This window comes from Phasianus colchicus, chromosome 6 (genome assembly GCF_987193195.1).
Source record: "Phasianus colchicus chromosome 6, bPhaCol1.hap1.1, whole genome shotgun sequence".
NCBI lineage: Eukaryota > Metazoa > Chordata > Aves > Galliformes > Phasianidae > Phasianus > Phasianus colchicus.
Genome location: NC_143441.1, coordinates 29,335,424 through 29,457,319, shown reverse-complemented (window position 1 = coordinate 29,457,319; position 121,896 = coordinate 29,335,424). Strand labels below are relative to the sequence as shown.

The 121,896-nt window shown below is 41.2% G+C and overlaps 1 protein-coding gene and 3 long non-coding RNA genes across 7 annotated transcripts; 2 read left to right on the top strand and 2 right to left on the bottom strand.

Annotated features, from left to right (window-relative positions):
- Positions 1 to 526: 526 nt before the first annotated feature.
- Positions 527 to 70,325, bottom strand: LOC116243269 (uncharacterized). Of its 3 annotated transcripts, XR_016467794.1 has the most exons (7): positions 70,194 to 70,284; positions 69,366 to 69,499; positions 65,114 to 65,297; positions 45,077 to 45,204; positions 41,445 to 41,594; positions 692 to 897; positions 527 to 610 (listed from the first exon to the last, which is right to left on the bottom strand). It is a non-coding gene; the product is annotated as an uncharacterized LOC116243269 (long non-coding RNA). The 3 variants fall into 3 exon arrangements; XR_016467793.1 differs by having other exon boundaries at positions 530 to 897; XR_004169922.2 differs by lacking the exons at positions 527 to 610; positions 692 to 897; positions 41,445 to 41,594; positions 45,077 to 45,204 and adding an exon at positions 55,195 to 55,343 and having other exon boundaries at positions 70,194 to 70,325.
- Positions 52,060 to 58,490, top strand: LOC116243270 (uncharacterized). 2 transcript variants are annotated; one of them, XR_016467795.1, is made up of 4 exons: positions 52,060 to 52,175; positions 54,771 to 54,943; positions 55,799 to 55,912; positions 57,816 to 58,490. It is a non-coding gene; the product is annotated as an uncharacterized LOC116243270 (long non-coding RNA). The 2 variants fall into 2 exon arrangements; XR_004169923.2 differs by lacking the exon at positions 55,799 to 55,912.
- Positions 70,326 to 70,535: 210 nt separating the features above from the next.
- LOC149917519 (uncharacterized) lies at positions 70,536 to 77,949 on the top strand. The gene is made up of 3 exons (XR_016467796.1): positions 70,536 to 71,008; positions 73,380 to 74,621; positions 77,634 to 77,949. It is a non-coding gene; the product is annotated as an uncharacterized LOC149917519 (long non-coding RNA).
- A 12,241-nt stretch (positions 77,950 to 90,190) lies between these two features.
- Positions 90,191 to 95,937, bottom strand: SEM1 (SEM1 26S proteasome subunit). Its single transcript, XM_031614411.2, has 3 exons — positions 95,777 to 95,937; positions 91,877 to 91,970; positions 90,191 to 90,378 (listed from the first exon to the last, which is right to left on the bottom strand). The coding sequence occupies exons 1-3, from the start codon at positions 95,850 to 95,852 to the stop codon at positions 90,336 to 90,338; spliced, it is 213 nt and encodes a 70-aa protein (XP_031470271.1). The 5' UTR covers positions 95,853 to 95,937; the 3' UTR covers positions 90,191 to 90,335.
- Between the last annotated feature and the right edge of the window lie 25,959 nt (positions 95,938 to 121,896).

Here is a 121,896-nt window from a genome sequence, read left to right as displayed (position 1 = left end):
CCATGTCATTTTAGTGGCATGAGGTTTTTTTTTTTTAAAAAAAGGCTATACAGATACTTGGCATTGCTTGTAGCAATCATTGATAAGACAGAGTAAAGCCTCACATAGGTATATTGGTCCTTAGAGAATGACAGAAAGTTAGAACTGATACAAACGTTTTCTTTGGCAAGACAGAATCAGAGTTTCTGAAGCAACATGGTTTCTGACACAGTTGTAAAAGTCATTGCATAACAGCAAAAAAGCATTCCAACTAGAAATGGCATTTGTACTGAAAATCAAGAATTTCTTTGCTGTCTTTTCCTTCAGCAGGCATCCTGCTTTATTGTTGTAACTGTTCTTTAATTTAGAATTAATTGTGGATATCTACAGTCTACAAACCTTATTTTTGAAAGAAAAAAAAGTATAAATTCTATACTGGGTAAAATAAAAATATTTATTCAAATATAACTTCTGATGCTGAAGTTGCAAATCCAGACTGAACAACAAAACCTAATAGAGCACAGATTTTATTTCAACCTTTGTGGTTTAACACTGCTCTGTAAAGGTACACTGCTTCTTTATGGTTTTCTTTGGAAAACCCTCTGTGCTGTTCTTCATGATGAGCAGTACCCTAAAGCACAAATAGTTTTGTGGTGGGAATGGTGCTGCTCCAGAATTTGGAAATTAGGGTTAATGAGGATCTAGATCCTACCTTTAGGTTTGCACAGTCCTGTGGCCTGAGTAAGTCAAGAAAAGATTGCATGGAAATGTGCTTCATGTATCTTTAGTGGGAAATGAAGTTTAGATGTGCTGCAGTGTATTTATTCTTACAGTTCTCAGGTGAAATATACGTAGTTGCCTTCTTCTGATGCGCGGAGGAAATACTCAGCTCAGGCTGCAACACTCCTGCTGGATTAGCTAGAAGGTGAGCAAAACGATGGTAAATAGATGCATGGAAAGAAGTTGGTAAATGCTACTCTTGTTAAAGAATGCACTTAACCAAGAATAAACCACAAGCTGAACAGAAAGAGGTAAATGGTTAATTATAAATTAATTAATTACAAATTGTATAATATTCATGACTTCTCAGGAAGTAAACCAATGCAGTGCTCTAATTTTAACCTGAAGTCTTTGCCATTAACTGTAAATTCTGGTACTCATTAATGCAAAGCAAATAAACACAAAAGGTACTCATTCATTACGAAGAAATACATGTAGTTCCGAGAAATTCAGTCTATCTTCAATGTATCCAATTAGTAAAGCGCCTGTTTTTAAGATGAAGAATTCTGAAAACTCATCCTTTTCTCCTGAAAGTTTTTCTGCCATCTTTTCTGTAATGCTGTGACATTTTGAAGCTGCAGATCTCCAATGTTGTTTTCCAAGGGAAGCTATTTCTGTGGCCTGAGTGAGCGAACTGTGCAAAACAGGCCGCAGAGCAGGAAAGGAGAACGAGTGTCCGAGGGAAAACAACCACAACTACAAACAACAATTGCAGTGAATGGACCGGGAGGAGTCTGAGGTTTTGTGACTCTCAAACTAGCCTTTAGAAAGCAAAAGTAGATTCAGGTCACAAACATGTTTACTTGTTGGGACAGTTTCGCGATGTGTATTTTCCTTAAGGTCTCAAGCAGGCAATTTCTGCCAAAGGGTATGAAACAGCATAAAAAATGGCTTATAATTCAGAATACTACTAATGATTCCCAGGCTAAGATTTTGTTAAGGAAAATTAATCACACTCTCTAGAAGCAGATTTAGTGGCCTTGATTTGTATAAGTGAGAATCCCTCTGAACTCAACAGAAATATTTGCTGGAGTGGAAAAGACTTAAGAGAAATAAGCCATTGATCCAAATTCTATATACAGTCTACAGCATTTAGTAAAGTCGATTATTCACCCACACTACATATTCTGGTATTGATAGCAGTCACTCCCTTGCTATGTGAATGCAGACCCAGTGGTGTAATTACTCTCCTTCTTCACTCATGGGCCACCATAGTCATAACAGATTCAGGGAGCAACTCGCAGACATGCCTATTCAGCGGGGTAACTGTGGGCTCCTGCTCTGAATTTGCTTTGTGTACATGGACCTGTATGCATATCTAGGATCTCATCTGCTTGGCTACAAACTGTCTATTGTAAATTGCAGAAAGTGGAGATAGCAATGAGTATTTAAACCATTTTCATCCTATAGACAGAACATTCAATTCAGTGTGAGTCTCACTGATTTGGTCAGTCCAGCCTGAATTAATCCAGGTGTCATAGATTTCATCATTTTCCTTGAAACCTGTAAAAAAATTCTGAGAATATTTGTATTATACCTGAATTTTGTTCGACTTATATCTGAATTTCTTTTATTGGTTTCCCATTATGGCTAGCAGGAACTTGGCATCTGTAGAGATTCCTTCTAAAGTTAGAATGACAAGGAGGAAGAGGACATGTATATGAAAGGAATGGGGAGGAAATCCCTTCAAATTTATGGGTCTTCAGGAAAAAAAACCAAGAACCATTGATGAGGAAGGATGTATTTTAAATGGTGGCCTGAATATTTATTCTCTCTCCATATAGGCTGGTGAATACCACTTTCTGAGACTAAGGAAAAAACAGAAAATTGTTGCAAAAGGATACTTGCTCCTTTTACCCCTTTCCATCTCACCTAGATTCTTTAGATTGTGTCAGCATCCTACTCTAAACATCAAAGTCCACTGGGGAGAAAACAAAGCAAGACCAAACAACAAAGTAGTTTATTAAGACTGAAAGCAAATAATATAGCAGGTCATATAATGCAATTGGAATGACAACAGTAAACAGCTGGGAGATTTCTGATATAGCTGCATTTGTGGGTATTTGGCTGCAGATAACAGATTTTATTTCCATCACATTAATCTCAGAGACTGATCAAGTGAAGCCAAACAGAAGAGGAGGTCAACGGTTATTAGAAGGTGGAAAAGAGTCTGAGGGGGAGCTGAAAAAATAGAAGGTGTTCCCTTCACTAAGCAGATGGTAGTTATGTTGTAAGAAAAGAATTGCTTTAGAGAATAAATCAGGTTTGGAACTTTCTGCCCTCAAAAATGCAAGAACAGCGGAACTTAAGGGCAGTAAATCTAAAACTACAAAAAGTGATGGCCTTTTTCACAGCACATGATTACATTAAAAACACACCACTACAGAATGTTACTGCATTAATGCAGTCAGTAAAAGACTGCAGTAAAAGCAAAGAATTGTTGGGGTTTTTTTTGTCAAGAATACTAAGACTCTCATGCTGTTACATTTACCAGAATAAAACTGTGTTGAGCTCTCAATTTTAATCTGAATTTTAGAAAATGTTGCTGGAGACAACAGATGCTAAATTCTCTCCAGTGATTTTTTCTTTCCAGGATGTTTTTTTAATTATTTTTTATTTTTATTATTATTTTTGTGTGTGTGTGCGCTGTTTTTTATTGTTGTTGATATTTTGTTTTTGGTTTGGGTTTTAAGTTGTGTGCTGTGGGTAAATTTCATTACGATTCGAAATAATGACTACTTTTGAGTAATGAGAATGTTGTGTTACCTTAGATGGAAATACTCAACTGCTGTGCATGCATTTTGAAATGAGATGTTGTCTTTCTCTATTACTTCATCATTTTTCCTTCTTTTGGATGCTTGGTTTATCAGCTTGTTATCTCTTTAAATTTTGATTCAATTTCAAACTTCTGCATTACTCTGAAAGTGCTTTTAATTTTGCAATAGTTTTGGTTCCATTTCTTCCTAAAGCCCATGGGTTCCAGACTGGGCCTTCAGCCATTCTCAGCTATTGGTCTTTTGCTCATTAGTCCTACATTAACAGCAGTAGCTCCAGTGGTGATTGGGCCTTCAGGGTTAGGTGTGATATAATTAATCAGCAAGATTTTTAAAATGCATTGTTTTTGTTTATATATAAGGCAAAATGCCAAGCTTGCATTGTTGTTAGAGATCTGCTTTTTATTGTGTTTATCTTTGAAAATCAGTCTGAGAATCTTTTCATGGAATGTTTGTTCCTTTGTCCATAGTTTTTGTTCTTTTCAGTTTGGGTTTAAGCAATGCTGTGGGGATAGGGATGTTGTAATGCTAGCATCAAAATTGGAAAATTTTATATGGCTTCTGACATCTGAATTAGCTTGGTGAGAATGTGCAGATATCTCTGCCTGGAAGTACATCATGCTGTGTAAGAATTACATCTGTATCTTACACTTGCTGCATAAAAATACTATTTGCATTGATATTTGAGTGATACCATTCTGTGAAATTGTCAGTAGACAATTATTATCAGCCATGTTCAGTAATGAGGAACTGGCATGTTATGCATTTGAGGCACACATTGGCTCTTCTGTCATCATTTCACTTCATGAGACATTGATAGCCATGTACCTCTGTAGTCCCCATTCTGTGGCCTCAAGAAGCCTTTGCTACTGCTTTTTGCTCTGTATACAAGTTGCCTATCTTTTGAAAGTGTTCAGAATTATGAAATGCTGGACTGATATTACAGCAGAGGCCAGCTAGGCTTTCACACACAAGATTTTGAAGGCAATGACAAAATAATCTCCAGCATGACCACAAGAACCCATATATGTAGTCCGCTGTGGTCTCTGAAGGTCATGCAGGGTTGCATCACTAAAAGACAGAACTCTTTATATACTTCTGTTGTGGTTTAACCCAGCAAGAAGCTGAACACCACACAGCCTTTCACTCATTCCCCCACTCCCAGTGGGATGGAGGACAGAATCAGAAAAAAAGTAGAACTTGTAGGTTGAGATAAAAACTATTTACTCAGGCAAAAAAGGAAGAGAGAAATAACTGTAATTATTATGTGTGTGTGTGTGTGTATGTATCTACAAAACAAGTGATACGTAATAAAACTGCTCATCACCCATCAACCAATGCCCAAGCAGACCTCGAGCAGCATCAGTGCCCCCTGCCTCCCCCCAGTTCCCCTCTGTTTTATAATTTTTCCACATATGATGCCATATGGTATGGAATATCCCTTTGACCAGTTTAGGTCAGCTGTCCTGGTTCTGTCCTCTCCTAGCTCCTTGTGCCCCCCAACCCCCTTGCTGCAAGGAGAGTATGAGAAGCTGAGAAACTGAAATGTCCTTGGCTCTGTGCAGCACTGCTCTACAGCAACTAAAATGTCAATATGTTATCTACATTGTTTTTCTCCTAAAGCAAAAACATAGCATCATACCAGACACTGTGAAGAAAATCAACTCTGTCCCAGCTGAAACCAGAATAACTTGAGAAGAAAGAATCATGATTTCCACCAAGATAGTCAGAAGAAACTTTAAATGTAAACTAACAGAAAGTATATAATGTAGCTGCCATTTTAATGGGCTTGCTATTTTGACTATGAAGATAAAAAATGATGCTGTTCTTCCATTTTCCTATCTTCTAGACTTGCACTGATTACAGTGTAGTGAGTAATAGACCAGACCCTTTTCAATGTAAAGTGATGAGCGTTCAAAGATCTACCACATGAAGTCTCACTCTTTGCAATCAAACACATGGGAACAGATTCCCATGTGTCCAAAGGCCCAGTGCAGCCAAAAGAAACATCAAAGATCACTTTTGAAGGTATAAGCTCAGAAACTGAGACAGATTTACTACTGTATTTTCCTTCCATCAAAATGCAGACAAATTTTACATTTCTTCCTTTCATTCATCTCTTTAATTTTTAATATTGTTGATTATCTAAAGTGTGCAAAAGCGTTTAAAATTTGACCTAAGAGAAATGATATAAAAATGTGTTTTAATTCCTAATATAGACGATTATAATTATGTGATTCTGTGATTCTTTTTTCCTTCCCTGATGTTTTCCAGAATGTGCTATAAAAATAAAAACTTACCGCTGTCTCCTGGCATGTGGTAACATGGTACTGGCTTGCTTTATTTTTCTTTTCCGGCCAAGTCAAAGTCACTATTTTGAAAAATCAAAGCCTTTTTTTTATTTATCTTCCTCTGGATTGCTTTGTCCAGAATAAGGGTTCAATGTCAACGAAGAAGAGATGTAGTAACTTAGCATGTCCCTTTGTTCCCCCTGTGAAGAATGACAGCGCTATGTCTTTGCTTCCACTGGTTGAATGACTGTCAGATTTCAGCATATGGACATTTTTGGAACAACTCTTTCAAGTGCAGTTCATATATATACAGACTAATTTATGTGTAACTGTGGACTCTTATAGTAAAGGGAGCAGAACTCCTGAATAAACCATCGTTTCCTCTACAACAGAAAGCTAGAAACAGAAGTTAGCAGAGGCCTTTAAAATCACTTCTAACTTATAGAAAGCAACATGAAAATAAATCTAGCTGCTTGTTTCTATTGATGCCTTCTTGTCGGCAAGCTGTGGGAAATCATGTAGTTTCATAATTAGGTCATTTTGGGAACATTAAGAATACATATACATTATGAGCAATAACTTCAAAAAATAAAGGAAAAAAATGCTGTGATTGGTCAGTGAAAAATGATATGGTACATATATATCATGCTTTGCAGTGTATCCTTCTATTGCAAATAGCTTACAGTAGTATGCAGCCTAACTGAGACTCCTTAGAAGACAAGACCTTCATCTTGAGTGCCTACATGGTCTAGTCCTAAGGACTGTTCAAATTACTGAGATACTCTAAGCACAGAGATCTGGGTGTGAGTGCAACGCAGTACACGTGCCCATTCCCAAAAATAGGCTCCTGTCCCATAGAATTTCCAGTGTCAGAAGGTCTTAATTTGCTGTCATCAAGAGGGCTTGAAATTGAAACACTTGATTAAGTGATTAGCAGTTATACATTAAGAGGTTTTGTAGTAATCATAACACACAAATAAGCCTTTAGGCTTTAAGTTTATGTTGTTTTTATTATACTGTAACTGATTTGCTATTATGTTTCCATGTGACAGATTGTTTTCTTCCCTGAGGGACACAGGCACTGCTAATATTGCCATTATGCTAATATTCTCAGAGGCAATTATTGATATTGACATCACAACCTTTTTGAAAAAAAGAAAAATATAATAATAACAATACCATTTAGGAATTCATGCCATTCACGTTCCTAGAATGAGTTAATTTTTTTACCATTAACATGCCAATTACTTGAGTTTCCATTGATTACCCAATTCCTGTGGATACTGCCTGTCATCGCTCCTGAACACTGATTATTATGCAAGAGGCTGTCATACTGCAGAATATTTTTGCAAAACCAAAGTGGTTCGCTTCAGACACACAAGACCCAGGAATTCAAATGGCCAACCCCAGTCTCCAACAACTAAACAAACCACACAGCTGAGCTCAGATACGGAAAACCCTGTAAACCAAACAACTGACTCAGGACACACAGCAAGCCAAAAAGTCTCCCAAATAGAGTCAGGACAGCCAGCTGAGAGTGAGTGGCTAACAGGAGGCAGGAGCTAGACAAGCTAGCGAAAAGTAGGCAAAAATATTTAAGACAAAGGCTAAATGATGATTTAGTCTGAATTACTTGCAGTACAAAATAGTGTGCATTATCAAGCTGCTGCTTTTTTTGCCCTCAGTGCTGCTGGGGCAGAAATTCTGTAGGAAGCATGCAAAGATCATGTGAGGGCAGCAAGAAGCCTCAGGTAAAGATAAGAGGCTCAGAGGGTGAAGGCACCCCAGGCATACACCAGTGCAGCCAGATAAAGCCATGTTCCCCTTGATTCTAGCAGCTTTTTACTGTTTCCCAGTTTCCCAATGTGCCTGGCCTGAAGCTCAGCTCCAGAATCATCTCACAGCATTCTCATGTTGGTCACCCAGCGCTAGAAAGCCTGGGGAGCAAATGAAAACGGTGTCTGGCATGTGAGTGACTGCAGAAGAGGCCAAAAAGAAGGCGATTAAACAGCAGATTAAGCATTCTCTTTTACCTTGAAAAGCCTCTGAAAGAAATGGTTTCAGGGATTAAAAATTAATGTGATTATTTTAACAAATGTTGTTTTTGAGAAGAACAACAGGAATAAGTTCCAAGCAGAACTATCTAAGGGACTGTGAAACAGTCCCAAAAAAAAAAATGGCCCCCAAAGATCCTTTGTTGAGTGTTATTTTAAACTACTTTAAACAAAGTATATATAGGTGGGGATGAAATAATTCATACAATATTGAAAGTCATTTATTTCCTAGTAAAACCTAGAAAACAAAGCAAACTCACATCTAAGTGTGTTAGCTTGGAAAGAAACATTCAAAATTAAAGATCTTTTTTTTTGTGCCAGAGGTCAGTAACAGTTTACAGCAGTAGAATATTGCAGTGTTCCTATCCTTGAAGCAGATTCTGCACATCAGCAGATGAAAAATAGAGTGTTTTCCTAAAACCTACAACGTGCATCATTTCTTGTGACCAGCAAATAACTCAGATGTCAAAAGACTCCTGCAGGCTCACTCTTTTTTGATATTGGTACTTGTTTTTTATAAATTTGGTACTTTATTTTTTATAAATTTGATTTAATAGCTTAAGAAAAAAGGACATTTCAGGGAAGAACCAGAATATTAAGGCGGCCATTTCATGACAATTCCAGACCTTATTACAGTCTAGCTTTAATTCCTAATTCTTCCTAGAGCTGTTCTACACTTAAAATTATTTTAAATATAAAATAGATTCTAACTAGAAATAATTCAACCAGAGTTGATCTGATACTGCTTTCTATTAGTGCCTAGGATCTTCATGGTTTTTAAGGTACTTACCTATCATCTTGATTAGTAGAGAAGCACCTTAAAGTCCCTTCCACTGATGAGTTACTGAGGCCCAGAGATACTGCAAGTGACTGCCAAAAATATGGAAGTTGCACTTCAAAAGCAGGTTATGCATCCGAAGAACAGATTTCAGAATTTTCCAGGCTGTCAGCTCCTACTGAATGATGGGGAGTTAGGCCTGGAAATATCTGAATGTAGTAACCTTGTTAACTGAAACTCACTAACTCAGAATGTAAACAGGTGCCCAGGTCCAGGACCATCGGGCCTTTCATTAGATATTTATTTTCCATATATGCTGTTAAGGAAGTTTGGGTGTCTTTACATCTTTTGCCTGTGCAGAACAGTACCTTTTGTCTCTGAAGCATTTTAAGAAAAGATAAAAATTTGTATGTTCTTTAGGTGCTTCTGAGGTTAAGCTGCAGTTGAGCAGGAATTGGCAGGATTGCTGTGCTGGTCATAGCTACTTAAAGACCTCCCTAAGTTCCATTTTAATCACATAAGCCCTTTTATAGATCAAGGCTTAATGTCCAAATCCCTCTTGGAAATTTTATCCTAAGAGAATGTCCTGAGGTCACACAGAAAACTTATGAGAGAAGGAATTGAAGTTAGGTAATGTCCTCAGGTAGTGCTCTGCCTCTCTGACTGTCCTCCATAAAAATTACTTTGTGTTGTAAGAATGCAGCTTTTGGTGCTCTGAAATTGTTAGGAATCTGCCTATTTTAAGAGTAGACTCAGGATGGCTTTCAAAAAGGGGTACATATATACAATCAAAGGCTTTAAAAAAAAAATGTAGAGAAGGCAGAAAGAAAGAAAAAAAATGCTGTCCAGATCATTTAGGACACATTTCCCCCTCATGAGAATCACTGTTACAAAGTCAGGTGGCATCAGAAGCAGTGGGTTTGGTGTCAGTGTTAGAGTCACTGTGACATTCACAGAGCCCACTTGTGACTGTGAATAAAAGGAAGGTGAGAGCACTATCTGGAGCTGAACAGCAATATTAAGGACAAGGACTTCCATGGTGCACATAGCAAAGGGAGTATAGAGCAACATTGTTCTCCTTGCCCTGAAGACGAAGGATGGCTGAACACAGAGAATGAGCAAAGTCACTTGCCATAATTACAAAATATATTAGATGTGTTTTATGTCTTTCAACTAAATTAGTGTAGCATTTTCAATACTGTGTGCAAGAATATATAAATGATAGAGTTCTTCACTGAGAACAATATAGAAATGCACTTTGCAGTTTCACAAGTAAGCAAATTAGAAAGAAAACCCTGAAACTGAGCTGGCGTAAATTGTCCCTCCCTTAGTGAGGTCAATGAATGGTGACAGTTACAGTACTTGAAGATTTTCATTCTCTTTCTAAACAGCATTTATGAAAACAAACATCTTAGCACCATAAATCTGACAGTAGAAACCGCTGGCTATCCCACTTGAAACCAAGAAATTAGAATGTATTCATTACAGTGCTGTGCCTGCATTAAGTTGGTTGTCTTCTAGTTAAATGTCAGATTGTTTCTAACACTTGTAATTTGATGTTGTATGTTTGGCTAATGTAGAAAATTCTATTTCTGTATTTAGGTTTTTCTAAATCTTCATTAGGTTCACATAAAAGCTGATGCCAAGTGATAGTGCTATATAAGCAAGGAGAAAAGTGGTAATAATTTGGTTTGAACAAAAAGGAGAGTGAATTGATTTTTATATTCTTTATTGAATAAAACCACTTTTAAATATATCCTGTGGGTTTTATACCTTTAATCTCTCTTCCTCACATCGTTTTCTTTCCAGTCCTGTATATGAAGCCATAAACACTCCTTTATTAGAGAGAGGGAAAAAAGTAAAAAAAGGGTGCAGTTAAAGAAGCCTTTGCCTGCTGTTTACTCTCAGATCTCTGAAAAGTAGCTTTTAAAATAAAGCAGAAAAGACAACTGTCTGACATATAGGGAAGATTTATCATTCTTCAAATGCATTTTAATGAATGCGAAGGGTTTTAAACTCTCTGTACCTTGTAGAGCTTGCTATTCCCTTTGAAAGCAGTTTAACTTCTGTAAGCGTGCAGAGTCTGCTGAGATTGCGAGACTGATAAAACAATTACCAACATACCCCATCTCGTGATACTACAGAAGGAAAAAAAAGTCTAATTTTTATAAGGAAATCTGTTCCAGTATCTAGATTTTGTTTTCATTAGTTGATTATTGAATGAGATCACAGGTCAGTAGATGCAGACACCAAAGTAAAGGCTCTCCATTCCACGGTTCGCCTGCTATAGTATTCGAAACTTCAAAAAGTTTCATGCTGGACACATCAAAGATTTTTTGTTTTAATACAGTGAAGGTACATAATAGAGCTTTGTGTTTTCTCCCAGAAGCTAATAAGCATCCTGAACTTTTAACATAAACAAAATCTCGATATTAATTTGGTTGGGCAAATTGAGCAAACCCAGTGTTGTGACATGAAATCATCTCTCCGACCCCCCTGCCACATGCAGGGTCACCAACCTCCTCATTTAATGCTAGACCAGGCTGCCCAGGGCCCCATCCAATCTGGCCTTGAACACTTCCAGGGACGGGGCATCCACAACCTCTCTGGGCAGCCTGTTCCAGTACCTCACCACTTTCTCTGTAAAGAATTTTCCCCTGACTCCAACCTAAATCTCCCCTCCCTCAACTTAAACCATTTCCCCTCGTCCTGCAGTTGTCTACCCTTTCAAAGAGTTGACTCCCCTCCCCTCTGTAGGCTTCCTTTAGGTGTTGAAATGTTGCAATGAGGTCACCCCGCAGCCTTCTTTGCTCCAGGCTGAATAAGCCCAGCTCCCTCAGCCTGTCCTCATAGGGGAGGTGCTCCAGTCCTCTGATCATCTTTGTGGCCCTCCTCTGGACCCTCTCCAACAGTTCCCTGTCTTTTTTGTACTGGGGGCTCCACACTTGGACGCAGTACTCCAGATGGGGCTTCACAAGAGCAGAGTAGAGAGGGACAATCACCTCCCTGTTCCTGCTGGCCACCCCTCTTTTGATGGAGCCAAGGATACCATTTGCCTTCATGGACTATGCAGGCCCTCAGCTGTGCATGCAAACATATCCCAGACTGTGCATGCAAAATCATCCAGTCCACTTAAGAATGGTGAAGAGTATCTTATTGCACTGCCTCAGATTTAGCAGTGGAACCTTATTATTCGGTTGACATGACATGTCATCATATGTCATCATGACATAAGGTGTACATGACTTGATTGAGCAAATGTGAGGAGAATCCCCCGAGAGATGGAGGAAGTGCCACAGCTCAGCATCTGCCAGTCCTCCACTCCTCCTCTCAGTGACTGCAGCAAGGGTAGCTGAAAGCTCGGAGACTGATGAAAGACATGCGGATGTTTGCACTGAAAACGTTACGGTATGAGATCATTAGCTCTTGTGACATGAGAGAGCAGAACTGCCTCTACTGACGCCTTGGCTAGCCTTTTAGTTTGTGGGGAGACATTTAACAAATGCTTCATGCAGAAGTTCATGGATACTCTAAGCTAGATTCTCCTATACTACTCTGGCAATGCTAGACAGCCTTGGAAATTATTGATTTGACATATATTGTGTCAGAGCAAAAAGAACTGTCTCAGTGCTGAACTTTGCAACAGACAGTCCTGATCTTAGGACCAAGTCAGATATCTAACTGGGACCACAATGACACAAATATACAGTAGACATCACGTAAATTATACGCTATGTCTTTCTTGGATGAAAGTAACTATATGAGCAATCAGAGAGATGAAATCTACCATTACACCTCAATAGAAATACTCCTTTTACATTTTGGAGCAAGAACTGTACAAGCCCCTGTCAAGAATAACTGATAAGTCCACCAAAGTAAGGAAGTTAAAAAAAAACAATACACAACAGTTCAGGGAAATAATTAGTCCCCATTGACCAATGATCCACTACTATATCTTTGGGTCTTTCTCTTCCTGCAAGATGATGCAAAGAAGACACTGCAAAACCAAAGCCCCTTTCCCTCTGAGCCTGGCTGCTGCTTTCTTCCCACCATTTCAAGAGGAAGGCAGTATAACTACTTTTTCTCCCTGTAAATGGAAATATTGTGCCCCATCAAGTGCATGGACATCTCATCTTCCACTTACAGCCCAAAGCTTAGCTGTACTTCTCATCTTCACTGGTACTGAATTTTAACAAAGCATGTCTCCTTCACAACATGTATGGAGGTTGCTCCAAAAGAAATGCCTCCTACTTAATTCCATGGAAACTAAACAGATACAAAGAGGAAAAGAATGCCTCTGACATTGTGGGCCAACATTATAAAGTAGGAGGCATTAGTTTTGGAGAATCTCTTGCAAAAATATATTCTTGTAACCCCAGGAGGAATTCTGACACACACAGATGTTAGGGGAAAACTTGACTGATACTGTTGGCAGATTTGGCAGAAATCTGGGTTTCCTGGCCTTGCTGCCGCAAATATTCACTGCTTCCTGATGGCCTCCATATGGAGATTTCTTTCTGAATTGTTTTATTAAGTAAAGAAAAAATGCCAACTATCAAAAGAGAGGGGAAAAAGGAAGGAAATTAAAAAGAAAATGCAGTATAATGATAAAAGACAAAGTGTAAGCTTGAGCAGAGAAATTGTTAATTAGGAAACTGCTGCAAAGAAAGGTCTCTGTTATGTGAGTTCAAGAAAGATTTTTTTCTGAAGGATGGAATTAAGTTGTGTTAGACCACCACTTTGATTTTACCGATCTAACTAAGGGAGAGGTATTATTATTTTCATAGTAGGGGCTGATCTACTGAATTACACATTGCTGGTCTGTCACTCAAAATGACAACACAGACAGGATTTTCTTTGATCTCCAGCAGTTGACGTTTCAGACAGGAGTCCATAGGGAAGGCAAAGTTAATTTTTCAGACCCTAAACCTCAGAAAATCCATGGCAATAGGAAGAGGTTATTGTAGAGCATATTTGTAAGCCACTGCCAAGTGTTCTCGATTTTTTTCCTAATAGGCATTATGATAAGAATCTGGTAAAGCTTAGAAGCCAATTACCAGTTGCAGTACTACCATTACATCACAGTTTCACTTAATTTACAAACAGTTTAAAAATAAAGCAGTTAATTCTTCATGTAGGTTAGGATGGACAGCTCTCTAGCTCATTCACACCAAGGGCTATGCTTTAAGTTCAGTGTAGTTATTCTAATTTACATGTGAGAATACAGCCCTCTAGTAGATTACCATACACATGCAGATAATAGCTGGAAATATGGGGGTGTATTCAAAATTAGGAATAAACATTTCTACACAAATATTTGGATGATAAAGAGTAAATGAGATTGTTTGAAAATGATGCAGCAGATTTACCGAGGCAGTCCATCTAAAACAGCTGGCCAATTTAGTCTTGGACCCTGATTTAAAGCATCGGGAGTTACCATGTAGTTTTCCATTCCACTCGTATTTGCAAGCAAATATTTACATGAGAGGCTCTTGAAGTGTGAAAGTGTTACTGACAGCACATAAAATAAAATAGAAGCTCTCTGAACTCTTGACAGTTTTTTTTATTTTTTGTCCAGTTAAATTTGCAGAATATTTTTACCCTCTGGCATCTTAACTGTCAATTTGATTTCCATAATGTAAATAGCAAACAATGGAAGAAGCTGTGTTTCCACACAGGATGTATGTATCTGCTTATTCCCTGACTACTAACATTTCTGCTTACATGTCAGCACAAATTAGTCATTGTAAGTATGTACAATCACTCATACTTACATGTCAGTTTTAATAATTGCAATATCAACACAAGTTTTCCTTAGCCCAACTGTACTCACTGAAACTTTCAGCTACCCTTTGGCTCTCAAAGTTGAAGAGCTGGGACTAAGTCAACACAAAGTCCCCTTACATCATGTTGAATGATAGGAAAACAGTGTTTGGAAAACAGGAACATCTCCAAAATGACAAGGAGCGGTGTGACTTGGGCAGGGAAGGTGTGGGAGAGGGACAAGGCAGTGGTGCTGAGTTCATTTTGAATGGAACTGTCTTATCAAGCTGGGATCTTCAGAGCATTCCTGCCAGGACCAGCTCTTTGTGATGCACACTTGGTGGGCATTGTGAAGCAAAGGCGATTCTGCTGAGAGGGGATTTGGGAGACATGAAAGAGAAGGGGTAATCTATGTAGTGCAAGAAAAGATGTTAAAAAAAAAAAAAAAAAAAAAAAAAAAAAGAGGCAATATCAGAAAATAATAGAAGAATGATGCATATTTTAATGACCTTCCTATTTCCCCCTCCTTCTTCTACTACAAGAGTGGAACAATATCATATTTCAAACCTAACAGTGTTACTAGTATGTGTTTGAGTAAATAAATGAACACGTTCTCTTAATTCCAGCATGCGCATTACTGAGTCATTGCTGCACATTTTCAGTGTGAGAAAGCTAAAACTCTGCACAAGCATACAAATATCCTTTTAATGCAAACCGTGCCCTGATCATCTCAAAGGGTGGAGAAGCTTCAAAAGGAAAATGCTGTGTTCTCTGAGCTCCCACTGATGTGTGATTTCTGTCCAGTTGTGGGCTTCCCAGTTCAAGAAAGTGAGAGAACTTGGGGGGAGTCCAGCTGAGAGTCAAAAAGATAATGAGTGGTCTGGGGTATCTTCCTTACGAAGGAAAGGCTGAGAGACCTGGGACTGTTCAGCCTGGAGAAGAGAAGACTGAGGGGGGATCTTAGCAATATTTATAAATACATAAAGGACAGGAATCAAGAAGATGGGGCTGAGCACTTTTTGGTGGTTCCTAGCGATTGGACAAGGGGCAACAGGCATAAACTGAAAGTTCCATCTGGACATGAGAAGGAGCTTATTTACTTTGAGTATTACAAGTACTGGCAAAAACCACCCGGAGAGGTCATGGAGTCTCCTTCTCTGGAGATTTTCAAGAGCTGCCTTGACACTTTCCTGTGTAACCTACTATAGGGAACCTGGTTTAGCAGGGTGTTGGACTAGATGATCTCCAGAGATTATCTTCCAACCTCTATGATTCTGTAATTTTCAATTATTTTGGTATAACTGTCTCCTTGAACTGACCATCTGGTTGACCTTTGCAGTCCAACTTCACACACCTCTGGTCACACTTGATCCCTCAGAAGGCACAACTCTCTGCTCTGTTTTCTCCTGGGCTCTCATGCTGTCAATTGCTGAACCCAAGCCCTTTGCCCAGATTTCAGTCTTTGCATTAAAAGTGATATAAATACACTCCAGATGCAGAAATTTCTGCTCTTCAGGAGGTTAACAAACATCCCTAGTGCTGCCCTGAGCCAAACAGAGCGTATGGGCACCCCACATCTGTTGCGCTATGGCCATGGACCTTTTCCACTTATATTTCTGTGACAAGAACCCTTCACACATGCTGGAGAGAACTCTTAATAACTGGATGCGAAACATGTTTTGTTTTCTCTCCAAGGAGTTCAGTCTCAAATGCTCTGAGACAACATTCACATTTCTTCTCAATTATGAGAAGGCTAAAAGGCAGTATTTACAGCTTCTGCCATGGAGACAGTAAAAGACATGAAAAAAATAAACAGCCTTTGTGGTGGGTGATGATGCCTTGATGGAGCCAGTCCATGGATGGGGTCAATCAACCAACGGGTTTCTTCACCACTGTCCTGTTTTGCTGAAGCCCAGCTGGGAGGCCTTGGCCTGAGGCACAGCCAGCCAGGAGCAGGCACACACAGGTGCTCTGTGCACATGCTGTGGTGGGGCAGGTCTGGCTGCAGGCTTCACCACTAAGCAGCATTGGCAGCATGCTCAGAGGGTCAGTTAATGCATTTCTGCCTGGGATAAAGATGTTAGAGAATAAAAAAAACAAGCATTGCCTTGGTAATGGTGTGAGGAGGAAATAGGATAAAGTAGGACAAAATAGTAAAGGGTGCTTTTGCAGAGAGAAGAAACAGCGCAGAGCACTGTGCTTGCATAACAAATGTCTTTCAACATCACAAGCATCACTCTCCAACACTCCTTCTTGTGATGGGATTTTCAAAAGCACTCCGTTTTGACTAATGCTGTTCCTTCAGATGCCAATGAGATTTGCCCTTGCAACAAGCAGGTCTCACCTTTGCTTCTGTGGGAGAACTGCTCAACTAGCAGTGAACGCGAGTGCAGATCTCAGACTGTTAGATTTTGATTTGGCAATGAAGAGACACAAATAACTCTACTGAAACTGCCTGATCATTTTTCCTTACTCAGCAGGCTGATTTCTGTGAGAAGACTACCTGGTTTGCATTGGTGGAAGAAAGGCAAAAAGCACAGACCAAGTAAAGTGATTTCTACTGTAACATTAAATAATAAAATACAATGTGATAAACAGGATCTAAAACTCCTTACAGAGCTCATTTCCAGAACGGAAGGTAACATTTAATCTCCATAGTGATGCCCTATTTCTTTCACACAATAAAACCTGCTATACTCTGTTTTTACCCACTACATCCAGCAGCAAATGCTTGAGGATTTTGAGTTAAATTCCCAAACAGTATGAGATTTTTATTTACTCTGAGTTTGGAATCTTCTTTAAAAAATGAATCATGAAGTCTTGTGTTATCATTTGACTCCAGAGGTGGATGCTTTCTAAAATCTATTATAAAATTGAAAGAATTTGTAACATTATTAGCCCTCTTTTAACATAAAGGCTTCTCTGCTGCTACATAACAGGTATGCTTTTAGCTCTACTGTCCACATTTCTAAGCATTTTTTTAGTATGACCTTACATTTGTAATGTTTTACAGCTCTTCTTTTTGTAATGGGTTCCACCAAGGTCAAGCTAAATGACTTTTAGTTTTTATATGCATTTTGGAAACATATATGCTGGGATACCTTGCTGGTATTTGGGGGAATTTGAGGCATTTAGCAAAAATAGTTCACTGTCCTAATTCAATAGTTCTGTTTTCTTTGTTCACCTGCCATGCTTTCTCAAGTCTGGCATTGAGGTCTGATGAGATGTTCACTTCAATCCAGTGCTGCAGTGAAGTGACAGTGATCTGAGTGTTTTTTGTTGATATCCTCTGGTATATCCATTTAAAAGGTGAGATGGCAACTCTTCCAGAGAGAGTTCCCAGCTCTGTAGTTCTCCTGTTGCTCTTCCACCAGTCACTGCACGCTGCCGAACTTCAGAGTGTACTACAAGCACACGGTTTTGGGTCAGCATAGTTTGAATTTGTAGCTCACTGATGACAAAGTTTCTATCAGTAGTAAAAGCACAAAATGGTCTCATACAGCCACATAGGCTGATGTCTCTTTGCTTCCTTTCAATGCCTACAGGCAATTATTAGATGAGCTAGGTAAAATGAAATCCTAGTTTCATGTGCTGGAACTACTCAGCAGTACCAATCTGCTGGCACCACAGTGGCCTGATTTCTAGAGGAGGTCAGAGCAAGAAGTGTCAGGGAAGAGATGAAACAATGATATTGCACAACACAGAAATAGCTGAGTGGTTGAAAGCAACAGATGAAAGAAAGAGAACATAAAAGAGCCTGTGTAGTGGTAGGCAATGCAGGCCTTCAGCAGGGAACCTGCTCACGAATGCAGAGAAAATCCATAATGTTGGTTGGGTTCATGAAGAAAGTATAAGGACAATAAAACAGCTAAGTGACTACTTTGTATGCTCCTTCTGTCTGTTAAAAAAAAAAAAAAAAACAAAACAAAACACTAAGCATTACCATAGCTTGCTCAGACTGCAAATTATCAGGATGGAAGAAGGTTATGCTTTTTGAGGACTTGGAGTCAGGTAAGCCATAGCCGTGCTGAGCTTTATAAGTTATTCGGCCAGTGGGGAGCGGAGTGATGACATGTTTACAGGAATGCTCCTGTAACAGTTATAGATGTGGCTCCAGCAGTGGAGTATGTTAGTTCTCCTCCCTCAGATGTGATGTGCTGTGTTTTCCTCAGCCGAGCACAGTTTCTGCCATGAAGGTTGCTTTTTGAGTATGTAACCTCTGTGCTTGCATGGAGTTGCTGTCTTTTGAGGGTCCTTTGGGAGAATTCTTAGTGGTCCCAGAAATTCTGAGTGGCGTTTGAGTTGGTGCTGTTCACTACTTTTTAGGAGGAGCCTTGTGATGTTCAAATCCCACTTTTTTTTTTCCTACGCTGGTTGGCAGTTGGTTACAACTGAATAAATGAATAGAATTATATTTGATGAAATATAATATGACTTCTCATCATGAATTGATCTACTGTCCTTCTGAGTGTCTCTCTATGCATTTTTATAATCCCTGCACAGTGTTTAGACATTAGAGTGACAGACACTTCCGAAACATTTCTAGCTAAATCACAGCTGGGAGTCATGGCACCATGGTTGTGCTTAATTAGATACCTATTCTTATTCATGAGACTCCAGTGTTGAAAGCAGCAGATTATAAAAGCCTTAGCTGATACAACATCTACTGACCAAAAGTTTGCTTCTGAAAAAATCTTGTGACCCTCAGGCACCACTTCAGAAGAAACCTGCTTATTTTGGAAAATCTCATTGTGCTGTTTATGCACTCAAAGACTTGCTAGAAAGTGAAAGAAGGACATTGAAAAGTCTTTTCTCAAAGATCTGTGCTGAAGCCCAGCAGTGCCCTAACTCTTGTCTGAGAGGAGTGTGGTGGAAAGTCAAGGCTGCCCTGGGAGTTACTCTCTTCTCTGGGACACTACAGCCAGGTTATGTCCTGGTAACAAGATAATGAATACAAGTGGCACTGAAATCCTTTGAGTTAGATGCCCCAACAGCTTGCTTAGGGAGAAACCTTTGCATCCACTCTGAAGTATAAATTTGCTTTTGCATTCTGGCTGATAACAGCTGGAATTAACAACATAGGCTTTAATCTGGAACAGTCCTGAAAAGCTTGCTCAAACATGAGTGAAATATAGCCAGCTGTACTTACCACCTAAATATAGTGGATAGTTCTTCTCCAGTAGCAATGTGTGAGGCTGCTTAGGAGAAGAAAAAGAAATTACTTCCCATTTTGGAAGCAAAGGTTGAATCATTTGAGGTAGGAAGAGTATAATTAACCAGTTTGGGCTATGGCCAAGGGTATGTGTGTGTGGTGAGTCCCTGCACAGAAGCAAACAGGGCAAACTGAAGCAGGAGAGAAAAAAAAAAATAGATGAAGAGGAAAGAAACTGCTGGCTGAAATACTCAAATTGTTTTCAAAATAATAAACCAGCGTTCAATCCGGTACACAAAATCAGAAGGATTTGGCAGACAGAAGAGAATAAATTCTAACTCGTAGGTGTAAAGCCAACTCCTTGCTTGCCTTCTGAGAAAAAATCTTATGTAAGGTGGGCTCAGCACCTAGAGGACTTGCTGATGTTCCAGGGAAAACCAACCTCTCTCTGCAAATATAAACCCTTTCTTTACTCAAACAACCAAAAATGCACTCATAATGCTTTTGTCAGGAAAACGCAGTGCTGCTACTACTTCAGTAGCTAGCAAAACCTTTATCCCCTACCACACATCAGCTGCATATACAATATCTTTGTATTATCACATATTCGAATCAAATTCATTAAATAGAACAGTCATTCAGAATGTGCAACAGCTGAGCCTGTTTAACAAATCCCACAGCCTGGCAGTTCTGCGCATGGCAAATGGCAGAATGCCACTGCATTCCCACAAAAGGAAAAGCAGCTATTTTTAAAATATGTGAGATTAAAAACTACACCTTTGGTACCATTTCTTAAACGTTATTTTTAAGTACAAAGAGTTCAACTGCGAGAAAATAATCTGTACTGAAAGGAAAAATACGAATGCATTTAAAACCTCTCTAAAATAAGATTCCTTGTGTATGCACACACATATCCACACATACATAATATAAATGCATAAATAAAAGAAGAGCAATTTGGGGGATTAAAGCAATTGAGGCAAAGATTCTCACTTCCTTTATGTTGTTGTTAGTCACTTAAATTTTTTCATGGCAAAATACATTTCATGCAGCAAGAGTCTAATTAAGGTGTTTCTAAACAAAACAGCTTTGCAAAGCCCATAGGGCCACAACTCACACTTACTTTGAATAGCAGAAGAGAATGCTAATAATTCTGACATTAAAGAGAATCAGTTCATGATTGGAAATCCCTTTGCTGATTTAGAGAGTGCTTTTTATAAGCCACCATTTCTCTTTCAGAATCAGTGTGGCTGTGGTGAAGAATCTAACTCCAATGCATTCCTGAAATATCCAGGAATGCAAATAGAGGAGGGTGAATGAGTGGCTGCAGTGTTACTCAGGGAGATGCTGAACCAGCACTGACTGAAGTTGCAAGCATAGCAGCATGGCCTATTTGTGAATGTAACCATGTGTGGGCAGCTCAGAGGCTGGCAGTCCCGGCTCCAGGAAGCCCACAGTGGGGCAGCATCAGATGCTGAAGTCCTTCTGTTAAGAAGTAGCTCATATCATTATATTCTGTAGAAGATAAATGTAAATCTTAATACTCATTGAGAAATGGATTCAGGCTGACCAGGAATATAAATATGGAAAAATGTTTACCTTTTTTTTTATCTACAAGGTACAGCTGGCCGTGCAGCCTGAATGAGTGTTTATTTTCAGGTGTGCTACGAAACACAGGACTAAGCAATGCTGTTGTGTCACCTCCAACATAGGGCACCCACTGAAGGTGAATGCTGCAAGTCTCTCTTTGTCCTGCTACTGCCATCTAGGGCAGGATTCACGTGTCCAAGCCCAGCACCAATTCATTTGTATGGGAAAACAGGCAAATTTGCAGCAGTTTCCTACCAGTAGCTTGAAAATTCACAGCAGCTTAAAAACAGAAGCCTAAGTCTAGTGAGCTTTTTTCCCATTGCTCCTAAGTGCAGTGGCACTCAGGACACCACATTTGTACACACAGATGTGTCTGTTTCACTTTGCCCCCTACTGCTGTCATGCTGTGTATCATGAACATCTCTTTGAGCACAGTTCCTATCCTACATCTTCTGTATATCTGTTAAAGCTTTTCCAGCCTTTGATCTCAGACTAAAATGTTCTTCCTCATAAGGAGCTAAGCCTTACCAGTAACATCACCAGCACTTTGCCACAAAAAAAAAGAAGGGAGAACTTGGGGGCAAGAGACTGATTTTGAGGCTAGCTTACAGCTAGTGTGCTCCTGTACCCTGCAGTACAACTGCTTGGCCCGGCCCAACACAGTACTTTCACAGAGCACAACAACTCCATTCCTGCTCTACTGGACTATGTGGCCACTGCAAGCAGGTGAATCCCTTGTGTCTCACATCCCCTCTGAGACCATCAGCCCAAGGCCTTAATTGCCTTGCCTCCTCTGCTGCTGCCAAGAGGAGATGAGCAGAGTCTGATGTTGGCTGAGAACATGTCATCAGCCACCTGGGAAGAGAAAGGAGGACATTTCTGGGATATATGGAAGGAGGGCCTTCTTTATAAGATAAGGTATGTCATCTTGATGAGAACCCAAAATATTTTTTTTATTGGACACAAAAACCTTTGGCGCACTGGAAATCCAGTATTTGACATCAATCTAGTATATGAAGGCCATTTTCCTGGCCAAGATAGGGCTTGTGGGACATCTACTTGGCAAAGTCCAGCAGACAGATGGCTGAATTCCCTGCCTGTAGCACAGAAATTGAAGGAAGGCAATGGGCCCACACATGAGGTTCTCCCTGAACATCATTTCTTAATTCTGCTCCAACGAGTCTCAGCAGCCTAGCTATGGATATAAGCCTCCTGCCCTGATAATCTTTCTCTGTACTTTATGAACAATGGACTGGGCTCCCTGTATGCCTGGTGTAATGAGCTGCTGATAAGTCCACTCCATCTTGGAAATCTTGGAAGTTTGGATTCAATTAATGAGTGTCCTGATAAAAACTCCTAAGAGAAAAAATAAACATTACTACTATTACCATCACCAACAACCACAAAGCAAAATGCAGCACTACTTCCAAAGCAGTGAGAACAGGGATGCTAGCAGTTCAGAATCAAAGACAAATTCAGAAATGTAAAAAGTAGAAAAAGTGCTCAGAGAAACAGCTTAGAGACAGAGATGAAATATGTACTTAGTGTAACATTTCTGCAGAAACAAAATGATCAAGAAAACAGTGAAAAATCCTCATTTGTACCAGAACACCCTTGCAAATTACAGGAATAGAATTATTCTCTTGCTGTAGGAATGGATAAGTATTTCTAGAAGAGTATATCTTATTTTGAAATAGCCACCCCCAAATCCACTGTCAATAGCAGTACCACGATCTATGCTTGGTGACTCAGTGACACAAAAGACCTCTCCATAAGGGAAATACTCAGAATAATACCCTGTGATATGCTCTGTCAGAGACACTGCTTACTGTGATTTCTGTTGACTGTGAATGTACTGACATACAGAAACCATATCCTAAGACACGCATGTTTCCATGGGCTTTTTATGAGCAGTTATAAAATGAGGCTCTGAAATGCCATTTCACTATGCAGCACAAAGTTCTGTATGCAATCTAGGTGAGTGTGGAGTTGTTACGTGCTTATGTCTGATATTAACTGATCTCTAACCCAGACCACGCTGTTCCCTAACACTGCAATCTGAGAAAGTCACAGACAGCTGGCAAAAAGATTGCTGTAGACTGAAGATCTAAAACTACAGCAGAGGATTGATGCTCATGCTGCCTACCAGCTTCAGCAGCTGGCAATGCTGGGGGAAAATACAGGGATCAACCCATCAGAAGGTAGTTTGACCAAAGGAACTGTGCCATCAGCAGACTGTCATTTGGGGAGAGGACAGCCCACGTTAGTGTGGTCAGATGGAAGTCTGCTGCTGAGCATAGCCTTTGACAGTCTACTGTCAAAGTAGGCCTGAGTAATGGCTAAGAAGTCTCAGAAAAGATTTTTCACTAAAGCAGAAATTTCATCTCATTCAAAGCCAGGGATCCACAAGAAGAAGGATGTGACCCGGAAGACTGTGTAAGCCACTACAGTGCAAGATCATAGTAGCATTATGAATTATTTAATGCTGAGGCTGCTGCCAGGTTTAAGCCCTGTATGAAAGTGCAGTAAATAACAGATTCAGTCTCAAAGACCCTGCTATTGTCTGCCTTGTGTCTTAATGTGTGCGCAGTGCGCAGTGGTTACCAGACAAATAAAACAGATTTGGTTTCAGGCTGAGGAATTTTCTTTATTAGACACTGTTCACAGCATTAAGTCACGCATCAGTGGAAGGCTGGGATGGATAAAGGTTTCTGCAGATCCTGTGTATAGAGGTTATTTCATTCCTCTACCTAGGCCTTTCCAAAAAGATAATCTGGGAAAACACTCAGACTGTAGGGCATCTGAGGCTGTCCTCATACCTTCCATTTTGGAGAATGCCTTCTGAAGAGATGAGAACTCAGGAAAGAATTTTTCCTTGAGAGGAAGGAAAAAAGGTTAGCATTTGCTGACCCATCGGCCAATAAAATAGCAGGGCACTTGTGTTGCTATAAAGGTAATGGGTCAAGCTGTGACAGCAAACAGCTCCAAAAAAGAAAAAGAATTAACATTTTGGAAAAAAATCCAAACTGTTAGGAAATTATTTTCTTTATTCCCATTAAATAAAATCCCATTGAAAGAATTTTTGATACTTAAACCAGTTTCTAATATGTTTTCCTGAAACCCACTTCCTTTAATATTCTCTAATGCCTAAAATCTCACAGATTTCTTCACAGATATTAAGGGTATGTTATCGTCTAGGTTTGGGAAAGAAGATGCATTTTATTTTAAAAGACAGAATTTCATAAATGGTTATAACATTCTGGGCATGAAAATTACCTGCAGAGATGGTGTTTTTTTAATGGAAAAAAAAAATGTACATGTAAAACCAAAACAGAAGGTTTTCTAAGAAAGTGATTTGCTAAAACATGTGTCAAGTAAGTGTTTTTAAAAACATACTTAAACACTTTCTATTGCTCTTCAGAATTTGATCTTAGTAGGACACTTTTTCCTGAGAAGGCTTAACAGGCACATGCTGATTTCATCTATGCATAATGTTTTCTATGCCAAAATACAAATATATTAAAATTGATCTAAGATTAAGAATGCATACCCACAACTTAAGAGTAAATAGCAAAATTGCAGATATATGAATTTTGTTTAAACTCCAAACATTATGCACACAGAAATTCACTGAAAAAATTCACACTTTTAGAAATAAATTCAAGCAACTCAAGATAGAAAAAATGCTCAGGAAAGCTCCCAGAGAACTTGGACTCTCCTTATGGATACCTCATGCACACAGAACATTTTAGTGGTGATTGCTCCTGCTTCAGTGATCTTGATTTTTAAGATGCAATCCTTCAGAAAAACGTCCCACCTTGCTGATGCCTTCACTCTGTCATAAACACTGCATTCCCTATAGGTTCAGTCATACAAATTTATGAACAATAACATATCCTATTCTTCAAATAGAATTGCCACATGAAGTTGGTTTATTAAGTCCTTCACTATGAAGATTACAATTAGCTTTTACTACAGAAGAACCTCTTTGAAACCTAATAATGTCCTAATAGCTCTGGAAGGGAAGTAACAGAAGCTCAATTGTTTTCAGAGAAAAACCCACCCACAATGTTGTATTTTTAGTGAACCTATTTTTAGCATTCTAAAATTAGCGTTAGAATAACAAAGTAGTAAAGCAAGGTCCTAGACTACTTCATTATCTTAGTTATTAGCCTGACAGCCTAAGTGACTCGATTAAACATCAATGACAGAAGAGCTGAAGGATTTAAAGGTCAATAAATATGGTGATAGGAATTCTTCCATGTAGTCTTTCTGGAGCTTAAATGTTGACAAGCTAATTACTCTTCTTCCCTAATTAAGCAAACCTTTCTTGATCAGCTGTTCATTGACAAGCTGATCACAATTGCTCATGTTGAAGTTCAATAGAGGTCTAACTATCTAAATTTAATTAGTAAACAACAGAAATGAAAGCCAGATCCCAACTAGTTGACATTCTTAATTGAACTATTTTTGAAGAAAATGCTATTTCCAACCTGTAAAAGCAATAACATTGTCAAGCCAAATTCTGGTTCACAGTCCTATGGGAATGAGCCACCCCACCTTGCATGTCTCCATCAAGGTGGATGAGTAGTGAGTGTATCAGGACTTTCAATTGAGAGCACCAAAGGAGATGGACTGTGACTTTCTCAGTTTCTCTTTCATAATCTCTCTTCTCCCCACCTAGTGAAGATCTCTACAATTATACTGAAAGATATAATTTAAACCCTCCATGGATTCAGAGGGCTGCAGACATAAGAGGACAGATAAAGGTGGCTCCACCACCTCCACGGTCAATGAATAACATATTAATTGGTGGGGTTAGGAAACACTGACTCTTATCGTGTTCTGCTTTGGCTACGGTGTACCAAAGAAATGAGTAGGATGGAAGAAATCTCCCAGTCCTCTCATCCCCTTCCTGTCAGGGAAGGATTTGAATAAAATCCTAAAAGCTTTCATGGGAAGCGTGAAGCCCCTTCAGTTCCCCACTAGCCTATTATTAACACTGTTTGTCTCCTGTTCCTGCCATTAATGACCTTGCAACTACTGGTATCAAAAGGCAGTGTATTCTTTCATACAGATGTATGTCCTGTGGTGGCTTTTCAATAGCTCTGCTGGCCATTTGTGCTAGTTGCCCCTCTTTTGTATAAAGGGAATTTGAAATGATATTTACATACAAATACAGATAAGAAGTAGAAAATGCAGCATAAAAAGAAAATGAGGCACATGAAATGGAAAAAGAATTTTACATTCATTTCTCTAAGCTATAAGGCTACATGGGAACCAGTAAGCGCAGGAGAAATACAAAAGCAAAGAATATACTGTGCAGAGTGGGACAGGACAATCAGACACTGACAGTAAAGAAGGGATCCTGGTGATGCAAGGACAAAGGAAAGAGTAGGGTAAGATAAAAAATAGAGCAAACACTGGGCAGGGAGACTCTGGAAGAAAAGAGATGGGGAAGCTTTCGCTGCAGTTTCAGCTAGAATGATTCCCTTCTCTTTTCAGTTTCTCTTCAAACTCTTCCTGTGTTTGTGTCCCACTTTCACCATGCCCTTGGGTGGTAGTTTGGGTGGAAGAGCTTCCAGCTGTGTGCTGCAAGGCAGAATTTGTCTCAAAAATGCCATATGTGCATGACAAGAGTCCAAGAAAGAGACTAGCCCCAAGGAAAAAAAACTAGGGTGTTAGCTTTTCTAAAAGGGCTGGAGTATTCCACTGGGGCTGCTGAAAAATGGTTTCCTAATGGAGAAAGTTCATAGAATCATAGAATCTTTAGAGTTGGAAGGGACCTCAGAAGGCCATCTAGTCCAACTCTCCCGCAATGAACAGGGTCACCACAGCTAGACCAGGTTGCCCAGGGCCTTATCCAGCCTCACCTTGGAAGTCTCCAGGGATGGGGCATCAACCACGCCACTGGGCAACCTGTTCCAGTACCTCACCACCCTCACTATAAAGGATTTTTTCCATATATGTATCCTAAGTCTACCCTCTTTGAACTGGAAACCATTTCCCCTTGTTCTAACACCACAGATCCTGCTAAAGGCTCCATCACCTTCTTTCCTGTAGCTCCCTTTTAGACAGAAATGTAAGCTAGGTTTTGATGGCATTGTCATCAAAAGTTTCATAATAAACTGCACTCCCATCACGAAGAATTCTCCCTTCTGTTGGTTAAAACTTGTCAGTGAGAATTGTATGCTATAAAATAAATATCAGGTTGGGGATAATTTTGTTCCACATTTTTCAACAGACTTAATTAATCAAACGGAATATCAAGCTTCTTGAGATCACCTGGATTTATTCCAAAACCTATGCAACAATAATCTAGTACTGGTGTGGGTGAGTGTAAGCATCAACTTGAACATTATAGACTCTGTCTCCACACAATGAAATGAACCAAGAACACTGATGACATGGCTGGGTGCCTGTAAGTAGCAACAGTTCTCTACTCACAGCTAATGAATCCAAAAGGAGAATAAAGCAAAATTACCCTGGGGTAGGGGACAGCAAAGTTGCAGCAACACTTCTGATCTCACTGTCCTTGTCTCCTAGCTGAGGGTGGCTGACCATGCTCCTCCTTCATGGCTGCACTGCAGCTCCTTTCCTGGACTTGGTTGTTAGTCAATTCAGGCTGACTCTGTCTATGCTAACAAATTAAGCAGGACTTAAGAATGTTTCCAGGCACTAGAAATCAATTATTCATCCTTTTAAATGGTTTAAAGGAATGGATAGTTTAGTAGCATGGACACAGTCATCCCACACTAGCCAGCCTCAGAGCCAGAATAGCCTTAGGCACATTTCTAGAGATCCCTAGCCCCTGCCACTCAGTGGACAGGCTGAAGCCAAAGCAGTCCTGATGTGGTTCCTGAGCAGGGACGTTATCCCAGCCCTTCTCTGCCAAACTGTGCTGCCGGGGCTCAGCTCCTGCCCAGTTTGGAGTTATGTGAGTCATCACAATGGTGTCCAATCTGCCACTCTTGGGATATTGATGGTTTCAGTCAAAACCAATGAAACCTGCTTTGTTTGACATGCTCAAGCCGATGACTTTGCTCACTGAGTGATGATGGAAGAGGACTGCTGGCTTCTGGACCAAATTTGTTCTGAGGTAATTTCTCACTGCAAATGTAAGAGTATAGACAGGTCAAAATACCCACTTGTGAAGGAACATTTGGTAGAGGTTCACTTTGGCTCATGTAAGAAAAGCTGGTTCTGAGTTGTAGGCTGGCCTAAGTCACAATGAAGCACGCACTGGGCAACAACAACCCTACCTAAGTAGTTGCAAACACATTGGTAAGAAAGCACCCCTGAACACAGAGATCATTCTGATCATCTTCTGCAATGTTTGGAGATGCAGATGTGCAAAGCTATCCCATCAGAAACAGCTATTGCACCCCATTCGATAGCCCACAGGCAGGGCTGTAAGGCACCCGCCCTCCTGACAGGATGCCTATGGTGTAGCTGGACACAGCCTTGAGCATTGTTCCAGGTCTCAAATGCACGACTGGAGTCAGCACACTTCAGCAGCATAATTTTAGTGCTTTCTATTTGTTTTGCTCCAAGATAAGTAGATTTCTTTCTTTCCTCTCCTCGGACATGCAGCTGCTGCTGAGCTGCTCTTGCTGCGATTCCCCTGCGTGCGTTACTGTAACTCCTACTGCATAGCAGGAGCAATTACTGTACCCAAAGTTCCATCTCCCTCCACCTGGTTATAGAGATGTTAAATATATGGCCAGAGGGGACCACCTCCAGCAAAGAGATTTTTCTAATCTGAATATCAGATGCCTAAAACTCATCCCCAGACACTTTTTAAAGTGTTTCAGTTTAAACTGAAAATCGAGATAAAAACAGCGGTACTGACAGAAGCTTAGCTCCTGGTGATACTGTAATTACTTTTGCTGATCGTTTCATTCACACATGGACTGTACTCAAGGACTACTCCCCTGGTAAAGACAGGAAAGATGGAGCAAGTATCAGCATCATCTCTGCAGAGAAGCTGCTTGAGGAAAATCTAATCTGTTTCAACTGAATTCAGAGAGCCAGCAGCCCTCACAGGGCTTGGCCAGCTTTTTCTGCTGCATGTTTATGGCAAAAACAATGAGTAAAGATATTAAATGTCCTTAAACTCCCACTGGTTTTGTAAAGGGAAAATAATGTTTTTGCCACTGCAGCCACTGATTAGTTTAAGTTGCAAATGTTTAAGAGAAAATACGAATGGACCTTCTCACATGGAGCTTTTCAAGATGCATTGTCATCTGCAAAATAACAAAGTTTATAAAGAATCAGGTCCAGTATGCCAAATCTGTTTCTCTATGGTGTTTCTGGAAGCTGTACTTTGTAAGCAGCAAACTCCATTGTTGTTCTGACAGCATATGGACATCCTTTAGACATTCTGTCATTGTTCAAACCAGGAGATTCAAGCTCTTTTTTTTGTTTGAAAGAGAATTGCCAGCCTAAACCAGAACGCAGTCGCACTGAGAGCAGTTAACCAGGCTGTGCTTTGCCTGCTGAAAGGGTATGAAAACTTTCAAGCAAAACATCACCTCATGTTCTCAAGCAGAATGTTAAAAAATCACTCAGTTTAACTGCCTATAATCAAACAAAATCCCAGGCCGTTTTCTCTGAGAGCTGTTGCAAAGGAGAATATGCAGCTGTACTAATAGTGACTAAAATTTTATTTGACAGCCAATACGGTAATTAGTAAATTAAAGCTTGTTTGTTTTGATGTTTGATTTATTTGAGTGACACGAGGATTTCTTCTCTCTAACTTAACTTTTTTACAATTTGTCACCACTGGATTTTTATCTTTTAAGTGTGTTGCCCTGGAACACAGCTCTGCTCCCTTTTGGTACAGGTGCAGCAAATGGAAATCAGATCTCAGTGGAGTTTTTTTTAATTTCTCAAAGAAATCTTGTATTTGTCAGCTTGTTTAACATTAAAGACATCAATGCAAACCTGACTACAACATGTCAAGGGAAAGTCTATTTATGGAGGAAGTAAAGTTACATAATCTCATTTTCAATTACGTTTCATTTAGGGCATATTCTCATCATCACCTACTATTAAATACAAAGATTCTTGACAAGGAACTCCTTGAGGAAAACATGTCATGATTTAAGATATATAGCACACATTTTGTAAAGGACCAGAAATCTTGTTTAAAAAATCCTAGCAGTTCAGTGCCTTAATTACCCTGGGAGGAGCTTCTACGAATCCATGACCTGCATGTAGCTCACATTAGGGACAGTCTGGTGATTACAGCTGGGATGAAAGCCATGCTTTCATGCCATTTGTTAATGGCATCTTTAGGGCATGCGTTCAAAAATCAAACGTTGTTCTATTAAATGACAGACACATTATACTTGAGATTAAATGGAACAAGAGGACATCTTAGGCTAAACCAAATTCCTGATGTTGTTTAAATATTACAGGTTAAGTTAGTGCAGTCCAGGGAGTTATGGATTGGGTTAATCTGACGCTGTTTCCTATCACTTTCCACAGATGCATCCTTGCAAGTGGAGCTATGAAAAACTGCTCTAAGCAGGCACCTGCAGACTGTCAGTTGGTTATTCAAAGTAAACCCAGCTTCCCTGAAAAAAGAATTATCTCAGAAAACCCCTTACAGAAATGAGAGACAGACTTTCCTGTTGGACTGGTCAGGCTGTAATCACAGGCATGCTGGCATCACACTTTCTCTGGAAGAGGACAGCTGAGGGAGGAATATAATTTACTCAATAATGGTGACACCTCATCTGGAGTGCTGGGTCCAGTTCTGGGCTTCCCAGCATGGGAGAGATCTGGATGTACCAGAAAAAGTCCAGTGAAGGGCCATGAAGATGATAAGGTAAGAGAGGACCTCTGCCATGAGGAAAGGCTGAGAGAGCTGGGGCTGTTCAGCCTGGAGAAGAGAAGGCTTGGGGGGATCTTATACATGTATATAAGTATTTGAAGGAAGGTGCAAAGGGTTTGGAGCCAGGCTCTTTTCAGTACTGCTCAGTGCTGGGACAAGAGACACTGGACACAAAGTGGAACACAGGAGGTCCCTCTGAACATGAGAAGAACTGCTGTGCAGTGCAAGTGCTGAAGCAGTGGCACAGGTACCCAGAGCCTGTGGGGTCTCCTTGGAGACCTTCAGAAGCCACCTGGACATGGGTCTGGGCACCTTGCTCGGGGTGTCCCTGATGAGCAAGGAGTGGTCTGCATGGACCCAGAGCTCCTGCCCACCTCAGCCGTGCTGAGATGCTGTGAAAGAGAATAAATCTGAAAAGAAAAAGCTTTCCACCATCTCCCCTGTGCTTTGGCAAAAGACCGCAGCGATGAGCCCTGTGGGGCAGAGGGGTGGGACCCAGCACCATGGCACCAGGAGCTGCAGGAAATGGTGGTGGTGGCTGCGGTGCAGATGAAGCACAGGGACAGTCGTGTGGTGTTGCCAGCAGGAACACCAAACTGAAAAGTGTATAAATTAAGCATGATTTTTAAGCACTTTGGACTAAATTAGTCTCTGGTGGAACTCCGCTGGTGTTTGTGAAGTTACACCCTGGATGAATCGGGTTCTTTGGCATGAAAAATGAATGCTGCCTGACTTTAAATAGAGCATGAGTTGTTTGCCATTGAGCAGGCTTGTTTCCTCTTGGAAAAAATTTTCCTTGCAACCTTTGTACCCAGCGATTTTGTGTCCTTATAAATGGGCTGACTGAATGAGACAAAAAGTAGCAGGGTACCACGCTGCATGTGTATGACAGGCAGACTAATTTAAAGTCCTAACTTATGAGCTGGGTTTTTCCAAGGCCGTAGATTTTCATTAGCTATTTGCTGTGCTAATAAGAGACAACCACAGCAACAAGTGGTACAAATGTTAGCTTTGAAATACAGAGCACCTCTTAAACCAACAGAACTGGCAATAAATGGTGTGTGTATATTTGCTCATTTGGCAAAGGTAGAAGTTCAAATTATGTCTCACAGCCAGTTGACATATACAGGCCCAAATTCATCCCCAGGGTAACTCCATAAGCTTCAGAGCAGCTACTCAGGGAATGAATTTGCAATTTTTCTCTTAATGCAGCTTCATTCCAAGCATAATTATTTTTTCATGTGCTATTCAATACGCGCCAGCTGATACGATGCAGAAATAGGGCTGCTAAAACCTATATGTTGTTCCTGATTCTTCCTCTGTACCTCAGCTCCTATTTCAAAAGTGTAGCTGTTTGCTCTGCACTCTTCTGAGGAGAGCTGAAACTGTTTTTTTCTGTTTTTTCATACTGCTCACAAAAGCAAGTTCTCACATCATTAAAAATCTCTAAAATGTTATCATACAAAAGACAGCAAGGCATGAACAGTGACTTTTTTCAAAAGGATAACAAACCAATCCGAGAAACAGTCAGCAGAAGGAGTCCTGCCTGCTCTCGGTGCTGATTCTGCACAAGGCATTTTGAGCACATTGCTGAGGTAACCGGTCCTTATATGTCCATCTCACCACGCGGTCGATAAGGATGCGAACGGAACCACTAGATGGTTCTACACTTGTGACTTTTTTTCCAGTTTTGCTTTCTTACATTAAAAATTTGGGTGTATCTCAGCAGGCATGGCAAGGTCCCAACTGGTTAAATCCTCCCTCATCCATTTTTTGTTTCGGTTTTGGCATAAAATATACACATATCAACCTGAACACGCAAATATAACCTTACTGAAATGCCCCAGGAGGACATTTACTTATATGCAATCTCTCTGTTGATCATAGTCTGCTGGGGGCTGGTAGACAGTGTAGCTTCTTGTGAGCAATGGGCAATTTGGAGAGCTGAGGCTCAGGAAGGAGAATGGCAGCTGAGACTCAAGCACCAGAGGAAAGCCTTCACAGCTGGTTTCCTGGCCCTGGGTTTCCCCACTAGTTGGACTGGAACAGGGCGGCAGGAGTTAGGTGTTTTTTCTTATCCACCTGTCCCAAAGGACATGTAAAGGTGGTACTGCAGTGACCCAGGCAGAAGTACAGAGCTGCTGGTGAAACCACCACTATCTACTTCAGATCTCACCTCAATCTAGAAAATCTGGTATCTGTTGATGCAATCAGCACAACCAGATAGACACAGAGATTGTGACTGAGAACACCTTCCCTTTCTGGGAACAGCTGCAGCACCATTCTTCGTCTCTAGACTCTTCCTCCTCTCTATGTCTACTGGGATAAAAAAAAGATCCAGCAGAGCTGCAGTTGTGCAAATTTGGGTCATTCCTTAGTGCCTCACATTCTAGTGTCACAATACAACCTATTGCCTTTATGGCAGCACTACTTCATTTCTCCAGAAACAACCTCAGGTTTCTGAACTTCTGCCTCTTTTCCATCCGGGAGGACAACAGGGCTTTATCTCTTCCTTTCTCCCCATGGGCAGCTCTGGATGCCCTCTCCTATCCATGCCAGACCCAGCAGAGCCTTGGTACATCTGTCATTTAAAATCTCTTAACTATGGGAGCAATAAGAAAGTGGAATATAGTGCTTGGAGCTGTCTGCTAGCTATATCCTAAGTGAGTATTCTCTTTAAAAAATATTACACTCCCTTAAAAAAAAAATTAATTTCAATTCAATTTGGTGGTTGCTTTTTCCAAACCTCTGGTGTTTTCATATTAGGCATGTGGATGTGCTACCGGTAAAGGAGACTCGTATAACCTGCTGCAAATATGTGACAGACAGCTTGTCAGGAAACGATCAGGATAGGCAATGATTTGGGACTAATTTCATGGATGTTTTCCAGTTTCTATTTTCTCCACTGATCCTCCTTTCCCTTTCTCCGAACAAGAGGGCTTCTGAAATTTCCTGCTTAACATCTTTCACTTTGAATAAAGAATACGCTAAACATCCCCCCTGCAGCTGGTCCTGCTGAAATTGCTCCTCTGGAGGGACTCGCAGATGCTGCTGCCCTCTTTGAGAAGGCCCAGGCAGGAGGCTTAGCCCCCAGCCAGCCCACACTGAAGCCTGCAACCCGACACGCCGTGCCCCCGCCACTTCCACCCAACACACACACACTCCAAGCAAAGGCAGGGCTTTAAATGAACCCAGATGGCTGGCACACAGAGAGTAGGCATCCTGGAAAAGTGCCCCGGGGCTCTCTGGTTGCTGTCATCTTGGTCGATGAACCAAGTGCCTTCAAGATGTCTGTGTTGTTTCTTAATCTGAGATCACTCCCGTTTGGGCTTTTAGCCACTTCCTGTTGGGAAATGTCACCGAGGCATCAGAGAGATACACAAAGATTGATTTGACTGAAATCAAACATTGCCCTAACTCAGAGGTTGTAGATTATTATCCTTAATAAAGACCATATTGTAATAAAATCCAAATCAGATCCCAATTGATGCACTGTACTTTCCCCTCTCCAGTGCCTGTGCTGCTGTCTGATTGAGTGATTTGAGTCTTGTGTAAAATAAAGTAATTGGCTACGAATCACATGAAAAGTGTGAAAGTGATGAATGCTGATAACTAGTTTAAAATCTTTCTTTTCCTTTTCCTTTTTTTTTTTTTTTTTTGTGTGTGTGTGTGTGTGGGGGGGGGGGGGGGGGGGGTCGTTTCAATCACACTGAACACATGTTTCCCCTCTATATTTCTCTATAAAAATATGCAAACAATTACCTGGCTTTGGAGAGATAATTACAAAGAGGTTCATCTCTAAAAGTTATTATTGATTTATAGAGTTCTTTAGCTTAATGGAAGACAGAAATGAAAAGAAACTTTCTTCTTCCCCAGAAATAACAGATGAGTTGCAAGGGAAATGTAAGATTTAGAAGTAATTTTTGCAAGACGCACAAGCTACATGGTTCAGAGGGATGTTTCCTGTCTGAGCATGAAGTTATTCAGAAACTGTACTGCAGCAAAGCTGGTGCAGGCACCCACCTTACTTACCCTCTTATGTAAGTAATTCAGGATGGAGCACTCTGCTGCCACGTCAGCATCGGCAGCATTGGATAGAGCATAGGGGATGGGCTGTACCCATCCCCGAGTTTGGAAGGTGAGGTTCAAGAGAAGAACTGTGTCCAATGGGAAAACTGGTTGGTTTACTATTATTAGCTACCCGATAGAGGTTTTGGGTTGGTTTTTCAGTGAGTGCAAATTTATAAATAAGTCTTATTAAAGAAATATAATGAGAAAGTCCAGCTTGCACTGGACTCTAAGAAGGAGCTTTGTGAGATTGGTGGGAATGGGACCACGTTCCATTTTAGGACAGTACTTCCTGCAGTGTAGGGGTCTGGGCTGTTTTTCCTGTGACTTTTGGGTGACTTTTGTCTGTTTGAAACATGAGGGGCCAGGAACCCCTTAGGACAGGGGCTGCTGCTCTGTCAGGAGAGTACCAGGATGGCATGGCAAGGTGGAAACCTGGCCTTGCTCCTTGGGTGGGCTGAGCCCTCTGCAGGCCTGAGATAGGCGTGGGTGCTACAGCAACACCAAACTACAAGACAGACTTAATTCTCAGTTTTCTCTAAGTATCTGGACAGAGTGAAGTCCCATTTATCTTATTTACCTGTGTGCAGCACAATTCTGCTGCCTCTGCCTTGCAATTAGTACCGCCTGAGTCTGATAAGGCAGCTTGTAAACAAACCTGGTCTGAATCAATTTTAAAAGAGAAACAGAATAAATCAATAGCACACTGTATGCGCTGTGGTTGTAATTGCACTTGATGGTTGTTCAGCTTCTTGTTTGTTGTTTCTCTGCCTATAAAATGAAAAATCTTGGAATAATGATCTTTTGTCCAGCAGCTCTGCAGAGGGAATCAAGAGCTCCCATTTGGCTGCTGTGGGTAGCCCCAGAGTGTGAGCAGCCTAAGCACACCGTTGGCTGGAGGATGCTGTTGGAATGCTCTCCAGGAGGCTGAATGGCTGTCATAGGTGAGCACTGCCAGACTCAGCACAAGTGATGGAGAAAAGATCCAACACACTATCACTATCTGCTAGTGCACAGGTTTAAACATCTCTGCCTTAACCTCCTCTATAGATATAATAGCCTGTATAGTTCTCAAGAATATACTCCTTGATGTATTTTGACAACAGTAAGCAACTGCTGCTACTGAAGCAAAATTTAGCTTCAGGATTTAGAAAACAGAACAACAGTGCAGGACTATGTTTCATTTTAGGCACAGTCTTGTAAGGAATCATAATATCCTTGTGGAGATTTTGCAATATGGGAAAATAATACAAGGAAGAAGCTTGTGTGAAGAACTGTCATCCCTTTACATATACATTGAATCACTCTCCCACTTCTCATCTGGCGGTACTCATTTAATCATGATTCTCAAAGGCATTGGGCTTCCAGATCCTCCTGAGGGATGTAGAACCCAATTAAAGTGACAGGCCTTGACTAATATTTTGAGTATCCGATCCATGGGCAATAAAAGAGAAAGTTAATTTTACATCATATAATTCAGAAGATTCAGCTGTAAGAAGCAGGAAAAAATAGCAAATTAAGGAAGAAAAGATAACCTTCATTAGTTCCCAAGCCTTTTTTTTTTTTTTTGGCCAGGTGCACCTTCAGAAGTATGAAGCCATTGGTCCATGAATTCAGCCATATTCCACAGCTGGTAATAAAAGCATCATTTGTTGCAATTGCTTAAACCAGGGAAAAAATGACTACTTGAATGAATACCTACAGGATGTCTCATGGGGAGAAGTTAGAGACCTCAGAGTGGCCCACAGAGTCCTATTGTCTCAAACTAGATCTGAGCTGTGCTTCCTTTTATTGTACAGCCTTAATAGCAATCATTGATCATCACCGCTAACATTTAATTTTATTTAGGTCTCATTTTCAGATGCGACTGCAGTTATTCCTTTGCAATGGATTCGTCTTGCATCGTGTTGTAACAGAGGAAAGTAGCACAAAGGACAGGAGTGGTGAGACCCTGTAGTTTATGCAATAATGTGAATTAACAACAATAGCAGGCTCATAACAGCACATCAGTTGACAAAAAAAGGTGGTAGAAAGCATGGCATCTGCCTTCTAGAAACTTGGTGTATTGCTCCCATTTGTTCCTAAGGAAAGCAAGAGTGCAGCTTATCACTTGTGTGTGGTGAGAGAGCAGGCATGGGGGAAACACGGCCAGCTTCCCTCCAAAGAACTGAGGAACCACTGTTCCCAATCAGCTTACACTGAGGAGGATGGTGGAGGAGGCCAGATCCTCTGACAGGATAAGGAGAACCTGCGGGATCAGCCCCAGTATTTGTACAGGACAGCTCCTCCCGACAGTCTTTCCTCTAGTAACTGGGTGCATCTAAAACTGCAGGAGAAATAATACAGACGAAAATAATGCCTCAACTATTTAACTCCTTCCTTAAATGGAAACGTTTCAAATACTTCCTTCATTTATCTGTCCCAGCGGCGTATGAGAAAAATGGCTGTGGGCTCTGCCTGGTGCCACAGGGATGAGGGGACGCACATGGCTCGCTGCTCCTCTCTAAGGATCCCTTTGTTCTGCCCAGTCCCCGGGGCACATGTCCCATGCGAGGCAATGACAGTTTTTGTTATCGCGCAGACCTATCAGTTTCAGTGACAATCACTCCCTTTTCAAAAAAACATTATTTCTCATGATTGTCTGCCTCTTGGAAAATGTGGCCTTTAAAGCCCAGGGGGGGATGAAGGATGAAGGGGAGACAACGAATGTCCTGGCGACACAGCCGCTAAATGGCGTGTTGTGGGACGATCAGTCACTCAGCACAAGGGGCAGAACGCGGTGTATGGAAAGGAAAAGCAGTGCCTCCTGAGAGGGAGAGGGACCGTCCCTCCGTGTCTGGAGGAATAAAGGGAGTTGGGGGAGGTGGGGAACTCACTAATAACAACGTGGATTTTTTCCTTCCTTCCGAACTTAGCAGCACATGTGACTTCATGAAGCCAACAAGTTATGGGCATCTGATGCAAAATTCCCCCCAAAATGCTCCTTAGCAAAGACCACTGGGTAAACCATGTCACCACTAATTTCTGCAAATGCCTTGATTTAAGGCAGGCGCAGGCCCTGAAATTCACACCAGCTCTTTGTGTGCCGGAGTCACGCAGATACCAGACTTGGTGAGAAGAAACTGCATACTTCCTATTTTATTTCACCACGGCTCGACCTGCTTTTCCTCAGACTTAAAATCGTTTGCCAGGTCAAAATAAACTCTTCAGAATCCCAATGTGAAAAATGTACCTAACAATTCAATCCTTGTCATTTGGGAATTGGAAGAGAAAGCGCAGTAGAGTCTAATTAAATTATATAATAAGCAGCTTAACTTGTGGTTTCACTTTGGTTTCTGTTATTCTTATTATCATAAGCAATATAGCTGGCAAGAAACTATTGAAATATGCAAAGCAGAGATGACAAAACTGGAGGCTGTTTGGGTTTCTCACAAGCTTGCCTGTCAGAGCTCGGTTTTGCAAAGTCAAATCTAGAAGGGAGGTCAGCCAATTCCTATTTAATTCAAATTTTTCCTATGAGTTAGGAATAGGCTCTGTGTTTGACCTGTCTCCATTAGAGGCACAAATCAAAGGCTGTATGGATTTGCAAATCCTCAACTGTCAGGTTCTTTTTTGTGAAATGAAAACCAGCACAGGCTCAGGTGTGTGAAGCTGATCACAGGATCATGGGGCAGCTTTGCATCTCTGGGAGTTCTAAAACCACAATAGATGCAGTTCTGAGCACAGCACATCCTGCAGCTCCTTTGGACAAGTAGAGGACAGAACCTGGTGGAGCCTTCAGGCAGACATCCACCAGCAGGACATTTTCTGAGCAACAGCTTCTGCTTTGTCTAGCACAAATCTGTCAGTAGAAATGTACACCATGCTTTACCTGAGTAGTCAATAAAGCTGACTAGCCTGTACATACTAAGGGGTTCCCTGATGATACAAATGCCCATAGATTTGAGTAATCAAAACTTCCCAGAAGTTTGGTGTATGTGCTCAGCCCGCTACAGTAACAGGTTGCACTGCACACTGACATCTGAATCTGGATCTAGGGCTCTGGTTTGGCACTGTTTCTAGTTTTGAAAATTGTCTCATGCAAGCTCCAAATAAGAATAATTTCAGTCTGTTTAGTGGTCTGTAAATTCAAGTACCCCAAGAAGAGATGAATCACTCTGTTCTCTGCCCCAGGGGTCTGACTATTACAAACAATGACTGAAGTCATCAGCAAAAGACGAGGTCACAGGCTGAAAGAGAAAAATATGCTTTTTCATTTCTAGCATAAAAAAATTGAATGCATTATTTGAAAATGTCAGTGCATGAACTAGACTAAATGGAAGCAGACTAAGCTGTGCTCTGACATCTAGTGCTTCCTTCTCCACTCCTATTTTGTTTAATTTGATAGCTACTTACCAAGATACGCAAGCTCAAAAATTCAAAATAAGCTGCTTAAGAAAGTTACAACATTATCTATCTCTTGGTACTGTGAAATCTAATGACTGATGGTAGGGGTGAGATGGGAAAATTCTGCCCTCCAAGCTGGGCATTGCTTCTGTCTGCAGCTCTGAACAAGGTGTTAAAAGCATCAGCCCAGGCCTTTCTGTCACAGGGATGTTCCCCACAGTGCCGAGGTGCTCTGTACAAAGTGGTTGTTCCTTGGGAAGCCCTGCACAATTCACGGGGCTGGTCTTGAGTGCTGGACAAAGTGTGGGTTCACTGAAAGGCAATAACTTCAGAGCGTGCTGAAGGAGAGTTATTTACCACAGAAAACCACCTCCTAGGTGATGTCCAGATAGTCCCATAGGTTCTCAGGGTTGATTAACAGAAAAGTTTAAATCTATTGTACTTATTCATATGTAAATATATATGGATATATATAAAGACAGTCAATCTAATCATGGCAAATCCCTTCAAAATACTTCACAAATACCGTGAAGTGAAAGACAGAGATGGCATATACATACTACAGAGCAGCAGTAACTTGAAGTAATCCACAATAATAACAACATTTTTTACCTAGTAGGCAAATCAAATGTGACTCTTGGATTTTAAATCCCAAAAGGATATGAAAAACATCATCTTGGACGTACACATATTGTTTGCCAAACCTTCCTATTGTAACTCAAGGCCAAAGAAAGTGGAAATATATTCATTTATTTATTTATAATAAATTTATTTATTTATTTATATTTCTGTTTAATACGCGGCCCTCTACCTGTAAATGCATTAGATGCCTTTAATTGAGGCTTTACCCCATAAATAGGCAAAATCCAGCCTCGTTCATCGAGCTGTTACCCAAGACACAATAGCAGAGAACGCTCTGAAAATAAGCCTTAGATGAAACTTCAACCGCTTTGATGTGAATGTGTTTTGCCAGTGGCATTAACAGAGCCTGACCTGTGTGCCATGGAAGAACAGGAAGAATTATTGGAATTGACAAAGTAGTCTCCTTTCTCAGCTTCTCAGTGATCCCTTTTTAATACATAACCAAATCTTTTTACCTCATCAGTAGGGAAAATGCTTAAAAACAGGTGTTCACTAGGTATAATTACCTCCTGTAAATCCAAACATATAATAAAGGAAGCCTAAATCAAACATGTTCTACTCACAATGCTTTGTAAGTGAAACCCACCTTTAAAATACTTTCAATTAATGACAACTTTCACTTAAATGCCAAGAGTCTGAACTTGTTCTGAAACACATTCTTCATCACACAGCTGATAATATGGATGCTGAAGCAAAATTCAGATTTACAAAGCACTTTGGACCTTACCTGATGTTCTCTATCAAACAAACCACCATGAAGCCAGAAGGTGTTTGAGGAGAACAAAGGATTCAAAAACCACTTCATCCTTATTTACAAGACTAAACTACAAACAAACATCATCCAAACAGTACCCAGCTGATTGGGCTCATGATGCATAAATCAGAGCTTCATAATGAAAAGGAGAAGAGACAAGATGAAAACAATAAAACAACCAGAAGGAGTTGGTACTCTAAAATCAGCAAGCTTCACCCATGTTTAGGCACTGAGAAGCTTCCATTGCCTTCCGTAAATGCAAGGGCCTGTTGTCATGCTCTTGCTCTTGAGATTTGGGTGTATGCTTTTAAAAAGTGTGAAGATCCACTACTTATTTGTTGCTAGAATCATACTGCTGGTCAAGCATGACTGCTATTCTTTCCAGCAATAGTAATTCCCCACCTTTAGTTCATAAAAGAAAAAACCTCAGATGTGGAGGAGCCATAACATTTACCCTTAAAGGGAGACTGCAGTTTTTTTCCCTCCTCCATCTTTTTTCTTTAATAACTAGGACTATTGAAATCTTGCAGAGAAGATAGAAGGAAGCTGAAGAACATTTCTACGTAGGATAGAAATGCCAGCACTCACTTACAGTATCTGTAGGCACAATTACAATCGAACACCCATCCTGCGTATGTAGGCAATTGGCATGTTCCTTCCTGATACTGCTCTGCTTACTAAAGAGCTGCTCTTCTCTCAAAGATGAAATATTCTGCATAAATTTCCTACTTTTGGTGAGAATCTGTTTTGAAACAAAAGAGAGAAAAATAAATCACTCTACCTTTTACAACACAGCTTTTCATTTTCCTGGAAATAACTTTTTATTACAAAGTTTTCACTCTATGTTGCAACAGAAAATATTTATAAAACAAAACACAGGAAAAAAGCCACATCTATCACCTTGTTCTCTGAACTTCCATTTCTGAGAAATCCTTTGGATTTTGTGCTATTCTGAAATAATTGTGTTTTACATTTTGAAATTTTGTCTCAAGACTGGCTTTGTCTCACCCCCTACCTTTGTTTCTCTGGCTGCTTATCCTATTTATCCTACACCTTTAGGAGTCAGATATGTGTCTCTTTCAATCAGCAGATGAACTGTGGTTGGAGAAGACAGCTGCAGGTCTAGTGGGCAACCAATTGTGTCAGTGGTAAAAAGTCAGCCTTTGGGAGTTTTCTTCTTTCCTCAAGTTTACTAGGTAAGTGAAAACATGAGCAAGAAAGCATTTAGTTTGTCTGAGGTTCCTTTTAGGATCTGTACTGAAAGATTCTGGGAAAAAAATAAAACGCACACACAAAAAAGTGGCAGAAATCTTCCCTTTTGAAGTTCAGCTGAGCCCAACATCCCATTATTAGGGGTGAATTTGGCCCATCCTGCCCGCCAGCTGTACCTGCTACACCTTGGAGCATGTATTAAACCTTTGATTTAGTATTTAAATGATACCCATCCTGTTAAATGTAAATTGAATGCATGCTTACACTTTAAGACAATTTAAAGTGTCACCATTAGAGCTTTACTGTGACATTTCATGAACTCATAGTCATGTCTTCCCACTTATAATGCCAAGCTGAACTGACTGGGCTAAATCCAGCTGTGTGGTAACCAAACACTCCAATCCTGCTGTCAGAGAAGTTATACCCATGTATGCTAGGGCTCATTCCAGGTTTTCGTTATCTGGCATAATTTATGTGAAAAAGCAGCTGAGAATAGCAACATTTCAGCTGTTAAACACACTATAGGCACAACGTTCCCTAGGAACATACGTTGGCTTATTTCCTTTGACTACAATGGAAATACCTTGATTCGTGCTGGATGGGGACCCAGCCCTAGCTGAAAGCAAAGATAAAGAAACTCTCTTTAAACTAAATTGCTCTTGGAGACTGATGACATAATTAATAGCAATTAATATGCTAACATATAATATACTGACAATATAAGCTAACAACACAAAGCAAAGGTTTTGGATTCAAGAAGACATTCTTAGGGTGAAATGACTGTCCTTCTGCTCATTTCTGAGCAAGGCTGAGCATGAAGCACTGATCCTTATTGGGCACCTGGGCCCTAGAGCCCATATTGCAAGGTAGTTAGGAACACAAAGATGCAGATTGGTGATTATCTTATAGCTGTTTTCTTTCTTGATGTCTTTGAATCGAAGAGGTGTCTGTTAGTATACAACCCATTGTTAGGCAACAGGATGCCTGTGGAAATCAGACTCTGCAGTAATTCAGATAAGAACAAAACCATCAGTGGTATCAGTGGTATCAACTATAATGGGAATAAATTATTAGCACAAGCAGGCAGTTCTCTGTGGAGCTCATCTTCCGCTATGCGCAGTCTTCCCCCTCAGCAGCCCTCCCTGTGGCCTCCTCCTGCCACAGCTCACACTGCTCCTTGGAGGAATCAACAGCTCTGCTTGCAACCCCCAGCAGTCCCCCCATTGCAAAACAGGTGGTGTGTCTGGTTTTGTGAGCATCCATCATGCAGCGATGCCCACAGGGGGTAATCAGAAGGAAGGAGAAGTTTCAGATCTGCTTCCTCAGGTGCTGCCTCAAGTTACAGACTCCACTGATACAAGCACCATAGTACCCAAAAGTAAGCTGTGCTCTTTCTTAGTTAATACACTGAATTGATCTGAAATATATTTGGGATAACATTTGCACCAGCATTTAATATTGGAAGTCAGCATGTATTATGAAGTTTTAGTGTGTTAATTTCCCTCACCTTGGACTCCTTACAGTGAAGGAAGAAAAGGTGTTTTTCAATGTTGAGTGTTTTAAATAAAATGCATTCTTTGTTGTCAACATCTAGAGCTGGTAAATTGACAAATTCATCATCTCATTATGATCCCTGCACCTGTTCCAGTTTGCAGGCTGTGGTGTGGTTTAGCTCATGTATGGTGTGTGCATCTGTTTAACAGGGACAGTTAGCTGGCAGAATTTGTTTATAAACCCAGTGAAGAGCTAAATGAGGTAAAATGCATTATCTTACATGTTAATTGTATTTCATTGCAGATAAACATTTATTAAAGATGCAGACGGCAAACCATACATTCTAATTGTGTTTGCACCCATTCCTGGTTTTACCCTGCTTTCCAGAATTTCTTTTCCCGTCATATTTCAGCACTTCAAGATGCAGCCTGAGACATCCCTACAGGAGCTCCTCCTGGCAGTGCCCAGGCACACACAAACATGTCTGCATGCAGGAGCAGGGCAAAGAGCTAACTGGAGCAATGTTAGAGGGATGTTGCCATGTCCTCCTGTCTTGCAAACGTCCATGAAGAGATACAAATTTCTGGGAATCTGAGTATCACTTTGAAATGACTTCATGACATGTTTCTGGGGGTCAGCTTCCCTGGGAGCAGTGCTCCCCAGCAGCACAACAGGAGCAGGACTCGTGATACTCAGCAAAGAGTACCTATGGGCCCAATTCCCCACAAACAAAATTTGGTGGTGGCTGTTACTGCCAGACTACGTTTTCTCAGACCTTTAATGATCTGAAGATAAGGTGACAGAGGGACTCAGGAGCAGGAATCTGTACTGCTTGGTGGTTTGAGAGCCAAAAACCTGAGCAGCACTTGGGAAGCCTGAGGTCCAGTGGAGAATTAAACCCAGCTCTTTGAGTCCTTGTCCTGCAATGTAACACAGGAACCTCCTCCTTCCATTTCTGTCCACCTGGGTGCAAATTTGGTCTCTGCAGGATGTGTTATTATCTGATCCCAAGCTTGTTGCTACAGTAGAAGGATGGCTGGTTCTTCTGCATAGGAGAAATCCCTCCTTAGTCCCTTACCACCTGAAGCCCTCCAGAGTCAAACCAACCTGTTGCCTGGTCCTGAATTAGAAAAAAAATATGCACCCCTTGAGGACAAGGGCTCAGTTTGGAGGATGGAGAAGTAAAGCAGAGTGGACCTGCTGCAGAGGAGCTGCTAAAAACAAGCTAGCACCATATCTGTCTACATTCCCCATTTTAAGACAAAAACAGCAACAACTTCAGATCTTGTTCCCCTGATGCTGCTGAAGAAGATACGCCTACAATTAAATTGTTGGCTTCTTGTCGTCATGTTTCATAACCAAAAACACACAGGGAAATTTCAGAAGATGGAGCTGTGCAAATGACTCAGTGATCATTATGGGCCCCTTCCAACTTGGGACATTCTATGATTCTATGAAATGTGTCTAAAGGCAGCAAAGCAATCCCATTTCCTCACTGGAGGCACTGCTGGGGCTCACCTGCCAGTGACCAACCATTCCAGATCCTTCCTGGAGGTGAAACCAAGTCCCAACACGTCATAGGCACCAGAGATCAAATGGGAGATGAAAGGTCAGACCTCTGCGAAAGTGTGAGTATGGGTCAGCCTCTGAGGGGAAAGAAAAACAGCATTATTGGAGCAAGAAGGGTACTGAGAATGAATGATACTCTGGCCAGGGAGAGGAGGACTGAAGGATAAATCTAACGGGCTGGGAAGCTATATAGCACATGGCTCTCATCCGCTCTGCTCTTTGCCTCGTATACAAAAGAGGTTGCAGAATTAGATTCCCTAATCCAAATACTTTAGGACTCATTCTCTAATTTCCCTTAGAAATTCATTAGTTTTTTTTTTTTTTAAAGACTGGTAATGCTGCTTGCATTTTTTGGTTATGGGAAGATTAAATGAAGGAAATCTTTGCCTAGAATAATCATCCTTACTTAACCTAAATTTATTCCATTCCTGTGCAACTTTGAAAAAGAGCAGCTTTTTGGTCCCTGAAGCCACACTGAAGTAAAGCTCAACAGTTTTCTAAAATATTGCCATATGAGTAGAAATATTCAGTACTGAGGAAGTGATGTGGTGCAGGAATAAAAGGTTGTTTGTGAGCACTGGCTGCCACCAGCAGTGCCACCAGTCTGACAAGAAACTGATAAAAGTACTTTCTGAATGTCTTCCAAAACTTGGCAGAGATGCTTAATGCTTTTTACGCTTAAGCTCTTGAAAGTTTACCAGAGAAACATGGCTTTACTGTTGTGCCAGTGTCCTCCACACAAGCACGCATCTATAGCAGGAGGAAACCTGACACTGAATACAAGAAAATACTAACATTTAACATGTGCAGATTAAGTGCAAATGCTTGGGTACATGTTACTGTTTTGCACTCCAATTTCTCACCTGTAACACATAAATAACTTGAATCATGAGTTGGACTTATGCTCCAGGTTGCTCTGCAAATTTGTTATTTCTCAGTGTCAGTAAGACTTGCTCTTCCTTTTCTTTCCTTCCTTCCTTCCTTTCTTCCTTCCTTGTATATCCCCTCCCCTATTTTTCCTTCCCAGTTGTACCGTTTTAATTTTAATTCAGAGCTCAGAGAATTTTGGTTTCAATTCAATGCAATTCTCTAGACAATGTTGCTGATGCTGCTGAGGCCTTTATGCCTTAAAGTACAGCATCTCTGTTTGCTCAGGTTGGATATTAGGAAAAATTTCATCTCCAAAACAGTGGGGAGGCTCTGGCGTGAGCTGCCATGGTAAGTGATGGAGCCATGGTCCCTGGAGGCATTCAAGAAACGTGTAGATGTGGCAGTGAGGAACACAGTCAGTGGTCATGGTGGGGATGAGTTGGTGGTTGGGCTAGGTGATCTTAGTGTCCTTTTCCAACTGTAATGGTTCTATGACCTTATTATCTGAACACTCCAGACCCCCCAAAATTGTGTTCATAAAAATTAAAAGAAAATACATGGAGGTAGGGCCAGAACAAAGTCCTATAACATGTGTTTCAACCTGGATGTCTTGAAGTAAAAACCTGCTGTAGTCAATAAGTCCCAACAGTGTACTGTAATGGGCAAAACCCTACTTCTTAAAATGTATTAAAATGGAGAATGAAATTCTGGCCCTGCAGTGTCAGCAATAAAGCTCCTCTTGTTTTACTCCATGTGTACATAGATCTACCTTATCCTCTATGGTATTTCCAGCCTACATGCAGTTCAACACACACACAGTAGTAAATCTGATTTGATGTGGCTGCCAGTCTATTAGCACTCCCAGCTGCCTGGAAATACCAGCCAGACATGGGAAATACTACAAATCTGCCAAGGCACAATTTCTGAACAGAAGAAGAGGTACTGGGGTTGCCCTGAAGTATAATATATATTCCCAAGCTGCTTGACTTTGTCTTTGTAGAGAGCCTCGCACCTTGGACCTACTTATGGCTTACACACAATTTAAGCATGGTGCTTTTTTTGAAGTAATGGCAGAAATGTGATGCATTGTAAAATGTCCATATGTGTCCTGTGAAGCAAACAACCTCCCTTGATTCTAGCAAGTCCTCAATCCTGCCAAAATGTGGAGTGAAGCAGCACCAGTCCTGCCTGATCAGAGGGACATTCCTCCTGGGTTTCTGTGCTTTGTTGAAATTCTCCAAAATTAATAAGCAGCATTACCCAGATCCAAAATCCAGGAGAAAAATGATAAAGTGATTCCTTGTTCTACCTGATCAGCAAACAGGCAGGGACAGGCATAGCTGCTGGGGAACCAAGGTGTGCCCATGCCCATGCAGGATCTTGGTTTTGTACTTGCTGCTTTGAGGTCTGACTCTCATGCCTGGGGGACCTGTGAGCACTGCGGTCACACAGGGCTGCTCCAGAAACAGGAGAAGGGGACCATGAGCAGCAGGAGCAGGCAAAGTTTGCTTTCTCCATCTGTTTTGTATTGAGAGAGCTATTACTGAGTAAAGTCAGCTGAGACATCCCAAGTCATTGCAGCCTGAATATTTAAGCTAGACTATAAATATCTGAATTTACTTTTTTTTTTCTTTAATGGTGATTATTATTTATGCTTTCTTCCTCTTTACTCTCCTTTGATTTAGTAGCATGAGGAGGTTTGTATCACTTCAGCATTGGAAGCAGCTGTTAGCCCCACTGCAGATAGCTCCTCGTGGCTTAGGTACTTTGGGATTGCACTGTCCATCTCCCCTCTGTGCTGTGACCCCAGGTGGCTCAGAAGTACTTTGGGTCAAACTTATTATATACCATTCACCATCCCAATAAACAAGTAGCGTGTTGTCACATTTGGAGTGCTGCGTATTTTTCTAGTAATTATGTCTTATTATATATTTACCATTCAGAAAATGCAGGTGTGGGCTGTTGAACTGGGGCCAATAAGAATTCGCCGAACTGGCAGCAATTCCTCAGTGAGTCATGTTTCACTGTCTGTTGGTTTTATAACTGTTTTCACTACTAATTTAGCTCTGCGATGCAATATGCAATTAGTCCTATTATGGAAGCAGCTGTATTCAGTTTTACAATGGCACTTTCCCCTTTGGCTTGTACCAGAGCCTGTTGTGGTTCTGCTGATTTGATGACTGAAGTTGTAAAGTGGTATCTGGATGAGCCACAGTGAGCCATGAGCCTCATGCAAATATGATTCTTGCTTATACACCACTGCTCTAATGCTATTTCTTACAGCCCAATTAGAAATGCGGTCACAGAGAAAGCTGTTTCTTGCTACAGTAAGTAGTATTGTCATGCAGCGATTTGTTGCCACGCTGGTATCACCTCTGGAGTCTTGCTGCTTATTATAAATAACATTTGTCAGGCAGAATGTGCAAGCAATAAGCTTCTGCTTGGAAATTAGCTCTTGCAGGCTTCAAAAATCAGTTCCTGGGCCACAGTGCAGCCCTGAGGCTGAAAAGGGACCAAAAGAGAATGGACCCTGAGCCACCAGCTCCATTATTGCCTATGTCCAGCACTTGGAGGAAGAATGCTGGCAAGTCTGTGTCTCCAAATCTGTGACATCTGAACAGCAGAGAAGTAAATAAAAATATCAGTCATGCTAGCTAACTGTCTTTACTGTCAATGAGGATGTGAGAAATATCCAGTACATATTGTGCATTAGTTTAATCCATATTAAAGCAACTCTATTAAAAGAGCAGGGTTTTGAGAAACTGCTGAGAACATTCACTACATTCTTCTACTGTGTTATTACCCATTTTCACACCCCTACATATGTTATGGTTTTGTTGCATGTCACACAAAATGGTAATTTGGTTGTGAAAAAATGAGAAATCATGACATTTCACATGTGTTTTCAGTAAAGCAACAATTTTCCTTGTAACGGGCCCCAGTTTTCTTACTCAGAAATAGGGCTATTTACAATGAAAACGTTCCTGTTGTGGTGGAGTAATGACACGAAGAAAGGAACCAGGCTGAACACTGTGCAGAAAAGTTAAAACGCCGACATTTCAAGTGCTTTGAATTTCAGGTGAGCATGTTGCAGTCTCTCAAACACTGCCCCGCTGACTGGAGCACACCGGCAAAGGAGCTGGCCCTAGCCAAGCCTGTCCACTTGCTAAGATTGTTCCTGACCACTGTTGCCTGCAGTTATCATTCTGGTCAGACTATTACAGTAGAAGCTATTTTCCAGGAACTTTTCATGATGAGAAACAAAGGAGCTCTCTGCTCTGCAGAGAAAAGCCATTTGGGAGAGCTGGACCGGCTGAGAGTTGGTCATTTGCCCAGACCTTATCATTTTCTATCCAGAGGCTGGCTTTATGCTAGAGTAAACAGCTGGAGCTACGCACCATATTTCATCCAAAGCATGTAAAACAATAATGAACTTTATGGTTCTACAAAGATTTGCAAAATTATTCCCAGGTCTAAAGTTTAATTGTTTAATGTCACCAAATGACTTTGCAATAACTGAGCACAGTGGAGTGGCAGAAGTTAATCACTTGACTGAAGTGAATTAAGATTTTCTAAAGCTACATTTATCACTGTAATTTCAGGCTAATTTCATTTTCCATTCATAAAATATGATTTCAGTTTCTGTATCTCTATGAGCTGTGGAAAAGGAACGTGGCTGTTTTATAAAGCATGTTTTTGTCAAACAATGTCAAAGGTGATGTATATACTGATAACCGGAAAAGGCTAAGCTTATCTTGGCATCTTCAATTGGCATTGCACGTGCCTTAGAACTGAAGTCCATGTGCTGTTGAAGACTTCTCTTTTGAATCTCAATGGGCCAAATTTTCAAAGCATTAGCTTTGATTTATCTGTTTTTCCAGTCTCCTGTCAGTAGGCAAACACAATGTCAGCCATGCTAAAAGCAGGAGCCAGTTGGGACAGCATTGCTCAAAGCCAAGCCATGAACCAAAAGAGCTGTCCCCAAGGGCTGTCCGCTTTCTGATCCTTCAGACACCAGAGAGGACGAAGGAGGCAAAGCTGGCTCACTGTCCTCCTCAGACATATCACACACCCAACGCTTGCCTATCAGGACAGGGAGCTCAGCTGAGTCCTGGTCTGCCTGAAGGCTCAAGGAGAGTCTCCCAGAGCCAGGGTGAAGCTTCCAGGTGGACTAGAGGGAAAGAGAATACCCATTCCTTTCTCAAACATGCTTCAAGTTCACCATCAACATAGTTAGCTGCAGATGGTCACACAGTGTCTGGCAACTCGGTAAATGGTAGGTTTTGACATTTATTCTTTGCACAAATGCATGAAGAATGAATGAATTAAAAATTTCTCCAAGAGTGAACTGTACCAAACTCTGGACCAAAATCTGTAAAGCACTGAACCCTCTCCTCATCTTCTGATGTGGCTGAGCACTTAGCATCCACAGTCTTTTTCACCTTGCAGCGCTGACGTACAAATAGACAAAGCTGCTCATGATGACAACATTTCTGCAAAGTTTCCCAGAGATCTAATAGCTCAGCTAAAACTGGGACCCGTATCAGTGTAGCTATTTGGCATTTTTGTAATTTATATGGAAATTAGGCCATCTTCTACTACCATTTTCTTTCTCTCCCTCTTGCATAATCCCCTTTCCCTTGAAGAAGGCAAAATATATTACTTACCTTTTTTCGTTAGTAACGAAGATCCAATGGTTAGTTCTGCTATGGTTGCACCCATACAACAGCTTGCACATTCCCACTAATCAGAGTATGTACTCAGGCTGTGGACACATGCTGTCCTGGTCTGAAATTACTTCCAGGTTAGGCCATTGCTGCCTGCTCATTTCCCATGCTTTCTCTCCTTCACATTTTATAGGTTTGTTAAAAATTAGCCACAAATCCAGCCTAATTTTAGTGTCCTTTTTATTCATTTGTTCCAACTGTTGTACTCCCCTGAACTCTTCCTCTCATACAAGTACAATTTATTCCCACACGTGGCAGGCATGCTCATGAATTATTTATGTTGCTTTGATAACTTATACTTTGAAAATAATGAGGAAAGCAAATGTTTCCAGTGTAGAAGTCATAACAAGCAAGAAATCCAGCGAAGCTACTGGGCAAGAAGGTGGTAAAATGCCCCAAGTTAAAAAAATATACCTTTTCAATGTCCAAAGAAACATCGCAAAAGTCATTCAAAGCAAGCACCTATCCTCAGAAACGGTGCTATTCAGCTCAAATTAGGAACCAATATCTTGCAATGACCAAAGAAGCTCTCATTTCTCCAGTTTGCATCCTGCACATGGGAAAAAATTTTGGCAGGCTGAGGGTTGAATACATATACAGCTGTCTCATCTATTGCACCTGACGCACGTTCTGGACAAAGGTTGTGTGGGATAAACCAATGACAGCTTTTCCATCTACTTGCAAGCAGGGAGAAACTTCCCTACTTCCCCTCACAAATTAGAAAGACTGAGGTCTGCTGAGAGGAAGAAAATTGTCTATATACACCAGGGGAAAACACGCTATGCGATACAGCTTCTGGGTGCTTTGGTCTTACATCACACTGAGAGAAAGAGTTAGGCATTGCTTTTGCTTCCTGAACACAGACCACCCCACAAAGCAGGGGATGCAATATCTAATGAAGTAGTTCATTTAGGCAGAAATTTGGTAAAAGTCTGAGAAAATTGTTCAATCATTTTCAAGTGTTAAACAAAAAAGAAACGAGCAGGAAAGGATATGCTATCTCAGCAAAGGGGAGAGGAATGTAACAAAATAATGACTTGTTTTACACAGACTTCACCCCTCGTTTGTGCAGAAGTGGTAGGAAGCAAAGCTTCCTGAAGGCAGTGTAATGTTAGCAGCCTGGAGTGTGAGGAATCAGCCATTTCACCCCGTGTACTGACTGCTGGGGCTTTGAGCAAGGCAATCAGCCCATGGGCCAATATTCCTGGCAGAAGGGGCCATGCGGCCTAGCATCAGTACTGCCTGCATGTACTGCCTGACAAAATGTCTCATGTGACACTTTTGTCACCAGGGCTACTGAGCTGGATTAGATCAGTGTAGATGTACGTTCCACGGGTTGTCATAGCAACGAGAAACTAGGCAGGTGGAAAATGGCTCCCACCTATCCTCCCCAGACTTCATGGGGCTGTGTGGGATGGAGCTGGGGGCTCAAGGCCTTTGAGGCCTGGCAGGTGAGGCCTGGAAGATGGCCCTGCCTGCGGGAGCCTGTGCGCCCCTGTGCCTGGGCAGCTCTGAATCCCAAGACCCAGAGACCTCCGGTCTCTTCTTCCTTTTCCTCAATAGGTTTAAGCTTGGCATTTCTCTGCTTTGCGATAGATGTGCAAGAAGAAAAAACACTGAAATACATCAGGAAACTGATTATTCTAAGGTTTCTGATGTAATTCAGAATGCTTGGTAAATGTGATAGAAAAAAAAAAGTAAGCTAAATATTCTAAAAGCATAATCCAATGCAGATTTGCAGTCTCTATGCTTTATGCACTAGGCTGCACAAAAAGAAAAGGAAACTCCATTCAAAATGAAGATTCCTAATTAGAGATTTTACTTTTTTCCTTGGAACATTTTGACATTTTCTTTTTGCTGTCCTGCAGCAGAGTTCTTTGAGACAGCCTGGTCTTCCACCAAAGCCAAGTAGTGAGAACTACCAAGCACTGTTTTTCCTGGAGCCAAGTGACATAATGCTCAGCTGCACAGCCTAGGCAGGCTGTATTGCCCAAAGACCATCAGTCTTTTATTTGTTCTGTATTGATTTGACAGATTGTCTGTCCCAACCTACTCCTTTCTCCTTACATGTTTTCCAGAGCCAAATACTATATTGAACAGGTTTCCGTGCTGTTTAAAAAAATTGTATTTTTCCACAAAATCAGTCCCTCCCAGTTTTAAAACCCATCTGCCAAAAAACGTCACCCAAATATCTTGTTTCTTCCTATTGTTGATTTTGGAAACTGTTGGATCCTTTGGCTGTAGTTAAGTATCCTTAAAGAAATCAGCTGGAGAAAGAAAAATGTCAGCGCAAATAGTTTAAGCCTGGCAAAATGATAAGCAAATGAAAACAGCCTTATTAAGTTTGGGAAGCCCAACAGTTGTGTGATAGCTTGATATCCATACTAGATCTTCCACTCATCTAAAGGAAAAACTGATAAGAATTCGGGAAATAAACTTTATATGCTGTTGCTAAAGTTAATGAAGAAAGACAGGAGGCCCCCCTCTAAAGAAAGGAAAAGTCGAGTTACAGGAAAAGGAAATAGGTGCTGGAACAAACTCTTCAGTTGTATAGTTGCATCAGTTTGGAGGTGTTCAAAACAAGGCTGATATAAAAGGTCACTATAACTGTTCCTTACCAGGGTTTGGACTAGGTGACCTGAAAGGTCTTTGCCAAAGCTATTATCATTGGTACTGTGATACCTTTATAAGACAGCTTTTGTACTCCAATAACTCAAAAATTGATGTTCTTTCCAGAATGACATTTCAGAACCTGTAAATCCTAAAATGGACTAATGGCTTTGACTTTTTGGGGTAGAAGATTGGTCTTAAAAGTAAAGGACTAGCTTGTGCTCAAAACTTCTGAGCCTTTATTTGTTGGGTGAGAAATGGTTCACACACTTCCCCTATCAATAATGATGGTTCAGAAGATGTCATTAAAGTTGAGAAGGTCAACAGTCTGTGAACCACAATTTAAGTAAATGGGCTTTGAGAGAAAGCCTTTGAGCCAGCCCATGCCATGGTGGTCTGACATTAACTAGATAGATACATTTCTTTGGAGATTCAAGGGATATTCAGATATTTTCTCACAAATTTGAACTCATCTTATGGATTATGGTATTTTTACAATTTTTTTTTTTTTTTTTTAATGGAGGCTAACATTCACATATACAATTTCTTGGCTTGAAAGAGGATGTTTCTTTCTGCACAGAAGAGAATCAAAAAAGATAAGAAATGGTAAAAGCAAACATGATTGCAATCTCTCAATGTTACTTTTCTCTCTAGTGCTACTGGCTCTAATGTTGGTTTTAATTACATTTAAGACTAATGTACATCACTTGAGACAGCTCCTGAGTCTTACTCTGCAAGTCCCTTAGCAATTCCTCAGTGCTATTTCTTGAGAACACCTGAGAAAATGAAGAGTTGCTCAGTGTCTCAATCATCATGTAGGTTGTATCAGAATAATGATATTTTTCTCTCGTCATTACAAGTGATCAAATAAAGACAAGATTGTACGATACTGGTTTGTATACAGATTGTAAAAAATAAAACAAGTTTAAAGAAAAAACAGGTGTGGATTTAGTGCGCACACTGTACTTTAGCAGCAGCAAAACAGAGCTCCATCCAGCTCATGGTGGCATATGGCCCAGAGCAAATAGCAGCTGTATAAAATTTGTGTGTATTTTTGTACAGTTCCTTTGACCTGAATATTTGTCTTGTGGAATTTCAGACAGAATCAAAAGCTGTATTTGCTGTCAAGGTAGGCATACCACGCGTACCCAACTACCTAATCCTGCATTCCTTGTGCATTCCAGGTACCCACAAAGTCAATGAGAATTTGAGATGCAGAATGAATACAGGGCCAGGCACATCATTTGAATATTTTAAGGAATGTTCTTGGATTTTTACAGTTGATGTCATGTTTTCTACCCCATCAATATGGATTAACAATGGTCCAGAACAGCAGGAACTCATTTCTTATTCATATATGCTAATTGCATGGTGCTGGATAGCAGCGATTTCTTCCTAAACTTAAAGTTTGTGTGGGGATTTTTTTTTTTTTTCAGCTAACAGAATAGAGAAAGGATGTGACTATGAAGCAGAGAAGTGAAGAGGATTTAACACAAACACTGAAATACTCCATACCTCTAAACATGTACCCCATACTTTAAAAAGATTTTATACAATTCACATGGATATAACCCATCCTTCCTTAATCTGAACCCCAGCTGACTTTGAGGTAAGACTGTAAATCCTGTAGTATATTTTTCTTCATTGTTTCAATACGTTATTTCATTTTTTGAAATCTCTGTGGAAGTAATTCATTAATAGTTTCCTAGTTTCATAGCACCACAGTATCCGGTATCTTAGAACAATGCATGAAGTAGTATAATCACTTGGTGCGTGAGACAGAAGTATATATAAAACATGCTCTATCTTCTTAATAACAATTCTAGATCTAATGTTTCATATTAATATACATTTATTTTGCAAAAGACCTGGTCCAAAGGTGTCCTGTCTTTGCAGTAAAAGATGGTATGTTGTGAGATACCGGTCCTTTACTTCTGCTAATCTTGGCTGGCTTCTGATGTGCTGGATAGGACTGCTAGCTCTGATGCAAATATTTTTGCTGTTATTGCCTAGTTTTGAGAAAACAGATGGAAGTAGAGTTGTTTCAACTGGGATAGGCCTTCAGCAAAGATGTTTTTAAAAAATTGCATTTTTTTCTAATGCTTTTTGATTTCCTAATTTGCCTGTCTCTATCCAACTGATCTAAAGACTTAACGGAACTCAGGAGTCTATGGACAGATGAGCATGGAACAGTGTTATTTATGTTTTCAGACAATGCACACAACAAATCTGTTTTTCTCTCCTAGTTACCAATGCCAACTAGAAACATCTATCATCATTTTATAGGTCATCACATCATCATATGGATATAGAATCTGTTTTTCACAAGCTCTTTGATTAGATTACTAGTATTAGATTATGGGGGCTTTGCTGATGCTAAAAGCCTATTTACTTATAATTATGAAAATAGCACCAGCAAGCTATGGCCTCTTTCCTCTTTTTCTCTGCATGCTCTGAATTCAAGGTGCTTTCTAGTCATCTGTTCATCTTTGAGTGCTGTTATATGACATCTATTGCCTTGGTGTCCAACCACCAGCATTCACAGCAGACACTGGAAATTTGGCAGCAGCTGTGGCCTGTGAGTATCTCAGCTGTAAGCAGGGAAGGCAATTGCATTCGTATTGAAAAATCCCAATACATTTAAAGGCAGGCAGGGGACCTTGTTTTGAAAACCCAATGAGACCACGGGGTCTGGGAAGAAATCCATCCTTCCACTTCACCACAGCTCTACCATGCTACACTCAGCAGAGCAGTGGCTCAGTGACTGGGGCACCCCGATCCCCTGCCTCATTCCACTCCTTGTGGGAGGCAGCAGGAGCAATGAGATGGACGCTGGCCAGCCTTCTCCTGTATGCCTGGGAAATCTGCCACTGGAGGAAAATCCACAGCAGGAGCCTGCCATGTATTGTCTGCTCGTGCACTGCACGGCATGACGTTGGCATAGGAATCAAAGCAGGGTAGAAGGTCTGTCATAATACATGATTTTAAAACTAGAAAAACAAAGGGACCAATGCTTTTTTAGTATACGTTTTGCCTTATAGATGGAGACAAAGAGGAGGGGAAAAGACAGTGTTTAAAAGGAAGAAAATGTATTTATCTCTCACATAAGAAACATCTCCTCATATGACAGCAAGGAGAATAATATTATCTTTTGCTCTACTAAATAATCAGAACAACAATTGTAAACACAATTGGACTTTCAAGCAAGAATGAGATGAGAATGCCAAATCTACCACAGCAGCTCAATAGCACCAGCACCTGGTAACGCTGTCTCTTTCTGTTTGCAAATGAGCGTTTGTCTATCTGTATGTAGAGCATTTATATCTAATTCTGTCAATTTGGATTGTAGATATTGCATTTTCCTAGAATTAAAGCAACTCCCCTTATAACTTCTGAGAGATTATTAGGTGTGATTTTCAAAAATATCGAGCTTTTATATATAACTCCTTTTGACTTGACTGAGAGCTAAACTAGTTGAGGATCAGGCACATCTGAAAATCATATCCACCTTTTTGAAGACACAAAGTGCATTTTGTATTGACATAATAGTACATCTCATTCCAAGTTTTTCACAAACAGTTGAAATATAAGTTCCATATCATGCCTAAAATGCACGTATTTAGCATATTCAAGCAACAAAATAGTAATCCAGAGAAAACCAAATGTCTTTTTCCAACTCCTTGCTCAATTTTGCCTTTACTCCATTCAGTCTGTCCAAGATTGCATGTCCAATAACCTATTCTGTATCAAATATCTGTAGCTTCTGTTCCCTCCTTAGTCATCACTTAGCCTCTTCTGACACCACCTGACCCGTATGCTAAAAACCTTGTTCATTTATCTCTCGTTCTTATCGTTTTGGTGCCTTCTTTTCTTCCAGGGTTTCATTCAGACCATGCAGCTCTTGCCCCTTGTCATGGGCAGAATTTGCAGTCGTCTTCTTTCATTATACAAATTCAAATATTAATCTAGTTCTCCAGATCCATTTCAGTGAATGCAGTGCTCTTTAAAAGCAGTATTGTTAGTAAAGCATTTGTGTATCTTGAGTGCAAATCTTTCAATTTAAAATTAGGAAAAGCCCAGATAAATTGTTGGGAAAAGAATGTGAATTGCTTTGCTTATTTCACCTGCAAATATTTCAACTCAGCACATTGATATACAAAATATTACTATAGTTTTGTTTGCATCACATACAAAAGCATCTAACATTTCTGAAAGCCTAGGAAACTCGGGGACTTTTTTCTTCGTTGCCCAGGTGTCTGCATATTTGATACTTTGGGGGAAATAAAACACATTCCCAGATCTGTTATAAGAACATTTTGACAGAAAATTTTTTTTCTTTTTTTTTCCTATGGAATTTTGAAGCTTGGTGTTTGTGGTGTTATAATTATATTCAAGATATAGTTAGTCTTTAGCACTTAAAAAATGTCAGCTGCCTGTCAAGTGTTTCTGTTCACAGACATTCTTTCTGGTGCATCCTACAGGGGTACCTGCTATGACTTTGGTTCTGAGAACTCAACGCTGAGCACTCCTGATCTCCTCTGCTCATAGACAGAGCCATTTCTGTCATGACAGAATGGCCCTGCTTCTGATTCACTATCAGCTTTTATAAAGGTTTGCAACTTGTTGGTGCTTCTACTGCTTGTCAAGCACAAATGCCTTACGGTGGCCTTATGAATTACAGTGAACTCTGACCTTTTGAATATAAAACAGCTTTATGAAGCAGGGAAGGATCCGAAGCCTCCATCTGTGGCAAAGCAACACTCCAATCTACATTGGGAACAAAGGATTTGATATTTCCTCTGTGTATGTTCATTGAGCAAGAAGGGCAAGTGGGCTATCAATCTCTGCTTCTCCTCAGGAGGATCAGTGTGTGGAAGGGGGCATTTTCTGCCAAGTTTGAGTCTGTCAGGTAAGGAATTGGTGATGACCTTAAATTTCTGAAAGATCCTCTGGGCACCTGTTACCCCTTGGAAACAACCTCACCACCCACTCCTTTAAGAGTATATTAGAATGTTTTTTTTGGATCCGGATGATTGCTTGACTCTTCCTTCTGATAAAAAAAGAAAAGAATTCCCTAGAAAGAGATAGTAATACCAAGAGAAACCTGCTGCTTCTGCTGTGATAGGTTCTCTTTCATTTATGTGAAAATAAAAACTCTAAAGAATGTCAGAAGTGGCTTTTCTTTAGAAAAAATGTCTCATTTCTTCCCAAAAGGACATTTACATCCAAAGGCCAGCCAGCCAGCCCCAAATATAATTTTACAAATTGTTACATCTACTTTTAGACACAAATCCTTTGATGTTCTCAGTGGGGTTCTACATGAAGGAAAAGGTTCATTTATGGGAGTCTAATTATAAGAAAAGAGCTCTAACTTGAAAATACAGCACCTGCCATCTCAGTATAGTGTTAGATGGTTGGCAAAGTTCTGAAAGCAAGTTTTGTGGAACATCAGGACTAGATTTTTAGATAATGACTCTCCGTCTCCAGCTGACATCAGCTGGAATTCCTTGTTCTTGAGACTACCAGGAAGTAGAGCTTTTATGCCTTGCTTTACATATCACCCATTTTAGAATATTTTCCCAGGGAAGCTGAGTGTTTTCCATAAAAAGAAAAACTCTACTGCAACTTTTACTCAATTTCAATATTTGTCAAAAAAAGTAGTCTTCTTCCTCCAAATAACTGAGTTAAGGTTTGCAGCCAAAGTTTGACATCTTGAGTTTAATGTAATCAAAGTGCACAAGAAAACTTGCACATAATTTAGACATCGAAAGCACTTGTTTAAAAAGGAAGAGTAGGTTTAATTGAGCATACAGCCATGTCAACTTGTCACTCCTGGAGCAGGTAGTGTCGCTGTGGATGTCTGACTAAATCCTGAATTTTCAGGGGAAAGGGACTAATCCAGCATTGTTCTGACACCTAATGACCCAATGGAAAATGGAGGACATTTGGGATTCACAATATGTTCAAGCCTGGTGAGGCATGAGAGCAGAAATAGTAAAGTTTTATCCGTTTGATTTCTTCAAACTGGAAAGTATTGGCTTAGTTGAATATAGGGAAGAGAAAGAAGCCCAGCTCGGCTCAGTATTTTGACTTTTGTCAGAATTATGCAATTGGATTTCTGTAGGCTGACTTTCTGTAGGGTCATAGTTAACCTGGAATCAATGCTTTACACAGTGCTAAACAAATCTGGCTGAGCAGGACTGGCTGCAGAAATCAGAGCCTCATTAGTTAAAAGGCAAGGATCAGAAATGCTTATCAAACACAGTACACGTTTCGAATGAATAGAGGAGACTGGATTTCACAGCAACTCCCACTAGTACTATCGTACTATCTGAGGAATATAAAGGGTAGAGCATAGCTCTGCCAAAAAGACCTGGGGGGAGTGGTGGATGACAGCTGGACATGAGCCTGCAGTGTGCTCTCACATCCCAGAAAGCCAGCCGTATCCTGGGCTGTAAGAAACGCAGCTAGCAGGTCAGGGAGCTGATCCTGCCCCTCTGCTCTGTGTTATGAGGCCTCACCTGTGTCCAGATGCAGAGTCCTCAGTACAGGAGAGACACTGACCTGTTTGAGAACCTCCAGAGGAGGGTCACAGAAATGATCCAAGAGTTGGAACACCTCTCCTATGGGACAGGCTGAGAGAGCTGGAACTGTTCAGCCTGGATAAGAGAGGGCTTTGCAGAGACCCAAGTGTGGCCTTTCAATACCTAAAAGGGGGCTGTAAGAAAGAAGGGGACAGACTCTTTAGCAGAGTCTGTGTTGATAGAACCAAGGGAAATGGTTTCAAGCTAAAAGAGGGAGACTGAGACTGGATATAAGGAAGAAGCTTTTTTAAAATAAGGGTGGTTGCCCAGAGAGGTGGTGAATGTCATGTCTCTGGAGAAAGTCAACGTCAGGCTGAGCGGGGCTGTGAGCATCAGATCGAGCTGTAGGTGTCCCTGCTCCTTGTATGGGAGCTGAACCAGATGACCTTTAATGGTCCCTTCCAACTCAAACAATTCTATGATTCTATAATTTGGTGATGATTTAATGAATATCTAAAATGGTGTAATGTACTTGTCAACATAATTGCATGATTGTATGATGATCCTGTTAAGCATTACAATTTATTTTTCCACTTTTTTCTTGTTGTTGTTGTTTTGGGTAATGTTGGATCGTATTTTTAAGCAGCTATATGTGAATTACAAAGGAAAGAAACAGGTAAGAAAACTTATAATTCAAATACTGTCATGAACTGGCTTTTTAGACGTAAGCAGCTATGATAACTTTACTCCTTCCTTATATCTCTTTATATACAGGACTTCATAATGGTAACAGCAAAAGGAAGAGAAGCAAAATATTCAAAAAAATTCAAGAGAATTACGTGCATTTCTCAGAAAATCATGCAATACAGATGGTTAATCATAGCACCTTAGCTGTTGGATTTAAAAAAATTGGGACCTCTTGGTCTTCCTTTACTGAAAGACCAGCTAAACAAGGAAAGATAAGCAATGAAAAGTCACAGGGAAGTGTGGTGGTTTGCTAAGACTGCTCAGTATAAGTCAGTAACAGAGCTGGAAAGAGAACCGAAGAATTTTGACATTACAACTTAACCTGGAAGGCTATTACCTTCCTGGTGTGCTTCCTCATCAACACATTTACAGCATGCTTACAAACCTTTTGTCCAGGAGGTACCCTATTCTCCAGCACCTTGCTGCTGCTACTGAAGGTAAACATTGTTTCTTTTCTGTAGAAGGCTTTGACTTTCCTTTTTCAGTCATTTCTTAAGAGTCATATGCCACATGGGAGCACCATTCCCCAAAAAGGGACAGCTTAGTTTCATCATGCTCTGTGTTTCTTCCCACAGAGGCTCTCTGTGTGCCCCTGCCATAAGTTCCAGCATCCCTGGGGACAGCAGCAGTCTTGCAGGGAGCGGGTGGCAGTCCCAGGGCCCTGCCCTGTTCCCAGCCTGAAGGACACCTAGAGATGCAAAATAGCCCCACTGAGGACCTGCAGGGCGACCTCCCTGAGAGTGGAGCCTCCACCCACTGCGGTGATATTACAGAACATTTCAGGCCTCACAGCACTGCATGCTTATGAGGATACAACCTTAATACCATCAAGCAGCAAGTCACTGGGAGGGCTGCATGTTGGTGTGAATGCTTGTGTGGTATACTGCAAATACACAAGATATGACACATTACTAGCAAAAATGAGTTAACTTGAAATCCCACCTAGGCTGGGCTTTTCTCAGTTCTATTAAAACATTTACATATTATTAAATACAATCACAAAATAACACACTAGTAGTTTTACTGTCAAATAAATACCTTGTAAATACAAGGATTTCTTACCACCATCACCACTCCATTTATCTTTTGCTTAAATCCTTCCTCTCCAGAAATAATACAAATCAAGCCTCTGGGGCCTGTTTATGTAATGGGGATTTATGTCATTTCAAGACAAATGGCATTTGCTAAGTTTCAGGAAAACACCTGTATTAATTGTATTTCCTGCTCATGTGTTGCTTTTGTTTGCAAAAAAAGAATTCATCTCAGGTGAGTTAACCTTGCTTTTAGAAAGGGCACCTGCAGTTATCTTAGTTCTTATTGTAAATCAAAACATGTTGAGCCTTTAAAGCAGTGAAATAAAGAGGTGCTGACAAGAGGGTATGCCAATAGGATTAGGAGCTTTTCTCACTGCTTGTATTATCGGGATGGAGAATTGAGTCATGTTAAATTACAGGGGGAAGAGATATTCCCAGAAATTCCACAGATCGGAGATTGACTCTCCTTCTGTAAGCCTATGGATAGGAGGGGCATTCTGTGCTTGGAGAGATTAAGAAGGAGAAAAAAAAAAAAAGAAGAGGAGAAAAAGACACCTCCCTTTTAGCCTTAGGCGTCTATAATTGACCAAGATTTTTCTGCTTGTGATTTGATCCATCCAAACCCTGTTAGAGGCACTTGCCCCCAACTGAGACCAAGGCTGAGGTGAATGAGAATTAGGTGACTCACTCATATGTACTATAAGTGCATTCACATCTATTAGGATAAATGACATGTCATTCAATTTAAGCACAGGCAACTGGAGATTGTCATATTTTGAAAATGACAACTGTTATTTATTTATTGAGAATATTTATACAGGTTTTTCCTAGGTACGGAGAATGCATTTTTCAGCAGCCACCGAGACATGGGTGAATCAGGCAATTACACAAAAACCAGAGGGGCAGAGAAACAAAGCTGACGTGTACTGACCACAGGGGCTGGGTCAGCAGAGATGAATGGTGCTAAGCCACCAGAGTCATTAAGCTGACACTGTTCTGTGGTCATTTTAAAAGGACTGATCATGATGCTCTAACCCCAGCTATATTAATACAGTATTGCAGCAAGCAGTGTGTTAGATGGAAACAGGCAACCATGATCTAGCCCAGTTTTTAAGAATGGAAAAACTGGAATTAATCTGATGCTGATTTCCTGGATCTGGGGGCTAGGAGGAGATGGGAAGGTGAGGCTCACCTTCCTCTGCCCTCACCCCAATGCATCCTCCACCCTGCAGCAAGGCTAGGCTTGGGCTTCCTCCTTACCGTTCCTGTTTAGATTAGGGGCATCTTTGTCTACCTCCATTGCTGGTCTGAGAGCTACTGCTTTAGAAAAACCATCGTTGTTAGTGCCTTTCAAAAACACTACCAACAATGTTCTATCTCATTCTTAAATGCAGATAGTTCATTAAATAGAAAGATAAGTAGATAGGTAGGTGGATAGATGGATAGATATACAGACCAACAGATGAAAAAGAAAAACTGATGTGATTATAAAGAGACAACATTATCAAGGTGGATGAGTTTCCCACTTTTATATGGGTACAAAACAGAACTGTTACATTTATGTCCAGTCTTCGGTATGCTAAATTATCACTGCAGCTCAATGGGATGCTCTCTAGAGTGGACACAAGGGACTGAGTTTAGTATTGATTTTTTTTCCCTAGATGTCATTATTATATTTGTTTTCCAATGTATTTAACTTCTAATTCATTTAATGCTTCTATCTCTCAGAATTCCGTTTTCTTTTTTTCCTTTATTGATTGGTAATCTTTTGGGGTTTATTCTTCCATAATTCTGACCTCCACACATTACACAGGAAGCTGGAGCACTCTATATCTTTTAGAAGTTCTGCTAATACTTAACTTTTGTGTCTAATGGTTCCATTATGCAATGATATGATGTACTGTGCATCAAAAGATCGCAGTTGCCATAATCATCATCTTGTTTGGTGTTCTGAGTTAACTCTATGTATTTTCAGAAGACTTGAGAGAAAGGTATAACAGTGGCTCCTATTTGAGGGCACTCAGCAGTTCTCAAGGCCGATCAGCTGTTTGGAGGAGGAAATCAAGCATTTACCTTGCAGCGTTAAACACGCTCTCCCCACTGAGAAGGCTGCCATCGAAGCACTGAGGCCGAAATTTTGTGCTGTGTGTTGACTGAAGTTAGCTATCCAAACAAATAACCCATGCTTCTGCAACTCTTGCTAAGTCAAAGATGTGGACCCTCTGAAAATGAGTCAGGAGTTATATGACCAAAGGTACCTCTGGAAAGGCTGCCTGGCTCTTAAACATTGCCCTGCCTGTTTTCATGCTTTACATAACTAATTTTCCTGAGGATGTACTTTGCCGAGTTTGGCACCAAAACAGATAAGAAAAAACAAACCCAAGACAAGGGACTGATTGAACTCCAGCAAACCTGTTTTGTTTTCTCATATATTTTTCCAACCAAATACTTCAGAGAATGATTGAAGAGAGGATGAAAAAACAAGAAGCTGGATGATCAAATTTTAATTCTAAACAGGAGCAAACCACAGGTAGCATAGAAGGCAGCTCTGCTCCAGCTCACCAGGCATAGAAGGAACTGTGAAGGGGTCAGCTGTGTGGCAAGTACAGGGCTGCAGGCCTGCATAGCCTCTCCCACATCAGGTCCCTCAGCACATGGCATGGTACAAAATCGGGGGAAAACACAGCTCCTCTCATGTGAATAACCTGCTTTTCTGGCTGGAGGCAGGATTTTTAATATTTTTCCAATTTAACTAGAACAATTTTTTTCTTCAATGGAAAAGATGTAGCTGAGATCCAGGTAGTTTCATTCCACCTAAAGTGAGGTATTTCTCAATATGTGGGAAGGTATTTTTAGCCAAATTAGGAGAATTAGTGACTTTAATTGATTAAATCCTTGAAGGGGTGTTTCATTTCAGAAGGTAAGAGCACTTCCTAGGGGGAAGGTCCCATCAGGTTTGGCTTTTCTAAATGGTTCTCTCTAGAGTTACAACATGGAGGGAGGCTAGAATTAATCTGAAACTACAAAGATTTTCCTTCCCCTGACACTGCATTTTCCAGGGAATACACACACAGAGCAAGACCTGCTGGCTGCGTCCCCTTGGCCTGACAAAGAAATCCATGGAGGCTGCATGCATGCACACTTTGGGGAAACAGCACCAGAGTGGAGCTTCTCATGTTGTTTCCAAAGGTTTCAGTAAGGATATTGCAATTAATGGAGTTAATAAGAAAACAGTAGAAGTGGACTGATAAATGTTACCACAGAGACGCTTTCAAACCTCTTTGTCAATTGTGGGGCTAGCAGAAGTTATGTAGACTGTTCAAAAATCCATTAAGTTCAATTACTTGCAACATTTACTGAAGATCAGCATCCTGAAATTATAAATTATCAGCACACTCAGAAATACCAATTGCAAAAGCAAAGGTGTTTCTGTTGAAGCAGGAGCCTCATTCACCAAGCGTGGAGGGCACTTACCTATGTGAACTCCAATTCCTTGTCCCATCCCTTCATGTTTTTCTTCTTCATTAAACCCAATCATTGACTTTTTTCAAGGGATGTGTTGTTGCTGGCCAAGGAAGGGATGCTATTTCACCAGCTCGTTGAAAAGTGTGTGTTTCTTCTCTGATGTCCAAAAATCACACACAGTCTGTCTCAGACACTGTGTTCAAAAGAAAAGTGAAATCTGTGGAAATTCTTTCAAGACTGAGTGTTTGAATCTCTTCTATAGTCTTCAAGCAATAATTGATAAAATGACCTTTAACAAATCATAGAACCACCAAGGCTGGAAAAGACCTCCAAGATCACCCAGTCCAACTAGTCACCTATGACCAATATTTCCCCACTAAACCATGTCCCTCAGTAAAACATTGAGCATTTCTTGAACATCTCCAGAGATGGTGACTCCACCACCTTCCTGGGCAGCCTGTTCCAGTGCCTCGCCACTCTTTCAGAGATGAAATTTTTCCTAACATCTAACCTGAATCTCCCCTGGCACAACAGACATGAATGTCTCAGGAAGCCATTCAAATTTAGCATCATTTCAGGAAATTTTTTTGCCTTACCAGGAGGCTGAGGAATACCTATTCACTAGAATCCTAGAAAATCTATCATTATTTTATTCTATTATGAACAATGTTTGAACACATACATACTTCTGAAAGTCATTAATTTCTCAGTAATTCACAACATTCATTGTTCAGGCCATAAACTATACTCCATCCCCAAATAAACTCAAAAAATTCTTTAAAATTGAACTTCCGCTTATCCTTTGCTGAGTTGCCTGGGTATTAAATTCCTATCATCCTACCTGTGTCTTTGTGAAGTGATTACCTTAGCACCACCCAACTGTGATAATATCACACATCAATAATATTTAATCATCAGAGAAGTTAGACAAAATTTGCATTCATGAAGCTCTATCTAAAAAAGAACAAAACGCTGTGTATAAAAGCACTCCTTAATAAAAAATTACATGTATGACATACACAGCTTCTTCTAGGAAAACTTGCTCTGATTTCTTTGTAGATCTTTTAGCAAAATCTATACCTTGGCTAATTAAAGACTTTATCAGCAGCATCCTAGGTGGGAGTCCAACAGGAGCGCAGCTGATCTTAAAACCTGATGCTCGGCACAAAGGAACCACCTGTCAATATTTCAATTACTGCCCTCCCTACCTGATCACACTTCAATTGTTTTCCAATAATTATTATAATCATCCACCACAAGGGCAACTGGTTGTTTCAGGGTTATAGGTGAGAGGCAAAGAAGAAAAAAGCACCCGCCCTGCCGTTTGTATACCTATATCCTCAGGGCAGCTCCTTATTTCAGCAGCTGCTGGTGAGGCACAAATCAGCCTCAGAGTCGAGCCTGGATGGCATGCATCCTGATTTCTGTTTTTTTGTTGGTGTTGCTGTTGGTCTTAATTTGAGTCCTGCACATGACCAGCCGCTTTCTCTACTGGAAATAATTTCTCTAAATTAAAGGTTGCTGCAGTGTTTCAAGCCTGTCAAAGACCTCTTGTAGGACAGGCTCCTTTAAAAAAAAAAAGTAGGCAGAGTCTCAAGTCTTAGCCCTGAGAGCCAGATTTCACTTGATGAAAGGATTGGAAAATCCTTTTCCGATCAGGATAATTTTCTGTTAGATTTCACGGGAAGAAAAGATTTCAGCTTAGTTTTCATTTGAGGGGAATGAATGGCTTGGATCTATTGTTGGTTTTGTGACATTATTTTTAGGAGAGAAAAAAAAAAAAAGCATTGAAAATCCTTACCCACCCTACTACAAACACAAAACCTCTGACAGTGTTCTAGCTGGGATGAAAGCTAGTGCACAGGAAGCAAGAAACACGGAATATTTTTGACCTCATCTCTGACATTTTTGCACTGACGTCATGCCTGTGTGAATGTACCTGAGCAAACAGAACTTCACCAAACCCATCTCTTTGAGCTGCTCTAAGTTTTGAAGCAATGTTACCAGGAACAAAATCCTGACAATTCTGATGAAATCTGCTTGGTTTTCAGTGGAGCCAGGAGTTCACATTTAGGATAAAGATACTGTGGTGCTACATGTTGGATACTGCTGGTCAGCCCCAGTCACAATATTAATTGCTGTGCCTTGGGAAGGTCACTTCTCTGTTATAAGATGCTGTCATTTATAACTGAGAAGCAAAATAACACACGCTGGGGTGGAAGGAAAGCAGAAAAAGTCTCTTCCACTCCGTAGCACTTGCCCTGAATCTAGAGACCACAGAAAGGGAGTAAGGCACCACTTCTGTCAGCTCAGGAAAGGCTTAAGCCTCAGGTGTAGCTGCAGCCTGGAAGCAAAGAAATGCTTTGCTGTAAGGGGAACATGTGCTCGGTTGTATGGAGAATGCTGCAGAAAAAGCAGTTACAACCAGCCCCAGCTGCATGTGTGGGTGAATCCCTGCATCCTCAGCCCTGGTGAGGGGGACCAGTCAAGGCAGCTGGTGAGCCAGCACAGAGGAAAAAACATCCAGAATAAGCAGAGAAGATGATGATAAAATCAAAGGGATAATATAACTCCTGGAGGAGAATCCAGCCAGCAGTTAATTAGCAGAGAAGAGAATGCAGCTCTTAAAAGGCTGTGGAAGGGAATCCTCCTGGGACAGAAGGTGCCAGAGCCATCATCTCTTCTTCCCTTCATTTCTCCCTGAAAGAGCAATTTCCCTTCTGGTGAGGTTTAGGATAACCTTGTTGTTTTGGTTGAAGTTTTCTCATATGACAGCCTGTCCTCTCTGCCATGTATACTTTGCTCTCAGAGGCAGTAGTAAAATTCTTCAACCTGTCCTTCTCACTCTTACCTGGAGCTCAGCCTGTTTCTTTAGCTTGAACTTTGGCAATGTAGATTTCTCTCCACTTTTCCCTTCTGTTATTTGTATCATACCTTTCTATTACACAGGACCATAATCCAAACATGGTTTGTTGTTTGATTCCAATTTTTTGTGTGTTACAGGCATTTAAAATCTGATGCCCCTTATTTTTGGGAGTTTGGTGCTTAGACCTAATGATGTCAGGATCAAGGGAGAAATGGTTATCCCAGATTTCTGAGAAATCTGAGCCATCAATAATCTAAAGTCAAGTGTCCTAAAACTGCAGTGCCCAAACCTAAAGGAATTTTCTACCAATGTGTTAGTTTGGCTTTTTTTTCTGAGAGGTGAGTGAGATCCCTCTTTAGACTCGCTTTTCAGTAAGAATAAGGTGCTGGGCTACTTTGGAAAACTGAACGTAATCTCCCGTCCCTCTGCAGTGTATGCCCAAAGTGATCAACTCACTGAGCACAAGCAGTATATTTTGATAACGTGTTGTCCATATAGATGACTGAGAGCAGACCACCACTACCAGTACTTTTAACACACACCATCACTTAAAGCAGTCCTCTGTGTGTCAGCTGATAGCTTAAGACTGGCTCCTGGCTTTTACCAAGTGTTCTGCTTTATTTCTTTTGTAGGATTAGTCAACAAACACTGGCAAGTAGCAACATAATATTTTTAAATGAAACTATGTGCAAATTCCTGTCCAGAAACATATATAATTGATTGCTGAGGTCAGGACCTGCATGGATGGTGGCAGGCCTCTGCAGAACTGACTGTAGGAAAAACACTTCCAAAGTTCTCTTGGCAGCGCACAAACAGCACGTGGTAGCCTATACACTTTTCTCTTGCTCAATTTACGTTGTTCCTATTTTTAATGCATATCTCTGAAAAATACAATTATATCAATATTGTATTTATATCAGTTGACATGTGAAATCTGGGTTTCCTTACATAAATTGTGTAATTTTGTGAAGTGGTGCATTTATCAGAAGTTGTTTAAGGTAATACCATTAATTTGTGAAGTTAACGCACATCGCATGGTAAATACGTTCCAACCCTTGTTGATTTGCAGTGTGTAAATAGACCATCAAGATGATTTACCATAATCCACTTGTCATTTACCATAATGGATGATAATTCTCTCCCATCGCCGTCCCTTTCCTGCTCTGCCACCCTACACTTCTCACCTGACCTCTGTTCGCCCACTGTTGTCTACTCCGAACCATTTTTAAGTTTTTCTCTACTTTTCTTCCGCTCATTTGAACTCCTGCTAAGTGACACCGCTCAACTGAGCCATCCTCAGAATTGTTCTCTCTTTGATCACTTCAAATTGGCCCATACTTTGCACCAGTTCTGGTTTAAAATTAGGCAGCAACTTAAGTGCTTTGCTGAACTTACTTGTCCTGTATGTAATTCTGTTTAATCTTCTCCCTGCCTTACGATCTCCTCTCACTGCTGTGCGGTGATTAGTGCTGTTATCTTCTCATACAGCCTCCTTCAGCAGTACCGGTTTTGAAGTTACTGTTCTTGAGCTGGTGGGAAGAAGTCATTAGCTTGTTGTCTACCATTTACTCCTGGTTGCCAATAAGCTGTTCCTACAAACCAAGGGTCAAAAGTTGCTCTAAAGTGCAGCTGCTAAACCCCAGCTCTGGCAACAGCAATCTGCACTTCCACCACACCACTGAGCCCAAATGCACACCCAGCCATGGGATAATGGCACAGAGCCGCAGCTTCCAGTGAGATGAAGCTTCAAGGACTGAAACTAATAGCTATCATGAAAGCTAACAAAATTGTATCAAAACCCACAGCATTGCTCTTGCTGCTTAAGCCTTTCATCCCACACTCCCAGAATGCATTACAAACATCAAACAAGACACTTTCCACTAATGTTGCTTCACACCCCAAGATTTCCACCTCTCATACTACCCACTGCTCCTACAGCTTAGACTTTTTCCCCTCACTTTTTCCAGAAATCCATTTGTTCTAGAGCTTACACACACTCTCTCTATCCCTTTCCTTTTGCGTTACAAGTCTTGATTTCTGTCACTATCTCTTGGCTTCTTCTCACTCCCAGTCTCCCCCACAGGTTCCCCCATCATTGGCCATTTCCTTCAGCAGCCTTCTGGCCACTACTGCGCAGCTTGCACCACTGTTTGCATCACTCTTCCCTTATCCTCATTCTCCCCACAGTGTCAGGGCCTCAGCCCAATGCTTCTCAACACACACCCAGGGGGCTCCCATCCCATGGGGCTGAGCAGGGGCTGAACGTTTCCACTTGCGGGTAACCCACTTAACTTCGCTCGCTATTAGGGCAAGCAAATTTCCCTGAATAGCGGAGGCACTGAGATGCCGGTTCCTATAGCAACTGTATCCAGGTGAAAACTCCTGCAGCAGCTCCCCTTCCCCCTTCCTGCTCCCCATGTCTCCTTTCTTTTCAGTGGCTTTTCATGGCAGGGGGTGAGCGAGAAGGGATGCTAACCAAGCAATTTAACCGTCTCGGGTTACCCACACGTTAAGTGCTCGCACTGGGGAGCACACCGTGTGCCCACGCATCCCTGGTTGGTGAGCCAGGTGTCAGTGACCGTGAATGATCAATAAATACGGACTGGGGGACACCTTCATTTTGTGAAAGGAGAATATCAATTGATTTTTAAAGCTTTGCGAAGATGTTCATCTGCCACCTTCCTTCTGTGGTACTCATCATCCAGGTTTTGCTATGCATCCAATGGTCATGTTGCAGAAATTGCCACCTCCTTCCACAGCAAAATTATAATGGACTGCAAAGCAAGCGAGTTAAAAAGCTCTCCTGAGTGCTAGAAGAATATTCTCCAGAATAAGTTACTACAGCATCAAAGAGGGAAAAATGTAGGCATCACCTCCCTGCTGTGAAGAGACCGTGCGTAGATCTTCACCTGGAACCCCGAAACAGCTCAAATGATGGGCATGTGGCCATGCACCGGGTTCCCCCTTCAGGTGTGCCCATCCTACAGCATGTGGGTGGACTGCGGCTTAGCCTGAGCTCAACCTGCAAAGTTGATAGGGTAAGCTTAGAGCAGCATCTTTAACTAAGTGAGCAGACTTTGCTGGGGAGGCATTCTAAGAGTGTCCACTTTGGCACTGGAGCTAGGGCAGAGCATTCAGCCATGCAGCATGGCAATGTGTAGCTCTTGGGGTGAGTCACAGAAAAATGGACTTCACAGTAGAGTATCTGTCTGTAGCCAGCTGTACTCAATGTGATAGCATAACTCAGAAAGTACTAAGGATAGAACAAAATCAAAGTAAGAAGGAGATAACTCATTATTTGTAACAAATCTCCTTTGCCAGGGTCTCCACATAAGTCATTGGAACTCAACATTTCCTCTGCATGAAGATTATCTCTGCAGTGTAAGGGCTAAAAAGTGTTCTTCATTCAGACAAAAAGCTAAAGTTATGAAATAGTAAGAGCATTAGAAGCTGTAAGTAGAGTGAAATTTTCCATAGCCTCAAAAATATATAGATTGAGTTAGTTAACAAATTTGTTAACTCATCTAACTTGCCTTCTGATGGAATCAGTGAGAATCAACCTGTTGGTATCAAAACATATCCTGTAAGTCCAGAAATTGCTGTTTCTTCCAGCAATGGTAACAGCTACGTGGTAATTGCGATAAGGGTGAGAGAAACCTTAAGATGTTTGAGGTTACACAGTCCATAATAGAGTATGTCTGCAAGGAAAGTGCCCAGGGGGATTCAGTAGCTTCAGGTTGCATCAGAACTATAGCAGGAAGATGCAGTTGTCAACAAGGAAAGCCGGGACTGCATGCCAGCGTGCACAGTCAGTACTGCATTGTGTTGCACACAGCAGGCTAAGTCAGTATTAAAACTACGATTTAATGCATGTTCCTGATTGCCTTCAATGTCTCTGTGAGCTCACAGTTTTCATAGTAGGTTATAGTTCTTCTTGTGTGCATTGTGTGCATCTTCTTGGGTACAGAGAGCATTTTCAGCTTGCAACATTATTGGCTTGAACAAAACTTTCCTCCATACCTTGACATCCTTATAACATTAATTGGCTTTCAAAGATTTCCTCAGGTTCCTCCTCCATCTGCCCCTGGCTTTTCTATAACCATTGCATTTTGCAGGTTCGATATTTTTCTGGATCTTCCATTTATGCATTTTTAAAATCTGAGAGTGGAAAAGTAGAAAATTAGCTCAAAAGCATTGGAAGTGGCTTTAATCTCTTTGACTCTAAGTGTCCAGACACCTTTCCTTTGGAGTCCAACATCTAAAGTCCCGTGCTCTATGTCCACAGCTGGCCATTGCATATGGAAGTGCAGAGTCCTCCTTCTGCTTGTAAGAAAAAATGGAGTTTTCTGCTCTTGGTGTAGACAACTAAAAGAGGAAAAATCTTGATCAGAGTCAGTAAAATACATAAGGAAACTGCTGAAGGATCTTTAAAACTGTCTGAAGATAACTCAAAGCCTCTGCTGATCTGAACTGTGCTGTCAGCTCTCCCTGGGGACTGCCATCCCTGGGGTAATTACAATACATCATACCACTCCTGACATGCCTTGGAACACGAGCAGAACAGCAGACAAAGGCTGAGAGCAGAAATTCCAGGCAAGAAGAAAGGAGGGTCCTATGGCTTTTCTCAGGATCCCAAAAATAACAGACAGAAAAATGATTCTGAAAACACCTGAAGAGCTGTGAAGAGCCATGGCCTTGCAAGTCAGTGCTTCTCCTGCCAATCTGCTCTGCTTCATTGCAGCCCGCTGACAGTGTGACTGCTACTGGCCTCACTGCTTCAGATGTGCTGTTTTCAATGCAAAGGATGCTGGCAGCAATGGAGGCACTGCGACAGAGCTGTGGCTGTCACACAGTGAGGGACAGCTTCCTGAATAAGCATGGCTTTACAAGCCAGTACATTCTGTAGACTCTTGACACCAGCTATGATCTGAGTGAAAACAAGAAGCAATCTCCAGGTGCAGCAGGAAAAATGACAGAGCAATAAGTGGATGGTGTGGGAATCTCAGTTTGTTATAACTACCGATATCTCAGACACGTACCGCCATCCACATGTGGCCTTCCACATGAGCCAAACACCCTGTCATGGCCAAAATCAGAGCCTCAAAAAGGCAGACCTAAGAGAAGCACTCTTTTCTCTGTAGGTTTATGGCTAAAACAGAAAAGAGAGACAGTGAATGTGTGTGTTTGGGAAGAAAGGCAGTTCTGCTAGTAACAGAGCTGTGCAGTCCCCATCACCCTGGTTGGGGTAGGACTGAATGTGCTGATTGATAGAGGGAAAAGTTGCAAGATCTATGCCCTGTTCACATGGCCATTCCCTATCTCATCCAATGTTCATTATTCTGAGAGGCTTTACGTGAAAGCTTAAAATAGATTACATCTTTTTTTTTTTTTTTTTTTTTTTCTGCCTAGAAAAGTATGCCAGCACCATTTTCTATTTATGAGGGACCAGCATAAGGAGGGTTGCTGTGAGGGAAGAAGGGAGCTCTTGTGAAATGGAAAACAGCAGGAGAGCTGGATTTTCTTCGCTACACTGTGATGCTATGCTAATAAAGTAACTGAACATGACTTTGAAACTGAGATGATAAATCTGATTCCTATTTCTTGGGAAGGCTCCTCTCTACCAACCTGACAGTACATGCATGCATTACAGTGAAAACAAATTACTTGCTGCAAATGAGAATCTTGCTAATTCATTTTTATAACCTGCCTGCCTCCTTACCACCAACACAAAACGTTTTGACAATTGAATAATGCTCAGGGATTTGCAAATAAACTCAAATAGAAAAGGCCAAAACTCTCAAAATCGAGGCATTATTTCCATCTGTTTATAAGCCCCTATCCAAGCTGATGCCACAAAGTTCATCCCACACCATATCTCAGTGGTGGCCAGCAAATTTACATAGCAAGGAGAAGAAATGATCAGAGCCTGGGGTGAACTGTGCCATACACATTTGCTATGTGAACTCAGTGTGTGCCTGTGAGAGGAACAATGTATGGATTCAAGCCGGAAACCTGCCACAGAGAAAGTGTGTGCAAAATGTCTAGAACCAAATGAGCCTTTAATGTTCCTCAGTTTTTATCGGCATGTATTTTTGGCTTCAGAGTCATGTAACTTTATCAGCTCTAAAGAATATGCATAATCATTTTGATGCAGAGGGAGAGATTATCATAAGTGCAGCCAAACATTTGCTTTTTCTGAGCACTTGGTCACAAACTCTCCCTAAACTACTGGGAACTGAACAGGGAGAAAGTTTCCATAGTCCCTGTGGCACAGATCCTGCCTAGGTACTTTATTTTGGGAGCAAAAGTCCCACTGACTTTCAAGCCACAGTGTATGTAACAGGAGATACCTACACTTCCAGAAGAAAGCCTCAGGTTTGTGGAGGACATCTCTCTCTGTAGTCCCACTGTGCTTTTGTATTCGCTGGCCCTCATTCAGTACTGGTAGATCAGTAGTGTTTTTTAAACTTCCAGGTGTCTTTCAACAGCGCCATAATCTTTCTCATTCAATTCTCCTCCGTCAAATCTACCTCCTCTGGATCAGAGATTTCCTTCTCCTGCACACCCATGCAATGCTTGCTGCAGGGAAAATCAGCGAGGCTGGTGATGAGATAGCTGCTGAGGCCATCAGTGACCGCTCCCAACTCACAAGTGAGTACAGATCAGATGAGTCAAAATTTCTCTTTGATTTCCATTCCCACTGCGGAAAACTACTGTTGCTTCAACTGTAAAAGGCAGATTTCTCTCAGACATGGCTCTCAGCCAGCCTTGTGGCTGCGTCTGAGAAGCTTCACACAGCTGGGATGCTGACAGTGCATACCATTGACTCGTGCTGACATCATGACCCATCTCAGGGCCTTCCCAGGAGAGGCTGGCTCAGCTGCATGACATGATCTTCCTTCGTGGAAGATGGCAAGAACATGTTCTTCTCTTCTTCCTCAGAGGGCCTTGCCTTGCCTCTCCTATGGGAAGTGCTGTAGAGTCAAGGTAGGCAAACAGTGGAGACCTGGCAGCAGTGCTTAGGGGTGAGTTCATCCTGCTTGGCCTTGGTGGCAAACATGCCAGTTGGGATCCAACGCTCTGTCTGTGGCTGACATGATCTCAGCTCAGAGTCTGTGACTCCAGGTGACTCAAGTAGCTCCTGACCTGGGCACAGCTGTACGACCCCCTGAGGCATCTGTGTGACTTTTGGTTGTTTTGATATACACCATGACTAGGTATCTTCAGAAGTGGCTGCCATGGTTTTCTGCTGATAATAGAGACCTGAGGAGCTGAAATGAAAGAAGTCAAAAATTTAACCAAAATTTGAGTTGCATGTGGCATTTTTTTATTTTCATTTGCCTTAAATCCTTAGTTTTTTCTGGCATTAGCAATAGAAATGCTAAACATCACAAGACAAATTGTTCTCCTGGCAGTTCAAGTCCAGAGGGCAAGACAAAATGCTGAAAATAAGGCAAGGAAGTCTGCACTATGTCATATTCACAAATTAAGCATTCTCCAATCAAAACACTGTTTTCCCTCTGTTGTAGAAAAATCCTTTCTTTCCAGGGTTTTGACCCGGATCCAACACAAGTCTATGAAAAAAAAAAAAAACAAAAACACACAACACAATTACTTATATCCAGTTCCAAAACACATTTAATGACATATTAATCAATTGACAATCAGCAACTATTTGGCATGGAACCTTCAATTATTTTAAGAGAAAAAAAACCTTAATTTAAATAATTTATGAACATAAGAATGTAGAAGTAAGTGGTGTTTTCAGCAAGCATGGATATTTGGAGAGATTACCCAAGTCTAGAAGGTTTATTCATTCTCTTTTGTACTGAGAAGCCATGGTTATTTCTTACAAAAAACTGGAAATACAATTATAAACAACACAAGAAGAAAAGCACAAAATTCTTGGAATAAAATAGTATACATCGAAATGGTGGACATGTTCTGTGGTTGTTCATGTTCATGGACTAAGTCTCTACAAACTACCAGGATGGTGCTTGGTTCAGAGAAAATATTTATTATTATTATTATCATAATTCTTGTGGACCTTCAAGGTCCCTGCTGAGCCTGGACACCAGTGCAAAAGGTTTACTGAGTCTTTCTTTCATCCTACACTGTAGTTCAGGTTCGCATTCATTGAAATTTCTTTCTTTACAAAAAACATGTTTTTTACGGAGGCAAATAGACTTTATATGGAGTCACCCTTTACCTGTCAGATTAAACAGCAGTTCTACTCTATGTACACAAATGCATTCTGTACATATTTTTACATATGGAAAAATAATTCCCCGTGTCTATAAAAAACTCCAGTGTGACAGAAAACTCAGACTACAGAAGGTAGAACCAGCCCTAGGATTATGGAAGTCTAACTACAGTTAGCTACTTGGCTTTTGGTTGAATAATAAGCAAAACAGCTTACAATTGTGTTTAGAAAGCAGCCTAAAGAAAGTTTTAGTCTTTCAAAACAGTTTTGATGGAAACTACTTTGATTATTCAAGAAATTAAATCAATAGAAATGAATTTTCTCCACCCTGGAGCTCATGCATCATACAAAGTGATGTGACTATGGTTTTGATAAATAATCATAGTAATGCAGTATGTTACAATATCTCTGAAAACTATTTGGAATACACGGCATTGGGAGTACTTGGTAAGTGGACATATTCACTGCTCTTCATCTGAAATAGAAAAGCTATTTAGTACTTTGTAAAACAGGTTAAATGAAGTTTGCTCTCTCTTGGAGATACAGCTATTTTTCTGTAGTTGTGTGCAGGTGGAATGTTTGAAAATTGCATGAGACAGGCAATTTTGGCACTTCAGCTTGGAGTACCAAATGTTAGCAAATCATCCCGAATGGATATGAAGTTTAAGACTGCAATGTTATTCTGTATGACAATGGATGCATTTCCATTTTTACCTATTTAAATATTCACAGTCACAAATGCATGGTAGTTATTGTGTAAAAAGGGTCTATTTAGGAGGAAAAGGCAGATACCATTTATGCAAGCTGTTAGTCAGAGTATATGTATACCATGAAATGTATAACATAGCTTTATCTGGAAGAGTTGGTAGCAGGAAGTGGATCTGGACAGCGGAGAGAGCCAAAACAGAAACAACAGAGATAGGCATGTCTTCACCAGGGGTGCTGACCTCCTGCAAGTAATTATGTAGTAGAAAGCCACCTGCCATGAAAAAAGTGAAATAGTTCAGCGCTGTTTCTCAAATAGTCCACACTTTATTTACTCAAGAAAGTAAAAATTCAGTTTGGTCAGCACAAAACTTCTTGTCCAGGGGTTGCTTTTTTCCCTTCTACATCTCTGGGGAAGACCTGAAACCTGGGAAGGTTTCACAGTTGCTGTGATACTACAGTGTATGCAACAGAGGTCCTATTTTAGGTGGAGGGTAGTGATTGTCATTATTTCATTCTCAGTGGTATTTCTGCTCCTGATTTCCCCACACAACCAGCACTGCTGCTTTTGGGAACTTCCTGGTGCACAGCTGAATGAAATAGCCAAGTATTGCCCCAGAGGTGTGCACAGAGGGCAGGTCTCCCCATCTTGGTGGCTCAGGCATGAAATACAAAGTGGATTGAGGATAAAGTGACAGGGTGGGATGAAAGTTATTTAGCTAAGTGCTTTAATGGGGGATTTTTTTTTAATACAGGTTTCATTCTGCTACCAGTAAATGACAGAGATGACAGCAGGAAGCACTTAACCATTCAAAAGTACTGCATCTCCAAATCGACTCCAAGCTACAGAGACCACCACAGCTATTCCATAATGACAGAAACAGCAACAGAAGGGGTATCACAACTTTGGGGTCAGAATCTAACTCCAAAAGTGTCAAGAAGTGCTTTTGGTGGAGGCATTACTTGCTACTTGGATTGCTAATAAAAGGTCTGGTAAAGATCATTCCCAGAAGCAAACATAGCTACCTGCATGTAGGATATCATCAGGCAGGATTTACTTGTCTAATTAGCTCAACAATTTTGTTGTTGGCCTATGTATAGAAAAACTTCATTTCCCTGCTAGAAAAGTCTGCTGTGCTTCCTTCAGCACTGCTGCTCATAGACCTCTACACCTTCATTCTGACTGAAGCTGGCACGGCTCACAGTCCTGGCTGAGGTCAGAGATGGCTCACTCTTCTGGTTAAAATGACCTTGCCTGAGCAAAGTCTCAAGAGTTTTCTCTGAAGGCCATACTTAATATCGAGAGCATTAAACAAATTGTTTTGTGTGCGCTGTGGAAGAAAAGGCATTTGAGTCTGAATGCAAAGGCCAGTTCTGGATAAAACCAGGGTCTCTGCTCCTACAGAGTAACATTTGTGATAATCAGAGCTGAAAGGAAAGATTTAACCTCCAGGGTTGATGGGAGACCAAAAAGATGAAAGGATTTTTTAGATGTGAAAAGACGGATCAAGAATTTTACTAAATCCTGTGTCGAAGGGAAGGCTGAAAATTGCCTTTGCTCTGAATCTGGGACATTTCAGCCTGAAGCAGGTGTGCCTTACGTCTCAAACATGTCATGTGTTTCCATTTCATTTTCACTGTTTTCAATTCCCATTCTCTCAGACTTTATTTACTTGTTTCTTCCAACAGTATGATGGCAAAAACAGCCAAGATGCAAAGCTTGTCTCTAAATGCCTGATTTAAATAATGCATCCATTAATTTTTGCACCAATAGTGGTACAACATAAAACAGTACATTATTTTTCAGAATCTGATTCTGCAAATATTAGACCATTTGACTAAAATATTCCTGATGTATAAATAAAGTTACTCTTGTGCATTAGTGTTTTCAGGCTCAAAGCTTCAATACACTATTTTAAAATACAAATATTTTCCAAGGTGCAAATTACAAATGCAACCATATTTAAGTCTTAAATGAAGTGAAGCATGAAAAAAAAATACTGGCAAGGGCTTTTCTTCCTGCTGCTGGAAGATGGCTTTTACCAATTTAAAATGAATATCCTCAGTATGTATGTTGAATATCGTGTGTATAGTAGGTTGTTTCTCTGCAATTGAGTTGGCTGATTAAAATAGTTACACTAGGTTGGCACAATAGTGTAGCTACATCATGGAAGTGCAGGATCAGCAGCAATCTGCCTGCTGGAGTATTGTGTTTGGTGGTTGGGAATTCCATTTAATGAAGATGGCAGCTTTTTGACATCAGTTTTTGTTTGAAAGTAAAGCTTTTTTCCATGTTGCACTTTAAGTTAAAATCCTTTCCAGTGGACTGAAATATTTCATTTTAGAATCACAGAATGGCCAGGGTTGGAAGGGACCTCAAGGATCATGAATCTCCAACCCCCCTGCCACATGCAGGGCCACCAACCTCCTCATTTAGTGCTAGACCAGGCTGCCCAGGGCCCCATCCAAACTGGCCTTGAACACCTCCAGGGACGGGGCATCCACAACCTCTCTGGGCAGCCTGTTCCAGCACCTCACCACTCTCTCTGTAAAGAATTTCCCTCTGACATCAACCTAAATCTTCCCTCCCTCAACTTAAAACCATTTTTTTGTCAAATTCTAAGGGATGGGATTTTCTATGGCCTAAACCCAAAAGAAATTGTTTGGAAGCATACTAAAGAAATACTGCTTTGCTTTCTGTGTAAAATAAGAAAATTTTAATACTGCCAAATTTCTGTGATCTAGACAGGGCACTGCACAAGTGAGAGGTTGACCCTCTGGGGGGCAACGAGGTTTTGCAGAGAGATCTTGATAAATCAGAGTGCTGGGCAATCACCAGCTGCATCAGGTTTAACAAGAAGTGCCAGATTCTGCACCTGAGATGGGGTAGCCGTGCATGTAGGTACAGACTGGGAGACAAAGGGCTGGAGAGCAGTCCTGGAGAAATGAATGCAAGGGTTCTGGCCGACAGCAAGTTGAACACCAGCCAGCAGTATGCCCGGCAGCCAGAAGGGCCAACCGTACCCTGGGGTGCAGCAGGCCCAGCTCTGCCACCAGGAGAGGGGAGGGGTTGTGCCACTCCAGCGCTGAGTGCAGTTTGTGTGCTACAATGTGAGAAGGGCATACAGCTACTAGAGGATGTCCAAAGGAGGGCTATAAAGACAGTGAAAGGACTGGAGGCAAACGTATTCGGAGCAGCTGAGGTCCTGTGGTTTGCTGAGCCCAGAGCAGAGGAGCTGAGGGGAGCCCTCATGGCGGTGCAGCTGCTCACAGGGAGCAGAGAGGCAGCGCTGAGCTCTGCTCTGTGTGAGAGCAACAGGGCCCGAGGGAACGGCATGGAGCTGCGTCAGGGGAGGGGCAGCTGGGGGTCAGGGAAAGGGTCTGCACCAGAGGGCGGTGGGCATGGAACGGGCTGCACAACTTCAAGGGTCGCAACTCCAAGCTGTCGAAGTTCAAGGAGCGTTCAGACAGTGCTCTCAGACACAGGGTCTGAATTCTAGTTGCTCCTGTGAGGAGCCAGGAATTGGACTCAATGATCATTGTGTATGTCCCTTCCAGCCCAGGATATTCAGTGATTCTGTGGAAGCTGCACAAAGCCGCTTCCCACAGCACGACCCTCCCCAGTGTCCAGCACAGCTCATCAGCCACTGGTGAAGGCGCTGTGACAGACCGCTGTCCTCCCAGTGGGGCTCCATCTCTCCTGGGGGCAGCATGCTCCTCTGCTGGGCCCAAGCCGTGCTCCCTGCCACATGCTGGCCACAGCTCTCTGTGGGTGAGGGGGAGAAATGCCAGCACTCCATTGTGGGGGGCATCAAATGCTTTTAGCAAGCGATGACCACCCTTAATGATTTCCAAGAGAGGAAATGAACCTCCAATCAATTATGACACTTGATTAAGTTACTTAAATTGCTGAATCTCCAGCAAAATCAGCAGTGCCAACTCCCTGACACTGTGTGTGTGATTCGATGGCCCTTATAGTAATGCAGCTCTGCACACCTCCTGTTTTATGTACGTTCCCTCTGCTGTTGCTGAACTTCCATCTCATTATGGAGAGTGCAGGTTTCCACCTCGTCACTTCACAACCTCGTTTGAGCAGCGCGCTGGCGATCACCTGGTGGTTTTTAGGAAGATTTTTTTTTTCCTTGAAATGCTAATGCAGTCCCTTTGAAAACAAACACATGGCTGTGATTGTAATATTGCTTGTGCTCATTTTTATTTCAAATGAAACAGAAAAGCAGCGTCAAAGCCCTCAAAGCAATGGGTGACTGTTGAAGAAAGCCACTGATAACATGGACGGGCACTTCAATAGCAAGGCCTGATAGGAAATTATAGTGATCATTAATAGTATGTAAATCACTTATTTTTTAGTTACGAGAGTGTTTGGTCGTAGTTAAGTGGAATACTGAAAACAGTGCACTATCCTGTCACAGCTCCAGCCCTGCCAGGAAGGCAGCAAGCTCTCTTCTTCCCAGCGCCCATCTTTGCCCCCTCCAAAGAGGCAGTAAGAGAGAAGCCCACAGTTGTTCTCTGCTATACATTCCACACACCCAGAGCCTGTGGGTGACTGCATCTATTGAATCCCCTGACAGAGGTGTGCAGACAGATGGCAAACCAGAGAATGCAGGGTGCAAGGGGGATGTAACCAAGATGTAACCAAATACAGCTCCATTTGGGCCAAATCCCAGAGAGGGTAGAGGCTGTATCAAGGTTGAAGCTCTCCTGTGATCTGTATACTTGTCAAAAAATAGGTCTGTCAACCTGAGCAGCGCTCTCTTGGCAGGACGAAACAAAAAATGAGGTATCTTTCATGGGAAAACACAAATTTCAGATAGACATCATAGAATCATAGAATGAATCACAGAATGGTTTGGCTTAGATGGGAACTTAAAGATCAACCAGTTTGAACCCTCTGCCATGCACCAGATCAGGCTGTCCAAGACCCATCCAACCAGGCCATGAATACCTCCAGGGATGGGACATCCATAGCTTCTCAGGACAATATGTGTTAGGTCATTGAAAACAGTGAAAACTACACTGACAGAAATTCAATAATCTTTACCAGATATAAAATAACCAACAAAGTCTGAAATAGTGAATTCCTTAAAACAGCAGAGATATTCCATAATAAAAGCAGTGTTGGGTTCCCTCAAAACTGGAATTTGCATTTATTCCCATTCCCTTGGTAAGATAGACCCAGGAGCTGCTGAAAGTGATGAAGTGAGAGATCCTGCCACCATACCCATCACATGTGTGTCCCCCACTGGTGGGTGGCAGGTGGTGACATGAAGGGACCTCCATCCACCCAGCTGTCCCCAGCCCCTAAGTGAAGAGCCAGCCAGGAACATCCTCACAGCTTCCCACTCTCTTCCACTACATAACTTGAAATGTTTTGCTCAAAGTGTGCATCCCTACAGAGATTTTTGGTTTCAATAACTAAATATTTTCTGAAATATAAACATTTCTGTCCAGAGACATTCCAGCAGTCTATGGAGTGTGTAGGGCTCGGGATATGCAGCAGCTTGCTATCACTTTATACAATTGATATTTTTCTCTTTCCATATAGAGGAAGCACAGCACAGTGCCTGGAGCACAGACGGTGGTCAAACACATGCAGAACCCTGACATGGGAAGCCAGTGCAAGCCTTCATCCTGATGACCCACCCTGCTGAGGATCAATATATCCCTTACTTCTGAGGGAACATGCCTGCATTCAGCATTTCTCACCTCTGCATCTCAGGGCTTTTTTTTGTAGCTTTTACCTCTTTAGCATTTCTGCATCTGTCTTGCTAAATCTACAATTACATTTTTCTTTCCTCGTATGTTTTTCCAAACACACAAATGTGATGTTTAACTTAGCCCAACCCCTTCCTAACTAACCATGTATTTGTTTTCAAGATTTTCCAGCAGTAGGCTGAAGAGGCTCCACTCTCCTTTCATGACTGTCGGGCAGTTTTTCCAATCACTTGAAGTCTCAGTAAGAGCAATCAGTGATGGCGATTAACAGCGCTCACTACAGAGCTGATGCTGAAGTGCCACAGACCATCAGGGCTTGTCGCTCATCGGAGCTAGAAAAGTCACAAGCCTGCACCACAGAGGCATCCTCCATAGATGTCCATCCCTCCTTCCCTCCCTCTTGCTGCTTCCTGTTAGGTTCATGCTCTGCAATAAGCTTTAAAGTGCAGAAAGTACTCTTGGGCCAAGAAACAGCCCAGAAAAAGAGATTACCCCATTGCATGGTTAAGCAGTGGGTGTTTTTTTAATCATCAAGGACCAAAAATTTGCAAAAGCTGCATAGTGCGTTTGTTGCAGAAGCATCCACTAAGAACCACTGCAGTTCAAGTTGGGAAGATCTGCAGACAAAAACTTCTGGAAACTGGTGAGAATTTTCCAAAGGAGTATCAAAATATTTGTGTCCAGCTCCTACACATTCCCCATGCATGGTAGTGGTACAGCAGAAACTCACATTTGCACAGCACTGAAGGCCAGCAAAAATTTCTGTAGTGCTGAGCAAAAGGAGAACAGGAAAGCAGTGGTGGGAAAGGACTGAAATGCTCATACGCGTTTATCATATGGCCATGCTCCCATTCTGCCATTCCTGCCTTGCACCTACACCTTCTTGCTCAGCCATCACAAAGCATCAAGAAACCCAATTGTGTTTACCAGCTCCACGGGCACAGCCCAGTACTCAGGGAGAAATCTTTCAACAGTTCAATTCAGAACCTGCTGTAAAAGTGTACAGCCTGAATTTGTTTCACTTGAGCTTCCAGTGCCCCAGTTTCACTGTGTCTTTACCGTGTGGTCAAAAGTCATCTCCATGCAGGACAATTTTCTTCTCCATAGAGGAACTTCAGAAGTGCAATCAGAGCACCCCCACAGCTGCCTCCTAGATGAGCCAGATGGACTAAGTTCCCTCTGCCTTCCAGATGTGCTATCCATCAAGATAGGAAGAGAGCTTACTCCATATCAGCCTTTTCAATCCAGGCATCTTGGGACCCTCTGCATTTTATCTCCTGAATCTGAACCAGAGCATCCCTTGCTTTTTCCTAACCTCTTCTCTCAGGTATCTCTCTTTTCCTCTGACTCCTCCTTGGTGCAGTTTTACCAGCAACCACCACAGCCCACTCCATTGTGCCCTGCAGGGTCTTTGCGTGTTGTTTCCATCTCAGCCTCACTCAGCCTCAGGGCAGGGGGACACCTCTAATGTCATGTTTGTAAAAGCACCGTGCGTACCTGGTGTGACAGAAAGCTGCTGCTGAAGTGCCTATTTTCTCAACAAACAATGTAACCCACAAGCCCCAAATATCTGTATAACATCAAAGTTATTTTTAAAAAGAACAGCCATTTCTAAATATGTCATTGCAACCACAGAAAGGAGCCTATTTATAACTGCAATATATATATTCTATTTAAGATGAGTCACACACTTTCTGCAGCTCTGTCGAGTTGCAATCAAACCTCTACCAATTGGCTTTATTATTACTCCTTTAACCATTGTGATACCTCCAGGGTTCAGCAGGAGACCCTCTGTGCAGTACGGCAGCAGCACCTGGCCAGGGAACAGACAGCCCCTGGTGAGGCAGCCTTCAGCTCAGCACTGCCTAGAAACAATGTCCTGGGAAAGATGTGCAGTGCCATCGTCATCTCACCGTCATCTCACTCCCAGCCTAGGAAACGGCATGTTCCTTTCTTTTCTAATGGACACTGATGTGTAAAGGACAGAATATAGGGCACATTCTTACATTTCTCATCTCCTAATGAAGAGCTGTGATACCCAGAGGCTGGGGGAAAGCCCAGGCTGAAGCCAAGGCTGCTGTTAGACATCACCCAGAGCACCTTTAACTTTAAGGTGGATTATTTTCACCGTAATCTGCAACAGAGGAACTCCAGGGCCTGGTGCTTTCTCAGTTTTCCAGTGTTCTGCTGGACTCCTTTCCATGGCAAACTGCCCAAAGAATGCGTGCCTGGGTCCCAGCTTGCAGGTTTGAGCACCAGCTTACTCACACCTGCACAGAAGGCCAGTGCTGCAATGGAAGAATAAGTTTGATATCAGGAAAAATTTCTTCTCAGAAAGGGTAGTGAGACATTGGAACAGGCTGCCTGGGAAGGTGGTGGAGTCACTGTCTTTGGTGGTGTTCAAGCAGTGAGAGACATTGTTAGTGGGCATGGTGGTGATGGGCTGATGGTTGGACTAGATGATCTTAGGGGTCTTTTCATAGAATCATAGAATGGCCTGGGTTGAAAAGGACCACAATGATCATCTAGTTTCAACCCCCCTGCTATGTGCAGGGTCACCAACCACCAGACCAGGCTGCCCAGAGCCACATCCAGCCTGACCTTGAATGCCTCCAGGGATGGGGCATCCACAGCCTCCTTGGGCAACCTGTTCCAGTGCGTCACCACCCTCTATGTGGAAAAACTTCCTCCTAATATCTGACCTAAACCTCCCCTGTCTCAGTTTAAAACCATTCCCCTTTGTCCTATCACTATCGACTCTCATATAGCCGTTCTCCCTCCTGTTTATACACTCCCTTCAAGTACTGGAAGGCCACAATGAGGTTTCCCTGGAGCTTTCTCTTTTCCAAGCTAAACGAGCCCAGTTCCCTCAACCTTTCCTCACAGGAGAGCTGCTCCAGCCCTTGATTCCATAACAGACCCCACCGCCCCCCTCCAGCATTCCTCGTGTACCCTACAGCCCACCAGCCATCCCAGAAGCACAGTGCTTCTGTCGTGCTGGCGCAGGACCAGCCAAGGGATGAAGGCTGGAGCGTCGCAGGGTTATTTTGCATCCTGGGTGAGTCACGGAGCAGCTGTGCCTCCATCAGGTGCAACGCAAACCCAGCCGGGTGCCTGCTCCTTTTCATTAAGAGCCTTGAGATCACTGCAGAAAAGATGAAAAGGGCTGGTCATTACCCATTACATGTGACCCATTCACTTGCTGATGTGCTGTTTTTCATCTCCCTGCTCTGCCTGTAGGCAAGCATCCCCCAATACCCTAATCTGCTTTTTTTATTCTCCACCATTTATTTTCCTGGGGGCCTTGTCAGTCGCGGCTCCGCCGCTTCCCCGTGCCTTGCAGCGCTGCGGATCCAGCAGCACTAAAAGGTTCCAGCTCACGCTAACAAATTCCAGAAAGGCCGATCGTTTATTATGAAGCCGACTTCGGGCGGGTTTGGGAGAAACATGATGAAATGAGAGAGCTGAGGAGATGGGGAAGCGCGGCCACATCCCGGAGACGGGCAGAGGTGAGAGGAAGGGGAGGCGGGGAGCGCTTGGAAACCCATTAAATGAGGGCTTATCATCGGCGTTATGTAAATCACTTCAAATGCCTTCTTTTATTAAAAGTATTAAGCCGCATTACTGTCTGCATTCGGTCTCCCTAATTTGGTTGCTAATGCCTAAAACAACTGTTGAAATTAATTTGAAATTAATGTTCCTCTATAATTACTTAATGAATCTCACATTCACTGCCCTTAACTCTCGGTTGACAAAGGATCTCACCCACCGCATGGAAGAGGTTGGAACACTGACTGCGATTTTTAAATGGTTGCTAAATTATAGTTTGCAAATATTGCACGTTTATATCACACATTTCATCTTGAAGGATCTCAGTGTGTTTGAAATGTTATGTAACATTCATTCTTCAGTAAAATTCCATCACAAAAACTTTCTGGGCATCAATCTTCTTACTTCCCTGCACGCCTTGGAATTAAACCAAATTTAGCTGCATTATTATGCAAACACAAATTCATACCTGCATTAGAAGATTATTATTAGGGCTGTAAAGTCAAACACTTGAAGATAGGAAATGCTGAAACTGGGACTCTGTGCAGGATGAATTCCTTCTTCTATGCACACGTATACTCACTGTCCTCAGTTTTACGGGCATGTATTTCCCACTCACCCCCTCCCCCGGGACTTGTTAGTCCTCGAGAAAGAAACAGGGGAAGAAAAAAACCAAAAATCGAGAAAAAACGAGCAGAGGAAGTGAGAGTCTTGTGGAGTCCTTGCCTCATTCATTACCAAAGCTGCAGAGGTTGTAATGCCTGCTCCTCCTTTTCTGGGTGGCTGATTTGATACCCCATAAATCCCGCTCGGCAGAAATGCTGAATGTGCACAGCAGTAACTGCAGCTAAGGAAACATTTGTGCATACAGGGCATTTACCAAACCCTGTGAAACATGAGGTCCTGGGGTCTCACACTGAGCTCTGAAAATTAGCCTACGCTTCAAAGAGGGGAAAATACTTCTCCGTCTCCCAGGGATGGTGGAAAATGCCTTAGAACATGGTTCAAGCGTATAGACCCAACACTGCTTGCCCGTTGTGTGCAGCACACCTCAGACATGGCGATAACTGGGGCAGGACACGCTGTGAGCCAGCAGCAGGCAGCAGCAGATGCTCATGCTGCTCCGAAACCTGGCAGAGGGAGGTGAGGGAAAACAGTGAGGGCTTTCTGGAGACAAAAGAGCTGCATTTAAAGCTTTCCAGACAACCTGCATTCTGCCTTCTTCTTGCCATTTGAAGTGCCTGGTTAGCCCTGACTTTGCATTTCTTCTTAAGTGTATGCAGTTTATTGAGGATCAAGGTAAAGACAGAGCCCAGCTCATTAGCAATCATGGACCTCGCAAGGCTTTACCCATGTTATCTGACAGGTGCTTTGTCCTACGACATCCTCAACATCTGGGCCAGAGCAATGCACCTTCCCTCCTGCCAACACCTCCCAGAGCTGCGTGCAGCAGAGAGCTGTAGATACGTGCACACCACATATTCGGCATGGTTCAAACACTGGCAATGGAATTGTGTCCAGAAGTCACAGCTCAACAAAGGACAGGCTGGCACACCAAGCACAGTGCAACACCCACCTCACTGTGACCTGTCTCCTTCCCACAGCTGGGAACTGGATCCCTGCAGCAACCCGCACCCCAGCAGTAATCTACTCCCACCCCAACCTCCACACATTGGCCTACTTGCTCAACTAGAAAGCCCAATCTCTCCTGCACATGGCTCTTTAGCAAACCTCCCTCTCCCCACTGTATTGCCCACCTGTGCCAGCGTGCAATCATCCTCCCCAAATGTCTTCTCTCTGTGTGTCCTCCCCCTCAGCCCCAAAGCATTCCCATCTCCCACACTTCATGCATTACAACAGGTAAATTGGGGTGAATTTCTACAATGACATCTCAGACAGTTTTCCCTCTAAAACACCAGAGCATTCAAAGGTGAAAGGAAAAAGAGGCATAGAACTCTAGCACCAGTCTCAAAAAACAGCTGGATTTTAATATGTTTAGAAAGAAAAGCAGACCATCTGAAGAGAAAGGTTCTAAAGTCTTGAACCAGTGTGACCATCCAATAAACTTGAGAGGGAAAAGAATTAAAAAAAAAAAAGTGCCTGATTTTGCAGTACATTCCCATACCATTTTGTACGTGACTTGTTTCTCTTTGTAATGAATTCTCTTACGCAGAAAGCATTACACAACCACATCATCAAATCCGCCTTCAAAATAGATTACTGGGTTTTATTTTTTAGCTGGGGATGGTGCTACCAGGTTATTGAAATACAGCCTAGACTTCTAATTCTGCTTTTGTGAAGAAAGCAGAAAAAGAGGCAACCATGGCTCAGCAAAAACTAAGCAAGATTTCTTAAAGCAAAGATGCTTTTCTTTCTCAATGGCTTCCTCCTGCTGCTAGCAACTGATGGGATAGGGCTGCCTTAACCAGGTTTCCAGAATCCTATAATGGAAAGCAGCTGCCCTTACACAGACATCACTGCAGACATTCCCATAGCTCATCTGTCATCTTTTGGTCCACCTCATTACTCAACTTCCAATATTAACACATCAATAGCACCAGCAATCCCAGAGTTGTACTCAATGTACATTTGCAACCCCCCACCTCTAATTTAAGGATGTTTGCATTGCTATTTGCTGCTCAATATACAGACTTCAGTTATCCAACAAAACATGAACACCTGTACTTAGTATTCAGCAGAACTGGGGTGCACTGGCCATGTATTTCAATCCCCAAGAGTCATTTGAACTCCCTTTCTTTTCTGAAGCAATACAGAACTAGAAGAAGTAATCTAGTACCATCTGAACCATTCTGATGTGCAGAATCATTTGTGTGGTAATGGAAGGCCTCAGTCTTTATAGAGCTACCTTGAGATAGCAGTAAGAACCCCAGTCTAACCCCACCATAAATACAGCACCACTTAAATGGAAGGGGTGGGGACAAGGACAGTTGCCTTTGTCATCTTCCTAGCATTTTGCATTAACAAATGCAGTTAAAACAGAAGATACTGCTATTTAGTTAACAGGGTTAAAAAAAAAAGCACTTACTACCATTAGAACATGTCCATCATCCAGCACCTTTATTCTGAATGCTCACTTTAAAAAACAGTCGTCCTCTTTCTGCAAAGAATCGATGAAATAGCAAGCAGCTAATTTGCAGCTAAGCAGCTAACTCCCAGGAGTGCACAGTTATATTTGTCTCCTGATAATAAAAATATTTTTTTATTTGCAATCATGGCCTGCGTTTCCAGGTTTGCCTTATCTCCTCATGTCTTTGTGTACGCCAGCTTTAACAGCTCCTTCGGGGAGGGTTCATGGAATTGGTAATAGGTTTTGTAATTTCCACCTTCTGTTTTCTAGTTCAGAGAGTAATCGAATCCAGTCACTACACTCGTATCTATCTGGCAACTATTTGTTGGCCTCCATGAAATGAGTTGGAAGTCTGATTTCCGTTCTCAGCAGGCATTTGTGTCATACAGATGAACTGCTCTAACCAGCAAATTGGAGGCAATTTCACCAGAGATTCCCAGGATTAAATAACCATGAGAACAGAACTTTCCTCACCTCCAGAGAGGTCTCTTCTTTAACAGAGTTGAAAAATGACAGGACAAAATTGTCAAGTTTTGATTTCTGCTATTGTAAGATGCACTCTAGAGTGGGTTTTATCTTCCGAGGCTATCAAACTGGTACCCACATTAAATTACTAAGAAAAAAAACAAGTCATTATGATCAAGTCTTAAAGCAAAATAAGTTCCATCGCTTCCCCCAAATCTTTTCTATCTGTGCTGCATTTTAATTGGAATACAGGAGTGTTTTTTCTTTCATTAGTATTTTATTTATTTTACACTCCACATACTTATAACAAAAACGTTCCCCAGTTCTCACTCTGGTTGAGCGTATTTGATTCCCCATCACTGGAGCTGGTGCAATGACATCAGCCACTGAATCTATGAGGACCTGTGAACTCTGTCACACAAAGCATCTAAGAACCAAAAGACAAGTTACCAGTTTAGCAGAGGCTGAACATATGACTCAGGCTAAGTTTAAAAACTTTATTTTTCATACAAAACAATAATAAATTCAAGCAGATAATGAACTAAGTGTCTTCTCATTTTCCACCTTTTCTCAATAGAGTCTATCCAAAGTTCACTGTTACACCACTCTGTATCAGCAAAAGCTATGAAGTTTCCATCTTGTATCCATGTTTTTCTAATTCAGCTCTGTATAAAAAAAATAAGATGTGCATATTAAAACACAAACATTGTCATATTTATTCAAAATGCGAATTGCACAACATACAATCATTTTAGAAACAGTGAACATGACACACTGCTTTCTAATTCACATCAACAATCTCAGCTTTACTTATATAGTTCTTCAAGTGAATGTCTCAGTATCACTAGAAGTATCCCATATGAAAAATACAAATATTTGCTCTAACCACATTTACTTATGCCCTGATCTGCTGTGGCTGGTTGAACTACGTGGTGCAAAGCAGCACCAGTAAGCCAGCAACAACCCATTAGAAAAAAAAAAAACACAGCATTGTCTCATACTGCTTATTCTCAACATTTCCTAAAACTCAATGAGCTCACCGATCTGAGTGATTTAAGTGCATGTACTTAAAATATACATATATACATAAATTTTAAGATACATTAATATCAAGTTTAAATCTTGGTGCAGTACAACAATTCCAAGGAAAAATGATCGCTTTGTTCACTTTACTTGTTACCTGGACACCAGGTAAGCAACTGCCAAAGGTTATTTCTCCTAGCCTATCCCCAGACAGCTTCTTACCTACCTGCCTCCAACACATCAGCCAGAACTATGCCCTTATAGTTTTATATCCTAGTCCTAGCATGTATCTATACACAGCAGTCTAAAGCTCAGGTTAGTTTACACAGCATTGGAATTCTAGAAGTGGAAGAGTGCACCACTTCCTTTCTGAAGATGAAACAAGAACATGCTGCAACAAAGCAATATTGCAAACTATCATTTTAGGCCAATATAAGGATGCCAACACTACAGACTATAATTAAGACATATATTGAAGGCCTGTTGAGATCGACTATGTTTGATAAGAATTATACAATCCGTGTTTTTCACGGATCTGTGTATCAGCATTACATTTCCAACATTATTTAAGCAAGGACTATAACAACAAACTGATTTTGTATCTGCTACACAAAGGGTCACTTTCTCCCTTTACCAAGGAGATCATCCCAGGAACCGTTAATCAGGCAGTACTGCAGACATTTACTCTGCATGCAACATAATGAAGGACTAATTATGAAATGTGAATTTGTGTTGACTCTTGAAACAATTTAAATTACAATTACACAAGTAAATCATTAACTGAAATGACAATGACCTAGAGGATTACACAAGTGGATTAGAGGTTCCCAAATTGTTATCACTTTTTTAAAGCACATTACAAAATATTTACTCTGCTATTGCTGCTAATCGCCCAGAAGAAAGGAACTTGAACAAATATGGAAAAGTTTTCCAGCAATCACCTGTCTGTTTGGTCAAAGCAAAGCAATGCTATTTTGAGGGTACAGAAAAAGATTTTAGCAACTTTGCTTACCATATAGCACAGCATAGAGAATCTTGGCTCCCTTGCCATTAATCTCTGCAGTACAATTCAGACAATTCAGCAGATTTCCAAGTTTCTGATATTGATAACTAAACAATGCAGTTTAAAAATAAAATTACCTTAACTGATTGGAGAAATCGTCTTCTACATTGTCATCATCCCAGTTGTCTTCCCACACATGTGCATCTTCATCTTCGTCTAAACCAGTCCAATCTAAAGACAGGAAGAGAAAGCTACATAGCAAATGTTGCACTGCTTTGGCACCACATCTTAGTGACCTCTGGGTACGGCAGACTTCAGATGATAAGGAATTTCTCACTTTCCTATTAAAGTTCAGATCATTCTCAAGTGTTCATGAGACCAAACAGCACAGTGAGATGAATTAAAAAAACCAAATTATTCTCCTGATTTATGATAAAACCACAACTTGGTAACAAAACCACCGCACACCTCGCATCATGGCATGAAGGATCCCCGTACAAAATACATACGTATTCTGTATGCAAAATAAGGGTTATTTTGCATACAAATGGACAAACTGTAGTATGAAAAATCATTGCTGAGTATTTGATTCCTACAAGTTCAACAAAAGGCACCTCGTTCCAGGTTTGTATTTAGTATTTTTTCCTTGTGATTAAAAAGATAAATGCATATCAAATACTTTATCCAGAACACACATACAGATGCTCAGTTGACTCAGCAGATGTTGACAGTCTATGGATAAACACCACAAACAAACGTATCTGCGATGCAGCAGCAAAGGCAAACTGAAAGATGCACCTGCCAACAGCAGTTGCTACCAATAATCTTCTACTTCTCCCGTAGTCATCTGCCTGAGTTCAGGGAAAGCTCTGAGGACAAAGGGCCAAAGATTAAACACGGACGGATATATGAAAAACACCTTGTAGGGTAAAAGATTAAGAACTAGTTCACTTCCCATACAAAAGGAAAGTTGGTTTTCTTCTCCTTTTAATGCTGACAGGCAACAAAATTAGCACTTGAGATTCACAGGGAAAGAAAATCCATTTGTAACTGATTAAAGACACAGATGCAGAAGGCATTACGATTAAACTTCTCAAATTATATAAAGGAAAAGAGATGAAGGAACACAGAAATTCTACTAGTCTTAAAGAAAGCAAAGGAAAGAAATTGGGCAGATGAGGAAAAACTGCACTATGAGAGAATGCATTATTTGAATGTAGTTGTATTGCTCATTGGCTAAAGGGAGGGATTTTATTTGAGTACAAACTACAACAAGCTTTGCCAATTTGTGTGCAATTCACATTTTTTCCCAAAATAAAAATTTAACTATTGATGACTATTTGTATTGATATAAAAAGCAAAGCTCGGAACAGCCTTAACCACTATCAAAGTCAAGTTCTATCTACTAATGTAAAATAGCTCAAAATGGTTTTCAAAAAACCACAGCAACTAGCATCACAACAAATTCAGCTTCAATCACAGACACTGTTTACAAGTGAATAGTGATAAGACAAGGGGGAATGGTTTTAAACTGAAACAGGGGAGGTTTAGGTCAGATATTAGGAGGAAGTTTTTCCACACACAGGGTGGTGATGCACTGGAACAGGTTGCCCAAGGAGGCTGTGGATGCCCCATCCCTGGAGGCATTCAAGGCCAGGCTGGATGTGGCTCTGGGCAGCCTGGTCTGGTGGTTGGTGACCCTGCACATAGCAGGGGGGGGTTGGAACTACATGATCTTTGAGGTCCTTTTCAACCCAGGCCATTCTATGATTCTATGAAGGGAATGTTGGAAGAATGTTTCAAACAACACTAAGTAAAGAAGAGACAAAAAGGCCCACATTGCCTTCCATAGCAGAACGGAGAAAGGGAGGGAGGGGAAAGAAAAGCAGAAGTAAAGCTGAAATTATACTCTCCCTGCTGTAGCTACAAGATTCTACAATCTACAATTCTGTAATCTGTGTGTTGACACCATAGCCTAGAATTACATACAACTATTCCAGCTCTACCACGTGCTACAGGTAACAGTAAAAAACAATAAATACAGAGCTATCTGGGATTGGAAACACAAAGAACATCTGAGAGCTTGCTACTATTAAGTACTGCTCACAACATCTATTTTGATAAACTTGTCACTCCTTAAAAAAAAAAAAAAATCACCTGAATATAATGCAACATCTCCCCATATTTTTCACTTGGGACAGGACAACAAAGTGTTCTTTGGAGTAGATAACAAAAAACAAAAACCCCACTATTTCACACATTACACTCAGAGCAGCACTGTACAAGATGCTTTTAGTAACCAAGTCACATACACTTGAACATATCATGCTGTATTTCTTAAGAACAGGACACTTGTGCTGGACACTGAAACTTGCTTTGATACACTGTTTCAAGAAAAAGCCCACACTGAAATAAAATTTCCCCAAATGCCACTATTTCTGTCCTTAACACAAGTCTGCATTATCTAATTTGCTTTGGATTAAAGGGAGGGGCGATAATAAAATGCAGTTATTCTGCTGCATGGAAAAAGGTGTTTTTATTTGAAAGAACAATAACTTGGCATGAGTTTGATCAAATATTTATTATACACTTTCCCAAGTTACTGAAGATAATCCTCCAGGCAGTCCAAACCTTCTTTATAACCTCTCAACATTATTATCTCACTTGAAGATTTCATTGGGCCTCTTTAGCAAGATACAGCAGCAGGAAGTCTGGCTGTGGCCACTCTTCAATAAAAGTCTGTTTCACCCAGAAGCCTGCAGAGCATCTCCACTTGGATTACTCAGCTTTAGGATCACAGCTAGATGCAAGTACAATTAATTTTACCTTGCTTGGTTTGTATACAGATCCACGTTGAGTCTAACAAGCAGTTAATTCTGTTTGATCTGCTGGTAGTATCATTTCCTCTAGTCTCAAACACAGTTTTATAGTTTAAATTTTACTTGACTATACAAACAACTTTTTCTCAGGGCAGTGAAAGGAGAACACAAAGGTAAGATCGTGAAAAAATTCTGTTGACTTCAAGGCACAAAATGTTGAAATGAATATCAAGATTCAAATCACAAGCACTGAGCTGTGAACCTCACCACTCTGTGAGATATGAGTAACTTGTGTAATGGCAGCACAGTGTGCTGACCAATCCCAGGTTCACATGCATGCTTTAAGACTTCCTCTGTCCTCACAGTCAATATTTATATTTAATGATAATAACTGTTTTTACCCTTTTAAGAAAGGCATGGAAAAGAAAGCAAAGGGCTCATCTTCTCTGTTTATTTTAGGTCTTATCTCTGCTACGTGCAAACATAATGTTGGTACAAGTACTGCATGACTCTGCATCCCAATGGGCCATAAGGCCACTGAGAAATCACTGAGAAATCTGAGGAACACAGGACAGAAGAACAACCTCGGACATTCCATCCATGCTGCATATCACTTATCACCACTCACAGCTCGAGAGACCTGCCAGAACTGGGGGTAGAGAACCAAACAGGGTCTTTTCCAAGTCCACAGCTGTGACAGGCCCTCAGGCTGCTTTGCAGAAGCACAGACTCCTGTAGCCCCCTCCCTCAATATACTCTGCACCTACGAGAAGCAGACCAGCACACACCTGTGCCTGCAAAGACGATACTTAGAGCACCTACGGCGTGCGTCGTTCCCTCCCCACACGGGTTTCCACCTCGCAGCTCCCACCCCCACCTACCCCTCCCACCCGGACACGGCGGGGCCCCGCGCTCCGCACCGCCCTCAGCGCTCCCGCACGATGACACAGCACCGCCGGGCTGCGCGGCCCCTCCTGCCCGACCCGGCCCTTTCCGAGCAGCGAGGAACCGGGGTCGCCGGCCGCTGACGCAGCGGGCACGGCCGTGTCCCCGCGGGGCTCTCGGTGGCACGGCACGGCACGGCACGGCACGGCCCCGCCCGCCGCAGGCCGCGCTCTCTCCGCGGCCCGGCCCGGCGCGGCCTGCTGGCAGGCAGCGCGGCCTACAGGCCCCCGCCGCTCCGTTTCCCCCGCCCGCCTCTCCCGGCCCACTCGGCACCTTCAGCCGGAAACTCCTCGAACTCGTCGTCTTCCTCCAGGAGCCCCAGGTCCACCGGCTGCTTTTTCTCCGACATGCTCGGCCCCGCTGCCCGCCGACACTGACGGGATGGCGGCACGGCACGGCGCGGCCCCCACTGCGCCTGCGCCTCAGCGCCGCCCGCCCGCCTCTCAGCACCGCCTCTCGGCGCCGCCCTCACGGCGCCCCCCCAACAGCGGCACCTGCGGGGCCGCCCCCAGCCCTGCCTCGGGAAGCGGCTCGGGGTTCCGCGGCTCGGGTCCCTAAAACGGGACCCGCGGTGCTCTTTACAGCCCCACCCCACGTTGAACGCGCGGCCTCGTTTTATTTCACTCTTGGTTTCTGTTTTGGCTGTGAGAATCTTGAAAACTCCAGGTTTATTAATCAATGTATGGAATTTTGGCGTAAATTTTGTTGTGCTTTTAGCAAGCCATGCGGTTTGGACTATCAGATATCCTTCTCTATCCATAGGGTACAAGGCTGGCACGTACCAAAAGCTTGTAGAGGTCTGTGACCTTTCAGCTGCTACCCTCTGGACTTTTCCTTACCCAGAGTTGACTTTGCAGCATGCATAAAGATGTTCAACTGCACCTAGGTTATCTAAGAAAAAAGAATTGACTTGGAAGGTGCTATCAACAAACAGATTCAAATAGCTGTGGAGCAGGAAGCAGCTTGAATTTGTTCTGGCAACTTTACCTACACGTCTGATGTGGAGAAAAAAAGATACTTGTGCCTTCATAGTTATCTGTTCTACTTGCAAGATTGATTTAAAATAGTGAATTTAAAAAAAAAAAAAAAAAAAGAACCACCTTTAAATCTGTTGTTTTAAATCTAATACCACAGGCTTTGGAGCCTGGGGTTTGTATTGCCTTATTTGGCCTTTCTCCCAGATGGCTTCATACCTCACTGTAATCCTGCTAAACATTTAGCTCTCTGCTGGTAATGTCCCCAGGGACACTAGTATCTGCCATACCATGTTTGTCTTCTTAACATATACTTGTCCTATGCTACCTGAAGGACCTGATCTGCACAGCGTTCTCCAAACCAGACCTTACAAGAAATGATCCTAAGAGTTCAATGATGTGAGTGACATCTCATATTCTGAACCACCAGACTGTATGCACAGAAGACAAGCAGGAAGCACTTATCCTTCTGCAGCCAGGTTTTAGGAAAAAAAACAGTGATTTATTGCCAGTCTTTTTGCCTGGCGTGGGTCTTACTTCACATATTCTTCAGGTTTCTTACTGGTCACTTCCTGTTCAGTCTACAGGCTTTGTATGTCCCATACCCTCCCACCCCTAGGAAGCATATAAAGAATTTCCAATCCTTATCCATCAAGAAAAACTATCTCTGAATTCCATGAAGTGATGTAGTTTGTAATACTCAAGACTTTTGGTGGACCTGGCTCCACTGATGTCTCTGAATTCTTTAGAGAAGAGGATGTAAGGATTCAACTGTCCAGAATAAATTTTCCACTGTGAAAGCATATTTGAAAGGTTAGAGGAGAGTGCCCAAGACACAAGTACAATTTGGCATTTGATGGTTTCTAGATGGACCATTGAGAGTAAGAGTTGCCTTTCAGCATCTACCCCGTGCAATCAGAGTGGAAAAAGGCCACTGATATCTAATCAGGACATACTGCCACTGTGTTTTTTTTATCCTTCCCTTTTTGCAGCACTAGGGCCACTTACAGTCCTTGCAGTCACCAGGCTTGTATCCCATATGGACTGCAGACACAGAGCAAGGAATAGTTTTGATCAAGTTGGGAAGGCACTTCCTGCATTCCCAGAACAGAGTAAGAGAGCTGCTTTTCTGAAGCTTTAATTCCTGCACAGTAACTCGATTGTACACTGAGTAGGACCAACAGCCTGACATTCCTGAGTACTTCAGCAGAGAGGTCTACACTCTGTTCCATGGCAATTAAAAGAAAAACCTCCTTTAACTCTCAGTGGTTCAGGATATGACCATTCCAATGAAAACCTTAACTTAAGTATACCCTTAACTGGTAGCATGTTGGAATTGATTGAACAAGACAATCCTGAGTAACTCATCAATCCTTCTATTTTTTTTTTATTCCAGAGCTGCACAGCAGCTATTCTCAGTATGATTTCTTTTATTTTTCTTTAATTTCTTTATATTCAATATGTTTTATGCATTAGTATTAGAAAAGCCTGTCTTTTTCTTGGCAAATGTTACTGCAAGTTGTCTAGCAGGGAGGTGAGATTATGTAGATTTATTTATTCAGAGTTTAATTTGCATACATGAAAAATGGAAGTAGAGCTTTTATTTTCTTCACAGTGAAACAAAAATGTGTGTAGTGCAATAGTTCAAACTTCTAGATTTTTTTCAGGTGGACAAGTAGTCACTTCAATGCCTGGGCCCATCTTCTTTGAATTGGACATGCTAATGGCTGAGGGCATATTCCGAGGAAGAGATTAAGAAGAGGAAATAGATCAGATTATTAAGCAATTTGCTTATAAGCTGCCTTGGTTAAAAAATGTCCTGCTGAAAAGGAACTTCAGAGGCATATTAAGGACTTTAGACACTCTGCGTAAACCGTTGTCTTGGAGGTCTACATAGTCCCAGGCTATCAGACAGTACCTACTAAGAGAAACTTCATACTGCAAGACAGTGCTCATTGTGTGCATCTGATCCAGCTGGTCTCATGGGCATAATGTGGAATCCATGTGCATGGGCACTGCCTAGAGGACCAGTTGAGCCCACACAGTGCTTCTGGATGCATGAGGTAGACACCTCTCTGGGCCTTACAGTGCAGGCTGGTAGATATCCAGGAAAGCAGTCAGTTCCCCAAGACAATATGGAAGATCTTGCTACCAAATGCTTTTCATTCAAAGTGCAAGAATTCACCATGCAGTACAGATTATCTATCCTGCATCATGCAGCATATCCAGCAGCTCAAGCAGTAGTTACTTCAACCTCCAGAACTGATGTTTTCCGTCTCAAGATAACACTGCAATTCATGCTATAACTTTTTGGATTAAATTGGAGAAGAAAAGCATATCCTACATTCAGCTGATCTGGACATCAGGAATGGATTGCCTCAGCTCTTTCAGTCTGGCTCTGTGCAGATCCGGACTCATGGCACTGTTCCTGAAATCAGTGCCTTTGGTTTGCCACTATTTATTTGTTCATGTCTGCAGTGGTTCTCCTTTTCTTTCCAGCTGCTCCATCATTCACTAGCATCTCCTGGTAGCCCACCCTGCTCCCACAGCCCATCTCTTCTCACAGTTGACCCTCACTGAGGTCAGTGTGCGATTATGTGGCTGGAGATCATAAGGAATATTAATCACAAGGAGCACTTAGATGTTGCTTTACAGACTTCCTTATGTGAAATACACTGGCAAGCTATCAGGTTACCGGTGGCTGAAAAAGAAACAACTCTCTCTTTACCCTTGACAGTCAAAAGAAAGTTTGATTTATTTTCTCATTTTCAGTTAGTCTAAAGGCAGCTGGACAGTATTGCTGCAAAGCTCTAGTTCTGTGTCATTGTAATAGGGGCAATGTGTTTGTTCACTTCTGCTCTCTTCCTCTGTCTAATTGTTCTATTGTCTTTCTGTTTTCTCTCCACATTTGGGCTGACAAAATGTCTCCTTGGGTTTAGCCCTCTAGCCAAAACTTAACGGGCTCCTAATCAAGGACTAACACCACCAGCGGGCTATTTCCTGTCTTTGTTTATCATTCCTGGTATCATCTTTCTTCTCCTCTCAGTTCATCATTTCAAATTTTCACTGTTATTTTCCTTCAAATCTTCCTCCATTCAGAGTGCAGGAAGCTTCCTATACACCAGTCCCCTTTAATTTTCTTGCCACTTGATCTCTGGGCTCCCAACTATACGTCCTGGAAGAGAACCAGATGCATTCAGAACCAGATTTCTAACAGCTCTGTAACCCTTGAATACATGTAGCTATGTCAGCAAGATATTTATTACTGAGTCTCAATGCAAAGTGTATTGATGTTTTGAACATAGGACTAATTACTAGGTACTGTTCACCATGACTTGCATTCCCTGCAGATATCAAGACAGTCAGCGTACAATTCAGTTGCCTAAACAAAGATTTCTAATGTCATTTGAGATGCTCTAAAACACAGGACTGCATGGTGTGTAATCTGGGAGACCTTGACCCTTCCCCATGGCAGCTGGAGATGAAACGAAATACCCCAGGTTTTCCACAATGGTACCAGTTGCTTGTGTTTAAGGAATTGAATTGCACTCTCACTGTATGATGGAATAACTGTTATTGGTGCTTAAGTGTCTTTTTCCTGTTATTACACAACTGCCTTTGTTTATCTCTGCCAAGTCTGTCTTGAGAATACTGAACTCATAGTGGCAATCTTAATCCAAACTAGACGCTGGATGGGTTAGTATGAATCATTAAGAATCAGGTGAACAGAGAAGGCCTTTTTTTCACATATAAATCATCCTTCTACCGTTACATATCTGCATAGTGGCAAAGGTATGGCCAAGATCTATCTAGATGAATCTCAACCCAAATAAAATCAAATATTGTAGCCAGACAAGAATTGCCAAGTGTTATTTCTGATGTTTCGATAGCTAAGCAGGGCTACTGTTCATTAGCTATACTGGCAAACAGAAAGACTTACTGATACCTACGTCAAATCAAGGGAAGGTATCGGTTCCTCATGATTTTATGTAGCTTGCTTCCCCAGGCAGTCCCTCTGGACTTTCTGTTCAGAAAAGAGAGATATGTGCACAAATGGGTGGAGATTCAGAGCACTTGGCTTAAGTATCAGTCCTAAAACATAATTTGAAGAGATCTGTCTCATTTCTGACTATATTAGGAGCCAAGAAAGACTTTCCCCATAATTATTTATGGAAGGTCAGGCATGTATAAATAATCGCTTAGAAGTTCACATTTTCCAACCCTTCTTCTCAGACCCTTCAGTGAGGTAATGGGCAGCACAGGCAGTTTTTGGGATAAGGCCTGGTGGTTTCTGCCTTCTGCCTCACTCCTTTTCCACTGCTTCTTACTCTATTGCTTCTCTGCCCAAGCATAGGTTGTCCACAGACTATAGTCCCTTAATTTATGTCCCAGCTATAGCTAGACAAGTCACCCTTTCCAGAAGTGCTTCTTCAGTCATGTTGCCAACAATGTCTACTTCTACATGTCTTCAACACTTCACTTGCTTTCTCAATTTCTCTTTCCCTCACAGCCACTGCTCTTTCTTGATCACCATCGGCTCTCCAGACTGGTAGAAGTTTTGACAGGCATGGAAGTACTCACACCAATGCTGAAGCTGGCTGCAAGCAGCCCAGGGTAGTTCCCTGGCCTCCTTCTAGCATGGGGCACCCTGCTCTACCATGATGGCCACCTCTAGTTCTTGTGGTGGTGACAAAGGCTGCAAGGCCACTCTAGCAGGAAAAGAAGGTTGCAGAGCACATGATATGACCCAAAGCATTACTTTTTCAATGCAGAAGCCCATACAGACGCAAAGCCCTTCTTCATACATTCTGCAAAGGTGAAGACACCTTCTTCCTCAAAGATCCTTTTAACTTGTCATGCATTGTTCAATGCATCTAGGGGCTTTGATGAATCATCAAGTGGATTTCCACCTAAATGAACTGCAGAAGTGTCAATTAATTTATCTCTAAAATGAGCGTATTCCTGAGAACTTTCTGCTCATCAGTCTGGTTTACCAAGTAAACTAGATGAAGCTATTGGGTCAAGTCCTCTTCCTCCTCTCAGTCAGGCTTATTCAACCCTTCCACATGAGTTCAGACCACAGCAGTTTCTGGGCCACTGTTCATATGACTGTACAAAATTGATAGTCTTTTTTTTTTTCTCTGCTGGATAGGAGATTCTGAATGGAATTTTAAAGAAAACGCTTAAAAATAGACTCTCTGTTCCTGACATGCTTTCTGAAACACATAAGTCTTTTATTAACTTTAATTCCTCAACCCTTAGTGAATATGATAGCAACAGTGATAGTTGGAATGCTTATAAAAACAGCATCAGAGTAAACAGTGAATATTAGTCAAACCAATCTGCAAAGCTAATGGTTTTATGGGAATATATATATAAAATCATTTTTCTACATTGTATATTTGCCTATATTCATATATTTACACATGCAGTACTTATTAAAATACAGCAGGTGAACTATAAAATTAAGTGGGGTACTAATTATTAATCTAACATATGAGGTAAATTAAAAATAGGTAGGTTCACCCACAGCAGTGTGTTATAGCAAAAAAAGTTGGTTTTAAGTGTATTATTACTGAGGCTGAGAAAGAAAGTAAAAGACCTAACCTGATTGTCATGTGAAGTAGTGCTCTCTCAGTTTTACTGTTTCTAGCTGTGTCTTTTGTAATACACAATAGAGGAGTCTTTTCTCTGATTTGCTTTTAAGGCTTTAGCACAATCAAAAGCTGGAGGTATTGTGAAGAAAATCTGCAAATAGCATGAAAATGTCTTGTGGTGACATTCCTATTCAGGCTTTGGGCCTGATTTTGAAAGATCCTGAACACCCAGAGCTGGCAGTGCTAAGCACTTCTGCAGATCAGATCTTTGAGGTCTGAAAGATTGTTTTATATCTTGTTTTCATGCTTCTGCAAACCTATAAAGACAATTTTTTTCTCCAAACAGTAGCACAGGTTTTATTAAAACCATTCAGAACAGATCTGCATGTTTTAAGGTCATGGTTTTGTGCTGGCAGCTGGAATACAGATCTTCAGGAAACTAATATGGGCCGCTCCAAAAGTAATGCCTCCTATTTCATTATGCTGGCCTGCAGCATCATAGGCAGATGTCAGTGGGTATGGCAGTAGAGGTTGAACCTTCCCACCAATATCCCACTGTATCTTGTTGCTGTGCAACAGATGGCAGCAGAGGGGCAGGCTGACCCAATGGTGTCTAACATGGAAGTGTGTATGAAGCAAAAGTGTGTCACTGAATTCCTCCATATGGAAAAAAATGGAACGTATTGACATTCATCAACATTTGCTGAACATTTATGGAGCCCAAACGGTGGATGTGAGCAGTAGATGCTGACTGATGCATTTCAGCAATGGTGACAGCAGCAGTGGATCATCTCCGCTGGTGCAGATTTTTATGATTGCAGCCTGCAGGCCCTAGTTCATTGCTGGCAAAAAAAATGCATAGCTAATGGTGGTTATTATGCTGAGCAATAGGGTCTTGTAGCTGAGAATTTGCTCTATCAAATAATGTTATTGTGTTCTTTGTATCAGTTGTTCTATCCTTGAAAATAAATAGGAGGCATTACTTTTGGAGCAACCTATGTACTTAAATTTAAGAGAATGTTAATTATTTAAAAACAATGCTTTTGCAATACTGGAAATTGTAGATCCTTCCCATTGCATTATTCTGCCTTACTATTGCACAATCTTCACAGAAATCCTTGCACATTAATGGGGAAAAAAAAAAGTTTATAGGCCATATATAATGTCAGCTCTTCAAAAAACTGATTCTATTCTTTGTCCTTCATTGTTTGGTCATTTGTAGAGAAAAGTCCATATCTGCCATTGTGCCTCTCCTCAGAAGTGGTTTGAGGTGGCTGCAGTCTGAAGTATAACTGTAACAAAACAGAAAAGTTTGAAATTGTATGTTCAGTGCAGGGTATATCACATGCAGGGTACATGTAAGCCACAAGGCAAAATAAATTTAAACAAAACTCTGTAGATCTGAGAGATGCAACTGAGGAAATGGCTCCTCGAGTGCCCCAGAAATCACTAAATTTAGAATTTGATTTCCTGACCAGTTATGACACCCATGGTTCGTTGGCACAGTGTGGATGAATACATCCAAAACCAGTTTCTGATTTGTTTGAGTTTAAACCCAAAGCTAAGAGAGTTGCAAAAAATGACAGGCCTATCTTCTCTCCATTTCTGTTTGTTGTCAGAAATGCCCCTACAATGTAGTCATTTTTCTTCAGCATATAATATATGCCAATTTGACTGACAGGTATATGACCTCCTTTATTTGTTTTAAAAAGAAAATCCAAGATATTTGAAGAGCACTTAAGAGCAAACAAAAATTATGAATACAAATTTTCTAAAGCAATATGACTGGTAATCTTCAAAATAAAATTTAATCACTTTTTTTAATATTCACACAGGTAGGTGTTTATATTATATACATATATATTATGCTGATGGTCCTATGCAGATTTGTGTAAACTCATTTAAAAAGCACATTTGAATCACTTATTGCATAGAAATCTTGAACTGTACATTATAAATAATGGTTTTCAAATGATAATTTTAATTTTCTTTTATGGCTGTTGCAAATTTATATTAAAGCATTCCTGAATTGGACAATTTTTCAGTAGAGTTTACTTAATGTTAATCTATTCATTTGGGGGTAAACGAAGAGTTTAATGGTGAAGAGGTATAACTAGAATATAGTCTCAAGTGGTGTGTTAGGTTTATCAATCAGTGAAAATTGTGCACTTGAGTGTAAGAGCACGTCTATCCATATGCTTCTTGCTAGCTCAGTTAATTGAAACCCTTTTTCCACCCTGTTATCAATACTTGAAAAATAGCTCCAACCACATCTATTAACCAGTGTCTTAATAGATGCTTTATCAGCGCCATATAAATTGCATGTATTTTGCTAGAAAGCAATTTAACTAATACAGGGGCCAGTTCTATGGTTCACTGGAGACGTTCGGTCATTTCATGATGAGGCACATCTGGCTGGATAGATGGAGGTAGATGGAGCTGTGGGCCTGGTCTTCAATCCACTGAAGCACAATACAAGGCTGGAGGTCCAGTCTGAGTGACATTCTCAGTCTTGATTGATTTTAACAAAGGCAAATTATGCTCATGAGGAAAATGAGCTAGACATTGACATTTGTACTGGGAAATCTGAATCAGAATAGAAATATGTATTTTTTAATTTCCCATAAAATAGAATGTAAAAAAATTTAATCTAGTTTAGATTCAAGAGAGCAGAATTATGCACCAATACTGAGATTTCACAGACATCTCTGAAATTAAAAGTTCTTCCTTCCAAAGCAACTCCTCTAAGCCTTGCATTGATATTAACATATTTCCTCTCTCCTCTGAATTGAATGAAAAATAAAATAAATAAACTGAAAAATAAAAATAACTTGAATGAAAAATAAATACGTATTTTTCTGAGCATATTTTCTGAGCTGAGCTGAATACATCCTGAGATCATGACAGTTCAGCTCTGTTTTACTGTGCTTTAAATAAGACATAGATACTTTCATCTCCTAAGCCCAACATATAAAGCATGTTTCTGAGTATATTCAAACCTAATTGTGCTTACAGGAAATTCTTCCACTCTCCAATCCTCTTTCTTTCTACTGCTTTCTTGCACTTCACATAGTCCTTCTGGTTCTTTCCTTTCCTATCAATTTTCGTGCTTAGTTTGGCTTTCTTGTACAATTGTTGACCTTATGAATCGAAGTAGAAGGAAAATGTAAGGGTCGAGAAAACAAAGAAGAGAAAGAGAGATGAAGCACTCAGTAGTTTCTAACCTAGTACCACCTAAAACTCTATATAGGCACTTCTAATCGGTTAAGGCATTTTGGACACTTGAATCCATGGAGTTCCACCTCTGCTCAGAAATTACCCACATAGAACAAACAGAGCTTTCGTTTCCATACCCAAGTTGGTTAATCAATCCCATCAGATGTGAAGATAAAAGATAAAGAGTAGTTATGCAGGGTAATGCTTCTCCATCTCAGAAATGGCCCAGTGACATGTTTGACTCTATATAACACCTGTATCTTCCATTAACTTCATTATTATCTTTCTAAGGTGATCTGCTTCCAAAGGTGACTTGTCATTCTTTTAAGGAGAGGAATGGGAGCAAGCCTCAGCAGAGAAAAGGTGTTAATAGAGTGTTGTCTGCATACCTCTGGAAACATCACCTTCCTGCCCCCCTCTCCCTACCCCCATTATGCTTAATCTGGGGGATATTCTCTCTCAGTGATACTCTGACACACAATTCTTTGGAGCAGCTTGCTGTCATCATGCAAAGCAGAGCTTTGCAGTGTCGAAGGATGTCTGCTAGGCAGTACACATACAATTTTTCTTGCTATTTTTTCTCGTGTAGACCTGTCTCTGTGATCTTCAGAAGTGATCAGTGGGCAAGCCAATGGATCTGTAGCAATTAACTCAATAATGACCTATGCCTCATTGAATGAAGAGGTAATATATTGAAAGAATGTTCATTACAGGTGAATAATTAGCTTTAAGTCGTAAAGTACAGATTTATGGACTATATCCTATGTAGGAAAGCAGAGCTGAAACCAGCACTACATTTATCAGGGCACATACAGTTTAGTGCTAAAGGGACAAATCTCTCTAGGCAGGAAGAAAAATTCTCCAACAGAGCCATCAGATCCTAGCTATGGATTTGCAAATTGTCCAAAGCCAGTTTATAGCTCAGTGAGATTGTAACAAACCTATTTTGTGTACAGGAGAGTAAAGTGTGAAGTTTCAAAAAGAGGCACAAGAAAGACGGGCACTTTACCATATTTGCAAACATATTGTTTTATTGTCAAGACTTAAAATACATACTACATTGGGCAGACAGGGCAAAACCATAGCTGAAAGCTAACATAATCCTGTTATGCAATGAAGAACTTCTTTTTACAGTGCAGCATTTCTTCACTGAAAGCAGATCATTTCTATAAAGAGCAGCTATTTATCAATTTTCAAAGGTCTTGGCCCATCAAAGCTGGTGTTAGATTTGGAATTTCACTTTTGTTGCCAAGGTGACAAACACTTATAAATATACCACATCTTCTAATGTGCTTTTAACTTAGTATTTTTATGGCTTTTAAATCAGATACCATTAGCAAATATATTAGGTAATTTAGCTGAAAGACCATTTTCCACTAACACTTTTTGTTACATTTCCCCAGGTACTTCAATAAATGTCTGTTGTGACATTGCAGTCCTGCCAGGCTTCTAGCATATAAAGATACATATGGTACATCTTATAAGAATTAACATGTTACCTTAGGATTTTCTATTTTTTTGGTGTGTGTTGATAATTACAAAGTGTATAAAAAAAAGACAAATATTAAGAGTTAAATCCTATAGGTCATTGACTTCAGCAAGAACTGTGTTGGTAATGGCTCCAGGACTGGCCTTTCTGTGTGCTGTTGCACTTGGCTTCCAGGCCTTCTCTTTATAGCCTGGCAATGAGGCTGAAAGCACAAGGGAGAGCATAACAGCTCCACAGCAGTGCCTTTCCCCTGCCCCACAAAGCTAGCCATCAGACATGGAGAAGTGTCTTCCTGTTTCACTGGCCTGAAGGCTGGTGGAAACCTTTGCAATCAGCTGGTGTGATGTCCTCCAGGACATCCCAGGTGCTCCATCCTGCCCCAGGAGCTCCATCCTGCGCCAAGGATGAGATGAGAGGCCTGTGGTGTGGGCAGGCAGGCTGGAGGGCTGGACTGAGAGATGGTGCTGACAGAAAGCAGCAATCATTCCCAGATTCAATTTGAAAAAAAAAAAAATGACAAAGCTTGCCAACACTGAGGATTAAGCACAATTCATAAGCCAATTAATAAGCTTCCTACAATAGCAGCACGTTAGCTTGGGTGGAAAGATCTGATGGAGAAACATCCAGGAAACGTCTTTCAAGCCTGCATATTAAATTTAATCTGTCACTCCTGTCCTTTAAGACCCTGCATTCATTTGCTGTGGTGAAAAAAAATGTTGATCTGAAAGAAAAAGAACAAAATACCCCCACTAGTACAAGATTTTGTTGGTAGAGTCTCAAGGAGAAATCTGTAGTGTGCTGATCACAAAGAGCCATCCTGCACGGCACAAGCCAGGCCTCTACATAGGCCACTCTCACCCCCAGCCTGGCCCTGTCCCCTCAGCTCCTTCATTCAGCACAGCTATCTGTCATGAAGAATTTAAGTTTCATATTTTCATCTGTCATCTGCGAAAAGGCCTGTCAGCTGAAGCTTACACTACAGTTTGCCAAAAGGCCCATGGTCTGTGATGACAATACACTCTTACATTTGTGCTTCCAGGCTCCAGATAATCCTTCACTTTCCTCCTCAGACATCCAGTTATGATAAGGCTTAAATTGCATATTTTGGGGGGTTTTAAATCTAGATTTTGCTGATAAATGCTATCAGCGGGAATGAAATGAAATACAGCAAGGTTTAGCTCTTATTACCGACATAAAGCTTACCATGGCCATTTTGTGAAGACTATAGAGACGGTATTCATATTAAACATGCTAATGTCTATACTCACAGGAACTAAACGTAGGAATGCTAATATCAGCTTTTATCTTTGTCTGTTTGCCACCCCTGAAAACTTACTAGGAAGAAAGCTACCCATCCTTCAAACATGACATTTTCCACTTTGTGTCTTTAATTTGATTTGGAAAGGAAAATAGGAAAAACAGCTCATTATAAATCTGCGCACGATTGTTTTAGTGCTCTGAGATGCCACAAAAGGAAGAAAATGCCTCAATCCTCAAAGTACACCTTCAAAAAGCCAACACTTTTCCTGTAAAACAGCTTAAAAAATTACCACAGTAGAAAGGCCATAGACAGAAACGGATCACTAGCCCATCTTGGTTGCATGTGTGTGTCTATATGAGGGTAAGGAAGTTACTCATGCCTGTAACTTTAGGGCTGAACAGCTTTGATGTTGACACCTAAGTAAGAACACAGCGAAAAGTAAAATTGCTTCAAAAAGTCAATCTTGTCTGAGGATTGTCGGGTGGACACAGCACGGTAACCCAGGTTAAGCTTTAGCTGTCTTGTCTCTTAGAAATCAATTGTCTGACCATAATGCAACCACAAAGAAATCACATCTTTAACTCATTAAGGGCTTTTAAATTGTCTAATCAATTACGATTCGATTACATTTTTCTGAAGTCAATATTACATTATATCCCAATGCCAAAACTACATTTTTTCCCTTTGGTGAAACATCTATTTTCTCAGCAGTTTTATAAGGATCTAATATAATATACTAGTACCAGAAGTGTTTCTGTTTCATTCTCTTGTTGCCCTATACTGTCATTTGGAATTCAACTTCAGAACTGTGGTTTTAACCTGTGATCCGAGGCAAGGAAGGGAGAGAGACTACCGCAGGTAATACTACAAGAAGCACTATAAAAAACAACTTTCTCATTAGCAGCTTTCAGCCTGCTTTGTAGGATTCACTCTTCCCCTGGAAAATGTTTTCAGGTTTTCAGATTAAAAAAAATAATAATAAATCAGGAATTATTTTCTTGGAATACCTTTTCCATGGCATTCAAAGTGGGAAGTTACTTACCCTCAGCAGAGCTGTGTTCAAAAAATGGAGGCAGCTGCGAGGCAGTCTGCAGTCTCTCTCTGTATACACTTCTGCATATGCTTCATGCAGTATTCCTGTGGCTGGGACAACTTAGGTAAGCAGAGCTGGGGTATCTTGTGGCCTCCAAATCAAGAACCAATAGTCATAACACTACCGAAAAAGCTTAAAATAAATAATGGGCATGAATCTTGGTGCTGGGATTCAGCTGTGGCAAATAATTCTTCTTCCAACAGGATTGAATTCCTACCTATAAAGCATCTGGATTTTTTTTGCCCCTGGTACTTAGATGTGTCCCACTGGTAGAGGGCAACCAAGAGAAATGAAGCTGGAAGAGAGCACACTATTGCTGTTTGCATTTTTGCTTTTACTCATTCAAATAACTTATTATTTGAATAGGGTTCCGTAAATAGATAACAATAACTGACAAAAAGACTGAGTTAGTAATAGTATTAACGTCAGCGATAATTATCAGACATCCAATAAATCTATTTTTCAGTAATGATAGTGAAATATTGTCAAGATAGCAGCAACAGTACATTGTTCAACACCTGGTTAAAAGCAGCAAGCAGCACGTACATCCTGCTTCAGCATGTTCCCACACAGCAACTTCTGGAAAAGGGTAGGAATTATGATGAACAAAGATCACCCTGAAAGGCATGGGAAAGAGAAACAGTAAAAGCTGGTGTAGTGTATAAATTGGTTCTTGGTGCATACTGTGGTTGGATATGTCTGTGAAGACAATCGGTACTAAAGGATCATGATTCGTGTCATAACAAAAGGACATTTGCTATATTTTTTTCAAAGTATCAAAATATCTGAGGAACAAATATTCTGTGTTCTTGTATGTTTCACCTAGAGTATTTTGTTAACTAATTTTTTTTTATTAAAATGAAAAGATTATAATACATTTTCTTTCTGAGGAGCTGGTGATTTGATTCCCCAAACAGAAGACAGGCTTTTAGTGTTTGAGTTGCACTGTCTCAGGGTAAAAATTCAAAAAATACCTTTACCTCACTGCAAAGCCAGATTCTGCTCCTGAATTCCTGGGAAGTTCCCACCCGAACTAACTGCCTTCTGTTTCCCTGCCTCCTGGTTCTTTTGTCTCTGTACTTAATCATTAGGAGCAGGCTCACTGCCTCATTTAAACAACAAACGAAGGAGGCAGATCAACATTTCTTTCTGTGTTTCATTTACTTATGGTTTGGGAACAGCTTCAGTTAAATCCAGGTTATCCTTCTCCACAGGCATGTACAAATTGGTATGTGGGTGTCCAGTGTAGTTGCAGAAGAAGAAAGGATGGAAAATTGCCGTGATATAACATGTTCTGTTTGAAAGTTAGAAACACTGGCCTTTCTTATTATTTTTGGTTAGGCAGTTCCCTCCTCCACATGCTGGCTTTTAAGACTTTTCATTCCTGGATGCTGAACAACTCATTTTAATTACTTTAATTTTCTTGAGAAACTAAACTTCTGCATGGACCCCAAGCACCTAGTGTGGGGTAATAAACTTCTGCAGGCAGCAGGATGCTTAACTGTCAGGCACAGCAAATACTCACCTCCCAAGCCTCTTTCAAAGATCCCAGCCAAACTTTCTTCTTTTTTTTTTGTGTTATACCTACTCTAATTACCCCGCCATCTCATTGAAAGGATTGTTTGACTATAAGCTCCATTTTTCTAGTTTAAGCAGCAGTGTTTGACTCCAGCACAGGTAGACGCCATGAAAAATCATTTCTGTCAGATGCAGAGATGTGGTGACGAGAGATCTCCTTAGCAGCTGCACCAGCGTGGGAGCCGCTGGGATGAAAGGCCCTGCCGCCCTCCTGCAGCCAGTGGCCGTGGTCCTGTCCTCTCTGTGGGAAGCTCCTCTTCAGGGCTTCTTGAGGGAGCAGGTAGGGCTCTGCAGCTTTGTTTAGTCAGCCCTGGGACAACCACCAGTGTACTTCGTTCTGCCCCAATGACAGCTCAGCCTGCTTCCGCTGAAGTCAGTGGTGGAATTCCAACTTCTTTTTCAAGCAAGATGCATATTTAGCTCTTTTAATATTTTACTTACATGCCAAAGACATTCCCTAGAAACTTCAAGCTCCTTTTTGATCTTCTTATTTCTCTAGGGAGTAAGAAAGCCAGAGGGTAGGCATTTAAGTCAGGATTACATTAGTCTGTCTTCATGCTGGGTGCTAAAGTCATCATGATCAACTCTGGGGAGCCATCGCCCTTCTGACCATCAGAGTTCACGCTGTTTTTTCTCTCTCATCACAGTTACAAACTTCCCTTTTTCCCCTATCATCAGGATAGCACATACCTCTGAAAGCAGCCAGATGCCAGGTGAGCCACAGAGGCTCACCTGTGGGACCTGCACAGGAAGCAGTGCAAAAGCATTTGCTGGCCACAGTTTACCTGCTGCTTGCCCCTGTGCTCCGTGCAGCAGTCGTGTGTCCTCTGGCAGGCCAGGCTCCAGAACAACAGTAAGAAAAAAGGACATTACTGCTTCCTTTTTGAGTTATGGTATGATAAAATCAACAGCCTAGAGACACTTGTCCCTCTTGGTGAAATAATTAAATGGGACTAAGAAAAAATAACTCTCCATCACAACTTTTGGTCTTCAATAGATCTTGGGTATTAAACGGAATAGAAAGGTAAACTGGGTATTTTCTTCAGTAGCCTGCAGCTGATGGAGCATAATGTAGATTGAAAGTAAATGAGTGCTGTGGAGCCAGGAGGTTTCTGTTCACTATACGGCGCATCCACAGTCTTCTACTTCAAATTACTCACTCTGCAAGATGTACAGAGGTGGGGAAAGCTACAGGCTCCAGCTGACACAAAGTGAAGAAATGGGCTAATTTCTCCCCTAGACTGTTTATTATGTTTCTCTTGCTTTGTTCTTTGAGTCGGTATTTCTTAACAGTTTTTAAACTATACATCTTTGTAAAAGTCAAAGCTTCCCACAATGTTATTAATTTCAATTCAAGAGGATTGAAAGAGCAAGGGCACAATTAATTACACAGTATGAAATAGTTAGATTTAACAGGAGTCTACACAGCTTTATTTTTTAAATGTTTCTTAACGTGAGAACTAAGTGAATGTGTAAAGCACAAGATACTGGATTTTTTAAATGTCAAAGTAATTTTGGCCTGTCTCCGGCCTTTCCATTTGCCACATTAAGGCAGCTCTGTTATTCTGTAAGCTTTACAGTGGCGGTGAAAATACAACACAGCATTTGCCAGGGCCAGCTTTAAGGTTACACAGAGTAGGCTGCTGCCTACTAGCAGGGAGCTAGATGATGGAAAAGAGGGAAAAAAAGCAGAAAATAAAAAGAAAATTCAGAAATACAAAAAATACAAAACATTATTTTTTGCCAGTGGCATTTCCTTTTCAAACTGGCAAGGGACGGTAATATAATTCTTCTTGTATTTTATCACAGAGCAAAAAAAAATCGATGGAAAAGTCTCCTCCATGAAATGGGTGAAGGCTGGCTCCTGCAGCCCTAGGATTTCTGTGGCCTTTGTCAGAATGCTCAGAGCAGATCTGCCAACCCAGCAGAGGGCAACCCGCAGAAATGCACTCTGTTCCAGGAAGGCTTTGCCTTCACACACACAATCAAAAAATGTGCTTTTGGAATAACTTAAGAGGGTTTTGTTCAAAATAAGCTGTCTTGCAGTTGGGTGTTGGGGCTTTTTTTGTTCTTGTTTTTAAACACAGCCTAGTGTTATAGTTTGCATCACCTGCAAAATGGACTATTCTGACTGGTTTTAACTGATTTCTTTTATGTTTGTAGTTAACATAACAGAGAGAAGCACCAGCATTTTATGTTTCCTGGACGTCTATGCAAGCTGGAGTCTTTTAAATGGAAACCAAGAGCGTGATCACCGTGGTTCACAGAGAAAGAATGACTTTTGGGAGCAGCTACTCAAGTCTCTTAGGTCTGGATCAACCACGCAAATCAAGGTAAAACCCAGAGGGGCAAATATTCTGCACAGATCGGCTTGGGAAGCATCCTTTTATAGAAACAAATGTGGAAGTAAAACATGGTGCTTTAAAAGTGCATTAAGCATACTTTATTCCCCAGCTCAGTTAATTCAAGCAATAAACTCACTGCTTTCACACATGCTAAAGCTTCCTACAAATCTCATGACAGAGTTCCCCACCGAACCTCAGGGGAAGCTTTTATATCGATAACTCCCTTCCCCCACCTCCCGGCTGACCTGCAAACACTTTGAGAATTGTGCTTAGCAAAACCCTGCCCTAAGACTTTTTATTATTATCGTTAGTACCTGTGTTTTTCTCTGAACTGTGTATATAAAAGAGAGGGGATTTCCCTTTGCACCAATTAAAACCCACATCTCACCTCCCCTTTCTTTCCCCTCAACAAGAAGTTAACCCCTGCTGAGCTTCTTCCCCCAAGGCATCTATAAAGCCTCACAGGTGAGCTTGCTGCAGCGTAATGAGAATGAATCAGTGCTGATCTTCCAACAGATAAACACAGATAAACTAGCCACCTGGCTCTGGTCTTATGAGGCAAGAAAATGTCTATAGTGTGGGTTAGTTGGATTTTCTCCCCTTTTGCTATAGTCTTCCTTTTGTATTTTTCTTTCTTTAGTAAGTCCTCTAGAGAGAAAGGTGCTTTGAAACATCTTCAGGCTGTTTCAAGCTGGGATTTTTCTTACTTAAAGTATATGTTCTGCCACTTTTTGTTGGAGGAAATTACACTGGCTGTGTACGGTAGGTCTACTAAAGTCTTTCAGTTGTATAAGAACTATTTCTACCCAGAGTCTTTGAAATACAGACAAGTTCATCACACCTGGATAGAAGCAATATGGAAATATTTTCATTTAAGTACAGGTTTAATTATAGTTAAAGCTAGTTGTTGTACCTTGGGGAAAACAGAAAGATCTGTGTGGTTGCGTAGGTAAATTTGTCTCATCTCCCTGTGGTTTTGACCATAAGAATATAGAGTCAGAAGTTGTAAATAGTTCACTTAAATATTTTTTGTCCTAGACGTGCATTAATCATGTAATTGTTTGCCTAATGAAGCTCTTTAAGAATAACTGGAAGAAATGAAATGCATTAAGGAGTCTAACAGGAGAATGAGCCATTGTGCCAAATTATGGAGAATTTCAGTGATTGTTCTGAAGTAGAAAGTAAAGTGGGAGGATGAGAAGACAATTCTCCAGTTCAATTTCTACCTCTTCACCCATTTCATGATATAAATAAGTGTTTCACAGGACTGCCTTCAATTTATTGTCTGGTTCTGGCAGACAGCTACTGTTCTGTCTCCTACAAATTTCACTTTTCCCTCTTACCTCATACACTTTGGGGAGGACGTCACCAAATAACTTTGGTCCTGTTTTCTTTAGTACTTGAAATTATTTCCTCTCTCCTGGGCAGATATGTGTTTAGGGCATCATGACTATAGCCAAGACTGAGGTTTCCTATTGGCAAGGCAGTGAATTCTTTGAAACAAAATTTCTCCATAGGCAGGACTGTCAGGTCCTATACCTATTCCATACAGCTTGATAAGCAAATAATTTTATATATATGTAAAATCGGTTGTATAAATTCTGGGCTCTGCTGTTACCTGTGGTTTTTTTTTAAGCCTATCAGAGTGGAAGAATAAGGAGTCCATGTTCTGAGAAATCTAAATGCATGCCTTTTGTCTGCTAGATTTTACTTTCTGTACAAAAAAAAAAAAAAAAGAAAGAAAAAAAAAACAACAACAACAAAAGCAAATCTGTAAAAATTTTTATAATCAATTTTTGTGCACTGTGGGGATATTTGTACCTGAGAGCAACAAAGTTATGTTGGTTCAAGTTCATTTGGGGTTATATTCTGGGCATGCCACAGAAGAACAAGACCTCCTGCCTGATGTTTTGTTTCTGCAAGGGAGGTTGTGCTGCTAAAACCCAAGCAGGGTAGGTATTCCTTGTGTTTGGAGGACCAAGATATTAGGTCGGCTGCAAAGTTTATAATGGTTATTTGCTGGTTTTATTGCATTCCTTACCAGCTATGGTGTGCTTGGGTGTATTTCTTTGTGTTTGCAGAACTCTTCTCAAGAGCTCTTGTTGTGTTCAGTCACTGTCTATGGACAATTTGGTGCAAGCAGAATGTTAATTGCACTGGGGACAATAGATACCCATGTTGATTTACATAAATAAACATTATTATTTTATGCATAAAGTATTTTTATTAGTTATTTTATTTCTTGTGGACTTGAAGAGAAATATTTTCTTGCTTGGTGACTTAGATAAGAGGAAATAATTTTTCTACGTTGCATTTCATGAGGAAAGAGGGGACAGAGGAATAGCTGAGATATTTATAATGAATGAGGATAGAAAGCAGAACAGCACAAATGGGAGAACTGGTGATGGAATACAGAGCCTTTTCTCTTCCAGGTGTTCAGAAGCTGGGTAATGGACATGTCATAAATACCTCCATGGCGAGTTTCAGTGAGGCATGCACAAAGGGCAGCAGGCAGGCAGTGACACGGGTGTTGGTCACGGGTTCAGGAGACCCTAAGACTTCTCGTGTGGGTCTCTCAGTAGGGACAGCCAGACCGTATGACTGGGCCCAAGGCATCCCCATCACAAAGCACTGTGTGCTGTTTGCAGCTGCTGTTCTCAGTGGATGTGGGGGGGAGCTCATGGACAAGCACCTGCTGTGCTCGCTCTGGGTAGAGCTTCTACTGAGCGCTCTCTGCCCCTGCATTGCATGTAGCTGCACGAGGCAAGGATTCCCTGATCAGCTTGCCTGTAGGCAGAAGTAAATTGTGTATTTCATGCAAGAGATGTAAACTAGACAATTGTGCTAACTCTGGTCTCATGCTGCAGTTGTTGGATGAGGAACAGAGGCACGGGTATCGCACCTTCAGAACTCATGCTCACGGTTCTGCTTCTATCTAAAAATCATTACTTGGAAGAAATACCACACTTGCTAACCATCATATGTACTCTCCCTGACCTGCAGAGGAGTAAGTGTACCTCCTCTGTTTGAAGGCAAAGCAGTTCACAGGATTGGTTGGAGCAAAGGCTGGATCTTTATTAGATGTTTAGCTATTTGAGCCCTTTCTCTTGAAAGGAGAGGAAAACTTTCGAGAGATGTGTCATTCCAGCACTGAAGAGAATTACTTCTTTTTTTTTTAGTGTATAAGAAATATGGTCTGTGAGATCTCTTGGAAGTACTAGGTTCGTGAAGAAAATCTAACACTTGGGGCTTAGCTGTGTATACTTCTAAGTATTTCTAATTGAGAGACACAAAGCATTGTTTTCTTTTGGAGAATCAGCCCGCCATTTGGATTTAGGAAAGAATGCAACACCGAGGTAATCTCACTTTTCCCATCATCATCCTTTCAGTCGTCTTTGTTCCCTTCCTCCCCAGACACAAGGTGACATATCCGAGTACTTGTCCTTCAACAGATTCTTCAGCAAGCAACAGAGCAGAAAGCTCTAATATCTATTCATTTGTAATCTGTCATTCTTAAAGTATTAAGGACAATTGACTTCACATGTCTTAGGTAATTAGAATAGTCATCCTTTGCTCCAGATTTTTAAAGTAAGTGTCTCAAACTCTTAATCAGTACATTTATTGATGTCTTTCAACATATCTGTTTCTTGTCAAGAGTGTGTTAGATTTGGGGAAAAAAAAATTATTGCGTACTGAATTTTGCATAAGAATTATACTGAAAACGTTTCAATATTGCTTTTGTAATCAAATAAAATGTATTAGTGACAACATGGTATTTTGCACATTCAGATTATTCAATCTCTTCTTTAATATGGAAAGCTTCTGAAAAGCAAATTAATAAATGTAAATGTCGGGAGTTACATTTACACAAATGTTTTACTACTTGTTTTCCCAAGTTTATATTTTCACATCAAGTGATACTAACTATGATAATAGTTAATACTATTTTATAAGCTCTGAGGGGCTCGTAAAGAATGTGATTGGATTTCTTTAGCTGATGCTGATGTCAGTAGAAAAAAACAGGCATTCCTCACCTCCGAAATCTGAGTGCTCATGTTGTTTGGTCACTGATGCAGGCTTATGTGATTTGTTAGCTACAGATTTGGGAGATCTCCAGGGACATACATCATTCTAAAGAGAGAGAGCTCTCCAAGACTGGCAGGTCTGATATTTTTCTGAGAAGAACAATTATTACAATTAGCAGAAAGTATTACCTTTACCTTATGACTAGGTAGGCTTATGCATATTTTTCGGAGGCTTTTTTGTTTGTTTTGGTGTTGTTGTTTGGATTTGTAGGGTTTTATTTGTTTTAGCCTTACTGTCACATTGCTCATTTCAGAAAGTGCTTCCCCAGCATCCCATTAGAAAAAAGCAGGGAAGCCTCACAAATGGTACGGTTATTCATTTGGTCCTCAATTGCTTGGGAGCTCTGGTCACTCAAGCCATCCTGCCAGCAAGCCTGCAGCTAACTTCATGTGCTGGATGGGAAGAAGACCATTTTTAACAGTTTTTATTGATCTGAAGTCAGAGCTGGGAAGTCAGAGGGAGGTGTGTGTTTCTGTCACTGCTGCAGTTTGCACTTCTTAGCCACACCACATCAGAAAGCAGGAGAGGGATGACAGGATGCTAGGGCAGAAAAGATTGGTTCTCTCCATCTGTGTGCCAGTGTTAGCCCTTGTGCATCTCACTCTCTAAGATCCTGACACTTTCTGCTTTGTACACTCATTTGCGGTCCTACTCAGGGGCTGGTTCAGGGATTCAAACTGTCCCATGTTTATTTATAATTTCAGTATTTTCTAATAAAAGGTTGAGGAGGAACATACTATGGTAAAACAAAAGCTTAGAGATGACCTGATGTTGTCACCATATCCTGGCTGTCCCCCAGCTGCAGGATATTCCCCACCTATTCCTGGGGGGAATAAATGTTGTACAGGGGTTATGAACCATGTACAGACACACACGTTACATCAGTGGATGTTCTGCAGAAATGTTCCATTTCCAGTTTGTCAGAAGAAATGGGGATGTGCTCCTGTGTCTCATTCTTTCATTGGCACTGCTTCTCTCCCGTGCATCCTCTTCTCCAGCTGCACAGACCATGGTGACAATAAATGAGAAACTTGAGCAGGTGCTGTGTAACGCAGTCTGAGCCTTAGGGCAGCCTCTGGCCTCCTGGGAAGGTTGGGTGCTCATTATAGAAGAGCTCTTTATACCTGAGAGCTCTTTGCACGACTCATTGTGGGGAACACAAAAGAAAATGTTTGAGGTGTGCTTATATAGATGTTCCATTTTCAGTGGAACATCCATTTTCTTCCTTCTTCCCTCACCCCTCTTTGAGACCTGGGTGGGTAAAAGCAGAAAAGTGAGGATACAGAAAGAGAATTCTCTCCTGAGGAAGAATCTCACAAGACTATGGATGTTATTTATGCCAGTACAGGGCAGAATACTGCGCAGGCTTCAATCAAATCCCATATTTCAGCAGAGTGCAAGGTGCCTGGAGTGTAAGGCAGCTGATGGTGTTACAAGTGCTGTGAGCATAAGCAGTTTCAAAACATGGGACTGCTTTTGAATCTCTCCATTGAGCGATATAAGTTGATTACTGATAGGGGTTTGGCCTGTCCAACCAACTTAGTGTTGTCGTTCTGTGTGTGGTAATGACAGCTGGACAGATCCATTAAACAGTTCTTCATATGAACAGCTATGTCCACCAGCCCAGGAGAGAGACTTCAGGATTTCTAAGTGTTGGGTTCCATAGTGCTTCTGAATCACAGATTTCAGTGGTTCGTAATAGATGAATACTCTGATTTACTTCTCCTTCAGAAATGAATTGATGCTACACATGCATAATACTTATTTTTGTAATATATTACTCAACGTGGAATAATTAGGAATGCAAATGTTGCAGTGAACAGCAACAGTTGAATGCTTGCCTCCCACTGAATCATTTCTGTCTCTTTAAAGGATTCATTTCCTGATTACTGAATTATTTCAAACATGATATTTAACCTTCACCTTCCTTAGTTTGTGTGCACATTAAATAAGCTTAATAATTAAGGACTGTTGCTGCATTTGGGAAATTTGGAGCCCTGTTCAGAAAGCTATTGCCTTTATGAATTATCTCAGTGAAATAATTAATGCAAGAATAGCTGTGGTTTTAAAATGTAGATGATTGGATTTAGAATTTTGCCTTCATTCATTTCAGTGGAAAATGATTTCTGACTGCTCTGAGATAATTTTATATAGGTATCTAAGCATGCATACAGTGATGTATTGTTATTTATCATTGTATTATTCACCAAGATCCACTTCAGCTGAGATTTAAATACAAAATCCTCCCATAGGACAGGTTAATTGGCTTGTGCTTTTGTATTTTATGGTGTCACCAACCCCCTTAACACAATTCTGGCACTGTACTGAATGGACGTTAATCTATTCTTATTCTTATGATTGACTTATTGTTGATGTAACACCTACCTATACCTCTCTTTCTCAAGAAGACAGTTAATAACTCAGTGAGGATGGTAAATATTGTATCAACTTGAGACATGGAAAAGTACTCCACAAAAAAGTACCACTTTAATGAAGTGCATATGGATTTTAGCTTTCTAGAACACATGGTATTGTATTGAGAAAAATATTGATAATGGCTTCATTCAAACTTGTACTTCATGACTGTGACAAAAGAAACTTAGTTTCATAAAAGTGTCCGGTGGAATTTTATTGTTTATTAAAGGCCATGAAATATATCTAGATTTGCTGCTACACTATAAATTATACACTTTTTCAAAACTAAAGTTGTAAAGACAGGATCACTCTTTCTTCAATTACACAGCCACAGAAATGACTTATCTCATGCACTGTGTTTTGTCAGAGTTAGAAGGATATTGTTCTGAATTCAAGAATTAGAACCTGGCCAAAGTGGAAGCCAAGGGTAGAGTCCTGGCTTAGCTTTATCCCATTGTGGATCTATTGACTTACATGAATATCAACTCAAAACTTTAGAGCATGAAATCCATCTAAGGTAAAAACTTTATCACAAGAAATTCAGGAAGGAAGTAGGATAGGAGTTTGAAACCTTCCTTGTTGGTGAGGGAGGTGGATGAGTGTGAAGGGGAAGGGATGCTCTTCAGGCCTGGCCCATAGGGCTGGATCTCCTTGGTGAAGATGTAGGGGTGAGATTATCACCCAAGATCACAAAAATCCAAGGATGACAATCGCTGTCCTGACTTCCTTCCCTGTCAATGGGTGAGTACCTCTGAAGCACAGTCTGAAAGATTTTAAACTCCCAGGTCTCAGTCAGAGCGTTGTTTGACTCAGACTGATTTTTTCGGCTAAGCCATAGCACTGTCCCTCTGGCCAGCCACAGGTGGTATGGTAAAAATGAGTGGTTTTATGTTACGTTACCTTTCCTGTTCCACTGGGACAGAGCCAGCTAGAATGTCTAGAAAGCACAAAGCATATTGAAGCTGCAGCCACAACAAATAATGTGTGGGTTGGTGTGAACATTTTTATCTGCAGTATGTATTAATTGTTCTATACTTCCTGACAGGAGAAGATGAGTGCAGCTGAATAGCATGGAGTGCTAAGGTATGCCTGGGGAAATGCAGGAAGCTGAAAGGCAAGGCCTGGTGCTCTTAATAACCATTATAATAAATTAGCATATGGTACAAATAATGCATCAGAAGAAAAAAAAAAAAAGAGGAAAAAAAAATGCTGTCTTGTAAAGCAGGACATAATTCTGCGACATGTCTTCTGTCTCTAGATAAAGGTTTTGAATGGTTTTCCCAAGAAGCAGCTTTATGCAAATGCATACTGTCATCTGAATCAGATGAAGGGAAGAAAGATTATTTATGCATGAAATCCAAACATGCTTCTGGGAAAAAGAGAGGAGAAATAAACCCTTTTTCTCACCACCATGCACATGCATGTGCAATGACTAAAAAGAAATGAATGTGTTGCCTCTATTGCTAACACTAAGTGATTTCCCACTAACAATTAGCATGAATCATAATGATAAAAATGAGATGGAAAAGACCTATTAGATGATGTATATCTCCTCCATCTCCTTGTAAATACAGGAATCTCCCTGGCATTTTCTATTTGGAGCAGTTCAGTGCCAGAGTCTTTTCATTAGTGCTGCTTCTCATGGACATTAGCTGAGAATCTTAAATAAAATGTTAACAACTTTAAATAAAATGGATTATCTGTGCTTTCACGCACCACAGAAGATGTATTCAGCAGCACCATATAAAGTAAGCAAACTGAAATACCTGATTACAATGAATGCCACAGAAGCATTTTGGGTAACCCTAAGCTGGTTTCAGTTAAATGTGGAAGGTGCATATGGAGGTGTTCATGGCTGCCGGATTTTGAGGTTTGTTCTGTGCCCCCTTTATCCCAAAGCCAGGCTAAAACAACTTCAGGGTTTCAAAGGCTCCTCCCTCTCTGGATTGGCCCTCACAATAATTTGTTCCTGTTCCCTTTCCCTGCCCCTAGGCAGTGCAGGAAGAGATGGTGTGCACCTGGCTGCATTGGCACTATTCCCACCCAGGCTCCTGCAGACTCTGGGCAGTTTTCAACCAGCAGCACAAGGTGCTAGGGATGCAGGCCACTGCCTAGTTCTCCATAACCAATGGCCCAAGCTTCAACAAGAACTTAGGATCAAGATTGACACTTTTCAAATAATCACAGCATCTCAGCATGGCTGAGGTGGGTCCATGCAGCCCACCCCATTCTCAGCAGGGACTCCCCGAGCAGGGTGCCCAGGCCCACATCCAGGCAGCTTCTGAAGGTCTCTGAGGAGACCCTGCAGCCTTTGGGTACCTGTGCCTGTGCTCCAGCAT

Excerpts from the sequence above, each read along its gene's own strand:
- SEM1 (XM_031614411.2), bottom strand. The coding sequence starts at position 95,852 with ATGTCGGAGAAAAAGCAGCCGGTGGACCTGGGGCTCCTGGAGGAAGAC. Across the intron at positions 91,971-95,776 it reads CGAGGAGTTTCCGGCTGAAG|ATTGGACTGGTTTAGACGAA; the intron begins GTGCCGAGTGGG and ends TCCTGTCTTTAG. Across the intron at positions 90,379-91,876 it reads GATTTCTCCAATCAGTTAAG|AGCTGAATTAGAAAAACATG; the intron begins GTAATTTTATTT and ends TTTTTTATACAG.